Below are 140,615 nucleotides of genomic sequence, written 5' to 3' on the forward strand. Positions count from 1 at the left end.
CATTTAGTGGGTTCACACTGATGTTCTTAATTTGACCCAGACTTTGCTAAGTTCTTTATATAATTCCTCTCACACAGAGCAAACTCAATTTTATTATTTGAGTCACCAGTTTTCTCTTTACTTTTATATGCAGCAATATGGCTAAAGCCCAATACAGTCATCATGTGTTGATGGACACCTGGATTAGCTCCATATTTTTGCAACATAAACAGTGCTGCTCTGAACGTCACTAGACTTGTTTCTCAGCATTTTTCTGAGATGCTTTTCCAGGGGCTGCCCCTGGGAAAAGAGGTGCTGGATCAATGGTAGATGAACGCTTCACTTTAACAGATAAACACCAAACTGTTTCCCAAAAATTGTTGCAATGATTTATTCTTCTAGCAGCAGTAAATACACATTCCAGTTTACCTAATTCCTACCCAATAAATGCCATTGCCTAACAAATGTCCCCCAATCTTCATACATATATATATGGATATATATAATTCCAATGGAAAATCTCTTCTATTAGAGTGAATCATTTTGAAATAGATTAGAAACTATGTATATCTACTAATATTAAAGTGCCCAAATGGACAGTGATGAAATTTGACTAGCCAAATGAAAAATATCCTAGCATTTTAAATCTGAATAGATTGAATAAAGATATTCTATCAAATTTTTTCCAATCTGAAAGGTATAGAATTGAACTTTTATTGAGATTTTGATTTGCATTTTTTTGGGTCACACCCGGCAGTGCTCAGGGGTTACTCCTGGCTCCATGCTCAGAAATCGCTCCTGGCAGGCTTGGGGACCATATGGGACATCAGGATTAGAACTGATGACCTTCTGCATGAAAGGCAAACGCCTTACCTCCATGCTATCTCTCCGGCCCCTTTGATTTGCATTTACATGAAGTGTTTTTGTTTTCTTTTGTTTTGGGGTCATATCTGGTGGCACTTTGTTGCATTAAATAATTAATAATGTTGCTGGATGGTGATGGAAGCCATCACCCATTCAGCTGGCGGGTCCCAGGTTTAGGTGAACGGCGGAATCAGACTCATCCAAAGACAGGCATCAGGAAGCATCAGCTTTATTCATCCTATCCACCACATGTGTGGCCTATATCATAACCTTTCAAGCATTCAGCCATTCTTAACTAGCCCTGCCTCTTAACTCCTTTCAGCCATCTTCCCTTTGGGCTCCATGCTGGCCAAAGACCAGAAGCGAGAGAGCCCAGAGCCAAAGAGCCCTAATCCCCTCTGGTCCTACCTTATCTACCTTTTCCAAGACCCCTCCCAGGAATGGGCGGGGTCTTGCAGGTAAGGTCAAGTTACCTAGGGAGATAGGGTGGGGGATGAGGCTTCAGCACTTGAATTATTCCTGGATCTGCACTTAGAAATACTACCTGTAGGCTCTGTGAACCATATCGGATGTTGAGGTTCAAACCTGGGTTCACCACGTGCAAGGCTAACTCTCTACCCGCTGTGCTATTGCTCTGGCTCGGAGGTTGTTTTTTTTTTTTAATCAAATTGGCAAGTGCAATCCAAATGAGACTGAAGTTTTAGCCACCATCAATATAATTATTGGCATCCCAGGACTTAACTGTGCAAATATTTTGATTCAAAATTAAATGCAAAGAATCAAGATTTGTAATAACTTTGTGTGTTGCCAAGACAGTCAAATAGAGAACAAAGAAAATAATTTTCATTGATTTTATTCTTTTTTGGTTTGTTTTTGGGTCACACCAAGCAGATCTCAAGGCTTATTCCTGGCTTTGCACTCAGGGATCGCTCTTGGCTGTGCTCAGGGAACCTTATAGGAAGCTGGGGGTTGAACCCAGGTCGGCTACATGCAAGGCAAGGGCTCTACCTGCTGTAATATTGCTCTAGTCCCTGTATTTATTTTTGATTTTGGGATCATATCTGGCAATGTTCAGGGTCTATTTCTGCCTCTCTATTCCTGCTCAGGAGTCACTGCTTGTGATGCTCAGGGAACCATATATGTGCCAGGGATTGAATTAGGATCTGTCACATGCAAAGCCCTACCCCTGTACTATCCCCCCCTTTAATATTTATTGTGATAATGTGAAGGTGTTACAGTAAATAAAGAAAAAAAGTACATCTCATTTATTTATCGTATCTGTTTCCCTAAAGAGTATGCCTGCAAACAGAGGCATGTCCATTAGAGGTTGAAGAAATCCTGTTTCTGGTACAGACCCCAGCAGATGGTGCTGCTTTTACAGTCGGAAGTGGAATTTTCATACTCAGAGATTTATACTGAAGTGTTAATAAAGGAATGACTTGGCATGAATGTTACTCTGCATGGCCAACATTGGATTGCAGACATAGTGAATCAAGACTGAATTGATTAAAATTTAAACGTAGTAAGGTCATATCCTGTTTGGACTAATACCAAGATACATATTCCAGGACAAGTCAAAGTTCTAAGGTTAATGCTAGCTGAAATGGGCAAGAATCAGTAGCTGGTGGTGTCTTTTCTTGAATTGGCACTGGAGAAGAAAAAGAAGCTGCCAAGCATGGGGTGAACTGTGGGATCAGTCAGATCCCTGAAAGTGAGATCAGTCAGATCCCTGAGTCTGAGTGGGCCTGCTCTGGGAAAGTGGTGAGCAGAGGAAGTTGAGTTCACCCAGCTAATGTTGCATTCAGAGCTTCCATTTGTCCATGTCAGCACAAAAATATACCAGATGATGTCTACACGGAAATTTATCCACAGTTTTGAGAAGCAATTTAGCATAACCATGAAGAATTTAAACATGTTTCCATTTTTTTGACCATATAATTCCAACGTTATGAATCTGTCCAACGTCTTCAGTTGTGGTTGAACTACATTCATCTAAATGAATCCAAAAAGCATAGAGGCTAGATAGAAGATAGTTCAAAGGGGAGGAACAGAGGCCCTAAATTCCAGCAGGTTGCACTCAAAAGACTCATTAAGAGGTTCAGGTGGAGCTGGAGAGGTAGCACTGGGTAGGAGCTTGCCTTGAAGGAGGCCCAGCTGGAATTGACTCCCAGAACCTATTTGGTTACTGAGGCTCCACAAGGAGTGATCCCTGAGTGCAGTCAGGAGTAAGCCCTGAGCACAGCTGATCATGGTCCTCAAAACAAAAACAAAAGGAGAGGCTCAGAAATTCAGGAAAGTCTGAGTTTGTTGCAACAGTTTACTCCTGGTGCTAGAGCACTACTAATACCCCCTTCAGCTCTCACTTTTCATTATTGTCTGGTTTTCCATCACTCAAGTTTCTGCAGTCACTAGCAGCATCTGGAGGCACCATGTCTTACTTGACCTACAGTGTTTCCTTGGAACTGAGGATATCTGGCTCATTGTCTTTATTAAATGAAGAAGGAATGAATCTTCTGTGAGCTCATGGATTCAGGCCCTTTGACTAAAGGACACCACTAGCCCCTCATACTACGTTCAATTAACTGAGACTCTGAAGGCACAGACACCACCCCCTTTCCACTCTCAGTGGTAGAGACAGTTTTCCTTACAAAGGATTTTGAACAGTTGAACCCTTAACCCGTCATGGCTACATGGACATAAGAACATAAGGAAATGTTTCAATAGATACCTTAGAGTGCTTTTACAATGCATGCACTTCACACACATTTAAAAGTCCTAATGTTGTTTTTTTTTTTATGTTTTATGATAAAGTCTAGGTCTGGAGCATTGAGCGGCTGATGGGATGACTTTGAAGAATAGTAAATAAATGCAAAATAAGACTGAATGAAAAAGCAGGTCATACAAATGCATTAAGTACACTCAGCATTCTTGAAGGAAATTCTTGAAGCCGCCAGGTTCTTTACCATTTTTTTGGGGGGGGGCACACTTCTGAGTGGTGGTAGGCAGCAGAGCCCTGGGGACTTTGCAGATGGGGTCAAATCAGTGGCTCCCCATGGAAGGCTGCAGCCCTTTGCACTATCTTCCAGGTCTGGCATACTTCTTTCCTTTTGTTTTTGATTATTGGACACACTTGGTGGTGATGCTAGGGGACCATTTGGGATGTCAGGGATCCAACCCAGGTCTGTTGTGCATGAGGCAAAAGCCTTATCCACTGTACCCACTGCTCTGGCCCCAGGAAAACTTATTTTCTAGCTGATAAGGGCAAGTTAACTGGTTCAGAGTGTCCTTGCTCGCTCTTCATCTGACCACACAACTTGGTTGGTTCCACAGTGAACAGACACTATACAATCTCTGGGAATATTAACAGTCATTCACTTTTTTGTGGGGGTTGTTTTTGTTTTGGGATCACATCTAGTTCCACACACAGGAATCATTCCTAATGGTGCTTGGGGGATTTTATGGGATACCTAAGACTGAACTCAGGTTGACTGCGTGCAAGAGAGGTGCTCTCCCTGCTGCACTATGAATCACTCCAGCTCCCATATCCCTCACTTTTAACTGGTCTCTCTCATTTGCACCCGGGTTCTTCGTCATCTCCAGGCCCACCACTTGCTCTGGTACCAGCATCTCAGGGCTGTCCCTGGCATCTGCCTGTCACTGCCCAGGGTCTCCCCTTGCCTGCACTTCTAATTTTCCTTTCTGAAAAAAAATTTTTTGTTTGTTTTTGGGTCACACTTGGCAGCTCTCAGGGGTTACTCCTGGCACTAGGCTCAGAAATTGCTCCTGACAGGCTCCGGGGACCATATGGGACGCCGGGATTCGAATCACCTTCCTTCTGCATGCAAGGCAAACGCCCTATCTCCATGTTATCTCTCCGACCCTCTGAATTTTGTTGGTTTTAAATATATTTGCTGATTTTTGAGTTTGGGGTCACACCTTGCCGTGCTCAGGGCTTACTCCTGGTGGGGTTCTGGGGACTAGGGTGCTAGTGATTGAGCCCTCATGCAATAAGCGCCTTCCTTCCCAGTTGCGTTTCCTTTCCATCATGTCTCCTTTCTGGAAAGTGTCACTTTTTTCTGGATTGTTCGAGGGTTGACAACACTTTGCTCTTCTAAGCAAAAAAGGCAAGCACAGACCGGCTCGCATCCCCAGCGCGCCCCCAGTGTCCCGCTTGGCCACTCCTCCGCCGCCGGTTTCCGCCTTCCGGCCGCCTGCGCTCGGTCGGCGCTCGTGTCCCCGCGGGCCATGGCACCGCTACGCTTCTCGGCCAACGTGTCGTGGCTGTTCCCCGAGCTCCCTGACCTCCCGGCGCGACTCCGAGCCGCGGGCAGCTCGGGCTTCGAGGCGGCCGAGGTGGGCTGGCCCTACGCGGAGCGCCCCGAGGCGCTGGCACGCGCGGCGCGGGAAGCGGGGCTCAAGCTGGTGCTGATCAACACGCCTCCCGGTGCCTGGCGGGGACCGACCCCGGCGCTGGGAGGGTCGGGGCTCCGGGAGACCCGGCGGGGCGTGACTGAAGCCTGTTCCCTTCGCAGGAGACCGAGAGAAGGGGGAGATGGGGCTGGGCGCCGTGCCTGGGAGGCAGGCGGCTTTCCGAGAGGGCCTGGAGCAGGCGGTGCAGTACGCCAAGGCCCTGGGCTGCCCCAGGTACTGGAACCCGCCAGGCTCGGGCCCACACGCACAGGCCTGGAAGGTCTGGCCCTCCTCCAGCCCCAGCCCTCGGCAAACTGCCCTTTTGTTATTAGCCTCATTCTCAGTTGGCGACACCCCGGGTGTCAGTGCTGGTATAGTGGCCCGCTGGAGCCGCAGGCAGCACGGGTCTGAGAAGCTGCGCCCCGGGTTGGGGAGGAATGGGGTGGAGTGGGCCTTTGGGCCTCCCAAGCCTGGCTGCAGGCTAGAGGATGCTCGCTCCTGTAGAGCACATTTGGGGATGGGAGAGGGAGGGGTTTTGGAGATGTTGCTGGTTGGGGTTGACTGGCAAAAGGTGAGGTGGTTAGGTCCAGAGTGGAGTTCATCAGGTAAGTGGCAAAGCCTGAGGAAGCCGAGCAGGAACTGGCCAAAAAAATAAAAGCTGCTGCTACGTGTAGGGGGTTACAAACCAGCTGGGAAACATGCGCACAGAAACCGAGGGTGCCCTCATCATAGAGGGACTGCACAGCCCCCCTGGTGCCGTCTTCCCCAGGATTCACCTGATGGCCGGCAGAGTACCCCAGGGGGCTGACGGAGCGGCCATGAGGGGCGAAATGGAGGCAGTGTTTCTGGAGAATTTGAAGCATGCTGCTGGAGTTCTGGCTCAGGTGAGACAGCAAAAACGATACACTCACGTGAAGTGTGCAGTGGAAGTGCACGAGGGCAAAACTGACTCAAGTGCAAACCTTGGCATCTGCCCTAGTCAGCGGGACTCATGAGGGTCGGGGCCAGTGAGAGACAGACTGGGGGATCCTCTATTCACGGATCCGACATGGCAATAGGAGAACCTCGTGGGACTGCTGGAGCCCATTAACACACGTATCACAGACCCCCGTTACTTCCTGGACACACCCCAGCAGGGTAGGCCATCCACCCTATGCCCTTGCCTGCCCTTTAGCACCTGCCTTCTCCCTGAGTCTTAAGACCCTTCCTGGTTTCTCTCCCAGCGGCAGCCATCTTACAGAAGGTTGGAAGGCCCAACCTCCAGTTACAAATGGTGAGTGGGAGAGGGAATGCTTCTCAGAAAGCACTCGCTTCAAGTGTGGGATGGGTGGTAAGGCCCGAAGGGTCTTTGACTGGGATTCTCTGTGCCAGGACTTATTCCATTGGCAGATCATGGGAGGAAACCTGACCAAAACCATCCAAGAGTTCTTACCCATCGTGGGTAAGAGGAATCACTTCCTTTGCTTTCCTGCTCTGTGGTGCTTCTTCGTCCTTCCTCCTGACTCTGGCCCTAGGTTGCAGGAATTTGGGCCCACTTCTGCCCCCATGTGTCCCCAGGGCATGTGCAGATAGCACAGGTTCCTGGCCGGGGGGAACCTGGGAGCCCCGGAGAACTGAACTTCCCGTATCTGTTCCAACTGTTGGAGGATGAAGGCTACAGAGGTTTCGTGGGCTGCGAGTACCAACCTCAAGGTGAGGGATGAGCTAAGGCACAGGCCTGGTCAGGGGAAGGGAGACCTGGTGGGACAGTTGTGGGACAAAGGCTCCCCTCTCTCTTCAGGAGACACAGCAGAGGGCTTGAGCTGGCTCCGTTCCTACTGGGATAAGCGGGGCTACCCCAGGACTGGCCAGTGAGGCCTTGTGTTCTACCTCCCACCTCTGTCTGGACACTGTATCTAAAGTAAAGACAAGCTGCCAAACCTTTTTCTGTGTTTGTTATTTGGGGAGAGGACACACAGTGTCTAATCCTTCAGTTTCTGTGGGCCATTACCCTCCTGTGGGGAAGGGCTAATCTCCCACATGGTCCTCCAGTCTGTGCCGGCGCTGCCACGGGAGGGTGCAAGTGCTGCGGCTCTCCTCATCTCCAGACGAGAAGCCAAGGGTCCCAGCAGAGGACTTGCCTGTGGTCCCAGGTATTAAAGGCACGCTGAGATGGGCACTGCACTGTCATGGTGATGTCCTGCTGGCAAGTCCAAATGGGAGACGGAGGCCAGAGGGAAATAAGGTGGGGCAGGGAACTCAAAGGGGTGAGTGCCTGCGGTTAGGGGAGCGGGGAAAGTCTTGCTGGAAGGGCCCAGTGACTTGAGAGGAACTGATCTGACCCTGCAGAATGCTAGGCTGGCCAGCAGCTGTGAGTCTGGGGAGGGCAGCCCCTGGCGGTGAGGCGTGTTAGTTGGTGAGTGGAGGATTTCCTCAGAGAAGTCGGGTCCAGAGGGTGAAACAGGCTGTGTTGATGACAGACTCGAGGTGGTGGTAGGTGGAGACCAGCTGGGCTGGGGGGCTCTCGCTGTCCTTGGGTTGAACAGGGAAGGGCTCTCGGAAAACCACTGTCAGAGACTGGGAAACACAGGGGTGCAATGCTGAGAGGAGGAAGGCACACAGGGAACAGGGTGTTTCAAGAAAACCACGTGCTCCCACTGGGCAGACCCTGTTCTCACCGTCTTTCCCAAGTGAGAGTCCAGAAAGACCAGCACAAAACAGTCTGTAAACTTCTGATTCAGCACAACCTGTGGTAAAAGACAAGAAAAGGCAGGCAGCTAAGCCCTGCTTACCCATGGAGTGAAGGCCCTTCTTGGGGGAGCCTGGATGGAGGGTTTCAAGATGGGAGATCTCCCCCTATCTCCCCACCTATACCCCAATATCCATCTCCTTATCAAGCCTAGCCCTCATCTGGGCCAGCTTGCTGAGCCTCAAAAGAATAAGGCGCGCTTGGCAAGAAGGTTCTAGGGTCTTCTATTGAGAGGCCCTCACTAGAGCCAGCCAGCCAGCCAGCCAAGCTGAGTTCTTTGCCCAGATACGACCCTCCCTGCATCCATCTCTGTGTCTTCTCTTCTAATCCCTTTAGCAATGTCTGTGAGTGGCAAGGTGTATTTGTGCCCTAATACCTAGCTTTGCTGTAGCCATTTTTTTCTTCTATTTTTGGGGCCTCCGACTCTGCATTAATCTTCCAATTCCACATGGACACAGACTTATATACAGATAGTCTTATCTGGGGTCTTGGAGGGTCCTTGGCCTCAGACTTATCACTTCCCCCAGAACCACATTCACTGCAGCATTTCTTTTCTTTTTCTTTCTTTTTTTTTTTAGTTTTTGGGCTACACCCAGCGTTGCTCAGGGGTTACTCCTGGCTGTCTGCTCAGAAATAGCTCCTGGCAGGGACCATATGGGACACCGGGATTCGAACCAACCACCTTTGGTCCTGGATCGGCTGCTTGCAAGGCAAACACTGCTGTGCTATCTCTCCGGGCCCCACTGCAGCATTTCTATCACCCATATGGTCACCCCTTGCTCAGCCATTCACTCGACTCCCACAGTTGTGCTCCTCAGTATCTCGGCTGCTTTGGATAACCAAGAGGTCTCTGTTGGGCCTCCAGCCTTGATCTCTGAGAGCAACTCTGTGTTCAGTCAAGGTATGTGTGTGAGTTTGTGGAAAGTCTCCCTCTAGAGCACAGCTTGGATCTGGCCTTTTGACACATGTCATCTCTGAGAAGGGTTCTGCTGTTTCCCCTTGTGGAGAAAGATCCAAAGCACTTACCAGGTACTGAGTGCTCAGGTCTGGGCTCTGGAAATGGCGACAGCTCTGGGGAAATCGGCTCAGAAGAACCTTGATCAGACTCTGGTACCAAGAGACCGTCATGGACAGGAAGCAATCCTGGGGGAGGGTCCACAGGCCCTGAGGTACTGTCCCAGAGCCACCTAAGACCCTACTTGCTCTGCCTCAGCTGCCCAGGGAATTCCCAGCATCTCATCCCAGCCCCTTCTGGTATCCATAGCCTCTCACCAGCTGGGGGTCAATGTCCCCAATGGATTTGGCATGAACTGCTTCTAGGAGTTCCTCCAGCTCGGCCAGGGCTAGGCGCCCCCCGAGCCTTAGCCGGTCAGGCCCTGGGGGCTCCAACAGAAAGAGGCGCTTCCAGAGGGTGTCCCGTCGGCAGTGCCCTCCTGCCATTCGCACCAGTTGAGCCAGCCGCGCCCGTGCAACGCCCACTTCTGCAGCCAATGGAGGGAACAGAGGAGCCAGTCCAGGGCCCGGACCAACACCAGAGGCCTCCCCAGGGCTACCAGAACAAGTCCCAGAAGCCTCAGGCTCAGGGGGCAGTCTGGGTGGCTTCCGGAAGCGGCGAATGTCTGCTGTAAGTCTGGGGAAGAGCTCACGTTGGCTGGTGAGCACCACAAAGAACTGCAGCCTACAGGGAGGGAAATAAACATAGTGGTGGTCACGTTCATGGACATACACCAGGCCTGGGCAGGGAGAGGTGGAGGACAGGCACAGCCAGGTAGGAGCCCCGCTCACCGCAGAACATGCCGTTCGGCCTCTCCTTGCTCCTCAAAAGGTGCAGCAGAATGACAGACGAGCAGAGACACATTAAAGTCGTCCTGGTGGCGAAGTCCCTCCGAGTCCAGGTAGGAGCCAGAACTGAGCAAGGGGTGGCAAGGTCAACCCTGAAGTGCTAAAGCCACTCCTATCCCCTTCTTCCCTCAGTCTCATGCCTGTGCTCTGGCTGAGCAGCCATGCCCATCATGCCCACTATACCTGTGCCATGCAGACACCAGGGCATACTCATTCTGTTCCGGGCCCCCGGGCCGGGCCATCCTTAGTGGTTTCATGTGGTAGAAACTGGCATGGTCAGCCACGTAATTATACAGCTGGTGGGCAGCGATGAGTGGCGTGGGGAGCTCCAGTGTCCCTGTGGGCAAGTGACAAGACATGGAGCATAGGACAGATGCCATAATCTGGAAGGGCAAGGGATGTGGTGTTCCTAAGGGTGCTAATCGATGGGCTCAGCCACTTCCTGTGAGACAAGGAGGGGTACAGAATAAGGACACATAGAGGGTGGCGCATGTGTGACACAGGCCCTTCATTCTAACATGAGACAGGTTGTGAAGAACTGAAGACCCAACAGTCACAGTATCTAAGTGCAGTGACGTGGCAGGTAATGTCCAAGGTAGGGTACCCACTGGGTCCCAGCTGTACACTCTTGTGACCTGTTCTTTAAAATTCATTGGTTTGCCCTGGGCACCCACCTTGGTAGATGTGATTACGGCCAAAGTGGGGCCCATCAGGGTGATGGACCAGGAAGTGGCGCAGGAAGGTGGTCAGGTGGTAGCCGTGGCGCAGTGCCAGGTGGGTGCCCAGCACATGCTGGTGCACCAGGCGCAGGTGGAAGTCGTAGCTGAATGAGTGCACGTGCATCAGGTCCCGCACCTTGTCACACTCCTCCGTGAACAGCATGGACAGCTGCAGGTGGCACGGGGACAGGTGAGAGAGGCAGTGGAGCCCAGCACGTCACCTCTGTCTCACTCTTTCCCAGAGACAGAAAGTGAAAGACTCATCCTGTTATCCTGTTACTCTGGGTCTGGGGGATCCTGCCAGAGAACAACTGCTAAGGGGAACCCCTCCTTAACTTTTCAGGACAGTGTGACCTTGCTCTGAGATGGACTTTTCCCCCTTTTTGGGGGGTGGAGGGACAAACCTACCCAGTAGTGCTCAGGGGACTGCAGTGAACCCAGAGTTTCTGTGTACAGAGCTAGGTGGGCCTTTGCTCATCTTTATTTATTGCAGGAGCAATGCCCAGTGGTGTTCTGGAGGATGGTGCCGCTCATGAAGAGTCCAACCTTAAGATGCAGGCCTCAGGCTTTGGTGCTTCTCAAGCCTCCCACACTTGGGGCATGTGCTCTACTACCAGGGTTATCTTCTAGATCTTGTGGTTTTACATAGACCACATCGGTGGTGCTTAGGTTGGGGACAGAACGCAGCCAGGGTTTCATACATACAAACCACATTCTCTACCACTCCCAGACCTGACAAGGGTCGTTTTGCTCCATTCATTTTGTACCCTGGCCTGTCACTGGTACACAGACACTGGTGAGTATTGCCAGGTACTTCTCTAATGCTAGGGATGCACCAGGAAAGGAAGGCTAAGCCTGCACTCAGGGAAGAGCAGTAAATAGTGGGAGCATGAGTAAAATCCACAGCATGTCAGAGGACAAGAAACAAAGCAGCTGCAGACTGGACAGGGTAGTCAGATGTGCATCACCATTACTCTCCCCACTCTCCAGCTCTGTTCCCATCATGCTACCTGCTTTGTCCAAGAAAATCTCATGTTCACCTCTCTGCATTTTTGTACCATTCCTGGAAGTCTCCCTGATCTGACTCACTCATAAAGCCTCACTTGGGAGTCCTGCCAAGGCCCAGCTAAGATAGGCCTCCTATACTTGATCTATGAATGAGTGGACAAGCCAAAGATGAGGGAGGCCAGGACATGGAGTTGGCACTGTTCCAACTGGACAGGGCATTACTAGGAGGGAGCAATTGGTGTGGATGCTGGGATGTGGCACTGGGCAGTTACTAGGAGGAAAGGAAGGCTCAATGAGGCAGCAATAGCCCAGGGGTCAGAGGAACTATTATATGATCTTGAACAAGTGACAGTTTGTCCATTTCAGAATCATAAAGGTCTTCATCAAGTCGGAGACAGTGTGAAAGCCTGAAATGACCAACGATGCGCCCAGAAACCTCGGTTTGTGCTACCAACTGTGTGTCCAGGAATCTATTTCTTATTTGTATAGCAGAAGTAGTGCTGCTTTTATCTTAGTGTAGGTACTTAAAATCTAATATATAATTGCAGCAACCAGGGAATTTAGAAATCTAAGTAGGGGCAGAGATTAGTCAGAAAGAGGATGAGTCGGTAAAAGAGTGAAGCTGTCGGGGAAGCCAGAAACCTTCAGCAGCTGGAGAGACCTGGGGTTAATTCCTGCCTCTACTACAGCAATGTGTAGTCCATAGTTTCTGTTCAAGGGCTTTGATACAGGTGGGCTCCTGTGCATACTCATCCTACTTTCCAGTGACATAATCCCACACCTCTCTTGGCATTCACACCAAGCCAAAGGCAATCATCTAAGGGCTGGATGTGAGCTATTCAGATATGAGAAGGGTTTTATCTGGACTGGAAGGGGATAGACTGGATCTAGTCAGAGCTGATCTTCCAGAAACTCAACACGCGCATAAAAGCCTGGGCCAGCTTGATAGGCCCAGGAAACTGATACAGTTGAGCTCATCACTCAGCACAGGGGGCTCCAGTGATTTTTCCCTTTTCTTCAGGCTCATTCTGAGACAGTGGGACATGAATGAGAACTGAATGTCCAGAGTGTGCAGTGTGACTGGACTGTAAGAATCATCCTAAGTGCTAATAACTAGACTGACACTATCACACTATACCCAGCTCTAGATCAGGTCAGGACTAACTAGCAAAACCCTCCTGCTAAACTGTTCTCTGCACTCAGATGTCCTGACTAACAGAATAAATAAACACTGGGTTATAGCAGCCACTGTGAGGGATAGGCTTGCACTCTCCAGCTCTGGCTGAATCAGCTCTGGATCAGCTGTGGCTGACCGGCACTGCAATGAACTCTGAACTGGCTGGCCACCAGCACCAGGTCATCACTGGACCTAACATAGGCATTTTGCTTACTGGCCAAACACACTAAGGGTGCATGGATGATGCCTGATACCCCATATCTGCACCACCCCCATTTCTACCACCTACCTGAGAGTTGACAGCTTGTCCCATGGGGATTCGGGAACATTCCAGGGCAAACTGTTTGACACAGAAGTAACAGCCCTGGAGAGAGGGTAAAAAGTTAGGCGAGGAGGGCAGGAGAGAGGCTGTATGGACTCGCCCCTAGTGCCCCTCACACACCTGGAATGTCAGCTCTATGAGGATGATGCCCCCAGGCAGTGCCCGCTGCAGGTGGTAGGTGGTGACTGGAGAGCTGGTACTCTGAAAAAGGAAAAATGTGGGGTTCAATGGGAAGTACAGGGGCTTCCCAACCTGGAACCAACAGGGAGGAAGACACCGCCCCCAGTTCTTGGCTGTAGGACCTTGTGAGTACTCTTTTAGGCTCTATGACCCCAGTAGCAGAACATCACCAATTCTACTGCCAGAGAAGGCATGTAGTGCATACCTTGGGGCTCCCATCAGTCTTGGTTTTGGGGCAAGAGAAGGAACCTCGACCTTCTGTCCCAAGGATGGCCATGGCCCGCAGCCGGCTGGTGCTGGAGAAGAGAAGAATGTGAACCAGGCATCTTCAGTGGAGTGAATGAATAGTGACTGGCCCCATGTGCCCTGCACACAATCAGTTTAGTGACAGAGAGTCCTACAGGGGAGCCTGCAGCAGGCTCTATGGTGTGCCAAACAGTGAAGTGGGGACTGGAATCCAGGCTGTGCTCTCCACAGCAGGCACTGCCTTCAGGGCAGTGCAAGCATGCCCAGTGGAAGGTGAGGTCAGGCTCTTTAGCAGGAGGATGATGAAGGTAGGAGAGGTTGCTTAATATTTGGGACCCTTCTGGGAAGCAGGTAATATCTAAGATTTTGTGAGGAAAGTTCAAGATGCTTAATGCCTGCTTAGGCACTTTCCTCAACAGGTAAAGGGCTCTTTCTTTGTTAGAGAAGGGCAGTTTCAACATTCCAGAGGTCTACTGGGGTTCAAAGATCAGAGCAGGAGACAAAAGCATGAAAGTATTCTGAAGAACAGAACAAAAGGGTGTTTGGCTATAGAGGAGAGAGAGAGAGAAAGAGAGAAGAAAGAGTGAGAGAGAGAAAAGAGAAAAGAGAGTGTGTGTGTGTAGAGGAGAGAGAGAAAGAGAAAGAGAGAAGAGAGTGAGAGAGAAAAGAGAAAAGAGTGAGAGAGAGAGAGAGAGAGAGAGAGAGAGAGAGAGAGAGAGAGAGAGAGTGTGTGTGTGTGTGTGTGTGGCTCTGGGGCAAAGAAATGTCCCTTAACCCTCCAGGATATCGAAACAAGACTTAACTGGTGACTGGTGACAATTATAGGTTGGTGAGAAAAGAAGGCCTAACTTTAGATTCTGTCCTAGAAATGTACTTTTTTTTAAAATTAACTCAGTATCTCTCATTTTGAAATGGAATTCAGGGGCTAGAGGAATTTTACAGGGGTTAAGACACTGGCCTTGCCAATGGCTAGCAGCATTAATTTGATCTGCAGCACTACATGGTCCTTGAGAATGGCTGAGTACATTTGTGGAGTTTCCTGGCCCAGGTAATCCCTGGCACTGCAGGGCCTGAGCAGCTGCATGTCTTCGGCCCTGACACTGACACTAGACTAGTTAGCTGAAAGTTGTCTGGAGGGGACCCTAGGTCCCTGAGTACCTAGTACTTAGTACCCTGAGTACCTTTTACGGTATAACCGCAAAACATAAAAAGGTATTTTAGGGGGGTTGGAGAGATAGCAGGTATTAAGACGCTTGCCTTGAATGCAGTCAACCTTAGTTTAATGTCTGGCACCACATATGGTCTTCCGAGTCCCACTGGGAGTGATTCTTGAGTACAAAGCCACACAGCAGGGTGTGGCCCAAAAACCAAAAGAGAAAAGAATCATAAAAAAGGGAAAAGGAATTGAGATTTGTAGGAAGAGCTTTGGTACACTGGAAGTATGTGAAGTCTCAGAGAAGCTCCTACAGGACTGGGCTGTCTGGGCAGTGAGCAGAGAAACTGCTCTGCAGCAAGCCTGTTATAAATGAGAGAGACAGGGTCCCCAAGGCACAGCATGTCCTTTCCTCCTCTGGTAGATGGGAGCTGAGGAGTCAGACTGGCTTTATGGGCAAGCATGGTGTCTTGAGTGAGGAATCAGTCACACAAGATTTAGTGACAGTTTGGTCAATGGTGAACCATCTGTCAAAAGGGGATAGAAGGTGTTTCCATGGAGGTATATGCAACTCCACTCCATGGTGCTCACATGATGACATTTTCATGGACACATCCCTGTCATGAAGCCACTATACAACTGATGCTGTCTGTTCTGACAAAGCTCCACTCATTAGCTTTAAAACAGAAAGAAGAAAATGCCGAGCTAAACTCATAAATGTGAAGACTTGAAAGGAACCTGTCACGTGACTAGATAGCTCTGGAGAGGGCCTGGGGGCCCAAACAGCAGGGGCCTGGACACTGAGAGGAACAGAGAGCAGGGGTCTCCTGGGAATTTGAGGTGTGACACAGAAAGGGAAAGGTGGTTGTGGAGGTGTCACTAGGTTCAGAGAGCTTAGAGGCCAGAAGACCTAGGCAGGAGTAGTGAGAACGCCTCGTGAAAAAACACCTTCCTGGGCTGGACACAATGTGAAATTTCAGGAGCGATGAGAAGTCACCATGAATGGAGTCATTCTGACCCAGAACCCATAGCTTAGGGGCCTGTACATGGGTGGTTGGGGGGTCCTGTGTGCATAGGGGTTTTGTGTCATTGTGACAGCACGGAAACATACATGGTTGAGTTCAGTGAGTCACACACGGTTATGTGCCTAGATGTGCAGAGTGCTGGTTCATGTGTGGAGGGGTGCTCTGGTGAGTGTGCAGACCTAATGAGAAGAACCATGCGAGTCCCGAGGTGTGCTGAAAGGGGGGGGCGCACCTGCGAGCAGGCGAGGGAGGGCGCAGTGGCACCAGCACAAAGCCCACACTCTGAAGGTACTGCACATACTGCTGCAGGAAAGCCAAGCTCAGCTCCTTCAGCCAGGGCTCCTCACGGGGCCCTGGTGGGGTTGCATCTGAAGATTCGCAGCACGCAGGGGCCTCTCGGCTGCCAGAACCCGACTCAGGCCGCCTCCGCTGTGAGGACAAAGATTAAGGAAGGCTCAGCCATTCCAGGGGAGGAGTTGAAGGAAAGAGTGCTAAGGGGGAGCCCCTGGAGAAATCTGGGAGTCTGGAGCCTTACCTGGCCCTCAGGAGGTGCCGAGGGTTCGGGAGGGCCATGCAGCCAGGCAGCGGGGTGGAAGAGCAGGGCTGTGGCGCAGTAGTGCACCAGACGGGATGACTGCTTCAGGGTTTCCAGCTCCCCAGCCTGGCAGGCAAGGGGTAGTTAGTACCAGCACAGAGGCAGGGCAGGGTGCCCGGGGGAGTGGTACGGGCACTCACACTGATGGGCATACTGGCTGGGGCTGACCGCTGCTGCCAGGTCACAAACAGGTTCTCCATCTTCATCTGGCGCTCCAACTCTGGGGACAAAGGTATTGGTGAGAATCCTGCCCTGTGGATGCCACAGTGGCCCTTGCCCCCTGCCTAGGGTCCTCACCTCTGCGCTCTGCCATCTTGATCTCCAGGAACTGGTGTCCATGATAGGTGACAGGATCAGGGGGTCGGGGCACAGGCCCAAGTGAGGAGCTGGGGCGGGCAGCAGTGATATCCCTCAGGGCCTCATCAAAAGGAAATGTGTCCAGGGCGAGGGCGCCCCCGCCCCGAGAGGCCCCGCTTAGCCGGCCCTGCTCTCGGCTCAGTGGGGGGCTGGCATTCCGGATGAGAGACTCTGCTTCCACGGTCGGCAGGAGGAATGGGTTTGGGTCCTTCGAGAAAGAGGGAGTCTCACAGTAAGTTCCTGGCTTTTGTCCTCAGAGGCCGTCTCTCACCCCTGCCCTCCTCTCTGAGACCCCCTTGGCATTAGCTCTGCTCTTAGCCTGTCCTCTCCCTGGCTTGAGCTGGTGCTTCCAATCCAGAACTCAAGAGAGGGAGCATGGGCACCTTCTCATCCCGCACAGGGAAGTCCAGCTGCCCGTAGTGGTGGAAGAGGCCAAGCTTCTGGCTGAGGAGGCAGAAGATGAGGTGGGCGCGTGCATTCTGCCACTGCACCAGACGACCCAGTGCACGGCCCAGCGCTGCACCCAGGTCTGGAGCCCAGTTGTAGGTCAACAGCTGCAGCTGAAAGTTAGGCTTAGGGTCAGTAGTGTCCAGCAGCCCCCTCCCTCTCAGCACCAAACCCCATATACCTTCTTGTCCACAACCTCCAGCAGCAAGAACCTCTGTCGGGGAGCATTTCGCCCCGGGCTTCCATCACTGCCAGGCTCAAAGCGCTGCATATTTTTGGCAGCTACGGGACACAAGGAGGCAGAGCAGGACTGTAAGGGTCTGGGGTAGGCAGTCCCTACAGAAGCAGATTCCTCAAAACTCCTAACCCCTGGTTGTGTCCTCACCTTGCTGGGTTGGTCGCCTCCACTGCAGGAAGTTCCTTCCCAGAAGCAGAAGGTGCCGCTCAGCAGCTGGGTGGGGCGTGGGGCCCAGCTGTCCAAGGGAACAGGGGCTGAAGACAGCAGGCTCTGAACCCCTAGGGAGGGAGAGCACACTGCAGACCATCCCCAGCAGCTCCCAGTCACCACTTCCTCGAGCCTGGCCCCACTTCTTGGCCTCCATGTGGCATGGAACTCACATATGCTGCTCGAAGACACAGACTCTGGTGTCTCCGGCCATCGAGGTAACCAGAGCACTAAACTCCGACAGGATGGATGGGAGAAGGAAGCGGGATACCATGTGGATGGAGCTCTTGGAAACAGATGCGCAACCTGGAAGTAGGACAGAGGTGGTCAGTGGCACAGGACTAACATGCACCAGGTCACAGGGGCAGGGGTGGAAGCTGGTGCTCACCAATCTGGACCATGAACTCCATCCAGCGCTGAGTGACGTGAGCAAACACAGGCTGCAGGGTCCCTACCTCGCCCTCCTCAAGCTGTGTGGTCCGGCGTCTGAGAGACAGCAGGAGCAAGACCCCATGCTCAGACCTGACACTTACACAAACCCAGGGCCTGCCTGTGAGTCCACACCACATCCTGCTGTGACAAGACTCATACACACTTTGGCCTCTGGGTTCCAGAATCTGCACCTGGTGTCCGCTCACTTCCACCTGGAGTCCGAACATTGTCAGTTTTGTGACGCCTCCGACCCCGTGTGTCTTCTGGCCGATCCAGGACAATGTCGTCCGTTGTTTTGGGGGAACCCAAGTCTCCACACTCTGTTTTACTCTAGGAGGTAATGCAATGAATGAGGAGGGGCTACAGAAAGAGTGGGTGGGGGGAGGGCATGGAGGCACTGTGCAGTAGTAATATCCAGAGCCCAGCTCCAGGGCCCAGCTGCCCCAGAGGCTGTGCCTCAACTCTCCTAAGCCTCAGCTTCCTCACTGGCTCTGATGAGAAAAAATGGAGGTGAGGCACTTGACCAACAGAGAGGCAAAGAGCTGCCAAATCCTGTGAAGACTGAGCCAGGAGTCAGAGCATTTTCATATGCAAGGAATTTGGGAACTGGGGATGCTAGGGAGCAGTTCAAAGACTGGAGCGCATGTTGCACATGTGGGAACCCTAGAGTTCAACCTGGCACCCCAAGATCCCTTGAACACTGCTGGAAATGATCCCTGAGCACTATATGAGTAGTAGACACTGAGTGTTGACTCCCTATCACCCTGCTAATAAAAGGAGACCTGAGTATGATTTGTGGGTAGAGTAAAAGACAAATCAGAAGATAGAGGCCAAGTCCCCTCATCTTCCCACGCCCCAATACCAGCATATCCCAGAAGCTCCGGCGACCAGCTTTGCTGGGGGGAGTCACAGGCTCGCCAGGGCCAGGACTGGGGGGGAAGGTGCTCGCCCGACCTGCTGGGCTCTTGGTATCCAATGACCCACTCCGGAGACTTCCTGTAGACAATAGACACTGCAGATTCCTATCCCTGGTGAACAATCCCTATACCATGTGACCCTGCCCCAAGAAGGGTGTGACAGTGGTATGCCTATCTCAAGTGGCTGGGAGGACAGTGCACAGCAGGGTGGGCACTGGCTATGCCTACATGAAGGGAGCTGAGGACATGGCCCCATGGTGCCCTCGCCCCTGCCAAGGAACAGAGTGGAGGAGAGGCTCCTTCTCACCATGTTCCTTAATGCTCCTTGGTGCCCTCAGTGTCCACAGAGCTGTCTGGGCTGCATAGCTGAGCCTCCTTACCTGGGGCCATGTCTTCTGTGCACAGGGGGGCAGGCAGCAGCTGCAGTTCCAGGATGGCGTCAGCCAGGGCCTGGCGAGCTGCCCCTCGAAGCTTCTCCTCAAGCTGCACAATACTGATGTTTCCCTTCTCCCACACATCCAGGCGAAGGCGCGGGGCCCCATCTAGAGCTGGAGGAAAGAATGAGGGATTCACGTGAAGATGCCCCTCACTCCAATGGTATTCACGGAGAACCCGACTTACCTGAAGAACTGTCTGGTCCGAGTGGGCAGCGAATAACCTGGGTCAGCTGTTCAAAATCCTCCTCTTGCAGTGGGTCTGGAGACCCCGGAGGAGAGGCAGCCCATGGAGCCAGTGAGATGGGGAACCCTCTCTCATCCACAAAGGCTAGCGTAATACAGGCGACCCCTGGGTAGAAATCCACAGGAAGGCTCAGGTCCAAGTCTCTTGTATACAAACCCATCCTCACTTCATTCTCCACAGTTGCAGCCCACAAAGACCCCTCAAGAACCCCAGACCTGTGACACTGTACCTTTGCCTCCAGTGCCCTGTCCCCCAGGCTTGTTATATAAGTAGATATCCAAGTCGGGAAGGCCACCCTGTGGTGGGAGAGGATGCTGGGGGAAAAAAACCAGAGCACTGAGATCAGGCACATGGAGAGTACTAGGGGCAGGTACCCCAGAACAAGCAGAAAGGGGGCAGCTCCAAAGCAAATCCAGATTTGGGGCCTATGTGAAGAAAATGGAAGGTTCACAGTAAGGGACTGGGCTGGAGGTGGATGGACTTGCACCTGGAAGTGGTTCCGGCTATTGCTGTCGGTGTACTTGGGGGAGTGCAGGAAGATGAGCAAGTTCTGTCGCAGGTACCAGGCCAGGGCTGGGAGCCAGGGCCGGCAGGAGGGAGGCAGGGCCAGGTGCAACACCTCAGAAGGGAGGCTTCCAGGGGGTTGTATGAACTGCAGAGTAGAAAAGGCAGTCAGGGCCAAAAGTATCTCTGCTCCTGGGCTGGAGGATTGCTGGGTTCAAGGAGGAAGCTGACCTCCACATCCGCGGGGGTCAGTTTACAGTTCCGGACAAGCATGACCGTGATGACATCCAGTGTAGCCTCATCCAGGCGCCGGCGCAGAACCCGCACAAGCTCATCTGTTATCTCAGGACCTTGATGCGGTCAATAGAGTGAGAATGGAAATACTCAGAGTATCTGGATAGTCCCACTCCAGTTCATTACCCCTAGACTCAAACCTTTCCCTGTGTTCTGGAGTGAGGCCCTTGCCTCACTCAGTGTCCTCATCTATAAAATGAGAACAATATTAGTAGCACCTCTCTTGCCCCAGGACCCAGTAAGTTTTTATGAACACTAGCTAGATAGCCAACTGCTTACTTGAAACCTCAGGCCAAAATATCCCTAATGGAACCCCTCCCTCCTCTTCATCCCAAACCTGCTCCTGCTCTTAGGCTATGGGATCCCATATACCCAGCATCACTTTCAATGGCTCTGGGCAGCCTCAGTTTTTAAGCCCTAAACATTCCAAGAACCTGCCCTTTCTCACTCAGTAATGCTAAAGAGAAGCCAGAGTGATGCATGGGCTAGCATTAGAGGAAGGCTCCATGGGGACCCTATATGATCCTGGACCCTCTTTCAGATACCTCATCCCCATCCTCGCAGTTCCTACCTGCCTGCCCTACACCATGCACCAGCAGCTGGATGTGCCTGTCCACTTGGCCCACGGGACGTGCAGTGTCAGAGCTACGACTGGTGACCATGTCCAGGGGAGAACGAGGACCCTGCAGAAAACACAGGTCAGTGCAACTGTGGGGAGCATGGAGGCAGCAAAGGGCAGGAAGAGAGGAGGCGAGGATACATGCCGAGGCTTCCTCTAAGTAGATGGGTTCCTGGCTTCGGGACAGAGCAAGTGATGGGGGCAGGGCATCACCATCCCATGGCCGCTCGCTGCACGACGTCTCCAAAAGCCTGGGGAAGAGTGCTGAAGTCTGTGACAAGCTCCTTCTCCATCACCCCCATTCCCTGCCTAAGCCTTCTTTCCAAGGCAGCCCTACCGGAGATAGTACACTGCCTTTGTTGCTCGCTCCTGATACACGAACATGTTCTTCCTGTTCACCACGGAGAAGGCATTGAGCACAGAGCGCAGGGCTTGGATGGCTGTAGGAGTAACGTAGGTCAGAAAGGCCCCTCACCACACTCCTCTCACCCTGCCCCACCGGCCCACACCAGCCACGTACCCCGAGAGACCCCCATGCTGGGCCCCATTTTAAGGCGTGAGTGGACTCGAATCACAGTTCCCCACACAACATCACAGGAGAAATGGCCAGGGACAAACTGCATTGTGGCGGCCAGGTACCCACGGGGTGCACAGCTCTCATCAGCAGCATAATCTGAGGGAAGGGAGACCATGTGGGAAACAGGAGCCAGCTGGATACAGAAATCTCACCCAGAAGCAACCCAAAGGACCTCATTCCCTTGGCACCTCTGCCCTCCTTCCTAGTAGGACAGTTGAGGACTCTCCCTGGAGGAAGGAGAAAGGGCCAGGTATGGCCTTGAAAAGGTAAGTCAGACCTCAAGGGCTTTCTGAGTTATAGTAGAGAGAAGAAAGAATGAAGAGGAAGTCTTTATTGACTCTCATCTGTGTCCTCACAAGCACTGGTAACAATGACCTCATTTTAAGAAAGGGTATTGGTGTGCTCATACTGTGTGTGTGCGTGCGTGCATGTGCATGCATGCTTTGGAGGACAGCTAGACCTAATAAACTCACAAGGCAGTGTGAAGAGCTCATAGGCATGGCTGATGCCTGGCTAACCTCTTCCAGGTTTCCAGGTTAACAAGAAAGGTGGCCATGAGATTTCCCAGGGAAAGTTGTTCTGAGACATGAGCAGCATTTAGGAGACCCAAGAGGCTGCAGAGTTTGCAGCACAATGCTGGTTGCTAAGGGTTTCAGTGAAAACATATGTGAGACTAAAACAAGGATGGGCCGTGCCTAGATCCTGACTGGCCATATCTCAGGCAGCTGGAAGTCATTTTGAAGTAAAAGTGCTTGGATGTCCCAGCCCCTGCTTAATTTTACAGAAGCAGCCTTCAAATCCCTGGGAAGCCCACTAATTGTGGCACGTTACTTTGATGTAAAGACAACCCCAGAATGCGCTGAGACATACGCTCTCTGAGTCGCTAGAACAGTCGCCTACAGTCTTGCTGAGAATGTTGAAAGCAAGTCATTGATTTTACCTTTAAACCAGGAGAGAAAAAGAGCTGTGGAAGAATGATGACTGTGTTTTGCTCTATGAGCCTGGGTGAGAGACTGCCAAGAAGAGAAAGAGAAGGGACTAAAAATGTCATGACCATGGCCATCCTGAGTTGATGGGTTCTCCACCATGATTATAAGTTTCAGAAACCACCAAAGAGATCCTGGGCCTGTTTACTGGGGTGAAAGCCCGTTGTCTCAACAGGGAGGCCCTCCCTTCTCGTCTTCTCTCATCATGAACAGACCTTTATGTCTGCTCCAACCCTACTCCCTCGCTCTTTCTGGTATACCCCAGAGACAATGCTCCTGGGAAGCAAGGCAGGCAAAACTGGGTACCCATCTAGTATCCCTTTTCTTCTGCTCGGCTTCTCCCTTCTAGTGGCTTTTCTTTTAGTTCCAATGTACTCATGCTGCCTTCACTGCTAAGCTGTCTGAAAAGAAACCTCATTCTATACCCTTAGTGGGATACCAGCAGCCAGCAAACCTAGTCAGTGCCCTCGTCCTTGCTCTCACTGAGTCACTGTCTTTGGCTTCTTCCTAGATACAGGAACGGGCCTGAGCACTTATGAGGAAGACTGGGGGTGGGGTGCTCTCACCATCACTGGGCAGCGGGGCCCGCTGACGAGAGTGGAAGAGGGTCTCGCTTCGCCACAAGTCCTCTTCACTCTCGGCCACCAGCAAAGAGTTGCACACATGACTGTCATGAAGGTCCTGGAGTAGCAGCCGCTTGGGGAGGAGGAAGCAAGTCTCAGGGCATGCAAATGTTCCCTTCTGAATTGGTGGTGGTGGGTGGTGAAGGGAGAAAAAAGGCCAGGGAGACAAGGGGCTCTCTGGGCTCTATTTCCAAAGGCTCTAGGCTTAGGTTTCTGCTCAATGGACTCTAGTCAGAAATGCCCAATCTAGGGCCACAGCAATAGCATATCGATGGGGCATTTGCCTTGTACACAGATGACCCGGGACAGACCCAGTTGGTCCCATCTGGTCCCCCGAGCCTGCCAGGAGCAATTTTTGAGTGCAGAGCCAGGAGTAACTCCTGAGCGCTGCCGGGTGTGACCCCCCCCCCAAATAAGAATTGCTTATCTCTACTCTGCCATAATCTATTCACCATCTTTCACTGCTTCCAAGGGGAGAGGCCCCACGGACTTCAGATCTGTTACCCGTCTCTACGTATCCTTGGCCAAATCTTCCACAATTATCCTGGAACTTTGTGAATGTTGTGGTTCACTGTATCCACCCCCCACTGACCTATCCCTTTTGACCACACTGTGCAGAGAGAGGAAAGGCTCATAGTACCAGGAATAGCTGAGGGGAGCCACATTACTGGGGGCTCAGAGGGCAGCTTCCTAGTCTGTGGGTGATCCTGGATATAAAGCATCCCAGTAAGTGACAAAGTCCAACATGATCTACAGCCTCAGAGGGTACAGTTCCTGGAAACTCCTGTGCCTTGGGACCAGAGCGATAGCTCAGCGGTAGGGCGTTTGCCTTGCACACGGCCAACACAGGACAGATTCTGTTTCGAATCCCAGCACCCCATATGTCCCCTGAGTCTGCCAGGAGAAATTTCTGAGTGTAGAACCAGGAGTAACCCTGAGTGTCACTGCCAGGTGTGGCCCAAAAAACAAATTAAAAAAAACCCAAATTCCTATGCCTGGGATGTTCACTAGAGAGCATGTCCTTGGCTACCCCTTACCTGGTTGACTTCCCTGCAGATCTCCCCAACTCGCCTCACCAGGAGCTGCTGCAGATGGCGACACTCAGAGCCTGGCCCACAATCCTCCCGAATCAGGCTCCTAGGAAGGAAGGATCAGACACAAAATTGCAGAGAGAAAAAATTGGTGAGGGTGTTGGGTTATAAGAGAGGGCCCATGGAAGCAAAGTAAAGTTGAACAAAGAAAAACACTAAAGAAAAAGGGAAAAACAGAGCTTCCCATTCTCTGGAATTTTAAGATCTGTACAGCCGCACCAGCTTGTATGCAGGTACCATACAGGTCCATCAACTCCCTCTTCATCATCCTTACATTTTCTTTCAGAATATCTCATTCCTTCTCTTCATTCCCCCCCTACCTCACTCTGTGATCAAAGGAGCACTGATGCCTAGATATGAACCCTGGCTCTGCTGCTCACTAGCTGTCCTTGAGTCTTTTCTCATTCAAGGATAGCATTTGGAGCTGGAGCAATAGCACAGCAGGTATGACATTTACTTAGCAAGTGGCTGGCCCAGGTTTGATCCCTGGCACCTCATTTGGTCCCCTAGTCATCTTCCCTCCCCAACCCACAAAGTGATTCCTGAGCATAGGCTAGGAATAAGCCCTGAGCTCTGCTGGGTTTGGCCGCCAAATCAAACAAACGAAAGAATGGCTATACTTGGTGAGGTTGTTATACAGAAGAGATTAGATTAGCATTAGCAAAATCACTCAGAACACTGACTGCCACATTGAAAGCATGTGTTAAATACTATCTATTATCCCTTCTTCTTTTTTCTTCTTCTAAAATATCAGTTTCTGAAATTGCCTGAAAGCTTAGTTGCCTGAAAGTGAGTGCACACCTCATCAGCTTTTCCATCCCAATTGGAAATCAGTGTCATGTGCTTTCTGCTACATGTTAGGAGCCCCCAACCTGAGACTAAACCCTTTGATTTGAGCCCCACTGGAAAGGGCTGTTGTGGGAGCAGGGAAGGAGTTGCCATCTGAGTCAGGATCACAAGTCCTCCTACCGTGCATGTGCGTAGACCTCCACACGGTCCTGTAGCACCCGCACAATGAGCCAGAAGTCAGGCAGGCAGGGACCAGGGAGGCCTGGGAGCACAGGCTGTGGAGGCACCAGTCCAGGGGGGCTTCGCAGTACGAAGGGGGCCTTCTCGCCCAGGGCTTCACTGGGACCCTCACTGTCTGAGCCGCTGCTGCCGCCATCATAGCCTGTGTCAAATGTGCTAAAGTTGAAGCCTGGTTCATCTCAGTCCCAGGGTGCATGTGGCTGGGGGGGCCCTTCCAGGCTCATCCCCCCTGGTGCCTCCCCAGACTTTTCCACATTTCCCTTCAGCCTTCTCCTCCTGCTTACCTAGCTGGTCTGAATCCACACTACCCTGACTGGACATAAGGCTCAGTCCTCGGCTGGGCTCTGGCTGGCCCCCTGGGAAGAGAAGAAGGTATCTGAGCTCCCTCTCAGTCCTGCCCAGGTCTGCCCTCTGCAAGTGGAACCAGAAACAGGACCCCTCAGACTTTGCTGCCCAGTTGCCTTTTACCTCCCTGTAGCAGGCTGGGTGGACTGATGAGAGGGGGAACCTCAGAATCCTCAGGAGAGCCAGGGGCTGGAGGGCTGGATATTAGGGCCTGAGAGGCAGAAAGTCAGGTTGAGAGCAAGTTCCCCACTGAATATCCACCCCCTCCTGTCAGCCCAGGGAAGCCTACCTCCCCCACTTCCACACTTTCGGCCTCATGGCTGTGCCAAGCCCAGGCTGCTGAGGGGAGCTCTCCCGGAGTCCTGTCTGCCTCTTGGCCTATTGCCACGAAGAAGAAGCCACTCTCTGGGTCCTCAAGAAGGACATGGCCAGGGAGGTGGAGTCGGCGGAATTCCTGGAGAGCAAGGAGCCAAAGTGGTAGTGAGGCCTTGATATGGCTTAGCCCCTCATACTCCCTGGAGCTGTAGTCTGAACACGGCCCTGGCTGAGGCACAAAGGGGCAGTGTGTGGCCTGAGGTGCAACAGACTTCTTGGCAAAGCTGGGCAAGTGAGGAATAAGGGAATAGAAAGGAGGCTAATTCTGGGCCCGGAGAGTTAGCACAGCGGCGTTTGCCTTGCAAGCACCCGATCCAGGACCAAAGGTGGTTGGTTCGAATCCCGGCGTCCCATATGGTCCCCCGTGCCTGCCAGGAGCTATTTCTGAGCAGACAGCCAGGAGTAACCCCTGAGCAACGCCGGTTGTGGCCCAAAAACAAAAAAATAATAAAAGAAAGAAGGCTAATTCTAAGCCCTTAGGCAAGAGGGGGCCTCCCACTTTGCCTGGAGCCTAGGGAGATAGACCCCCAGCCAATAGGGTTTGTCCCAAGGACAGAATACCTCCTTAAATTGTGTGAGGGATCGTTCTGGTCCAAATACAAAGCTCAGAGGCAAGGTTTGGCGAAGGCAGGTAGAGCGTCCAGGAGAACTATGGATGTGGGCAGCAGCACGATGCAGGGCAGCGCTCTGGGGGAGGCCCCCTCTTCGGAGTGCCCCCACCATCTCATCCTCCAGTAACCAGCGAATCTGCGAAGAACAGGCCAGAAAGAAGTGGGGTGCCACCCTGAGCTCTGGTGAGTGGGCATCAGTTCAATTTCTTTTTTTGCCACCCGTCAGTGCTCAGGGCTTACTCCTGGCTCTGCTATCAGGAATCACTTTTGTAAGAGCTGGGGGTATCATATATGGTGACAGAAATCAAACCCAGGTAGGATACTTACTGTACTGTCCCTCCATCCCAACTAGAAGCCATCAGAAGAGACCTTGCCTTATAGACTGAGGAGACCCAACCCATTCCAGAATCGGGGGGGGGGGGGGGGCTAGGGGGAGACTCATCTCCTTGAACACTGTCACTATTGGGAAGGTCACTCAACTTAGAGGATGGTGGACCCTCACCTCACTCATGGTGGTCTCAATAGCCAGCCTATGGGGGGTGGCCAAACTGGACAGTCCAGGGTGCCTGATTTGTTGGAACGTTCAGATGTTAGTTTCCTGAGGACATCAAGGGGAAGCCAGGAACTCTGAAGGATAATAAGTACCTATCTTCTTCTGGGGCTGGTAGTGGGGGGCCCAGACCGTCATCTGACCTCAAAGATGATGACTGCCCAGGAGACCGAGGGAATGAAGTGCTGCTCTCAGAGGCTGACCTGAAGAGGAGGGAGCAGAGGGCAAAGTTAGCTGCCACTACCACCCCCGACCCCTCAGCACTCCTTTCCTGAAATGTGTTCAATCCCTAAAGTCCTTCATGGCCACCCCTGGACCCCATAAAGCTCTCACCGGTGGTGCTGAGGGTCTGAGGTTGGGGGCAGCTCCACTTCCAGGGGCAAGGTCAGCACGAAGACATCCAGGGTGACACTCAGGTCCCTTAGGAGCACTCGGCCTCCAACAGGGGGACCTTCCAAACTGGCCAGCACCTGGCCTGGGAGAAGAGGAAAGTTTAAGTAGCACAGCTTTTCCCAGACTGTGTTGTAGTGATACCCATGACTCTGGCCCACCCTGAGGCAGCCAGGAAGGCCCTCCTGTTATACTATCAACTCACCTAGGCAAGTGGGCAGGCTGCACACGGGGACCGAGCTGTGCTGCCCGCGCAGCCGCACGGAGCATGTGAGGTGCAGAAAGAGAGGGGGTAGATCATGCACGAGGCTCTCGGGCCCCGTGGGCGAGTCGCCCCCCAGGATGCTGAAGGAGTCCTCATCTGGGTTCACAGTGTCTGCGTCTGAGAGTGAGGCAGAGTCCAGGCCCACAGGCCCCAGCTCGGCTTCCCGGCTCTCCCGGTACTCCACCTCCAGCTCGGGGTCACTCTCTGTGACTATACAGCCAGCAGATGTGTCTCCTACAGACAAAGCCCATAGGGTTATGGGAGCAGGGATGAGGGGAGAAGGGGTGAGGAGGATCCATGATCACAGCCTTCCCTGTCTCTACACTTGCCCACACACCTTCTTCTCCCAGGAGCTCAGCCTCAGAAAATTCCAGGTCACTGACTTTTCTGTCTACTGCATCCCGGGGACCCTCATCCTAGCCAGGAGGAGACATAATTGAGTCAAGGCAGGTCAGGAGGGTGGAAGGAACCACAGGGGATTGAGTCCAGAGCTGGGGCTTCAAGGGCGACACGGTGGGAAAGAAGCAAGTGCCTCACCTCCCGCCGACTGCAGGGAGGGCAGTAGTAGAAGTAGTGGGGGTTGGAGGGCACTGTGCGGAAGTGGAGGCCACTGATCTCCAGGAACTTCTCCTGTATTGGGGTTAGAGGGAAGTCGGATGTCAGTTACACTGCAGCAAACGCTTCCCTACCCTAGAAAAGCATCCTCGGGACTCAACCCAGCAGCTCCCCAGTGGCCCACCTGAATGAGACTGTGCAGGGCACTGTGGGCCTCCCCTCTGAGCTGACAGACATCTGCCAGGGAGATCTCCAGGCCAGGGTCCAGAGCACCAGTACCACGTGCACTCTGAAACTCAGGTTCGCTTAGATCCTCGGTCTCTATGCTGAGTGTCAGGGAGAAAGCAGGGATTGAGGGTCTATGGGGACATGGCAGGGACAGGAATTCTCAGAGGAGCCCATTTCTCAAGTCTGCTTTGGTTTAAGGAGGTGGCTAAGCACGAGGGCATCAGCAAGGGAAGAGGTAACAAGAACCAACCCACTCACGTCAGACTGAGCTTCCTCATTTGGGGTTGGGGGCAAAACATGACAGTGCTCAGAGAGTTAAAGGGTGGGGGAACTAGACTCCTTAAGTTCCAGCCCAGCCCAAACTTCCACATTCTTTGTTTTTAGACAGAGGAAGGAGTAAGGATGACAGAGCCTTAGGTCTGGGAGCCATGGATGGAGGGCTCCCAGATTTCTGTTCCCTGAGAATGGAGAGCCCGGACAGACATGGGAGCTAGGCAGAAAGAAAAGGCACGAAAGTAAGGTCACCAGATTGGGCCTCTATCTGTCATCCTTATGCACGCCTCTGCTTTCTGCATTTGCCTGGCAGATGCCAGGCCAGGGCCAGCACGTGCATAACTCCCTCGTGCCCTTCCCAGGGTTCATGGCCCTTCAAGGGAGCAAGGGAAGGGGCATTTTGCAAAAAAATAAATTTTCACCTCTAAGTGCCTTAAAAACTGTGACTGTGGTTAGTGTTCTTCAAGGTGAAGTTCCCCTTTCCTGGACCCAAATCCATCCTCACACACCACTATGGGAGAGATGGAGACAGCTTGGGAGGGACTTGACTGTGCAGGCCGATAGGGAAAAGAGAGTAGCTAAGGGCTCTAGTGTGGCCAATCCCCAGGCTTGAGGTCTGTGCTAATAAACAATGGGGGCCCACCAGTCTCATCATTCAAGAACAAATCTCCACCTGGACTCTGAAGCCAGGATGGCTCGTTCCCGAGGCTCAGGACCCTCCTCGATGCTGCTGCTGAAGAGCCCAGGGCTGAGGGGCCCAGGGCTCGGGGGTGCCTGGGGCAGAGCCCGGGTGTGGCCACATAGGGCGAGCAGGAAAGGGGTGATGTCGACTTCCTGGAGAAGCTCCTCACAGGCATCCACTGCGAGCAGCAGGTCCTGGGATGCCACGCTCTGTGCCTGTTGCAAGCTCCGGAACAGTCCTGGCAGAGGTGGGTTCAAGCTCCAAAGTTACCTCAGGGCCTCCTCCAAACAACCCTGGTCTCCTATTACGAAGCCCGTTCTTTACTGCCTCTGGTGCATGTGGTTTGCTCACCTCGAACGTAGCAGCGCTGTGCATGTTCCTGCAGCAAGGCACAGTGGTTGGCAGCCTCCTTGCACCGGGGCTCCATCCAGGCCGAGGGTGGGGAGGGTTGGTCAAGGAACTGAGTCCTAGGAACAACAGGAGAGGGAGAGGGAGAGAGGGAGAGAGGGAGGGAGAGAGGGAGGGAGAGAGAGAGAGTGCGCGCGTGCTTGGCCATCTTCCCAGCGAGCCCTCAGACTCACCATCCCCCCATGTACCAATGCGCCCTATGCAGAACCCTCCCTACTGGCCTGAAGAACCTGGTTAAGCAACCAAGTTCCTGCACAATCAGTCTGCTTACCCACCCCCAGTGCATATAACAGCTCAGGCCACAGAGGCACTCACTGGAAGACAAGGTCCCGGGGCATCTGAGGGGGCTGCAAAGCAACCATTTGCTCCCTCAGTGCTTCCAGGGCACAGCTATAGATGTAGACAGGACATCGGGTCCGAGGTCCATCTGCACCATCAGTCTGTGGAGCCAGGCGGCCAGTGCATGCCTGGGAGTCCCGATGGAAAGGGGAGCTGAGCTCTTCTAGACGCTGGGTGCCGTCTGAGGGAGAAGGGGTCACACGGTCTCCAAGGCCTCCACAGACTTCCAAGTCAACTGCTTCCTCTGAAGAGTCAGCAGCCTCACCACCAGCTGGGGTGACACTGACGGTGGGGACCTGGACCTTGGGAGCCCTGACCCCAGATTCTCCAGGATCTTTCAGGCTGGAGGCCCCACTCCAATCCCCAAACTTAGGTTTTGTGTCCTCTTGACAAGGTCCCTCTAGGCCACAAGCAGCCAGATACAGGACATCTGAAGGGGGAAGCGGAGACAGACATCAGAGCAGCCTCACTGGCTGCCAGGAATTTGTGAGGTGCAGATGAGGCAGGCAGAGAGGATACCTGAGAAGGTAGCTGGGAGGAAAGTCAGAAACACGTGCTGGGTGGTCACCAGCCTTGCATAGCAGCGCCACTGAGGGGGCTGAGCAGAGAGGAGAGGTTTGAGCGTTTCAGGAGCACTGGTACCCTGTAAGAGAGACACTGGATCAGTTCTCAGGAGGGGACACCCAACATCCATCCCTTCCTCCCTCTGAGGCCAGTGTCAATAGTGTCCAAAGTCAGGACACGGGAAGGACTCCCTGCCATGGACTGGAGGCAGTCCAGTCTTTTACCAGGCGGTAAAAGAATGTGGCGATGATGCTATGCTGGGAGGGAGGAGATTCATCTGGGCAGGGGCTCAAGGGGCAGACAGGCTGACCCAGGCAGAAAGTACTGAGTCTCCAGTGGTCTGGCTGCTGCTGTTGGCTTCACCCTTCAGGATGCCAAGGCCTCCCATAGGCGGATCCTCTGGCCCTATGAGGAAGGAGAGGTGGTGGTGGAGGGGCAGGGCCAGCAGAGGGACAAGGGCAAGGCCAACATGCAGAGAATCCACCCTGTGTGCATGCAGGGGCAGAAAGGCAGCCAAGATGTGGGGCCTGCGGGGCTCACCCAGACTGTGGCAGCTCCGCCGCTGCACCTCTCTCAGGAAGGCAGCCTGGTCTGCAGGAGCCAGCGGGATCTCCCGGTCACTCAACTCCTGCCCCAGGCAGCTGTGCAGCAGGCACAGCACCATGTCGTTGGCGGGACAGGGCCCCTCGGCAAGAGGGACGCCCTCTGGCTCTGCCCGACACACACTCTACTCAGTACCAAGAGCCTTCTGCTGCCCCAGCCCCTGCCCCAGCCCTGACCCTCCAGCCCACCCTGTGGCATCTCCACCCCTTCCTGCTTTAGTCCTTATGAACTCCTTCAGACCACTTGGCTCACTACTCTAATATGAACAGTTTGCCAGCCCTCCAGTGGGGAACAGGGGGTGGGCAGAGAGCTCACCCACCTCTGGAAAGCAGCAAGAAGAACATCTGGAGCTGCTGGCACTGAGGCAACAGTCCCATAAGATCAAAATGGAAAGGGATCTCGTGGACACAGGCATGTCCCCGCCGCTCTGACCCTAGGAGGAAGACACAACATGCAATGAGGCTCTCTGTTTCTTGTTGCTGCTGCCTTCTTCCACCCACATGCCAGCTCTGCCCAGACTCTGTCCCTCCTGACCATCAGAAACTCTTGGCTCCGGGGGCAGGGGGCTCCATTCCTTGCTCTGGCACAGCTGGACCAGGTACTCAAAGCTCAGCAAGGAGCCTATGCAGGCCACATCCCGAGGGTGGAGCTAGGGAAGGAAGAGCAGAAGGTCAGTCAGCCTGACCTAATCCAGAGCCACTGCCCTACAACCAGCAATGAGCCATAGGTGTCAGAACATAGAGACCAAGCAGGACAAGGACAGGGATACACAAAGGAGGTTGTTGGTGGTGGGGCCCATCTCAGGTCACTCACAGCTTGCGGAATTTCAGAGTACGTCAAGGCCCGAAGATGCTTCCAGCTCTCAGGGCCAGGTCCCACACGCCCATACTGTGGCTCCACCCAAACCTCAGTCACCAGATTGAGCTCAGAGTCTCCCTCCAGGGCCTCCACTTCCACATCATTGTCATCATCTGTAGAGAAACTAGAGGAAGATGGGGCTGAATTTGTGTAAATAGCAGCCCCTGCCTATTTCTCTGGTGTGAAAGATGGAAGTTCTAGAGAGAGCAGGGCTGGGTCTCACCTGTCTTTGGTGGAGGTTGAGTGTGGTGGGAAGAGGATGTACTGGACCACACAGGTGTGTCTCTCTTCCTCAGCAGTCTGGCCAGGGGGCTCATTCTGTGGGATAAAGTCATCTAGGTACAGTGGGCTTGGACCCTCTGGGCCTCAGAGCTCAGTCCCCTTAGGGTACATTTACAGTGGAGTTTCCAGCAGCCCCCAACCCAGATCTTGGCTGAGAATCCAGGGAATACAGACAAGGCCAGGCAGGGAGGTGTCCAGAGGGACAGCACCCACCTGAATGGGAAGCTCCAGCACCATGTTGATGATTCCTTCCCCACTGCAGGCAAAGTGGAATCCTTCAGACAGCCGGACTCTGGAGTCCACAGAGGCAGGAAGGGAGAGGATGAGATGGGGAGACACTCAGAGGATGGTTCCTGTCCCTTCCCTGTGCATCCACCTCCCACAGCCATCATGGCCAACCTCCCTTCATACTATCAGGTCCAGGGAGGACCCGAGTGACCACAAAGAGTAGGTTTTGGGGCAGACCAGGGCATGCAGGGACAGCTAGTGGAAGGAACAGCTAGTGGAAGGACAGCCATAGAGAGAATGGGGTTGGGAGGAACAGTGCCCTGTGTGGTTCTTTGTCCGTCTCCCTGGGCTTGGTCACCTACTCTGTGAGGACAGAGAGGAGCTGGGCGATGGCGCTGAGAGGCAGTGCGGGGGCTAGTCCTGAGGGCACGCTCCAGAGCCAGCGTTGATGGTACAGGTAGCGAGACAGCGAGGCGAGGCTCGAAGAGGCAGAGCGGCCTGACACCAAGGGCAGTGGGCCTGGAGGTTCCAGAGTCAGCAGGAAGGGGGCCCGGTAGTCCAGGGGCAATTTCTCATACCTGGGAAATGAGATGCCTTCCAGGTGACCTCTCCTCACCACCAGTCATCCCCACCCTTTACCCAGGGCCTGTGCTTACCCAACACCCACCTGATGAGTAGCTTGTCCAGTGGCTTGTGTAGGACCACCAGGCAGGGCCGGTCGGACAGGGCCTGCTGGGGCCCCAGCACCGTAGGGGATTTGGAGGGAGAGCTGCCCCCTGCTGTGCCCCCTAGTCCTTTCCGCTTCACTTTGGGGGTAGGCTCCTTGCTCTGCACCCGGTGGGGAAAACGCAGCCGCAGGATCTCTTCTCGCAGGTCTGACACGATCTAAGGGAGAGCCATGATCTCCCAGGAGGAGGGCCCATGGAGCACAGGGGCTCACTCTAGAGTCTTCTCCTCACTGGTCTAGGCCCCGGGGACTGGGAGAAGGACGTGCTCTCTTCGCTAGCCCTCCTGGGGCCAGCATGCATGTGTGCGTGGCTCACCTTGTGCCGGGCCTGGGCTGGCGTGCCAATGGGGAAGCCCAGGCGCAGGACCATGCATGGGGCCTTGGAGATGATGCGGACCATGTAGAAGGAGAAGGGGGGCTGGTCAGGGGCACTGGAGAAACAGAGGTGGTTGAGCGGCAAGGGGCAGAGACTGATGATGGGATGGGGTGGGGTAAGAAGAGGTAGGCGCCCTGCAGCGCACCTGGAGAGCAGCTTCACATAAGAATAGCCCTCCACCAGCACGAAGCTGCTCCAGTCCCTCAGCAGGGAGGTCAGCGAAGAGTGGGAGATCCGGCACTGCACGGTACTGTAGCGCCCATTGCTGCCCGGAGTGTGCAGGTGCTTGGGAATTGGCCTGGGAAAGGGGTGAGAGCTGTGGTCACACCTCTCAACCCTGACTGTGGGGGGAAGAACAGGCTGTGACTGGGCCTGGGAGGTTGCTGAACATGAGGCCAGGAAAGGGTCATAACTCTCCTTCGGCCATGGCTGGTGTAGAGGGCAGCTGCTGGCCTCCCCGTTCCGCTGGCCTCCCCGTTCCCCTCGCCCTACTCTGGCCTGGGAGGTGACGCACGTGTCATGCTCCAGAATGAGCACCAGGCGGTGCATGTGCAGCCACCGCTGCCAGGAGTTGGCGTCCATGGACAGCACGGGTTTCCAGTAGGCCGCAAACTGGGCATGGGATGAGTCAGAGCCACTATGCTGCAGGGACAGCACCTGTGGGGGATGAACAGCCCCATGGGAATGTTTTTGGCAGGGCATCATCCCCAAACAGCAGCAGGAGCTCAGATGCAGCAGTGATTTATCTTATTTATTTTTGTGGGGAGGTCACACCTGGCAGTATTCAGGTATTACTCTTGGCTCTGCACTCAGGAATCGTTCCTGGTGCTAGGGGACCATATGGGATGCTGAGGATCAAACCCAGGTCAGCTGTGTGAAAGGAGGGAGGAGAATTGTTCTTCACACTAACATGTGGGACAAGGTTTTCATGTTTCAGATTTGAGAGTAAAGGGGGAAAAATGGTGGTTTGGGGGACGGAGAGATAGTACAGTGGTAGGGCATTTGCCTTGCATGTGGCCTACCCAGGAGTGATCTAGTTTGATTCCCAGCATCCCGTATGGTCCCCAGCCTGCCAGGGATAATTTTTGAGTGTAGAGCCAGGAGTGACCCCTGAGCACCATGGGGTGTGGCCCAAAAACCAATCACAATCAATCAATAAATAAATGTAAATAAAGTTAAACATTTAAAAAAAATGGTGGTTCTGGGCTCCAGCTGCTGTGCCAACCCAAGAAAATGAGCACTTACCGGGGCAGTGGAGCCAGGAGGGATGTAGAAAAGAGGTACTCCACTCTTGGTGCTGTCGGGAAGTGTGAAGTGCTCTGGGACTGAAGAGAAGGACTGCAGGTGGGCAAGCATCTGGTCTGTCTGGTTAATGCTGGAGTGGGGGGGTGGAGAATGGCCAACCCTGAGGCACTTGGCTCTGTTGGGTGCCTATGAGAGGAGCCCCAGGAAGACATGCGAGACTTGACCCAAGCATGGAACTCAGGCGGCTTGTTCCCCTTCAGAACTTTGCCCCAAACTACAGGGAGTTGCTTTGAAGGGCAGCATCCTCTGAGCAGTCACCTCACTCACCTTTGCAGTGTGTTCCAGAATCTCCGGATAACGTGTGTGCGGTAGAGCGAGCGAATGGGCTGCCTGAGCGCACAGGACACATCATGCAGAATGTCATAGCCACCTTCCATGGTTACTTCTACCCGTGTTCCTCGAGGACCCTCGGGCTCCAGAGGCCAGGGTGCTACTGCCAGGTACTCAATGCGCATGTTGTGTTTCCATAGCAGCACCAGCTTCACCTCCAGCTGGGCCCCGCCTTCGGGGAAAGAGAACAGACTCCCACCTGAGAAGAGCCCCAACTCCCACACAGAATCCCCACCTGGACATCTACTTCAGGCTCAGAGTTCGGCAACCCAAAGAGGTGGGGCATCATCTGCAAAGCTAAGATAAGGAAACGACCTCATCCTCGCTGACTGATGGTGGGCATGGAGAGGAAATTGTGATGCTTCATGCTGAGACCTGGCTCCGAGGACTCAGAACCTGCTGGTCTCAGATGACCTTCAGAAACTTTCACCGTAACCCTCACACGAGATGCGGTGTGCTCTGCAGGTTTCAGGAGGTCCTCCTGCACTCTAATCTTATGAAATACAACCAGGATCAGAGACCCTTACCACACATTAGGGTTCAGTGACCCTTACCTTTAGCAAGGGTGACCTCTCGCACACTGTAGCCCTCTCGAAGCCGTACGGACACAGTGCTGACCAGGTCAGCCAGCACCTCCTTCTCTGTGTGCTTCTTCCGGCGCAGGGCTAAGGCAGGATTGCTACTGGCGGAAACCAAATGCTCATTAAACAGGCGATGCTGGGAGCCTATTGGGAGGGAGGACAGAAAAGGAGATGGTTCTCTATTGACTGGCAGAGAAACAGAGGAAGGATTGAAGGGAAATCAAGGGAAGAAACAGTGTCTCGGTGTTGGCCCACAGAGACGCAAATCTACGTGGGTTCCTGCATCATCCATAGGTCCCTTCTCTATGGTTCCCTTCCCAGGCTCACCCAGCCTGCCTCTCACCACAGTAATACTCTGGGTTCAGGGCCTCTCCACTGCGCAGGAAGGAGTAGAGGAGAAACGCCCGGTGGTAGACAGTCAGACCCAGATTGCCTGGCTCAAGCTCAGGACAAGTGGACAAGTAAGAGCCAAATGTTGCCATTGCGATGAACTTCATCAGCTCCACATTGGGAACATGGCCGAAGCTGCAGTCATAAGAGTAAACGCCTCCCACCTGGAGAGATTGAGCAATTGGAGACCCTTGTTACAGAAGAGGCACTGAAGAAGGAAATTCAACTCAGAGAAAAAGCCTGGGATGGGGGCTGTGCTCAGCTCCCCTGCTGGCCTCCTCGGGGTTCTCTCCTGAGTCCAAAGCTCTGAACACCGCCTCACCTGCATTTCTATCTTTTTTTTTTGTTTGTTTGTTTTTCGGGCCACACCCGTTTGATGCTCCGGGGTTACTCCTGGCTACGCGCTCAGAAATTGCCCCTGGCTTGGGGGGACCATATGGGACGCCGGGGGATTGAACCGAGGTCCTTCCTTGGCTAGCGCTTGCAAGGCAGACACCTTACCTCTAGCGCCACCTCACCGGCCCCTGCATTTCTATCTTAAGGCTAGCAACTGACCACACTTCCAACTATAAATGCTACTCTACTCCCAAGACCTTGAGCTCAAGATTTTGATAAATGGTTCATTGTATTCTTGTCCTCATCCCCAGACATTTCAGTATTCTTCTAGCAAAGTGCTTCTCAAATTTTAGGGTAAATACAAAAAACACCCGGGGATTCTACTCAACTGCAGGTCTGGGGTGGGGTCAGAGATGCAGGTCTGTTGACCAGTTTTAAGCCCCTGAACTGTAAATCAGAGATTACAGAGATTTGGTTCAGAACCGGTAGTCTTGCCTGTCACCTTTTGGAAATAGTTTATTGGTGCACAGACACCTTATTCATTTTCTTTTCTTTCTTTTTTTTTTTTTGGTTTTTGGGCCACACCCGGTAACGCTCAGGGGTTACTCCTGGCTATGTGCTCAGAAGTTGCTCCTGGCTTGGGGGACCATATGGGACACCGGGGGATCGAACCGCTGTCCGTCCAAGGCTAGCGCAGGCAAGGCAGGCCTTACCTTTAGCGCCACCGCCCGGCCCCACCTTATTCATTTTCATGGGTCTATGTCTGTTTTCATGCACTGGGGCAGAGATGAGTAAAGGTGTGTTGGATTTTTATCATGGCTTTCCTTCACAGTTTTTGTTTTTTTTTTTTTACTTTACAATGGTGTGAAAGCAATTTAGAGTCATTAGCCACAATACTTCAACTTTTGAATTAGGATGCTCTGCTTTGCCCTTTTGGTACAGTATTCAATAAATTACATGAGATACTCGATATAAAATAGGCTTCATGGGGGCTGGAGCGATAGCACAGTGAATAGGGCATTTGCCTTGCACACAGCCGACCTGGTTTTGATCCCCAGCATCCGACATGGTCTCCCGAGTCTGCCAGGAGTAACCCCTAAGCACTGCAGGTGTGGCCCCAAAACAAAACAAAACAAAAAGCTTCATGTTAGATGATTTTTACAAGTGTTCTGGGTGTGTTCAAGGAAGATTAACTAAATCGTGTTAGGTTAGCTGTATTAATTGTATTTTATTTTTTTTATTTTGTGCCACATCTGTGGTGATCCGGGCTTATTCCTAGCTCTGCACTCAGGGATCACTCTTGATAGATTTCAGGTATATTATGGTATGCTGGGAATCGAACCCGGGCCAGCCTCAAGCACCTTACCTGCTCTGCCCACAGGAATAAGTTTTATCTTATAATTTCTACTACCACACCTGTCTACCTACTAACACACAACCGTCCCACTTTGGGTCCTTTCAATCCTTCTGCTGCTTTCTGACTTCACTGAGAGGGCTAGGTCACCAAACCTCTGCTTTCTCCAAGTCCCTACATCCTCCCTCCACTGCTCTGAATTCTAGATTGGAATCTAATTTAAGCACTTACCCCTTATGCTGTCTCTCTGACCATTTTCCACTATTTCCTGCTTCCATCCTGAAAGCCCACTGCCCCAAGCCCTACATGGCAAACACTTTACCAGTGAGTAGGCAGACACCATGTCAGACATCTGCATCTCACCTGGCTGTCCTCAATACAGTTCCTTTTTACTGATTCTGGCCTCCCTCCAAGGATACAGCTCCACCTTTCACTTCAGAGAGAAACTAGAGGCACTTGGTCGAGTTATCTGCATCTTCTCATCTATTATCCAAAGAAGTGGCACTTCTGCTTGAGGGTCCCTCTGCTTGTTTTGAGAGCCAATGTCTCCCATCCATTTAGAGCCTTTGCTCCGGCTGGCTGCTTTTTCTCTCCCTATTTCAAACTCAGCTTCATGATGGCCCTTTAGAAATATGCTTAAATTTCAAGCTTAGAAACGAAATAGAATGAAATGCCCCTCCTTCCAACCTGCCCTTAGCTCTGGCTGCCATTCTCTCTCCCACTTGATCTGAACAGTCAAATTCTTTGTCAACACTTGCCTGTATCTTCTCTTCTCTATACACTCTTCAGTCCACTGCAATTATTTTCCCCATCCCACTGTCTCTTCACAGAAATGGTCTGAAAAAGATCCCTGTGATCTCGTCACCAGATCTGAAGGGCACTTTCCACCCCTCATTTCACATCATCTTTCTGTTGCTTTTAGCCATTTCTTCCTTCCCCAAACTTTGACTCTTTTGAAAAGATCTGAATTCATAAGAATCTCCTGGTTCTTGTCTATTTTCCTTCATTCTCTGCTGGGTTTCTTCTTCTGAAAGGCCTTTATTCGCCGGTCTCTCTGTTCTTCAGGGACCCTCTTTTTCTCTCAATTACCATCCAGAAGCTGACCAATCCTAACCCTCTATCAACTAGTGCAGTTTCCTGAAAGTCAGATCTCCATCTCCAACTGCTTACTGCTATAAATACCAAACATTTTTAAATTATGCACCATTATTGATTGCAGTGACTCAAACCCAGGTCTCATGCATACAATGCACACATTTTATTTAGAGCCATATCCCAACAAAATAGGTACTATTATAATCTTCAATCATAAGTGAATCCAACCAAGGAGAGGAGTAATGTGCCAAATGTCACAAAACTCAGAAGTAGAACCACGATTAAGACCTTTACACTCCTAACTCAAAGACAGTGTTTTTATAACTACTGTCCTGCTTTTCCATAAGCTCCTCAAACATACGCACAAATCTAGACTCATAATCTTGTCTTCATTCATCCCAAATGCCTTGCTTTGTTTGCTCTCCTGACTATCCCAGGCAGCAATAAAATCAGAAACTCAAAAGTCTTTGACTCCTCTTTCTCATGCATCCCTCCCACATCTCCATGCTAATCCCAAACTATATTGGTTCTGTCTCTTCATTTTCTCAATTTTATCCTTTCTTCTCTCTTACCCTCATTTCCCCTCATTTAAACTCTGATCTTCTAATAACGGCGATCAATAGCTCCATAGTACTTCACACAGATGCAAGAATGGTTTTATGAATATAAACCCAACCTGGGGCTTCCCTTCTATACCCCTGCATGTTCCTGATTCATGCTTTAATTCCTTAGTACAACTTCTTCAGCCCTACTTCACTTATTCTCTAAATAGTTTCCCTCCTACTCTATAGTGTATTAATCTAAACTGGCTATAGTTTGCTGAGTTTACTCTCCAGGAACCCTATTTCCTTTATGCTTAGATACTTTTGAGCTGAACTTTCGTGCAGGTAAAGAACAGAGAACCAGGATGGTCTGATTTCTAGTTCTATATTCTGTGTACTATGACTACTACTCCCACATTCTGAGGCAAGAAGACAAAGACCAAGTCCTCTCTATCTCTCTCTCCTACTACTGACCCTTTTTAGATATGAATCCTGTCTCTTCCTCACACACATAACTATGTTATTGATCTTCCCAAGAACATCATCTACGGAAAGGTAGCCAACCACCTCCCCTCTCCTTACTTACCTGCACAAAGGAGCAAGCCACAGTGCCACTGCGAAGCTGGTTTAGCAACGTCTCACAAACAGCGACATCAGGCACACTGGTCACCCCATCTGTGATCACAATGATGCCTGGAACAGTAAACCCTGGACTCAGAACTGAGGATGTGGACTGCTTCGAAGTCACAGGCGCAGCCACTGATATTCAGGATGGGGGCTTCAAGTATCAGTGTTAGCAGTGTGCTGCTACTTTCAAAAACATACGTAGATTTTATTTTATTTTTATAGGGGTCACATTCAACAAAACAGGGGTAGGTACAGAGCTGCTCCTAGTAGTGTTAGGGCTCTCTAGGCTACTACTATACCTGGTAGGTGCTCAGGCCTACCAGGGCTCTACTCAGCAGTGCTCAGGAAGCATAAAGTTCTGGGGAAGAACTCAGAATCTCACATACTCAGCAGGTGCTTGATCACTAAAGCCATCTCCTGGGTCCAACCAGAGGTATTTTATAACCATCAATCATCTTTCCTCTTCCCATCAGGGTCCCTGATGACTGCTGAACTGAAGTTTACTATGAGATACATGGATACACACACACACACCTTCTACAAACAAGGAAGCAGACCCTCTTCCCTGAGACACACACACACACACACACACACACACACACACACACACACACACACCTTCTACAAACAAAGAAGCAGACCCTCTTCCCTGAGACATACTGATCCCAGGAAACTATTCTTTGCTGACAATGACCCACCCTCCAACCTCTTCCTGAAGCCTGTTTGCCAATTGCACCAACATTATTTACACTGACCTGCACTTGAGTTTGAGGGAAGCAACTGCAGTGCCAAGATGCCCTGACGAATCATACTGACCAGCCCAACGTCAGCTGTCACCATAGAGACTCCCACCTTCCGACCTAGAGGCTCCCCAGTGTCTGGAGACTGGTCTTCTGCCTAACCCAAGGACAGAAAGAGAAATGGAATACACGATACTGTGGCCCCCAGTTACAGCCAAACCAGAATATAAAGCACAGCATTGCCCAGGCCAGACAAGTCAAATCCTCTGAGAAGCCCCAAGTCTCTGCTCTGCAGCTGGGATCTAGGCTAGGTCTAGGTCTAGTGTGTATGGAGCTAAGCAGCAGCTCAAGCACCAGCAGCCCCACCATTTTTCCATATATTTCCATTCCTAGTATGAAATGTTAACTATGTCAATCAACTTAAGTCTTCAAACAGATAGGACTGACATTTTCCTGGCTACTTCCAGGCTATCCTAAGGAACCAGTGCATTCCATTGTGCTCAAGCAGCTCTGTTCCTCATTGTACAAAATGTAAAAATAGAGATCAAAGCCACCCATGATCGCCTTCTAAGGTCCACTGTGAGGGGACTAGGGAGGAGAACCAGGCTGCAAAACATAAGCACTAGTAAAGGGCCTTATATTTTCTCCCACAGAGCCTGAGTCATGGAGATTATTTCTGAGCTCTGTGACAGTGTGAGCCTGCTGCATCCACTCACTGTGTCCCTGGCTCTCAGTGTATGTATCAGCGAATCCCTCTTTTCTTCCTGAGTGGTCGCATCCCTTCTCCTTTGACATACCTGGCTCTGGGGATCATACTGCTGCTGCAACATGGCGGCTACCTTATCCTCAAAGAGGCACAGCTGCTCATTGACCTGCTGCAGAAATACCTCCCGCTGGGAAGGGTCTAAGAGACAGCCTTGTACCAGCACCTGAGAAGCACAAGGGCAAGAAAGAGATATAAAGGGGGCAGGGGGAACATTGGCAGGACCTCTATTTTATTCTTCACAGCTCCCTTGTGATTCTGGCTTTCACAAGTAGGTCCAAGGTAGACGACTTGGATTTTCACAACCAGTTCCTCCCTCACTGGAACATCTATCATCTATTCCTTTCTTCTTCAATTCAGGTTCACCTGTCACTACTCAGAGTCCCAGTCATTAATCACCTATATCTCGGTTCACTATCTTCCACTGCTCAGTGACTCTCACTGAGTTTTCCCTCAAATTTTCGCATGGGGGCGCCATAGATCTTCCAGCTCCTTCCATCTTGGGTCACCAGAATGGAATCTGCCCCACTTCAGGAAGGCAAAGCCTTTTTAATTCTAGCTCACTTTTTTGGGGTATTTTTGGTTTTGGTCTTCATTTTGGGGCAACAGTCATTGTGACTACTCCTGGCTTAGCATTTGGTGTTGCTCCCTCTAGACTTAGGGGACCATCTGGTGTCAGGAATAATTGGGCCTCCAGCATGTAAAGTATGCACTCAGTCCATTGAGCTATCATCTCTTGGCCCTAAAGCATAGTGTGTGCATTCATGTATGTGTGCTGTGTGTGGCTGGGGGGTGTCAAACTCAGGGCATCACATATGTGAGGCATGTGTTCTACTGTTACCCCATCTTTAGTTTTTGTTTTGGGAACAAACCCACCACAGGAGTCATTCCAAGTTGTGTTCAGGGGAACCATATGTGGGGCTGGGTATTGAAGCCTGTGCTAGGCAACTGGCCTCCACTTCATGGAGAAAGGTAACTATTCAATAGAAACTCCCCACTTTCCCTAACTCTAAGGGTGCCATGCCCCTAGTAGGATACAGTATCCTCCAATGCATTGAAAATACCTTAACATATGCTAAGTCTGTTTCTTATGCATACACCATTCTTGGCTTTCCTTTCAGTTTGACCAAACAATTTCTTTCACTTTTTCCCTATATCCATCTTTCCATTTAACTTTGAATAGCTTCACTTTTCTCACTGAGGTTTCTTTCCTTAAGGATGTAAAGAATCAAAGTGGTGATGGTACAGTGACTAGGGTGCTTGTACTGTACATGGCTTCTGCAGGGTTGATCCCTGGCATCTCATGTGGTTCTCCAAGCACTGCTGGGAGTAATTCCTGAGTACAAAGCCAGGAAATCCCCCGAGTATTGCTAGTGTGGCCCACAAATAAGACAAACATAAACCAAACAAATAATAACTAAAGAAAATATATGTGCTGCAGTAAAAATAAATTTCCCTTTCTTTGTATCTAATTGTTTTATTTAATCTTTTTATATCTGAAATATCTTTATATCTCTTTTTATATCTTGCTTACAGTGGTCTAATTCACTGTTTTCAGCCTTTTTATGACTGTGTTCTCTTTCCAGCCTTATTGTCATCTTTCTTGTCATCTCCTGATTCTATCCTACTGGTTTGTTTTCTGGTCTTCTATCTTGATTCCCCCTTATGTAGTTTTCAACAGGGGCCCATAGCATGGTTTAATTCATTATTGACTTGAATTTCCTTACTTTAAAAAAAAAAAAAAAAAGAACATTTGTCACCTCTTCAAAATATGGACTGCTTCTTTTGATTGTAAAAATAAAATAATAGGGGCTGGAGAGATAGCATGGAGGTAAGGCAGTTGCCTTGCATGCAGAAGGATGGTGGTTCGAATCCTGGCATTCCATATGGTCCACCGAGCCTGCCAGGAGTGATTTCTGAGTGTACAGCCAGGAGTAATCCCCGAGGGCTGCCAGGTGTGACCTCCCCCCAAAAAAAAACACAATACATGTTCATTATTTTAAAAAGGGGGGGTCGGAGAGATAGCATGGAGGTAGGGCATCTGCCTTGTACTCAGAAGGATGGTGGTTTAAATCCTGGCATTCCATATGGTCCCCCGTATTTGCCATGGGCAATTTCTTTTTCAAAAAAAAAAAAAGAAGTGGCCCCATTCTGATAATGTTAGGTATCTGGGGCTCCTGGAGAACCTTTTTTTGTTTTGGGGCCACATTCACTGTACTCAGAGATCAATCCAGGGGAGGGGGGTTGAAAGACTATAATAGGGTGATAAGGACTGAACTCAGGACTAGGTGTACAAGGCAAGTGCCCTTCCCATTGTATTATCTCACCAGCCTCCAGGAGAGCTCTTAGGATGGTTACCCTATTCCAGCCCACTTTCTCACAGGCCCATTTTCTCCCACCCAGCCTCCTGGACAACAACTATTTCTCTCTATTCAAAATGGGGAGGAGATGGAGCATGGTGACAGGCCACATAGGGTAAAGAAGGCCTCTGACTATGAGAACAGAAACTAGAAACAGGGTTCAAAAAGATAAGAAAGCTATTTGCTTACAAGAGTAAAAACTGGGGGAACCTTGGGACACAGATTACTTTGTTTTAGCTCATATGTCTACATTTTTCTATAAAATTAAGAAGAAAAGGGGCCGGAGAGAGAGCATGGAGGTAAGATGTTTGCCTTGCATGCAGAAGGATGGTGGTTCAAATCCCAGTATCCCATATGATCCCCTGAGTCTGCCAGAAGAGATTTCTGAGCTCATAGCCAGGAGTAACCCCTGAGCGCTACTGGGTGTGACCCCCCCAAAAAAAAAACAAAAAACAAACAAAATTAAGAAGAAAAATAAAATGAAAGGATGGGGGCCCAGGGCTAAGTGGTCTCAAGTGCATTGGTCGAGATAAAAAAAAAAAGACAGAATTAAATATCCATGTCAAAGTCAACAACAATAGAATCAGGAGACCTAAACTATAACAATCTAAACTTAAAAAGGGCCTGTTATACTGGCAGGCTAGGGGCAAAGGGTGGCGATATAGGATGCACTCAGAACATTGGTAGAGGGAGGTTGACACTGGTGGTGGAAATGTCCCTGATTCACTGTATATCTGAAATCCAACTATGAAGGACTTTGTAAATCACAATGGTTTCAAAAAAATAAAATTTAAAACAAAAAGTAAAAACTGGGACAACACAAGTGACCCAACAAGTGCCTGGCTGAACAAAATATAACACAACATTAAGTCAAGATGTCATGTAGAATGTTTCCATGGAAAGGAAAAAGAAGAGGCAGATTAGAAGTGACAGGAAGACAGTGGTGGAGGAACTTGGGCACTTCGGTAGTGGTGGAGCTGAAGTAACTTTGTACATCAAAACTACTACAAATGTAAACATGACTGTAACCATATTTTTTTTTTTTTTTTTGGTTTTTGGGCCACACCCTGTGACGCTCAGGGGTTACTCCTGGCTATGCGCTCAGAAGTTGCTCCTGGCTTCTTGGGGGACCATATGGGACGCCGGGGGATCGAACCGCGGTCCGTCCTAGGCTAGCGCAGGCAAGGCAGGCACCTTACCTCCAGCGCCACCGCCCGGCCCCCATGACTGTAACCATATTAAACTAGGACAAAAATAAAGAATGTGATAGACAAAAGTGACCACCAAAAATAGAACAGAAAACAGAGTGCAAGGAGGAATCTCGTCTTTCTCCTTCTTTGGATGGCAGTGAAGAAGGAACAGAGATGCATAAATCAAGACGGAAAATGCTAATCTCCAGGTGGTATGTTATGGTTGAGTTTTGTTTTTTCTTTATACTTTATGTCTTTTCAAATCTTCAAAGGACAGGTATTATAAAAGTGAATTATCTTAGCAGGGGTCCTCAAACTTTTTAAACAGAGGGCCAGTTCACTGTCCTTCAAACTGTTGGAGGGCCAGATTATAGTAAAAACAAAAATTATGAACAAATTTCTATGCATATTGCGTATATCTTATTTAGAAGTGAAGAAACAAAATGGGAATGAATACAGTATGTGGCCCGCGGGCCGTAGTTTGAAGACCCCTGTTAGTGTCAGGATAATTTTTTTGAGCCATACCCAGCACTCGGGGTCTTGTACCTGGGGGCTACCCCCAGCTCTGTGCCTTAAAGGTCGCTTCTGATAAGTGTTCAGAAGACTGCATGGTGTTGGAGACCAAGCCTGAGCCTTCAGCATGCAGAGCAAGTACTCAGCTTGTTAGGCTACCTCTCAGACCCCTGAAAGAGCTATAGAGATTATGTCTCTCTCAAGTTAGACTGGTGGTTCTTAGATTCACCAAATCCTCACCTTCACAGATGTCATTCTTGTATGGGCCTTATTCTTTCTCTTAGGCTCTAATAGTCTTCTGCCTGTTCTCCCCACATCCAGACTTAATCATTCCCCACACAGCTGCCAGGCAAGTGTGATCTTCTCAATATACACATATGATTCTCTTACTAACCATTAAACCATCAAGGACTCCCAACTACCTATGGCTAATAGTCTGAACTATGAAATCCTTTCTATGTGGCAGACATATATAGTTAGGTACAGCTGGTATACCCACTTCAGAGAAAAGATACAGAATCTCAGAGAGTATTAAAAATTTGCTTAGGGATACACAGTTTGTGGTACAGCCAGGAAGCTAATCTGGGTAGTGTAATTCTACACCTAGAGCTTTTAACTACTACATTCAACTTCAATAAAATTCAAGTCTTTAGCCATAATATTCAAGATCTTTCATTTATTTCATCAGTCTTCTCTTTACTGCTCCTTGCCACCAAAATTTTATACTCTAAAACCAAATAATGTGTAGCTCCCTAGAGCTCTATAATAGGGAACTAATTTCCTCTCCCCTGTCTCCACACACTCTTTTATTCTTTTAGGGCCACAATGGTTGTGCTCAGAGTTTACTCATGAGTCTTTTTGCTCAGGGATCACTCCTGGTGGTACTCAAGAGATCATATGAGGTGCCAGAGATCAAACCTGGGTTAGCCATGTGCAAGGCAAAGTGATCTGCTGGCTGTACTATCTAACCTGCAGAATAGAGCAGTTTCATAACTCTATGTTTTTGCTTTATTTGCCTCTTTCCCTGGCAAGCCCTTTTCCCTTTTTTTGATTGGTTAATCTCAATTCTTCTTTCAAGAATCCATTCTAATATCTTTTGTTCAAAAGTCTTCCCTATTGTTATCCTAGGCTGCTTGGAACTCCCATATCACCTGAGTCATAACTTATCAGAGCTCTTATCACATTCAATTAAAATGGCCGCCTTTCATCTGCCTGCCCTACTAAACTTTCAACTCCTCCCCTCCAAATAAGGTCATTTTCAAATTAGTCTATGTCTAGGAGCTAACTCAAGCCCCACAAATCAGGCTTCAGCATGCTTTTGCCCAAGTGGAGCCAAGGGTTGCATACTTATCTAATATTCATTATTTCTGAACCTGGATTATCAGTGCCTACAAAGCAAAGCATGGTATCTATATTAAGAAGTGGCCCACAACCAATAGTCCCCACACTTGTAATAGGACAAGACTCCAAACCAGGGCAGAGCCTGGGATCCAAGCATACATTCATTGCATGGTTGTGTATTTCACACCCTTGGATGTTATTTCTTGCATCCTGTCTCTCAAAGCTAATTTGATAGCTAAGGAAAAAACCCAATCATTAGGAAACAATTCCAATTGCAAGCTCCAATAGATGAGTTGAGATTGCTTAGGAGAAGATGAGGAGACAGGGTCAATGCTTATCTAAGCCAAAAACATATTCTGGTAACAGACTTGGCTGATCTCCAAAAGGAGTGCCTGTGACAGTTTGCATGGGTTCTGGATAAGCCCTGACATCATCTGTATGGTGAGCATGAACCCCAACAGTTCACGAGGCCCTCAGAAAGCAATCATTCTCTGCTCTAAATAATTTTTTTTGTGTGTGTGTGGTTTTTGGGTCACACCTGGCAGTGCTCAGGGGTTATTCCTGTCTCCAGGCTCAGAAACTGCTCCTGGCAGGCACGGGGGACCAGATGGGGCACCGGGATTTGAACCGATGACCTCCTGCATGAAAGGCAAACGCCTTACCTCCATGCTATCTCTCCGGCCCCAATAATTATATTTCTGTGTATTTTTGTATGTAAAAATCATAAAACTATTCCAAAAGACCTAGGGGGTTATTCCATAACCTAGGGGGTTATGCCTGGACAGTAGCAAACCTGATCAAATAAAAGGAATAAGGGTTCAGGACAAGCAGAGAAAATGGACACCCAGTGTCCAGCACCAGAGAGAGCAGAGAAGCATTTGGGACAAACAATACTAAACTGTAAGCTAATGGGAAGGTCTAATGACTAGAATAAGAGTTTTCTCAAGAGGTGAGAGTCTCAAAGAAAGGACAGATCCAAGAAGTCAGCAGAGCTGGGGACTGGGCATGGAAGCAGAGACACTCTAAAGCATGGGTCTCAAAGAGGGCTGTTTGTGGCCCTCCGTGCAACATTTTGTTGTACAAGGCCAGACTTCAAATATCGCAGTATTCGCGATTATTCTTTTACCGAATAATCGCAATAAAAATCGCATTAGCAGGGCCGGCGCAGTGGCACTAGAGGTAAGGTGTCTACTTGCAAGCGCGAGCCTAGGATGAAGGGCAGTTGGATCCCCTGGTGTCCCATATGGTCCGCCCAAGCCAGGAGCAACTTCTGAGCGCATAGCCAAGAGTAACCCCTGAGCGTCACCGGGTGTGGCCCAAAAACAAAACAAAACAAAAAAAATTGCATTAGTAAGAAAAAACATCGCATTAAACATTCGAATACCCCAAGCAGTTCCGTTTGGGGTATGCAAATGTTTAATGCGTTTATTTTGCGATTTTTTTCTTACTAATGCGATTTTTTATTGCGAACATTCAGTAAGCGAAATCCCTTATGCGGCCCTGCCTCATCCCGACTTTGCCTCCTGTAGCCCCCAGGTAAATTGAGTTTGAGACCCCTACTCTAAAGGCTCAGCCTGTGAATTAACACAAGTGAAAGGTGTAGGTATAAACGTAGAAAGAATGAATACCTGGTGAGACTGTAGGCCAATGATGGAGGAGTAGGCCTGGATAGTTACGTAGATCTCAGGCTGGAAGTCAATGCAAGATCCAGGCACTCGGAATGGTCGAAGCAGCCCACCAAGGCAGCGAGAGAGGGCATGGAAAACTTCATCAAACAAGATCTCCCCTGTGGAATCATCCTGAGGGCAATGATGAGAAAGGGTAATCAAAGGCACCCTGACAGAGGACAGAAACAAGCAACCTTCATGGGTCAATGAGACTTCCATCTTCAGGTTGACTGTTCCCCCCAAATGTAGTGACACAGGCAGAATACAATTTGTCTCCTTTCCACAATGATAGGATGAAGTCATTTTTCACTCCCTCCCAGCCTTTTCCTCTCCTTCTCACTTTCCACCTTATCCTTTCTATTTCTCCAAACCCTTACCACAAGACTTGACATCATCAGGGTAGTCAATATAAACACCAACAGTTCGCAAAGCCCTTAGAAAGCAATCATTCTCTGCCTTAATGAATGATATTTGTGTAACTTCTCCAAATCCTTACCACAATGCCAGTTGAAGGGCTAAGGTCCAGCTCAATGACAAAGCGATATTGCCAAGCCAGGAAGGTGACTCGGGTGGAAGGTACAAGGAGGAAAGGCCTTGGGATTACTGGTTCATCTGGTTGCCACCCAGGAGGCAAGACACTGAGAACTTCCAACTCCTGTTCAGACTGGAGCTGGAAAAATTAGGGAAGGAAGAAAAGAGAAACTCAGAATAGTCATCCTCTTTGTTTTTTGGTGAGGGACATGGTTAGAACACACTGAGTAATGCTCAGAGGTTCCTCATAGCTCTGTGCTCAAGAATTACTTCTGACAATATGGAATACCAAGCTCTCACCCCCCCTTATGAATTCTTTGGCCTCCAACAAAGACATACCATTGGATTCATTGCACACAATCCAACCATATACTCTTCCTCCCACTACCTGAAAAAATTATTAAACAGAATTTCCCCTATGAGATTACTTTTAGTGGGAAAAGTCATTTGCTCCTCCTGGAATTAGATATACCTATGAGTTATCAGCCTCCCTTCCCGTCTCTTTCCTGCACCCTCCTTATGGGCCAGCCCCCTTCATCCTGTGTTTCTAGATCTCACCAGCATCTCCTGAGGTGTGGCCTGTACAGTTTGATGCAGATGATTGAGGAACCAAGCCAGGCGAACATTTCGGGAGATTCTATAATCTTTTTTCATCAAAAGGAACACTTGCCCAGCTTCTTCCACCTGGGGACAAAGAAACAATAAATGTCTAAAGAATTTTTGTTTTATGATGTTGCAGCTGGAGAGGTGAAACAATATAGCTATTTCTGGCATGTTAGGATTCCTCATAATTGTTTTTGTTTTGGGGTTATACCTAGTAATGCCCAGGGGTTACTCCTGGCTCTGGGTTCCCTGGTAGTACTCTGGGACCATATTAGATGCCAGAGAATTGAACCCAGGTTGGCCCTGTGCAAGACAAGTGCTTTACCTATTGTACTATCACTCCATCCCCACCCCCCTGATTTCTTTTCTTTTCTTTTCTTTTGGGGGGTGGGGAGAAAGCCACACCTGGCAGTGCCCAGGGGTTACTCCTAACTTTGTGCTCATAAATCACTCCTGGCAGGCACGGGGGACAATATGAGATGCTGGGGATTGAACCCGGGTCCATCCTGGGTTTGCTGCATGCAAGGCAAAAGCCCTACCACTGTACTATCGCTATGGCCCTGTCATCCCCATGATTTCTATCTTGATTCCTGGCTATATGGATGTGTCTATAAATTGTACAGAGGGGCTGGAGCAATAATTTAGCACGTAGGGTATTTGCTTTACACATGGCCAACCCAGGTTCGACTCCCAGCAGCCCATATGGTCTCTCAAGCTTGCCAGAGTGATTCTTGAACATAGAGCCAGGAGTAACCCCTAAGCACCATCAGGTGTGGCTAAAAAAACAAAAGTTGGGCCTGGAGCAGTGGTGCAAGCAGTAAGGTGTCTGCCTTGCCCGTGCTAGCCTAGGACAGACCACGGTTCGATCCCCAGCATCCCATGTGGTCCCCAAGCCAGGGGCAATTTCTGAGCTCATAACCAGGAGTAACCCCTGATCATCACGAGGTGTGGCCCAAACTCCCCCTCCAAAAGAAAGTTGTGCTGAAGGCAGGTTCTAGGTTAAAATTAGGTAAACACTCATGTGGCTAATATACAACCCCAGATCTAAGATGTCTCTAGAAGTAGACTCTCTTGTGAAGAATATGTTTGGATTATTTTGTGTTCTTTATACAATTACTTCTTGTGCCATCAGGAAATTTTAATGCCCAGGGGCATTCTCATTAAAGTTCAATTATAAAGGCCGGAGCAATAGCACAGCAGTAGGGTGTGTTTGCCTTGCACATGGGCCAAACCAGGACAAACCTGGTTTGATCCCTGGCATGCCATATGGTCCCCCTAGCCAGGAGCGATTTCTGAAAGCATAGCCAGGAGTAACTCCTTAGCATCACCAGGTGTGGCCCCAAAAAAACAAAACAAACAAACAAAAAATAAAGTTCAATTACATATGAACCGGTAAGTTTTTTTTTTTGGGGGGGTGATTGTTTTGTTTTGTTTTGTGTTTTTGGGTAACACTCAGAGGTGCTTAGGGGTTACCTTTGGCTCTACTCTCAGAAATCACTCCTGGCAAGGCCGGAACGGTATCATAAGTGATAGGGCGTTTGCCTTGCATGCACTAAACTAGGATGGACTGTGGTTCGATCCCCTGGCATCCCATATGGTCCCCCAAGCCAGGAGCGATTTCTGAGCGAATAGTCAGGAGTAACCCCTGAGCATGTGTGGGTGTGGCCCAAAAAACAAACCAAAAAAAAAGTAGAGAAAACAGAAGAAATCACTCCTGGCAGGCTCAAGGGACCATATGGAATGCAGGGAATCGAACCCATCTCTGTTCTGGGTTGGCCACGTGCAAGCCCTACTGCTGTGCTCTGGTCCCTGTTTTGTTTTGTTTTGGGCCACATTCAACAGCGCCCAGAGGTAGTTGCTCCTGGCTCTGTCCTCAGAAATCACTCCTAGCAGAATCGGGGGACAATATGAGATGCCAGGGATTGAACCCAGGTTGGCTGTGACCCTACTACTCACTGTAATCATTTCAACCCTTACTAGTTTTTTTCCCAGTGTCTTTAAACAGAAATTATTGTGTGAATCGTCACGTTCTTTTCAAAGAAAATATCCACGTTTATGCAACAACAACAATCACAGAGAATAAAGAATATAGTAGTACACAACAGGAAGCACTGAGGACCAAGGGCATGAGAAAATTAAACATAATCTCCCGTAGAACACTTAGAGACCCATTCAAGAACATTGGGAATAGTTCTTCCCTTGTTGAACTATATTTGTCTTCGGTAAAAAAAAGTGAATCTGGGGCCGGAGAGATAGCATGGAGGTAAGGCATTTGCCTTTCATGAAGGAGGTCATTGGTTCGAATCCCGGCGTCCCATATGGTCCCCCGTGCCTGCCAGGAGCAATTTCTGAGTATGGAGCCAGGAATAACCCCTGAGCACTGCCGGGTGTGACCCAAAAACCACAAAAAAAAAAAAAAAAAAAAAGTGAATCTATACATTTCAGTGGGTAGAGCAATCATTTTTAGCAGCTGTTACTATTACTTGGTTGGTTAATTGTAGGTCACACCCAGTGGTGCTCAGGTTTTCTCCTGGCAGTGCTCAGGGGCACATATGTGGTGCTAGAGCCTGAACTGAGACCCAAATCTGTGCAAGACAACTCTCTTAACCCCTGTATTATCTCTCCAACCCTGGCAATCTTTCTAACCTTGACACTCTGGTCATGTAAGAACTGCACTCTCTCTTAGAAATTGAATAATGCCTATAGATATTATCTTTTGTCTTTATTAATATGTTTAAAGATAAAATGCTTTCTGGTGCCTGTTTATAGACTTTCTGGGTAGGACTAGGTGACAAGGATGGGACAGAAGGAGAACAGTTTTCTCTGATTTGTAATGAATATTAACTTTAGAAAATAGTTTTGCATATCAGAAAAAGTCTAAAAACTCACTAGTTCCTAAGATATAAAAATGTTCCTGGGGGTGGGTAAAAAAAAATGTTCCTAGTATATAAAAATCACTGTGTAAGTAAGTTTGTCCAAAGAATTTGAAATCCAAAAGTGATAGGCCAATTAACTTCCATGTCAGATCTCCCCAATGATTAAATTCTCAATTCTCTGCTCCTACACTCCTTCTGTAGATAAGTTATTTACATGATCACATGTGAGTTCCTCCTATAAACTGTAAAATCCTTGAGGCCAGGGTTTGTGCCTCCTATTTCTGTTTCACAAACTTGGTAAACTGCTTAAGACAGAATATTCAACAATGCTACATTACTCTTCCTAATAACTATCAGCTACAAGGAGGCAATTAAGAAATCTTCAGGGGCCAGAGCGGTGGCACAAGTGTTAAGGCATCTGCCTTGCCCGTGCTAGCCTAGGACAGACTGCAGTTCGACCCCCCAGCATCCCATATGGTTCACCAAGCAGGAGCAATTTCTGAGCGCATAGCCAGGAGTAACCCCTGAGCGCCACCAGGTGTGGCCGAAAAACCAAAAAAATAAAAAGAAATCTTCAGAGTAAAAGGTAAACCTTTTGGGGCCAGAGAGATAGCATGGAGGTAAGGCGTTTGCCTTGCATGCTGAAGGACGATGGTTCAAATCCCGGCATCCCATATGGTCCCCTGTGCCTGCCAGGAGTGATTTCTAAGCAGAGAGCCAGGAGTGACTCCTGAGCACTGCCGGGTGTGACCCAAAAACCAAAAAAAAAAAAAAAAAAAAAAAAAAAAGATAAACTTTTTGAAGCAAAAAAAAACCTGAAGTAGCAATCCCTTGCCCCCTCCCAAACGTAACAGTCATCAACACTCTAGTTCCTTCCTCCTATGGATTTGTGGAAAGCCAATACAACAATGTCCTAATAAGTATTCCTAGCCGAAGACTTTGACTTCTACCATTATCCTCCCAAGCTTGACTCATGATGATAAATCCGATGTTCTCCCATAAATTATGCCAGCTGCACTCAGAAAAAACCTCACCTGCTAATGGTGCCATCTCTAGCAAGTATTTACCAATCCTTTACTTATCTGGTATGCAACCTTACCTGCTCAACCTAGAAAGTTTGCTCATCAGGACTAGAAAGACAGTCCAGAGTGTAGGGCACTTGGCTTGTACACAGTGAGTCAAGTTTGATCCCTGGCACCACCTACAGTCACTTTAGCACCACCAGAAATGATCCCTGAGCTGAGAGTTAGGAAAAAGCCCTGAGCACAACAGTATAGACTGAGAGAGGAGAGAGGAGAGAGAGTGGAGAGAAGAGAGAGAGAGAGAGAGAGAGAGAGAGACAGAGGGAGACAGAGACAGAGACAGAGACAGAGAGACAGAGACAGAGAGAGAGTTTGCCAATCATATAAGCCTTTCCATTCCAGTATATAAGGCTACCTTCTGTTTCAGAGAAAACAAGAATCAATATTGTTTTCTCTCTGGTCTGAAATCCCCCAGGATTTCTTCTAAGACTAGTCCTTGCTTATAATATTTATTTTCTTACTCTTGCCTTAGAAAATAATTGCTCTCTTATTCTTGACAAATAGCAAATTTTGTCTCTTGATTAGTGAGGCTTCCAGGATAATAGAGGCAGTGGTTAAGCAGGTAGAGTGATATAGCATGATAACTCTTTCAGTAACAAGATTGCAAACCATAGTGCCTAAAAAGAAAAGAGAGAGAAAGGAGAGGGAAAGAGAGGAAAGATAGCAGAGGAGAGATGAAGAGAATGGAGAGAGAGAGAAAGAGAGAGAAGAAAAATGTCTGCCAGAGAGGCCTAGGTGGGGTGAGGAGGGAAAAGGGACAGTGGTGGAAGAAAATGTGTACTGGTGAATCTCACAGTGATCCAATTAAAATTGTTATTAACTAAAATAATTAGGGCCAGGGGCTGAAGCATTAGCACAGCAGTAAGGTGATTGATTGCCTTGCACGTGGTTAATGCAGGACGGACCTGGGTTCGAGTCCTGGCATCCCATATGGTCCCCCAAGCCAGGAGCAATTTCTGAGTACATAGCCAGGAGTAACCACTGAGCATCACCAAGTGTGGTCCCAAAACAAAAACAAAACAAAACAAAACAAAAAATTAGGACTGGAGAGATAGCACAGCGGTAGGGCATTTGCCTTGCACACAGCCAATCCAGGACAGATGGTAGTTCGAATCCCAGCATCCCATATGGTACCCTTTGCCTGCCAGGAGCGATTTCTTTTTTTTTTTTTTTTTTTGGTTTTTGGGCCACACCCTGTGACGCTCAGGGGTTACTCCTGGCTATGCGCTCAGAAGTTGCTCCTGGCTTCTTGGGGGACCATATGGTACGCCGGGGGATCGAACCGCGGTCCGTCCTAGGCTAGCGCAGGCAAGGCAGGCACCTTACCTCCAGCGCCACCACCTGGCCCTGGAGCGATTTCTGAGCACAGAGTCAGGAGTAACCCCTGGTACTGCCAGTTGTGACCCAAAAACAAAACAAAACAAAAAAATAATTTCAAATCCCAGCATCCCATATGGTACCCCGTGCTTGCCAGGAGCAATTTCTGAGTGCAGAGCCTGGAGTAACCCCCGAGTGCTGCCAGGTGTGACCCAAAAAACAAACAAAAAAAGTTTCTTCAGGGGACAATATGGGATGCCGGAATTCAAACTACCGTCTGGACTGAGTCTGCTGCGTGCAAGGCAAATGCCCTATTGTTGTGCTACCATTCCAGCCCCATAAAATAGGTAATTATTTTGGGGACTGGAAAGGTAGAATGGAAGTAAGGCGTTTGCCTTGCATGCAGAAGGACGGTGGTTCGAATCACGGCATCCCATATGGTTCCCCGAGCCTGCCAGGAGTGATCTCAGCGTAGAGCCAGGAGGAACCCCTGAGCGCTGCCGGGTGTGACCCAAAGACAAAAACAAAACAAAACAAAAAGGTAATTCTTTTTGAAAAAAGACACAAGGGTTGAGAAATAAACAGAAGTCAACAGCATCAAACCAAGAAATATGGTTGCCATAGGGAGTGATCTTTTTTCCTTCTCCCAAATGGAAAAATATGCAGAGATGAAAAACCAAACAATCAAAAGTGACCCCTTCAGAAAAGCAAAAAAGAAAAGGCCGGATATCAGAGAACAGTGTCAGAGAAGAGAGGTAATGATTAAAGACAAAGAGTTTCCCCTTTTCAAAATTCTGGGAATCTTAGAGGTTCTTTTTCTTTTTTTGTTTTGTTTTGCCACACTTGGCAGTGCACAGGGCTTAATCCTGGCGCTACTCTACTCTGCAGATCACTCCTGCCTAAGAGAACCACATGCAATGCAATAGTACTATTGCTTTGGTTCTGAGGAGAGAATCTTGCATCTGTCTTAGATTCTGTCTTAGCATTGATGAATATAATATATAAACAAATATATATGTATATATATATATATACATATGAAGAAATGAATATTGAGAAATGGCAGAGATGGAAGTAGGCTAAGGGACTGAGGCCAATGAAATATTTCAAACTGTTCACGTGAAATGTGTGGGAAGTGTGTAGTGATTTCCAGCACTGCATGAGCCCTAAGTTCTGCTGGGAGTCACTCCTCAGCATCCAACCCCCCAAAAAAAGGAAGTAACTCCTACCCACTAAGCACCTGAAATAATGTAAGAATTGAAATAGTTCAAGAATTTCAAAATCAAATGGCTTGGGTTTGAATTCTAATTCAGTTACTTATTAGTAATAGCTGGCTTCAGGAAGATGTGAGAAAGAGGATTAACCTCCTACTTCTAAATGTTACTCTCTGTAAAAGAGAGATAAGCACAATCTACCAGTGTTGTGATGTGGGTGGAAACATAAGCATATGAAGTGCTCAGCACTTAGTAATAAATAACAGTAAAAACTTAACTATTTAAAAAAAAACTTCACTATTTATTGCAATTATAACCGGCAGAGTACTAAATTCATTTTTCTTTTCTTTTTCTTTCCTTTTTTTTTGTGGGGGTTTTCAGCCACACTCGGTGACACTCAAGGGTCACTACTGGCTATGTGCTCAGAAATTGCTCCTGGCTTGGGGGACCATATAGGACGCTGGGGGATCAAACCGCAGTCAGTCCTAGGCTAGAGACTAAATTCTTTATACGTAAATTCATCCAATCTTCACCCAAACCATCTGACAGAAAAAAATTAAGATCCAAAAATGTTAAGTAGATATAAAAGAAAGAAAAAAAGGACAAATAACCCCGAATTCAAGTGACTTAAAGTGATTTGCAGATAAAAAGTCAGAAATAAAACAGGTAAATGAGCTACAAAATTCTACTGAATGACAAATCATAAAACTAGAACTTTAGGGGGTCAGAGAGATAACACAGTAGGGCGTTTGCCTTGCAAGCAGCCGACCCAGGACCAATGATGGTTTGAATCCCGACATCCCATATGGTCCCCTGTGCCTGTCATGAGCAACTTTTGAGCACAGAGCCAGTAGTAACCCCTGAGCACCACCAGGTGTGGCCCCAAAACAAAAACAAACAAACAAACCCCTAGAACTTTAAGAGTATAAATTTGTTTTTTGTTTTGGGGAAGACTCCTGGCAGACATCAGGGGTTTCTCCTGGCTCTATGTTCAGAAATCACTCCTGGCAGGCTCAGGGGACCATATGGGATATCAGGAATTGAATCCAGGTTGGCCACACAAGGCAAAAGCCCTACCCGCTGTGCTATTATTGCTCTGGCCCCAAGATTAGAAAATATTTAACGTCGTAACAAAGAAGGGAATTTAAACAAGCAAAAGGAATACTCTGACATAATCAAGAAGCAAGAAAGACAATCTAGGGGCCCGGAGAGATAGCACAGCGGTGTTTGCCTTGCAGGCAGCCGATCCAGGACCAAAGGTGGTTGGTTCGAATCCCGGTGTCCCATATGGTCCCCCGTGCCTGCCAGGAGCTATTTCTGAGCAAACAGCCAGGAGTAACCCCTGAGCAACACTGGGTGTGACCCAAAAACCAAAAAAAAAAAAAAAAAAAAAAAAAACAAAGAAAGACAATCTAAACATCAATAGAATCAGTGCTATTGTTTTGTGTCTCTGTACATGTTATCTAAAGTCCCAAGTTGGGAAATCTTCCTGCTATACAACTTCCCTACACAGTGGTATGGTGCCCTGGCTAGGATTCTAAACTTGATGATAACAGTTAGGTAAAGTTGCCAAACTTGCAGCAGGGCAATAACACTATATCTGTGATTAGAAAAATTCCTTTTGTTACAAGTTTCAAGAAGGACTCCTAACAAGTAGGGGGAAACTAGAGGCCTAGATCAAAACAGCTATTCTGCAAACTTGTTTAGGAGAGGTTAATGATGAGGCAAGTCAAGTTGAGTTTGAATGCAAGGAGGGAGAGGGAGAGGGAGAGAGAGGGAGAGAGGGGGGAGGAAGGGAGAAAGAGAGAAAGAGAGAGAGAGAGATCAGCTGAACTAGATAAGCGAGCAGAGTTGCATTTTAAGGATTTTTAAAATATAACAGACAAGGGGCCCCTAGCCATAGCACAAAGGTAAGGGCATTTGCCTTGCATGCAGCTGATGTGGGATGGACCCAGGTTTGATCCCCAGCATCCCATATGGTCTCCCGAGCCTGCCAGGAGCAATTTCTGAGCGCATAGTCAGGAGTAACCCCTGAGCATGCCAGATGTGGCCCCAAAACCAAAACAAAATAAATAAATAACAAACAAGAACTGGTGATTCATTTGAAATGAGGAGGAAAATAGATGAGACAAATTGGTGTCATGGATGACTAAAGTAGCAACAGAAAGCAAGTTGCAGAATAATTTCCAAGCTTGGTAGAAAAGCCAAGAGCTATTTATCATTATTTCTACCCACCATGCCTTTCACAAGTCCCCTCAAGTTATACTGCCATGTTCCTAAAAAAAGAAAAGGTGTCTTACTGGCAAAGAAGAAATTGTATCAATTCTGCCTTCTCTTTCTCTGTTCCTTGGTCTCAGGGTGAGATATTCTAATAAACCAGGTGACCTCTCCCTTAGGATTGATATGCTGGTGTCAGTATATTAGTGGATGCTTGTGTCTGTTGGATTCCTGCCAAGGTTCATATTTAAGAAAGAATGGGCTGAGGCTCAGAGAATTATCAGAAAAGAAGGGTTATCACAATGCAGCAGTCTTTTGTTTATCACTCTATCCTTAGAGCCTCATGCAGGGCCACGCTTAGGATGTTCAACAAAATATTTGCAAAATAAGTATGTTCAATACATGTTCTAAGAAAATCAAATTCCAAGGCCGGAGAGATAGTATGGAGGTAAAGCCTTTCATGCAGAAGGTCGTTGGTTTGAATCCCGGCATCCCATATGGTCCCCTGAGCCTGCCAGGAGCAATTTCTGAGCATAGAGCCAGGAGTAACCCCTGAGCGCTGCCGGGTGTGACCCAAAAATAAAAAATAAAAAAAAAAGAAAAAAGAAAAAGAAAATCAAATTCCACATTTAAACCTAAAATGGGGCTGCATGGGCACTACAAGAGTTAGGATGGGCCGGGAAGGTGGCGCTAGAGATAAGGTGTCTGCCTTGTAAGCTCTACCAAGGAACGGACCGCGGTTCGATCCCCCGGCGTCCCATATGGTCCCCCCAAGCCAGGGGCGATTTCTGAGCACACAGCCAGGAGTAACCCCTGAGCGTCAAACGGGTGTGGCCCAAAAACCAAAAAAAAAAAAAAAAAAAAAAAAAAAGAGTTAGGGACATGCCTTGCTTGCTTGTGCCTGACCCTGCTTTGATCACTGACGTTGAAAAGCATTTTTGGATGCACTGTAGAGTCATTTAGTGCCACATTCTATGGTCCTTACATTGACCCTGATTCAGATAGTCAAGAATAGTGGGAGGGGGTCCTGTGCCTCCTGAGCACTGCTTGGGGGACTCCACACAAAAAATAACAAAATAAGAAAAGATGAAACTAATCACTTCTTCAACACTGACAATTTAAGAAAGCTGTCCAATATTTCCCTCATGGAAGCCCTTCAGACCCCCACTCTACCCTGATCCTGAGAAATGACAAGAGCTGACATGCCTCCACTATCACAACAGGGGGCCTCCCGCAAATCCCATGCAGCTGTAGCAAGAGCTGAGTACCACTACATCCATGCCTGAAGGGAGAAGGAAGAGCCAGCTGCACATCACCACTGAGGGGAGCCCCCAGAACTCCCATCTGGTCCCTTATCCCAGAGGGAGATAGCAGAGTGAGAGTCACCTGAGTACTTCCTTCCCAGGTGTCATCAGTCCAAGATGGGGCACATTCATGCTCAGCACAGGCAGAGAAACAGAGCACCAAATGATCACTGAGACTTTCCTGGAACAAAGCCACCTCTCCTCTTTCCTATCTGATGCCATATGCAAGTTGGTTCCTAGGGAGAGCTATTTGGCCAGAAAGATAGCTCAGTGGGCTGAGGTGTGATCTGGAGGCTGGAGGCCCAGGTTCCATCTCCAGGAGTGATCTCAGATCACAGAGCCTGGAATAGCCCTGAAGTCCAGCTTTGATGTGACTACAAAGCAAAAATAATAAAATAAATAATTGGAACAACTAAGTATGGTCAAAACAGGAATCTGAATGGAGACCAGGTCTCTTGGGAGGCTCAGTGCATCTGGGCACTCCAGAGCACCAGTAACCAACTGAACCCAAACTGGTGGGTAACACCAAGGTTGTGGTCAATCACCAACAAGTGTAAATCCAGAGACTGCACTGGGTCCTACATCTACAGAGTCCCAATTGATCCCATAAGCTTGAGACAGCAAACTCCTGGTAGCAAACAAAAACCAGAATAGATTGTCACCATTATCATTCATATAGCATGAGACATAATAAGGTAACGGAAGAATTCACCTGCACTAATGAATGAGGACAAAAGTCTTGGTAGGAGTCCAAGTACACGAGACCTCTGTAATTCATCTCCTTGAAGAGCAATTCAGTGACAATGTAACCAGCTAGTCAATAAATTGAGAAAGAAAAACAAAGTTCCAAAAAAGAAAGAGACAGTATGCAAAAAATTCAATCAGAAACTACTACTCAGGGGGCCGAGAGATAGCATGGAGGTAGGACATTTGCCTTATATGCAGAAGGATGGTGGTTCAAATTCTGACATCCTATATGGTCCCCCAAGCCTGCCGGGAGCAACTTCTGAGCGTAGAGCCAGGAGGAACCCCTGAGTGATGCCGGATGTGACCCAAAAACAAACAAACAAACAAACAAACAAACAAAAACAAAGAACAAAAAAAAAAGAAACTACTAATCAGAACAAACAGCACTAACTGGGGTGGGGTGGGGGAGAAAACGTGGTGGTGGAAGGACCCTCTTTCACTGCTAGTGGGATGTCAACTATCCAGTCCTTTTTTGGTTATTTTGTTTTGGGCCATTCTTGGCAGTGCTCAAAGCTTACTCCTATCTTCAATATCGTTCCTGTAGCAGGACCATGTGAGGTGCCAGTGATTGAAACCAGGTAGGCCACAGGCAAAGCAAATGCCTACCTGCTTGACTATCCTGCCTGATCCAGTCCTCTTTGGGAAATAATATAGTCACTCCTCAAAAACTAAGAATAAAGCTTCTACGTGACTGGCACTCCTTGCCATCTACCCCATGTAGAAGTCTCTATTCAGAAGACACTGGCACTCCTGTGTTTATTACAGAACTGTTTACAATGGCCAAAATCTGGGAACAATCCATGTTCAAAAAATGATGACTGGATAAAGAAACTATGGTACATATGCGCAATGGGACACTATGATGAACACAGAAGCAAAGATCCTCAACAAAATCCTGGCAAATAGGATCCAATGCCTCATCAAGAAGGTCATACACCATGACCAAGTAGGCTTCATTCCAGGAAAGCAAAGATGGTTTAACATACGTAAATCAATTAACATGATATATCATATCAACAAAAGAAAAAATAAAAGCCATTTGATCATATCAATAAATGTAGAGAAAGCATTTGATACAGTCCAACACCCATTCATGATAAAAAAGAAACTCTCAACAAGATGGGAATGTAAGGAACTTTCTCAATATAGTCAAGGCCATTTACCACAAGCCAATGGCAAATATTATTTTCAACAGATAAGCCAAAAGCCTTTCCTCTTAAATCTGGTACATGATAAGGTTGACCCCTCTCACCACTCCTATTCAACATAATCCTAGAAGTACTTGCCATAGCAATTAAGCAAGAAAAAGATATCAAGGGCATCCAGATAGGAAAGGAAGAAGTCAAGCTCTCATTGTTTTCATATGGCATGATATTATATATAGAAAACCCTAAGGACTCTACCAAAAAACTTCTAAAAACAATAGATTCATATAGCATAGTGGCAGGCTACAAAATTAACATGCAAAAATCAATGATCTTGGGGCCAGAAAGATAGCACAGTGGTAGGGTGATTGCCTTGCACGCAGCCAACTCAGGACTAATGGTGATTCGATTCCCAGCATCCCATATGGTTCCCCGAGCCTGGCAGGAGTGATTTCTGAGTGCAGAGCCCAGGAATAACACCTGAGCGCCTCCAGCGTGACCCCTCCCCCCCAAAAAAAAAACAAAAATAAATACATAAAGTTAATTCTAAAAAAAATCAATGGCCTTCTTATATACAAATAATGATAGAGAAGAAATGGACATAAAAAAAGAAAGCTTGGGCCAGAGAGATAGCATGGAGGTAAAGTGTTTGCCTTTCATGCAGAAGGTCATCGGTTTGAATCCTGGCGTCCCATATGGTCCCCCATGCCTGCCAGGAGTAATTTCTGAGCATGGAGCCAGGAGTAACCCCTGAGCACTACCAGGTGTGACCAAAAAACCACAAAAAAAAAAAAAGAAAGAAAGAAAGAAAGCTTATAAGAGACTCATGTGGACTGCTACAATAAACCCAGACATAAAGTAAAAGGCTACATGTAAGCATACATGTAAATAGAAGGCTAAAAGAGGTGGGAAGGCAAAACAATATACAGTGAATAGAGCATTGCCTTGCATGCAGCCAACCTGGATAAGATCCCCAGCACCTCATATAGTTCCTGGTTTGCCAGGAGTGATCCCTAAATGCAGACTGAGAAGTAAGCCCTGAGTATCTCTAGGTATGGCAAAAAAAAGAAAACAAAATAAAAAAAAATTTTTAAGATGGGGATGGCTGGGCCCGGAGAGATAGCACAGTGGCGTTTGCCTTGCAAGCAGCCGATCCAGGACCAAAGGTGCTTGGTTCGAATCCCGGTATCCCATATGGTCCCCCGTGCCTGCCAGGAGCTATTTCTGAGCAGACAGCCAGGAGTAACCCCTGAGCACAGCTGGGTGTGGCCCAAAAAAAAAAAAAAAAAAAAAAAAAAAGATGGGGATGGCTATATTCATGTCAGAAAAATAGAATTTAATCTGATCAAAGTAATAAAAGACAGAAGTAGACATTATATTATGATCAAAGATCTGTACAGAAGATTTAACTCTCTTTACATATATGTATCAAATAAAAGGCCACCAATATATGTAAAACAACCTCTAACAGACCTGAAGGAAAGTATCAAAAGTAAAATAAGAGGGCTGCAGCCATAGCACAGCAAGTAGGGCATTTGCCTTGCATGTGACTGACCTAGGTTTGATCCCAGCATCCTGTATCCTTGAGCCTGCCAGAGTAATTTTTGAGTGAAAAACCAGGATTAGGGGCTGGAGAGATAGCATGGAGGTAAGGCGTTTGCCTTTCATACAGAAGGTCAGTGGTTCAAATCCCGGCATCCCATATGGTCCCCTGACCCTTCAGGAGCAATTTCTGAGCATAGAGCCAGGAATAACCCCTGAGCGCTGCCGAGTGTGACCCAAAAACCAAAAGAAAAACCAGTATTAACCAGAGCACTGCCTGGATATGACCCAAAATCAAACAAACAAACAACTAAACAACCGTAGTAGGTTTTAAAACCAATCTCTCATCACTGAACCACCAGAGAATTTAGGAAAGAGTCACCTTAAAGGGAGAAACAAGAAGAGATAAGCTAAATAGACATCTACAGGGCTCCTTAAAACCTGAGTATGCATTCTTCTCCAGTGCTCATGGATCATTCTCTCTCTAGGACAGACCACATGCTGTCACAAACAAGTCAAAAATCATATCAAGTATCCTCTCAGGTCACAATGTTTTTTATCTTTGATTTAATTTAGGGCCATGCAGGTGGTGCTCAGGAGTTACTCCTAGCTCTTTGTTCATGAATCACTCTTGGCGGGCTTAGGGGGACCATATGGGATGCTGCAGATCCAACCCAGGTTGGCTGTGTCCAAAGCAAATGCCATACCCATTGTACTGTCGCTCTGGCCCAGGTCACAATATTTTGAAAGTAGAAATAAATCAAAATCTGGATAAAATTAAATCACTTGAAAGTTGAAAAAAACACATCCCTGTATAAGAGATGAATTAAAAAAAGAAATGAAAAGATTCCTAGATACAATAAAAAATTAACATAGCAGAAATCATGGGACATAGCAAAAGTTTTATATAATACTACTGGTGTTCATCAGGAAACAAGAACAGGTGCAAATATGGGGCCAGAGCAATAGTATAGCAGTAAGGCATTCTGCCTTGCACATGGCTGACCCAGGACAGACCTGGGTTCGATCTCCAGCATCCCATATGGACCCTCAGGAGCGATTTCTGAGCGCAAAGCCAGGAGTAAGCCCCGAGTGTGGCCCAAAACAAAACAAAAAGAACGGTGCAAATAAATGACCTAACTTAACATCTTAAGAAAATAGAAAAAGAACAACAAAAGAAGCCCCAAAAAGTAAAATAAAAATCCAAAGAAAGGTGTCAGAGAAAGAGCTGACAAGACTGGAATGCATGCTTTTTGCATACAAGAGGCCAGTGCTCAATCCCTGGCACTGCATGTTTCCCTGCATTACCTAGAACAATCCTTAGCATATTTCTGGGAATAACCCTTTAGCACCATCAGCTGCAGCCTCAAAAGAAACAAAAACTTTTTGAAAATCCAAGCAGAAACCAATAATATGCAAATAAAAAGCACAATAATACAAAATATTTAAAATATATAAAATAAAAATAAAAACAAGTTTTTTTTAAGAATTACAAAATTGCAGGGCCAGAGCAGTGGTGCAAGTAGTAAGGCATCTGCCTTGCCTGCGCTAGCCTAGGACGAACCACAATTCGAACCCCAGCATCCCATATGTTCCCCCAAGCCAGGAGCAATTTCTGAGTGCATAGCCAGAAGTAACCCCTGAGCAACACTGAGTGTGCGCCCCACCCAAAAAAAAAAAAAAAAAAGAAAAAAAAGAATTACAAAATTGAGAGTACTTGGGCTGGAGAGATAGCACAGTGGCGTTTGCCTTGCAAGCAGCCGATCCAAGACCAAAGGTGGTTGGTTCGAATCCCGGAGTCCCATATGGTCCCCGTGCCTGCCAGGAGCTATTTCTGAGCAGACAGCCAGGAGTCACCCCTGAGCACCACTGGGTGTGGCCCCAAAACAAAAACAAAACAAAAACAATTGCAAGTACTCACAATAAAATTAAACACACACATACACACACAACAGATAAATAAAAAGACAGGTAATTTTAAAAAGGAAAAATATGGATTAGAAATGAAAGGAAAAAATTAAGAGACCTATAAAAGAACATGTAAAATTATTGATGAACAACCTCCCAAGTCAAGAAGCAGAAAAGTTAAATAGACCATTACTATCAAGACTATAATAATGAGGCCGGCGAGGTGGCGCTAGAGGTAAGGTGTCTACCTTGCTAGCCCCGGCGTCCCATATGGTCCCCCCAAGCCAGGGGCAATTTCTGAGCACGTAGCCAGGAGTAACCCCTGAGCATCAAACGGGTGTGGCCCGGAAAACCAAAAAAAAAAAAAAAAAAAAAAAAAAAAAGACTATAATAATAAAAAAATAATCTTCCGGGGCTGGAGTGATAGCACAGTGGCATTGCATGCCACGTTTGATCCTTGGCATCCCATATGGTCCCCTAAGCCCACCAGGGGTAATTTCTAAGCACAAACCCAAGTGCTACTGGGTATGACCCAAAAAACATACAAACAAACAAAAACAACAAAAACTCCTCCTCCCTAAAAAAAGTCCAGGGCCAGATAGGCTCTCTAATGTGTATTCTAAGCATTCAAAGATAACCTACTTATAATCCTTTTCAAGTTCTTCCAGTATGAGGAAGAAACATTCAAAGATAACCTACTACTCATCCTTTTCAAGATCTTCCAGTATGAGAAGAAATGTTTCTATGAGACCAAATTACCCTAATACAAAAAGTTAACATAGATGTTACTAAAAAGAAAATTATAGAACAATATCCCTAATAAGCATGAACTCAAAGGTTCTCAAATTCTTGCAAATAAAATACACTAAAATGACTGGAGACACTGGTGGTGGGAAATGTGTACTAGTGAAGGTAGTATACTGTATGACTGTAAGTCAACCATGAACAACTTTATCTGTGGAATAAAATCTGTATTATAAACAACTTTGTAACCACAGTGTTTAAATTTAAAAATATAAAAAAGTGAGGCCAGAGCGGTGGTGCAAGCAGTAAGGCATCTGCCTTGCCCACACTAGCCTAGGATGGACTGTGGTTCGGTCCCCTGGCGTCCCATGTGGGCCCCCAAGCCAGGAGCGATTTCTGAGTGCATAGAACCCCCTGAGCGTCACCAAGTGTGGCCCAACTCCCACCCCAAATATAAAAAAGCACATAAAATGAATCATATGCCACAAACAAGTGGGATTAATGCCAGGGATGAAAAGATGATTCAATAAACATAAATCAATGTGTGATACACGGCATTAATAAAAGGACAAAAACATATGATCAATTTCCATAGACACAGAAGCATTGCCAGGAGTAAAACCTGGGCACAGCTAGGTGTGATCCCCCTCAAAAACAAAAACAAAACCAAAAACAAAACCACAGTTAACATCACCCTTAATAGGGAAAAACTAAAGTTATTCCTTAGATATCTGACACAAACATATCAATGCTGTGACAACACTAAGAAAAGAAAAACAAAAGCAAAAATAAACTAATTGGACTGTTGCCAAAGATGCATGCGTAAGGCTCTTGCCTTGCATATAGTTGACCCATATTCGATCCTTGGCACCCCATATGGTTGCCCACGTGCACAAGGAGTGATCCCTGAGCAGAGCCAGGAGTAAGGCCTTGAGCACTACGGAATGTGGCTTCAAAGTAAAAACAACAAATGGAATTGCATCAGATTAAAAGTCTTCTATACTGTAAAAGAAATCCTAAAATAAAAAGACTCACTACTGGGTTCTAAGAAAATATCTATTTACAATCCAAACATCAAAGGGCTAGTATCCAAGATATATAAAGCACCCTCAAAGCTCAACAACAGGGCTGAGAGGTAGTACAATGGTAGGCAGTTTACTCTCCAAGCAAATGAAAGCAGAGATTAACAGATGGGAATATATTAAACTGAGAAGCTTCTGCACCTCAAAAGAAATAGCGCCCAGGATACAAGAGCCCCCCCCCCCCCACTGAGTAGGAGAAACTATTCACCCAATACTCATCAGATAAGGGCCTAATCTCCAAAATATACAAGGCACTGACAGAAATTTACAAGAAAAAAAACATCTAATCCCATCAAAAAATGGGGAGAAGAAATGGACAGATACTTTGACAAAGAAGAAATACAAATGGCCAAAAAACACATGAAAAAATGCTTCACATCACTAATCATCAGGGAAATGCAAATCAAAACAACTATGAGGTACCACCTCACACCCCAGAGATAGGCACACATCACAAAGAATGAGAATAAGCAGTGTTGGCAGGGATGTGGAGAGAAAAGAACTCTTATCCACTGCTGGTGGGAATGCCGTCTAGTTCAACCTTTATGGAAAACAATATGGAGATTCCTCCAAAAACTGGAAATCGAGCTCCCATAAGACCCAGCTATACCACTCCTAGGAATATACCCTAGGAACACAAAAATACAATACAAAAATCCCTTCCTTACACCTATATTCATTGCAGCACTATTTAACATAGCAAGATTCTGGAAACAGCCAAGATACCCTTCAACAGGGGCCGGAGAGATAGCATGGAGGTAAGGCATTTGCCTTTCATGCAGGAGGTCATCGGTTCGAATCCCGGCGTCCCATATGGTCCACCGTGCCTGCCAGGAACAATTTCTGAGCCTGTAGCCAGGAATAATCCCTGAGCACTGCCGGGTGTGACCCAAAAACCACAATAAAAAAAAAAAAGATACCCTTCAACAGACGAATGGCTAAAGAAACTGTGGTACATATACACAATGGAATATTATGCAGCTGTCAGGAGAGATGAAGTCATGAAATTTTCCTATACATGGATGTACATGGAATCTATTATGCTATATATCTATAAGTCAGAGAGAGAGAGAGAGAGAGAGAGAGAGAGAGAGAGAGAGAGAGAGAGAGAGAGACGCAGAATGGTCTCACTCATCTATGGGTTTTAAGAAAAATGAAAGACATTCTTGCAATAATAACTTTCAGACACGGAAAAGAAAAAGAGCTGGAAGTTACAGCTCACCTCATGAAGCTCACCACAAACAGGGATGAGTTTAGTTAGAGAAATAACTACATTTTGAACTATCCTAATAATGAGAATGTACAAGGGAAATAGAAAGCCTGTCTAGAGTACAGGAGGGGGTTAGGTAGGGAGAAGGGAGATTTGGGACATTGGTGATGGGAATGTTGCACTGGTAATGGATGGTGTTCTTTACATGACTGAAACCCAAACACAATCATGTATGTAATAAAGTTTTTTAAATAAAAAAGGAAAAAAAAAAGGAAAAAAAAACAGTAGGCAGTTTGCCATGCATGCATGCATCAGATCCAGGATGGATGGTGGTTTAAATCTCAGTATCCCATATAGTCCCCCATGCCTGCCAGGAGTAACCACTGAGCGCTGCCAGGTATGACCAAAAAAAAAAAAAAAAAAAAAAAAAGCGGAGAGGAAATGAACAGACACTTCCTCAAAGATGACATTAAGATGGCCACCATGCATATAAAAAAGTGTTCACCTCCATCATCAGGAAAACACAAATAAAATATGGGGTATTTTGACTTCATTGAAAAATACTGCTCTGGGGCCAGAGAGATAGCATGGAGGCAAGGTGTTTGCCTTGCATGCAGAAGGATGGTGGTTCGAATCCCGGCATCCCATATGGTCCCCTGAGACTGCCAGGAGTGATTTCTGAGCATGGAGCCAGGAGTGACCCCTGAGAACTGCTGGGTGTGATCCAAAAACAAAACAAGACTTGAGGCTACCGGTGTCCCATATGGTCCCCTGTGCCTGCCAGGAGCTACTTCTGAGCAGACAGCCAGGAGTAACTCCTGAGCACCGCTGGGTGTGGCCCAAAAACATAAACAAAACAAAACAAAAAAAAAAAGACTTGAGGCTAGAGTGGTGGTGCTAGAGATAAGGCTTCTGCCTTGCAAGTGCTAGCATAGGACAGACCTTGGTTTGATCCCCCAGTGTCCCATATGGTCCCCCCCAAGCCAGGAGCGATTTCTGAGCACATAGCCAGGAGTAACCCCTGAGCATCAATGGATGTGGCCCAAAAAGCCCAAAACAAAACAACAACAACAACAAAAACAAAACTAAACTAAACTACTCTTGTTAATTTCTGTGGAACTGTTGCATGTTTCAGCTTCTTTTGAAAAATTCGAAGACTTCTCAAAATATTAATAGAGCTTCCTTAAGGACGATAGCACAGCAGGTAGAATGTTTGCCTTGCACGTTGGCTGACCAGGGTTCAGGCCCAAGCATCCCATAAGGTCGGTCCCCTGAGCTTGCCGGAAGTATTTCTAAGTGCAGAGCTCTGAGTGCTGCAGGTGTTCTCCCTCCTCCAAAAAAGATTAGCATTTCCATAAGACCCTACAATTTTCCTGAGCATCTACCTCAACCATGTCATTAATTCAAAAAGAATATGTACAACTCTGTCATCACAGTGTTGTTTATAATGGCAAAGATCTAGAAACAACTAAGGTGCCCAACAATAGGGAAGTAGATAAATTGTGGCCTATATACACAATGGGATACTACTGGCTATGAGAAAAGATGAAATCTTAGTTTGCTACGACTTGGATAGAATTGAAAGGTGTCATACTAAGTGAAATGAGCCAGAAAGGAGAAGATAAATACCAGATGGTCTTGCTCAGATGTGGACTATAAAGAGATTAGACAATCCCAAACACAAGCCCTAGGTAATGGACAGCTAATCTGAGGATACTAAGGTTGAGGTGGGGGGTGGAGAGAGGCCCTGGAAAATTGGTGGAGAGATGTCCACTCTACTTTTTTGGGGGCCACACCTGGCAGTGTCAAGGGCTTACTCTTGGCTCTAAACTCAGGGATCACTCCTGACAGACTCAGAGAACCATCTGAAGTGCAGGGGATCAAACCCAGATTGGCCATGTGCAAGGCAAATGCCCTATCACTGTACTATAGCTCTGGCCCCTACGCATCTATTTTTAATGCCATTAATACTTTTCTAAATAAAATGATACAATATTCTATAATCCAGCGGATAAAATGAATTATAATCAGCACATCCCTTCTCCAACTTTCACACTTGTCTGAAACTATTTTCTTTTTCATTGTTCTTGGTGGTATTTTACAAAAGCACTTTGAAAGTTAAAATGCTATATAAGTGCACAGGTTAGTAATAATAAAGTGTGATTTCTTGAAGCTAGAGGCTTCATTACTTTTATGTTTACCTCCATTTAATTTCCCAATGTCAGCCTGTCTCAGTTATACAAAGACACACCTAAGAAAGAAGTATGGGCCACCTTGAGGCAAAAATGGTGAAAAAAACACCTAAAGGTCAGCACCACAAGGGCTGTTGGGGAGACTGGGTTCCTCATGTGGGATCAAAATCTTGGCATTCTGGGTTTAGTAAGTGATCATCCCCCAGGTTCCCCACAGTTAGGTATCCATGAAGACTTTCACAAAGCAGTATGTGCTTCTGCACCCCCTACAACTGATGAAGATTTTGTGTTCTTTTCAATCATTGTTCCCCTCCAAATCTAGACACTCCAGGGAGGTAGATGCTAGCTATGTCTATATATAGTTCATTGCTGTATCCCTAGCAACTAGCACAGAGGCAAGAGACAACAGGTGTTCAACTAATATTTGTTGGGTAAATGTATGAATGAGAAAAAACTGCTCTAACAAGCTACATTAGTTATGTTCTTATTAATCATTTCAAATTTTTCAACACCTGCTTTTTACTATTGGAAAGTTCCCACCCTTCCTCACTCTTCTTTCTGTAAAAGGAACCCCCACAGGTTTCTGTGAATGTTGTTTTCGGGTCTTTCAGGTTTTCACTATCAGCTCTTCGGTGATATTATCATCCTTTCAACTATTCCCAGGTCTGGGGAGAAGGGATCTCTAATGTGAGTTCTAACAAATTTGCTTTAAAAAGACCAGTGTAGGGGCCGAAGTTATAGCACAGCGGTAGGGCGTTTGCCTTGCACACAGCTGACCCAGGGCAGACCTGGGTTCGATCCCTGGTGTCCCATATAGTCCCCCAAGCCAGGAGAGATTTCTGAGCGCATAGCCAGGAGTAACACCTGAACATCACTGGGTGTGGCCCAAAAACAAAACAAAACTAAACTAAAAGAGCAGTGTAATTTGACAATTAGAACTCTGAGGGGCTGGAGAGATAGCATGGAGGTAAGGTGTTTGCCTTGCATGCAAAACGACAGTAGTTTGAATCTTGGCATCCCATAAGGTCCCCTGAGCCTGTCGGGAGCGATTGCTGAGCCTAGAGCCAGGAGTAACCCTGGGCGCTACCAGGTGTGACCCAAAAAACAAAAACAAAAACAAAAGACAATTAGAACTCTGAGCTGGACTTACACTTTCTCCTTTATGAAAAGACATCACAGATCCCAAAGATGCATGAGAGCACTTTATACATTAAAATGCTGTACTGTATTTAAAAAAAAAAAAAAAACATTAGGGCCAGAGCAATGGTGCAAGGGGTAAGGAGGCATTTGCTTTGAAAGTGCTAACCTGGGGCCGGAGAGATAGCACAGTGGCGTTTGCCTTGCAAGTAGCCAACCTAAGGTGGTTTGTTCAAATCCCGGCATCCCATATGGTCCCCTGTGCCTGCCAGGAGCTATTTCTGAGTAGATAGCCAGGAGTAACCCCTGAGCACAGCCAGGTGTGACCCAAAAACAAAAAACAAAAAACAAAGTGCTAACCTAGGACAGACCATGATTCAATCCCCTGGTGTCCCATATGGTCCCTCAAGCTAGGAACAATAGCACAGTGATAGGGTGTTTACCTTGCATGCAGTCAATCCAGGACTGATGGTGGTTCGAATTCTGGCATCCCATATGGTCCCCTGAGCAGCATGCCAGAAGCAATTTTTGAGCACAGAGCCAGAAGTAACCCCTGAGAGCAGCCGGATGTGACTCCAAAACCCCCCAAAATAAAATGCTGTATAAATGTACAGGTTAGTAATAAGGTGAGACTTCTCAGAGGTTAGAAGTCTGTTTACAGGGCAGTAGAGATAGCCTGGAGGTAAGGTGTCTGTCGGCCTTCCATGCCGAAGGATGGTGGTTAGAATCCTGGTATCCCATATGGTCCCCCGAGGCTGCCAGGGGCGATTTCTGAGTGTAGAGCCAGGAGTAACCCCTGAGAGCTGTTGGGTGTGACCCCCCCCAAAAAAAAAACAAAACAAAAAACAAACAAATAAAAGAAGTCTGTTTACTTCAGAATTTTGTGCTCAGCTGGCATACCTGTAAATTGATTCATATTAAATCAGAATGCATGTGTGTTGGTGTTGCCAATGATCAAACTCAGGACCTCACACATATCAGGATCTGTCTCTTGATACTATTTTGTTGTTGTTGTTGTTGTTTTGGGACCACATTGGCAATGCTCAGGGGTCACTCCTGACTTTGCACTCAAGAATTGCACCTGGCATTGCTTTGAGGTCCATAAGGGATGCTCGGGATTGAACCCAGTTTGGCTCCATGCAAGACAAGTGTCCTACCTGCTGTACAACTGTTCCAACCTTCTTAATACTATTTTATTTTTTATTATTTATTTATTTATTTTTGATACTATTTTAACATTTTTAATCTGCCTTTTTGTTTTTTAAATACTTTTTTTTTGTTTGTTTTTGGGTCACACCTGGCGGTGTTCAGGGGTTACTCCTGGCTGTCAGAAATAGCTCCTGGCAGGCACGGGGGACCATATGGGACACCGGGATTTGAACCAACAACCTTTGGTCCTGGGTTGGCTGCTTGCAAGGCAAACGCCACCGTGCTATCTCTCTGGGCCCTTAAATGCTATTTTTAATATATTTTTTATTTAAGTAACATGATCATAGTTGGGTTACAGTCACAAACAGAACACCCCCCTTCACCAGTGTAACTTTCCCCCTTCCCACCCCCTGCCTGTTTTCGAGACAGGCATTCTACTACAGTTATTTGTTTTTAAGTTCAGTAAATTGTATTTTTTTTCTTAAAGGATAAGAGTAAAAAAATATAGTAAAGTTGTGATAGTGGCAATCGCTGCTGTTTGCATAGGTCCAGAAAAATGGGGAAAATGGAAAAAAATCCTTGACCTGATTACAAAAAGGCCTCACCCCAGAAGTTTATTGGCAAAAGACCGACTCTGGGTTCCAAGCATACCAGTCTGTCCAACCCGAGTCATTCTCCGTGGTCTCGGTAAAACTTTTTCACACTTTAGCTATTGTTGGTATCAGATTCTTATATTTAAAGATTCTGGATTCTGTGCATTTCTTTCACTGATGTCAGGTTGATGTGGAGCATCCTCTAGTTTCAGCATACCATTAAATGTGGAGCGATCTGCCTTGCAAGCAGGCTGTTGCTGAGTCGTCTGGGTGTTGAGAACACTCTTTGGAGTAAGTCAATGCCAAAGCAGTGGTAGGTCTTCCCTGGTAGAGGATTGGATCCTGGTAATGTTATAGACAATTATGGTTGTTTCCATAGATGGTTTCCATTGTTCAGGTGTGTGTGGGAGATGCCCATTCTTCTGAGCCCTAAGCCAAATCATTATGCCAATGTTCAGGGTATAAGGCCTAATTGCATTACCAAATTTGTGTTCCCATCTCTATTAGATAAGAACTTGTTTTCGTATGTATTATTTTCCCATTTTAATGTGCCTATGCAAAAGAGAAGCAATGCCAAAAGATATTGTTGGTGCATCTGGGGGCCGACAAATAAAGTCCAACATTCCCCGTAACTTGGTTCAAACATGAAATCTATACAGAGATGCTCTTCTACCAGTATTGCTTATAAAACAGATCTCACAGGGGGAAAATCAAACAATCAAATAACAAAACCAGTGGGCAAAATTGTCACTATATGAGGATGTTCAAAAAGAGTTATAGATGTTAAGGGAATACATCTGAGATATACAAAGGAGATACAAGTGTCCCTTTTATGTTTTAGAAATAATCAAGAGGGAGGGTGTTGTTTCCGAGACACCACTTTGTTCTGTGATTTGGACAAGCGAAGAGCACAGGATCCATGTCCTCCCCGTGTTACCTGCTGAAACTTCCTACTCTCCGAGAGGTGTTTGCTTCCTAATTGCTGGAAGTTGGAAGTTCACCAGTCCCCTCCGAGCCCCTTGCAGGAACTAGGAAGCCTGGGGTCTCTTTTAAATTGCACTTCGCCGGAACCCACTTGCTGGGACCCTGAGCAGGTGTCCAGGAATAACCCTGGGGACCGGAGGAAGGAGAAAGAAGGCGGTGGGGGGCAGCCGAAGCTGCATCTTCCCTTTAGCTTGGCCAAAAAGCCTACAGCGTGGAGCCTTGCCATGTTGTGTTGCCTGCTGAACCTTCAGACTCCACCCAAAAAATTACTGTGAAAGATATGTAATCCACCTTGGCCAAAACAAAAATCATTAGTACAGAAAAATGGTTAACTGTGGGGTAAGAGGAGATGGGAGTGAAGGAGTAAAGAAATAACACAAGATCCTGGATGGCTTTCAGATTATGACAAACAAATGAAACACAATGATATCTAAATTTTTGTCATTATGTTCACACTAGACAGGTTTAGTAAGGAAACTTTCCTGGTAATTCCTAAAGCCAGAAACTATTGTGCTGCTATTCCCACCTCGCTGGCTTGCCCAGGCATGTGGCCAAGGAAAGCCCTGGAGTTCCGGAGGAAGGAGGTAGAGGGGTGCTGGGGTGATCCATGTCCCACATCCCTTCCGAGGCTTGGTTAAAGAGGCCTTTGGCATGACAGAGGGCTGCCAAACCCCACGCTGGCAGAACCTCCCAGCTCCCAGGAAGAAAAGAGATCCTTCCAGAGTTGGAAGGCCAGGGTGAGTGGTTTCCCAAGCAATGCTTCAGGAGCCTAGAGGCCACACCTAATAATATTTGGCCAACTGGGGATAGTAGTCCAATGCTAAGACTCAAGAATGTGTTGCTGTTGGAGCCCTGTGGTGGTGACCTCAACTATAATTGGGGGCCTTCCAGGGCTCAGGGGTCTCCAGAGCTATAGCCAGCAACATTCAAGAGGTCCTATAGTGCTGGAACAAACCCAAGCAAGGTGCATGCAAGCTCAAACCACTGTCTCCTTGCAGCCAAAAATCTCTTCTAAAGCTCAGTGGTACAATACTTGTTTCACATATGTAAGGCCTTGGTTCAATCCCAACACCACAAAATGAATAAATAAAAATCAAAACAAAGTATCTGTTCTCTTGAAAATATCTAAACCATCACAATATTATCTAAGGTCAGGTAATTAAGACCCTCTGGCAAAGAAGAATCTACCAGATATCTGATAAGAGCAATGAATCTTTGATTCTCCAAAACAAACATTTACAGTATGTTTCATATGGCATAGCTTCAAGTTTTGTAACTATTTTGTATCTTATAAATATAAACTGATCTGATCTACCTTTAGACCTAAAATGTGGGGGCTAACTACAACCAAAATGCGTGCAAGACTGTAACTCAAGTTTGAGCCCTGACTACCACCTTTGTCAAACATGCCAGGACCCTTGTCCCTTGTGAGCTTAACTCAATGTGCAAGAGTGTGTGTGTGTGTGTGTGTGTGAGTTTAACTCAATGTGCAAGTGTGTGTGTGTGTGTGTGTGTGTGTGTGTGTGTGTGTGTGTGTGTGTGTGTGTGTGACCTCAGTGGTCAAAGTAAACTGTTATACCCAGGTAAAGTGATTCTTTCTCCTACATTTTCTTTACTTTTTCAAAAGCTCACTCTACTGTTGACACATAAAGCCACCATCATTTTCTTGCTTGTACAAGTCTTTTTACTACACATGCACCTAGCTTTTTACACACTGTTACTCCATTTGTTGTATTACACAGATATACTCCTATCAGATCCGTTTTGTTTTCTCAGCTGTGCTTAAGGTTTACTCCTGGGACTGGATTGCTGGGAATGAATGTGGGTCAGCCACATGCAAGACAAGTGGCTTACCCACTATACTATCTCTCTAGGCCCATGTTCTTTGTTTTTGAAATGTAGAGTGCTGCTCTGTCTATAAGTCTCTTTCCAGCTTATTCCCCCTGCAAATTGATCAGGATGCCAATAAGTCCTCATTCAAATCTAAAGAAAATAATTTATTCCTTAGTCAACTAATCTGTGAAATGCCTACTAATAACTGGTACTAAAGATACAATGGAAGGCAAAAACTGGAATCATCTACTCACAAAATTTACTCTATAATGAAGGAAACTATATATTATTGTATTGCCAAGTAGGTGCACCAAAGAATAGAGGCAGTGTGTTTGCCTTGCATGCAGACAGACAGTGGTTTGAATCCTGGCATCCCATATGGTCCCCCAAGCCTGCCAGGAGCGATTTCTGAGCGTAGAGCCAGGAGTGACCAGAGCGCTGCCGGGTGTGACCCAAAAAAACAAAAAACAAAAAACAAAAACAAAAAAAAGAGTAGTTTTGATCCATCTTGGCCAAGACAAAGCTAGGTTTTGAGTCAGAGACCTAAATTCAAATCTGGTTCTACTACCTGCTATCAAGGTGAGCTTGGACAAGTTACCTAATTTTCCCAGGCCTCAGTTTCTTTACTGATAGCATATGGATAAGGAAAGCTACTTCAAAGCACGTTGATGCAACTAAACAGAAGTCAGGTCAATGACAAGAAGCCTATCATTCTTTGGAACATTTAGTGAGGCCTACATATCATTTATGACAAGATGAATAAAACATTATCTACCACAGTGCTGCATACCGTTGATACCAGAGAAGGAACAGTGCCATCTTATCAAGTTTTTTTATGTTTGTTTTTGCACTCTCTGTGGTTAGGGTGTAAGTTACTTAGGTTTTTCCAAACTTGGTGCTATTTTCTATGAATAGATTCCCATGAAATGTTATTTTCCCCTTGATCTGAAAACTCTTTGCGACCATACTTATGGTAAAATTTTGAACCTCTAACATGGACTTATCTTGACTCTTCTTTTCCAGACTTACCTCTCACCAAACTCACCAAGTTAAGCATGCACTGTGGTTGCAGTCTCCTTAATCAAGTTACTTAAATTCTGTGCCTTAAGGCCAGAGCGACTGCATGTGACTGATCTGATTTAGATCTCAGCTACCTTATATGTTCAGGAACAGTCACTGAACAGAGAGCCAGGGGAAAGCCCTGGGTACCACCTACTGTGACTCCAAAACAAAAAACTCTGTGCTTTAGTTTTCTCATCCATAAAATAAAACAGCATCTACTCCATGGGGATTTGGGGTATTAAATAATACTCATTCTTCAGGCTTAAATGCCGTTCCCCTTAAGTGGCTTCCTAATCTACCCTTTCCCTCATCACTTACTTAACAAAAGTAGGTTAAGAACACCTCTTAAAGATGTATTTTTCCTTTGATGCTCTTATTATAATTCAATGTTTACTTAATAGAAACAGTGAATATGTATGCCATACATACATACAATGCCAATTCCACCCTGATAGCACAATTCCGAGTTCACAACAGCATTCTTAAAGTATTTTAAATATTTAATGAATGATTTCTTAATACTGACCACACCTTATGGCTAGAGAAATAGTACAGCGGGCAGAGCCCTGCATGCAGCTAACCCTAGTTTAATCCCCAGCACCTCCATATGGTCCCCCAAACACCAGAAGGAATGCTCCCTGAGTGCAGAACCTGAGCACCAACAAAAGTAGCACAAAACAACAAAGTGACCACATTCAATCTTTCTCCCAGGATTGTAACAATCTCTAAGGCATTCTTTTATGCCCTAAAGCAAAATTCTTTACTCTCTTCAAACTTCTGTGATTAAATTTTCAAAAACAAAAAATAAGTAACAGATGCTTAGCTTTTGGTTAGCTGAGTTTCCTAGGAAGATAATGGCTGGATTCTAAAGCTGCTTTAGATCTACATTGTTCAATAATGTAACCATACACACACACACACACACACACACACACACACACACACACTGTGAGTACAAACACACACACACACAGATGGTGGGGTTACTAAGCACTTGGAGCTGCTGATTCAAAATAAAACGCGTTTATGTGTAAAATAAACACTTGAAGTTAAAAAAAAAACTTATACAAAAGGCAATTTTAAATACCTTTTTTTTTTTTTTTTTTTTTTGGTTTTTGGGTCACACCCGGCAGTGCTCAGGGGTTACTCCTGGCTCTATGCTCAGAAATCGCTCCTGGCGGGCTCGGGAGACCATATGGGTGCCGGGATTCGAACCAATGACCTTCTGCATGAAAGGCAAATGCCTTACCTCCATGCTATCTCTCTGGCTCTAATATCTTATGTTTTAATATAACACATGTTTAGTACATGTTGAAGTAACATTTTGGAAATTTATTAATAAATTAATCAAAATTAACTTTGTTCCTTTTATCTGAATAAAAGATCAAACTTGGGGCCAGAGAGATAGCATGGAGGTAGCGCATTTATCTTGCATGCAGAAGGATGGTGGTTCGAATCCCGGCATTCCATATGGTTCCCCGAGCCTGCCAGGAGCGAATCCTGAGCACAGAGCCAGGAGTAACCCCTGAGCACTGCTGGGTGTGACCCAAAAACCAAAAAAATAAAAAATCAAACTTATTTACTTATTTTGGTTTTTGGGTCACATCTGGTGAAATTCAAGATATATTCCCATCTCAATCTCAATCTCAATGCTTGGGGATTCACTACTAGTGATGCTCAAAGGGTCTTTGAAAACTGGAACTCAGGCATGGAAAGTTATGCTCTAGCACACTGATATGCCTCCTTAGTAACATTTAGATTTTGTTTTGGGGCCACACCCTGTGGTACTCACATCTTATTCCTGGCTCTGCTTTCAGGAATCATTCCTGACAGGACTGGGACCTATATGCAGTGCTAGGGATCAAAGCGAGTAGGCAGTAAGCAAGGCAATCACCCTTCTGGCTGTACTATCTCTCCAACAATTTAAATAAAAAAAAATTTTTTTGTTTTTGTTTTTGGGTCATACCCGCCGGTGCTCAGGGGTTACTCCTGGCTGTCTGCTCAGAAATAGCTCCTGGCAGGCACAGGGGACTATGTGGGACACCGGGATTCGAACCAATCACCTTTGGTCCTGGATCGGCTGCTTGCAAGGCAATGCCGCTGTGCTATCTCTCCGGGCCCATAAAAAATTTTTAACGTGGGGCCAGAGAGATAGCATGGAGGTAAGGCATTTGCAGAAGGACAGTGGTTCAAATCTCGGCATCCCATATGGTCCCCTGCGCCTGCCAGGAGTGATTTCTGAGCGTAGAGCCAGGAGTAACCCCTGAGTACAGGCTGGTGTGACCCAAAAAACAAAAAACAAAAAACAAAAAAAACAAAACGAACAAAAAAAATTAACGTGGCTACCAAAAATTTTTAGTATATTGTCAGCATTAGATTTCAACTATTTTACACTATCTGCTTAGAAGAGATGTGATATTTCACATTCCTCCTCTTCCTTTTAATTTTTGTGGTGCAATGAATTGAAGGACCTTAAGACAAGTGAGGCTCTACACATGCCCTCTACCACTGAATGACATCCCCAGCCCATTTTCTCTCATCTTAACCCATTAAGGAGACATACTTCAAATTCTTTTAGTTTATCTCAGTGTTGGTGTCTGATGCATGGGCGATTCTACCCCTCCAGCGGTAGAGTAGTGAATGTTTTTATTTTCCTTTATTTTACACAGGGCTAGTTTCCTACAACCATACTATTAACATTATGGTGAACAGATCTGGAGTCCTGATTCTATTACTTACTGTTTAATATGGCTTGTCTTTTTGTTTTGGGGTCAAATTCTACAGTGCTCACAAGTTTACTTCTGCTTTTGCACTCAAGAATCACTTGCAGGGGCCGGAGCCCTAGGGCTAGCGGTAGGGTGCTTAGCTTGCATGCAGCAGATCCAGGAAAGACCTTGGTTCAATCCCTAACATCCCATATGGTCCCCCAAGCCAGGAGGGATTTCTGAGCGGATAGCCAGGGGTAACCCCTGAGCATCACTGGGTGATAGGAGACTCCTATGTGGTGCTAGTGATCAAACCCAGGTGCAACACCTGCAAAGCAAGTGCCCTACCTGCTGTATTATTGTCCTGGAGCCCTTCATTTGGTAGTTTTAACCTCTCTGAGCCTGAGCTTTCACATATGAAAATGAGGAATGAAAACTGTGTCTAATGCAAAAGTTGAGAGTATTAACTGGTACTGACAAAAGTGTTTAGAATGGGGCTTAGTTTGCTGTAAATATTCATGGAATAATGATTGTGTCACATACACACCCTTCATCTTTTTTCACTATTCATATATCTCTTGTAAAACCGGGCACTTCTAGGGATGGTCTTCCATATTAGAAAGAGTTCATGCTCAAGTCTTCTAACTTCACAATTCTACTACTCCCCCATCTGAGTAGTCCTTGGGAAAGGAATTCAACCTCTGACTTTTTAAGTCTTTTTATCTGTAACTCCAAATGAATATTGCTACCCTGCAGTCACAAGATTGAACACCACAATGTACATCAGGTTATTTGCTTAATCCCTTGCACCTAACGGGTACCTACTCTGCATCTTCTGGTTTAATGCATGTGATCTCGAGGCACACCGTGGGGTCGGTCCGAGAAATCAAGACCAGCCCCAAACTGCAGAGCCACATGGCAGCACCAGTTGCTTGGGACCAGGCTTCACTCCGAGAGCAATGCTTTGCCACTATCCCAAAAGCTACTCTCCAAAAGCATGAACGCTAGAACGAAATCAAGTCTTGCTGGCTTATGGCTTCCGAATGTTTGGAGAAAAGCAGAGAAACCAGGCCAAGCCCAGGCCGTGGGGTTCACACGTTTCAAAGCCAACAGAAAAACCGACAGGGTCTGCTAGTACCTAAGAGATCCAAGAGGCCAGAGAGCATTTAAAGTCGACGACGCGGACATGAGAGTAAAGGAAACAAACCGGCGACTTTCTCCTCTAGCTAGAGGAATTGCAAGGGGCTGGCTGGGGTGGGGTGGGGTGGGGGGCAGGGTCAAAGGTCAAAGGCTCGGCGCTTGGACCAGTTTCAGCCCAGGCTACGCGGCGCGGCCGCCCCCAGACTCTAGGAGGAGGCCACGGCCACGCCAGGCCGGACCCTTCCCTTTTGGATCTCGGGGGCCCAGCGCCGCGCCCGCCCGGCCCTCACCTCCGGCTCCGGGGGCTCCGAGGCCATGACACAGCCCTCCCGCGCCGGCCCGGGCCGGAGAAGATGCTCCTCTCGTGACCCCTGACCTGGAGAGCGCGCGCTGACCGGAACCGGAAATACGCAGGCGCATTTTCTGAGCTTCTGATTGGTGGAAGAAACTGTTTCCGCCCCCTCTGAGTCCCGGACTCGGAAGCCGGAAGCGGAAGTCTTGGCCGTCGCAATGCAGGTAAAGGACTGGGTTGGAGCTATGGCCCGCTTAGCTAGCTCCAACTCTCCGGAGTGAGGCGTTGAGGTTTGAGGGGGCGGGCAGAACTCGTGGGTAAAGACGCATAAAGAAATTTGGGGTTGGGGAAGAGCTCCTGGAGAAGAAGCGGCGCAAGGAGAGAGGGGTGGGGCCCGGCTGCTGGTGCCCAGCTCTGCGGCTAAGTAAGGGAAGAAGTGGCAGCAGCCCTGGGGCCGGAGAGTTAGACAGCACAGCGGTAGGGCGTTTGCCTTGCAAGCAGCCGATCCAGGACGGATGGTGGTTCGAATCCCGGCATCCCATATGATCCCCCGAGCCTGCCAGGAGCTGTTTCTGAGCACAGAGCCAGGAGGAACCCCTGAGTGCTGCCTGGTGTGACCCCAAAACCAAACTAAGCAAAACACAACAAAAAGAAAGTGGCAGCCCTGACTTGCCAGGTGCGGGTTGTCAATTCGAAGGTTGAGGTGCCATCCAAGAAGGTGGCCCATGAGAGCGATGGGTTGGCCCGGCCTTCGCCTCAGCTGTAGGAGCTGTGCTTAGAGGGAACTTTAATGGTTGGAGGCATGATGGAGCCGTCGTGGTTGAACGTTAAACTAGGCCTAATATGAGGAGGGTAGAACTCTAGGATCATGGATCCTGTTATGTGCATGCATGGGCGAGTTTGCGAGATCATGTTTTGCATCCTGTACCTCGGGGTTGTTAAGAATGGTGACATGAGGGCCCGGAGAGATAGCACAGCGGTGTTTGCCTTGCAAGCAGCCCATCCAGAACCTAAGGTGGTTGGTTCGAATCCCGGTGTCCCATATGGTCCCCCGTGCCTGCCAGGAGCTATTTCTGAGCAGACAGCCAGGAGTAACCCCTGAGCATCGCCGGGTGTGACCCAAAAACCAAAAAAAAAAAAAAAAAAAAAAAAAAAGAATGGTGACATGAAGTAAGACTGAATCCCAGATTTGGGAGGGACATGGCTTTTTCCCAAAATTGTTGGTACCTTGGAGCATTTTTGTTGTTGTTGTTTGTTTGTTTTTTTGTTTTTGGGTCACACCCGGCGGTGCTCAGGGGTTACTCCTGGCTGTCTGCTCAGAAATAGCTCCTGGCAGGCACGGGGGACCACATGGGACACTGGGATTCGAACCAACCACCTTTGGTCCTGGATCGGCTGCTTGCAAGGCAAACGCCGCTGTGCTATCTCTCCGGGCCCTTCTTGGAGAATTTTTATTTTATTTTTTTGCTTGTTTGTTTGCTTTTCACTTGTCGCTTAGTTTCTTATAGTTATCTAGCAATAAATGTTTATAAGGAATGATGACCTAGCATGTGGAAAAGATCTAGGAATATTGGAACAGTGATAAAATTCAATGAAAAGTATGGGGCAACAGGCTTTATGGGATGCTTTGCAGTTGAATGCCCTGCACTACATGGTCCCTCAACCACCAAGCCACCTCCTCCAGTGGCCAAGGCCACTCCCCAAAACAGAAACAGAAAAAGAGTGCAAATTAATTCTGAGAGGAGGTTGAAACTTAAAATGCTGATGGCAAGGAAGGAGTGGGTGGTGAGCAATGGTGCTACAAGCCTGGTGGAGTTCTGAAAAGACTTCCTGTGGTAGATATCCTACAGATTGTGTCATTGACCAGAACAGCTTGTGCCACAGGCAGCTTCTTGCGCAGAGGAAGTTGGAGTGTGTGACATCTGGGCACCAGAATTAATCAGTTGCAAAAAATTAGGTCTGGTGAAAATTTCATAATGAGTGGAAATGGAATAGGTCTAATCCACGTGGAAATCAGGCATGGATTAGGAAGAGATGAGAAAGAGGAGGCTAGGTAGGAGGAATTGAGGTCAGGTGAGCAGGTTGAAAGGTCTAAGGTTGAAGCTGTCTGTAACCCAAATAGCAAAGATAACTAAGAGCAAGGCTCTCTGATGACAGTGAAATCCTATGAGCCTGAATATTGTTGCACACTGTATCCATGGCTTTTCAACCTTTTTCTGTGTGTGTCATACTTAAACCCATCTGGCTAACTGACCTGTCCTATTGGTGCAGAGGGAAGAGAAACAACTGGAGGCATCATTAGATGCACTGCTGAGTCAAGTGGGTGATCTGAAGAATTCACTGGGGAGTTTCATTTACAAATTAGAGAACGAGTATGACCGGCTGACCTGGTAAGGGTTCCCATTGTAAGCTGGGGAGCACTCAAGGTGGGTGGGGGAGCCGAGCCTCCAAATGGATAGGACATCTCTAATGTAATTAGTGATCAGTTTGTCAACATCTTCTGATTTGGAAAGAGCTGGGTTTCTCAATATTTTAACAGACAATGTTTGCCTTAGGACTTTAATGACAAGGAAGTAGAGATGCCTCGTGTCCCAATCTGGATTATTTCAGGCTTTTGTTTCTCGCCCTTTGACTTTTCTAGAAGTAGGTCCTCCCATTAAAATAAGAATTCAGTTTTCCTGTGGTACATATACACAATGGAATATTAGGCAGCCGTCGGGAGAGATGAAGCCATGAACTTTTCCTATACATGGATGTACATGGGATCTATCATACTGAGTGAAATAAGTCAGAGGGAGAGAGATAGACGCAGAATAGTCTCACTCATCTATGGGTTTTAAGAAAAATGAAAGACATTTTTGCAACAATCCTCAGAGACAAAGAGGAGGGCTGGAACTTCCAGCTCACATCATGAAGCTCACCACAAAGAGTGGTGAGTGCAGTTAGAGAAATAACTACACTGAGAACTATCATAACATGTGAATGAATGAGGGAACTGGAAAGCCTGTCTAGAGTACAGGTGGGGGGGGGGTGGGGGGGTAGAGGGAGATTTGGGACATTGGTGGTGGGAATGTTGCACTGGTGGGGAGGGGTGTTCTTTACAGACTGAAACCTAATCACAATTATGTTTGTAATCAAGGTGTTTAAATAAAGATATTTAAAAACAAGAAAAAAAAAGAATTCAGTTTTCATACCAGATCTCTTGTCATTGATATTGTGAATCTTTTAGATTTGACCTATGCTGATATAAATCATATTTCCCTTCTGAAAGGAGGCTTTCATCCAGTTTCTGGATCTTTAGTGGTAACTGTGTGGCCATGGTTCCAATTTTTGCCACTGTTTCTCAGTCTATTCCTCTCTCCACTCTGTTTTGTAACTATTGAAAACTAAAAGTGTGTCCATTTCTTAACCCTAGAATTCCATGAACTAACCTGATTTCTGCCCAGCCAGCAACAGGCGTATGCATCTTTGGGGGGATAAATAAAAATATTCCCAGTCTGAGCCCTCTTTGAAGGTTGGAGCAATAGTACAGTTGGTAGGGTAGCTTGCCTAACATGCAGCCAGCCTGAGTTTAGTCCCTAGGATGTCATATAGTCCCCCAAGCCCACCAGAAGGAATTCCTAAATGCAGAACCAGGTGTAAGCCTTGCAGGTGTGCCCTCCCAAAAATCCAAACAAATAACAAGACAACAACAAAAATAAAATCCCTATGAGCTCAGTGTAACAGGAATGTTTTGATGCTTTCTCATCACCACCAGGCCTTCTGTCCTCGATAGTTTTGCTTTACTCTCTGGACAGTTGAACACTTTGAACAAAGTCTTGAAGCATGAAAAGACACCTCTGTTCCGTAACCAGGTCATCATCCCTCTGGTGTTGTCTCCAGACCGAGATGAAGATCTCATGGTAAGAAGAGAAAGGTTCACCTTGGGAAATTCAGTTCTTAAATGAGACCCTACACCATAATTGTCAGTTTTCAAGAAGTTTTGACTGGAGATTAATGTGTGGCAATAAGAAGTGAAGATTGAGGTTTGGAGACCCTGCTTTTTGCCCTCCAGAATTTGGGAGTCACTCTTAACTAGTACAGAATAAACACAAGACCTCCTGTGTCACGAATAGGCCTTAATAAGGAGAGGCATGTTCTTATGTGACTTTGTCTCTTTTAGCCTTTCATTAAAGGATATAATCAATATGTCCCTAGATCTGGTCAAAATGGAAGCATGAAGAGACAAGCGATGGGGTAAAGGAATAATTTCCTAGAAAGCTAGCTATTGTAAGTCCCAAGCATATATGTCACCCCAGATAGAATCTTCTTGGGAGCTCATAGCAGTTTCAATAAAATCTGTGTGTTAACAGCGACAGACTGAAGGACGAGTACCTGTTTTCAGTCATGAGGTTGTCCCTGACCATCTGAGAACCAAGCCTGACCCGGAGGTGGAAGAGCAAGAGAAGCAACTGACAACAGATGCTTCCCGCATTGGTGCTGATGCTGCCCAGGTTGGACTGAGTCCTGGCCCTGCTACCCTCCACCCTTGCTCTGGCTTTGAACCCTGTTGTGAGAAGCGAGACATTACTCGCTTGCCAGTTGGTAGGGATGTATCGTTGGTTATACCTCAGTTGTCCAAGGAGGAGACTTCTACATATTCCTGTCTTGTTTGCACTAGTCTCTGAACAAATTCATTTGTTACAGAAGCAGATCCAGAGCTTGAATAAAATGTGTTCAAATCTTCTGGAGAAAATAAGCAAAGAGGAACGAGAATCAGAGAGTGGAGGTATGAAGGGATTGGTGGCAGATAGAGATGAAAAGTGAGGTGAGCTCACTGGCGCAGGACTGGTGTTTTTGGTGAAAGAAGAACATGTGAACTGCGTAATGCATGATATGTGTCCATTCTGGGTTAGCTATTTGTATTTAAGGCTGGCCCAGGAGAGTAGGTGAAAGAAAGAGGCAAAATGAAAAGGGAGACTCTGAGCTACTTGTGAGGACCCTTGAGTCTTCTTCTTTTTTTTTTTTTTTTTTTTTGGTTTTTGGGCCACACCCTGTGATGCTCAGGGGTTACTCCTGGCTATGCGCTCAGAAGTTGCTCCTGGCTTCTTGGGGGACCATATGGGACGCTGGGGGATCGAACCGCGGTCCGTCCTAGGCTAGCGCAGGCAAGGCAGGCACCTTACCTCCAGCGCCACCGCCCGGCCCCATCCTTGAGTCTTCTTCAGTGAATTTACATGTGATTCGCTTCACAGTGAATCTACATGCTGCTAATGTCAGAATGTCAAGCCCTGGCATTTCTATTAGGCTGAGGCAGACTCAGGATCCTCTTGTACCTTTTTTTTCAGGTCTCAGGCCAAACAAGCAGACATTTAATCCAGCAGACACTAATGCCTTGGTCGCAGCCGTTGCCTTTGGGAAGGGGCTATCTAACTGGAGACCTTCAGGCGGCAGTGGTCCTGGCCAGCCAGGCCAGCAGGGGGCTGGAACAATCCTTGCAGGTGCCTCAGGATTGCAACAGGTGCAGATGGCAGGAGCACCAAGCCAGCAGCAGCCCATGCTCAGTGGGGTACAAATGGCCCAGGCTGGTCAACCAGGTAAGAGTGTAAGAGATGAAATAGCGGGCCTGGAGAGATAGCACAGCAGCGTTTGCCTTGCAAGCAGCCGATCCAGGACCAAAGGTGGCTGGTTCGAATCCCGGTGTCCCATATGGTCTCCTGTGCCTGCCAGGAGCTCTTTCTGAGCAGACAGCCAGGAGTAACCCCTGAGCACCGTCGGGTGTGGCCCAAAAACCAAAAAAAAAAAATAATAATAATAATAAGTTAAAAATCTATTAACAGCTTCAGTACTGGAGTGATAGCACAGCAGTAGGGTGTTTGCCTTGCATGCGGCCAACCCAGGAGGGATCCAGGTCGATTCCCAGCATCCCATATGGTCCCCAGAGCCTGACACAAGTGATTTTGAGCGCAGAGCCAGGAGTAACCCCTAAGTGCCACTGGGTGTGGCCCAAAGACCCAAAATAAAATAAAATAAAATAAAATAATCTATAACAGCCTCAAGAAAATGAGGAAGAACATTGAGTGGCTGGAAATGTTCTCACTGTTCAATGCTATCTCAGACCTCTGTCACAGCTATTCTCTGTTCAATTTGTTCTGGGTGTGTTATTAGTATCTTCTTAGGTATAGAAATTAATGACCAATCTTAATAGGTCATTTGGTAGGTGCATTAGGAATTAACAAGGCAGCAAGTTTCAGAGTTGTATGCCTTTTTTTTTTTTTATTGTTTCATTTTTTTTTTTTTTATTCTGTATCATTTTAGTAATGACAGGATTCTGGAGGAGTAAAGGTCTAAACAGCTAGAAAAGACATTTTCTTCTAAACTACCTTGGAAAAGACAAAACTAAAGAAAAATAGGGCCAGAACAATAGTACAATGGGTAGGGCATTTGCCTTGCATGTGGATGACCTTGAGTTCAATGCCTATTGTCCCATATGGTCCTCCGAGCACTACCGGAAGTACTTTCTGTAATTTTTGAGCACAGAGCCAGGAGTAACCCTGAGCACCACCAAATGGGCCTAAAAACCAAAGAGAGACACACATTAAGACATTAAATGAAAGTCACACCAATTTAACTCAATTTTCTAGAAATAGATGATCTGGAGATTGCTTGGGGGTATTTTGACCCTTTTCATAATCTCCATATAACCCATGATATTCTCACATTGTCCACCTCTCCTCTCCTCTCAGAGACCATTAGGAGAGGCAGGTGAGAAACTACATCTCTGATCATTGCCTACCAGAATTACATGCCAGAGGTTCTGAGCTAGAAAACATTGTAAAAGGAGCCTGTAGGAACATATTTATGATTTATTTTGGGAGTTATTTCTGATTTATCATGAAAGCTACTGTAATTCAGGTGTCCTTCCTATTCTTTTTAGGGAAAATACCAAGTGGAATTAAAACCAACATCAAGTCAGCTTCAATGCATCCCTACCAGCGGTGAGTGTGGCCAGCGACCTCCACTCCATGAGCTGTTTGCAGAGTTAGGTAGAATAATTGGGTTTTACCCAAGCTAACCTAAATGAATATGAGAGAAATTGGGCTTTCAGCAATGGACAGATTTCACCTTTATTGCTGCCTAGGTATATGACCTTGGGCAAATAATTTAGTTTTTCTTGTTTGTAAATGGTAACGATACCTACCTCATAAGGTTGTTGTGAGGATTAAAATGAGAAAATGAATGTAAAACATTTAGCAAAGTGTGTGAAATAATGGGTATTCAATAAATAAAAGCCCTGTTACCCTTCTTAATCCAGAACTTAGTCTGATCTGATACTATTCTACTTCAATGGTGGACCAGTAGAGAAATAAGACCACTGATCACTCAGCTCTTTGAAAACCTGCGCTTACTTTGAAATATTTTAAATGACAGTCACTAAAGCCTTAGTGACTGTAAACTAGTCTCTGTAAACCAGCTCCTCCCACCCATATGTCTCATCATCTCTCCAGGCAGTGAACAACAGTCCTTCTGGGCTAGATACAGCTGTCTGCCTGCACCTCTGACAAAACTCCAGCTGCTCTGCTGTCCACCTTTGAGAAGTCAATTTACTTCTTACCTGGGTGCCCTACCCTGTACGTATGCAGGAAGATGTCAGAGGGCTAGCTGGTGGGGGATTCCTCCAAAGTGAGGCAAGACTGTGAGAAATGAAAAATATCAAATGGAAAAATCTTCTAGGAGCTGGAGAGATAGTATAGCAGATAGGGTGCTTGCCTTGCATACATTCGACCTGGATTCAAGCCCCTGCATCATATGGTCCTTGAACCCACCAGAAGTGATCCCTGAGTGCAGAGTGAGGAGAAAGCCCTGGTCACCCTTCTTTCAGAGCTCATTTGGCTTATTTTATACAGAGAAAGAAGGGAATTACTCATCTTTCATGATGAGAGGTTATGTCCTATTGGTGCTGCATTCCTGGCCTCTTGCCAGTATATCTTTCCTCTAGTCCTCTGAGCCAGAAGTGCAAATAAGAGCCAGGTGGGTGATGAGAGAAGCAGCCCTTAGTTTTCTAACTGCTTTATAAAGTTGAAGAGCAGAGTGCATTTGGTCCCATAAACTCTGCTGCCTCTCTTAGCTCTCCTTTGGGCAAGAATGAGCAATGAGTCAAAGTAGATTAAAAACTCTTGGAGGGGGGGGCGCAAAGAGATAGCATGAAGGTAAGGTGTTTGCCTTCCATGCAAAAGGTCACTGGTTTGAATCCCATATGGTCCCCCGAATCTGCCAGGAGCGATTTCTGAGTGTAGAGCCAGGAGTAACCCCTGAGCGATGCCGGGTGTAAACCAAAACCTCTCTCGGGGGCTGGAGAGATAAATAGGGGTGAAGAGATTTACCTTGAATGCGGTTGACCCTGGTAACACATGATCCACTAATTGTTGCTGGGTGCAGTCTAAACATTGCCAGAGTGATGGAGGCCGAAGTAATCAATCCCTGACATCACAGGACCTAAGTAGCAAGTAGCACTGTATCCTCAGGCCCTCAAACTGACAGGCCCAACTGACAGAATCACCAAGTGGGCCTCCTAGACCTAATTCACTGCTTGGGGGTTCCCTTACCCAAATAAGGATGAAAGGGTTTCTCTGAAGTTTTCGGGTGCTTTTTGTTTTTGTTTTTTATATTTGGGTCACACCTAGCAGTATTCAGGGGTTACTCCTGGCTCTGTGCTCAGAAATCACTCCTGGCAGGCTTGGGAGACCATATGGGATGCACGGAATCGAACCCAGGTCCATCCTGGGTTGGTCGCATGCAAGGCAAATGTCCTACTGCTGTGCTATCTCTCCGGCCCCTCTCTGAAGGTTTTGTTGTTGTTGTTGTTGGGCCACACCTGTTGACATTAGGGGGTTACTCTTGGCTATGCACTCAGAAATCGCTCCTAGCTTGGGGGACCATATGGGATGCTGGGGGATCAAACTGCAGTCCTTCCTGGGTTAATGCGTGCAAGGCATATGCCTTACCACTTGCACTATCACTTTGGCTCTCTCTGAAGTTTTCTGATTAAATAGCTATTGTGTTAGAGTTGTCTGGCAGTAATTTATAAGGTTATAGGAGCCAGACTATTGACCAAGGGCTTTGAAGGTGCTACAAGGTGATTTTATCTGCTCAGTTGGCTTTGATCTTAAGCCCTGAGAGGGGTGGAGCAGTAGAACAGTGGGTAGGGCTTTTGCCTTGCACTTGGCTGACCCAGGTTCGATCCCTCAGCATCCTATATAGTCCCCTGAGCCTGCCAGGAGTTAACTTCTGAATGCCGCTAGGTGTAACCCAAAACAAAAATTAAAGTCCTGAAAGAGGTGAGGGGGCTGCTTAGACCATCCAGCTATCTTTTCTTCTCTCTCTCATTAGTACTTTGACATTGGTTCAGTGCCAGGCAAAATTCTGCCAGGCTGTGGCAGCAAAGGACTGAAAGCACCAAACAGAATCACAGCCATTTCTGTTCCATCAGGACAAGAAAATGACCTCCACAAAGCTCACAGCCATGAGCTTCAAAAGCTTTGAGGCTTATCATCCCCTCTGAGGCAATGCTTACCCTTCCCCTTACTTCACCAGGACTGCCTAACTTGCTTGTTATTCCACTCAGATGGTTCTTGTCTCCTATCTCTTCCCTGCTCACTGATAATGCCAAAGCTAACCAGAGCAACTATGTAGTTCTGAAGCCTCAGGGGGATTTGCCGGTGACATGTTATCCTTTAGCCGGAGAGAATAAAACTTGCTCCTACTGAATGATTGCAGCCCCAGGCTCCTTTGTGTTCCCAATTTAATATAGATTTCATCCCCACTGTTCTATCTGAAGAGTCCTGAACCACTAAGGGCCCAACAGAAACAGCCAACCTTGCCTATGTCTTACATTCTTACTATTTATTTTTTGGTTTTGGGTCCACACCCAGTGACACTTAGGGGTTTGTCCTGGTTCTGAATAGGGACCATACGGGGTACCAGGAATCAGATCTGGGTTAGCCTCATGCAAGGCAAGCACCCTACCCCTTTACTGTCTCTCCAGCCCCCATTCCATATTACTCTTGAGGCACTCCATTTCCTCACTGAGGACAAATGTTTTTCCCAGCTCTCCACCATCACATCCTCCACAAACTTGTGTAGCACCACTAATTTGAGGGCCTGTACGACCCGATTAATGCTTTAGTGAATACCTTTCCCTTCCTTAACACACTTTATTTTCTTGGGAGGGAGACTGCCTGGAGTGTCACCTGAAGAAGAAACGACCACCTGCTTACTCCTCAGAGGATTTGCCAAAGATGGCTTTCTTGTTCTGCTGTGGTAGGAAGCGTCTCACTGTTGCGCTTTATTTGTGAGCTGTGCTTTCTTCTATTCTGGGGCTCTGGAGGATGAGATTAGGGTCTTTGTCTGCCAGGTCTATTGTGTAGGAGGGAAAAGCACCAGCAACAGGTATTGGTATAGCAGTTTGTCCTGCAGCAGGTAGAAGCTAGCTACATTGATTTCAGTGTCACACCTGCTGCTAGAACTTCTCTGAGGCAAGAATCTGGCACTGCTGAACCTTCCCTTTACTCAATGCCCCAGTCGCCCATTCTTTTTCTCTGGTATCTTTTAATGCCCTACCTAGCTACTTAACCTTATACTTCCTTGGGAAACAGCCAAGACAGATAAGAGAGAGCTAAGTGCTCTTTCCAACTCCATGTTGGGTACTGGCGTGAAGACTGAGGTGGGAGTGTTGCTACTTCCTGTTCTGCTGCTGAAGGGAAGAAACAACGCAGCAGGAATGCCCTACTGCAAGGCTGGTCCCTATCCCACCCCCTCCTCACCTCCCCCAAGCAGCTGTAAACAGCCTCTCCCTTTGTCTGAGCTTCTTGTACAGAATAATCCTCCTTATGGACAATGTCTTCTCTGTACCCTGTGGACACAGGAGCCGTGTGAGTCGATCCCAGCACCAGGCAGGACGGAGGCTGAATCCTTCCAAACGCCCACCCTGAGAGTTAACTCCTGATTATGATCCAGAGAAACTACTAGTTGTACATTTTCTTCCATCGACCAGATTTGGGGGGCTAGCCTACCAGTGTTCCATGATTGGCCCAGAAGAGGGCCAAGGGCTATAGTTCCTGTTAGCTAACCCACAAAGATACCACTGACCTGACAACCTCAAACACTTGGGGCTTGGGAAGAGATTTCTACCCACAGCTAGAACTTTGTAACTTGGTACAGAGGCAGACTTGCCAGTGTAACTGACTGGGACCTAAGATCCTGTCACTTCAACAGATTCTGACCTACAAGAAGCCTATCCAGGACCTAAGGTGCTTGGTTCGGAAACACACACACACGCACACACACACACACACACACACACACACACACACACACACACACACACCGCGTCCCGTCCCCGTCCCCCCCGTCCCCCCCCCCCCCGCCTGCCAGGAGCTATTTCTGAGCAGATAGCCAGGAGTAACCCCTGAGCGCCGCTGGGTGTGGCCAAAACAAAAACAAAAAAAAATTTTTTTCCAGTGATTCTTTTTAGGAATGATTCTGAAGCGTCTTTGTTTTGTTCATTTTATTTTGTTTTCTTTGTATAACTGTTACATGTATAAAATTAGACATTATGTTCTTTGCTTGAGCCTCACAGCAGTTTAGTATTAATTTCATGTCCTTCTGGTTCTTTTCTTGACAAACCTAGCAGTACTTGACAAACCTGTCTCTTTTCTGTCTCTTTTCTTAATAAACCTAGCAGTACTCAGGGCTTTTTCCTGAGCTCTAATATAGGATGCCAGGAATCATACCTGGGTTAGCTGCATATAAGGCAACACTCTCCCCACTGTACTGTTGATCTATCTTATTTGTTCTTTCTGTGACCACCACTTTTATGTACATTACTCAAACAAGTTTTCTTTCCACCCCATGCCTCTTTGCTTAGCTGCATCCCTACCCATGACCTACAGGTACCTCTGGTTTTGAATATCCAAATCAGTCATCTTTCTTTCCAAACCTGTTTTGTTTCTAGTTTTTCTGGGCGTGACCTAAGTATATCTATGCAAGCCCTCCCAAACTTCCCCTCTGTCCCCCGGTCCTTCAATTCTCTCCTCAGTTCTGTCTGGCCTACAGTGTAGGCCCTATGTCTCTCACCCCAAAAATATTATTTGACTTTCTCCAATCTAATCTCCTTTCACTCATCTTTCACATGGCTGCCAGATCCCACTGATTAAAATCTTATAGGATGGGGATGTGGCATTTTGCCTTGCAAGCATGAGACCTGAATTTAGTTTTCAACACCACAAAAAATAATAACACATAAAAAAAAACAGTAAAATATTGGAGCCAGAGAGATAGCACAGTGGTAAGGCATTTGCCTTGCACACAGCCGATCGAGGACAGACAGTGGTTCGAATCCCGGCATCCCATATGGTCCCCCAAGCCTGCCAGGAGCCATTTCTGAGCACAGAGCCAGGAGTAACTCCTGAGTGCCTCTGGGTGTGACCCAAAACCAAAAACAAACAAACAAAAAAAGTAAAATATTTTAGATCTTAATGTCCCTATGTTTCTCAAATAGGACACATACCTGATAGGCCTTGTAGGGGCAGTATGCCAGGCCAACTGAAAGTTATAAACGGTCATCCTTGGGCATCCAGTTTATTGGAAGGTAAATAGTTGCAAATGAAATGAAAAATAAAAAAAATATATGTGCACAGTATTTTGACAAAATGAACTTTAGAGACTCCCTCTTAGTCTGAAAGGCTTCAAACTAAGCAGATTTCCTGGGAATGTTAAACACCCCATACAGCCCCCCATTATCTTTATTGGAAACAGTTGGAAAATAACTCAAATTTCCTGGGAAAGCAGTCAAATTCCATGTGGTTTAGCCCCCCCGTCTTCTGACCTATTTTCAGTATTGTCCCACAATTCCCCAGGCATACAAACTACTTAGGTTTCCTGAATATAAGAGACTTTCTGGCCTCCATTCCACATTCTTCCCCCTTTGCCCTATTGTTTTTTTTTTTGTTGTTTTTTGTTTTGTTTTGTTTTGTTTTTTGGTTTTTGGGTCACGCCCGGCAGCGCTCAGGGGTTACTCCTGGCTCTGTGCTCAGAAATGGCTCCTGGCAGGCTTGGGGGACCATATAGGATGCCGGGATTCGAACCACCGACCTGCATGCAAGGCAAACGCCTTACCTCCATGCTATCTCTCTGGCCCCTGCCCTCTGGTTCTGATGAGTTCACGATCTCAAACTTCAACTCACAAGTCACTCCTATTTGAAGCCGTCCTTCAGACTAGTTTAAAATTCTGCTGCTCCTCATGTAAGATCAATTACCACCACTCATGCCTTGTACAAAACTATGCTTGCTCCTTCTATCTTTAATTGTCTCCTAAGTTCAAACATCCACAACAATAAGCTTTAGAGTTTCTCTTGGAGATGTGGGACCTTTGGCAGGAAGTGTGTGTATCACACTAGAATATCTGACCTATAAATGGTAGTTGCTTTTATTATTGTTGCTATTAAGAGTTGACTGGAGGGGGGCCGGAGAGATAGCAAGGAGGTAAGGTGTTTGCCTTGCATGCAGAAGGTCGGTGGTTTGAATCCCAGCATCCCATATGGTCCCCTGATTTCTGAGCATAGAGCCAAGAGTTAAGCGTGGCTGAGTGTAACCCAAAAACAAAAAAAAAACAAAAAAAAAAAAAAAAAGAGTTGACTGGAGGGCTGGAGAGATGCATGGAGGTAAAGGTGTTTACCTTGCATGCAGAAGGATAGTGGTTTGAATCCCAGCATCCCATATGGTCCCCTATCCTTGCCTGGGGCGATTTCTGAGCCAGGAGTAATCCCTGAGTGCTGCCGGGTGTGACCCAAAAACCAAAAACCAAACAAACAAAAAAAAAAGAGTTGACTGGAGAAATAGTATAATATAGCATTTAGGTTAAAAGCAGGTTTAAGGGGCCAGAAAGATAGCATGGAGGTAGAGCATCTGCTTTGCATGCAGAGGAACGGTGGTTCGAATCCCGGCATCCCATATGTTCCCTAGTGCCTGCCAGGGGCAATTTCTGAACCTAGAGCCAGGAGTAACCCCTGAGCACTGCCGGGTGTGACCTGCTCCCAAAAAAGGCAGGTCCGAGTGTCAGGCTGCCTGGGTTCAAATCCTAGCTGTGCTTTGTATGAATTATTAACTTTGGGACCAGAGTGATAGTACAGTAGATAGGCACTTGCTTTGCATGTGGCTAACCTGGGTTGGTTTTCTGGCATCCCATATGGTCTCCCAAACCCCACCAGGAGTAATTCCTGCGTGCAGAGTTAGGAGTAACTCCTGAGCATAGCCAGATAATGTGGCCAAAAAAATATGGGGGGCCGGAGAGCTAGCACAGTGGTAAGATGTTTGCCTTAGATGCAGGACAGTGGTTCAAATCCCGACATCCCATATTGTCCCCCAAGCCTGCCAGGAGCCACAGAGCTCAGGAGCTCTGAACATAGAGCAAGGAGTGACCCCTGAGCACTGCTGGGTGTGACCAAACAAAAATACAAAAAAATGTTTTTGCCTGTTTTGCAAGTTAATTCTGTGCCTCACTATCTTTCTGGAGATGATAATAGTGGCTATTCATTAGGTTGCCATGAATCTTTTTTTTTTTTTTTTTGGTTTTTGGTTTTTGGGTCACACCCGGCGGTGTTCAGGGGTTACTCCTGGCTATCTGCTCAGAAATAGCTCCTGGCAGGCACGGGAGAGCATATGGGACAATGGGATTCGAACCAGCTACCTTTGGAACCAGCCACCTTTGGTGCCATGAATCTTAAATGCCGTAAATGCAGGGGCCCAAAGAGAAAGTATAGTAGGTAAGGCCTTTGTCTTGTAAGTGACATGCCCACCATCTCCTTATGATTCCCTAAGAACCTCTAGGTGTGATTCCTGAGCACAGAGCCAGGAGTAAATCCTTAGCACTTCTAGGTGTGGCCACCAAACAACAGCACAAAATGGTAAGGGGCTAAAACAATAAATAGTACTTAGGGGCTGGAGGATAGCACAGCAGTGAGGTGTTTGCCTTGCACGGGACCAAGACAGGATGGACCCGGTTCATATCCCTGCATTCCATATGTCCCCTGAGCTGCCAGGACCGACTTCTGAGTGCCGCTGGGTGTGACCCCCCACAAAATAAAGTGATTAGAAGAGTGCCTGATGGGGCCGGAGAGATAGCCTGTTTCTGAGCGTAAAGCCCAGGAGTAACCCCTGAGTGCTGCGGGGTGTGACCCAAAAACCAAAAAAATAAAATAAGGAGAGTACCTGATAATAGAAACTCAATAAATATTAACTATCCTCAGGGTAGGGTTAGAATCTGTTCTTAATAATGACTGCTTAAATCAGTGATTGACCAATTCTCTGCAGATGCAATCTCTTACCTGTGCTCACCTCTCAGGAGTGTGGGCTCAGGAGACATCTTTGTGTATATTTTGTCCCTCTACCGGTGTGGAGCAGACACCAGAACATTTTCACATTGGCTTGTTCTGCAGTATATCACATTTGAGTCCAGTTTGTAAATTTTCTTCCACATAATAGATACCTATATATTTTTTTGTTTAAAGCCTAATTTGTACTCTTAAATTGTATTCTTTTGATTTGAGATCACATGATGACCTGATCTCTCACTTACAATAAATATTCTTTTTCATCCTTCCTAAATTATACCTCTGTTTTCTTTCTTTGTGTGTGTGGGTGGGTGGGTCACACACAGCAGCGCTCAGGGGTTACTTCTGGCTCTGCTCTCAGAAATCACTTCTGGCAGGCTTGGGGGATGCCAGGAATCAAACCACCATCTGTCCTGGGTTGGCCGAGTGCAAGGCAAACGCCCTACCATTGTGCTATCTTTTCGGCCCCAAAATTATACCTCTTAATAGGCCAATACTCAGTTCCACAGTCTTAGTACATTCTATCTTTAAAGGGAATTTTTCACTCACAAAGTTCTATGCAACAGTAATAATTCGTTTTAGGAAACCTGAGCTCAAGTCTTCATAGATGTATGGCTCAATATAGTCACAAACCAGAGTTCCATGCTTACCTGTCTTCCTTTCACACCTTCAGACTTGTTTGGTCATGGTTTAAGTCACTATTTTACCACAGAACTAGCTATATCCCTAAGAAAATATCTGGGGCCAGGTCCTATCATACTTCTCTGGTTTACACATGCTCTGTCTTGTACTTGGAACATCTGTCCTTGCTTTTTCTTGTGATAATCTTCAGAGTCACTAGTGATGCAAGAACACCTACTATCTAGTATTTACTATTTCCTCCTCTTCTGAACAATGCTTAAATATGGGCTGGAAAAATAACTCATGAACTGAGCACACACTTTGTTTGAGGAAGGTCCAGGTTTGATCCCTGAAATGGAAAGGTCCTTTGAACACTGCAGGAAGAAAGCCTAAGTATAGAGCTAAGGAATACCACCCAAAACTAACAGGTATCACCCAAAAACCTAATAACTTTTGGTTATTGGGAATTACCTGGCAGTGATCAGGGCAACAAAAACAAACATCTTTCCATTATAATACCAACAGTTCCATTGCATTATTACTTATCCATTACTTATTTACAAATGCAAATTCTGGGGGCAAGTGAATAAGACTTGCCTTGCACACAGCTGACCCAGGTTTGATCCCTGGTATAGCATATGGTTCTCCAGACTCTACCAGTATGATCCTTGATTACTTCTAGGTATAGTCCTCTAAAAAGCAAATACCACTACAACAAAAACACAGATTCTAATGAAGACATCATTGTATAACTTTGGATAAATTACTGCCAAGAATCTCAGTTTCCATCTGTGTAAAATGAAGTTACAATGCCTAAATCAAAAGATACTTTCAACTGAGATGACTTTAAGTCTTTAAATTACTTCAATTTTTGGAACCAGAAAGTAAATACAGTGGATAGCTTGCTTGCTTTATACATGGCCAACCCAGGTTCAATCTCTGACATCTCATGTAGTCCTCTGAGCCCACCAGGAGTGATTCCTGAGTGTAGAGCCAGGAGTAAACCTTGAATATTGCCAGGTGTGGCCCAAAAAAGCAAAATAAATAACTTCAATTTTATATACAAAAAGTTTGGGGCCAGAGAGATAGCATGGAGGTAAGGCATTTGCCTTTCTTGCAGAAGGACAGCAGTTCGAATTCCGACATCCCATATGGTCCCCTGTGCCTGCTAGGGACGATTTCTGAGCACAGAGCCACAAGTAACCCCTGAGCGCTGCTCGGTGTAAACCAAAAACCAAAAAAAAAAAAGAAAGAAAGAAAAAAAAAAGTTCAAGATTATTAGACAGTCAGGTATAAGGTTCTTTGGGCATATTGTCAGTGTGCAAAAGTTACAATTCTTCTCTTCCTCTACTTCCCTAACCAGTCTTTTTGCTCTTGCATGGTAGAAAACACTATTTTGATTACAACACATATAATTATCTTTGCTTAACCCAAAACAAACAAAATTGGATCCAGTTGTTGTAAGGTTGTATGAATGGCAATTTGAGGTGTGGCTAGCTTTAGATAGGCCTGGAGGCTCAATCTTTGCCTTGACTTTCTTTTTTGAGGGGGTTGGAGGGGCACATTATAGTGCTTAGAGCCTACCCTTGGCTCTGCACTAAGGATCACTCCTGGCAGGCCATTGGGACCATATGGGTGACAGGTACAAGGCAAGCACCTTACTTATTTCTATCACTGTTTCTATCTTGACTTTCTGATGCTGCTTCTCAACTTAAAGCCAAGTTGTTTGGATTGTGTCATCAAGAACTTAGATTTGGTGAAAACAAAGTGGGAAAACCTGGTTAACAGGTCTGTGGAATGGAGCTGGAAATTCTCCGAGGAAATAAAAGCAAGGAGTTGAAAAAGTCTGAATATGACCAAAATGAGAGCTACCTGTGAATGGTTTTATCTCCACGGAGAATCTGCAGATTTTCTTCTCCAGCCTATCCTTTCAGATTGTCCATGAAATGTGCCATCTCCCCATCTTCCCTCAAACTCAGGTATCATAGACTGTTCCATTTGGCTGGAGAGATAGCTCAAAGGATTAAAGTCCATGCTTTGTATGTGGGTGTCCACATTCGATCCATGGCACCATATGATCAATCCCTAAACACTGTTAGCAGTTACCAAAGCAAAACTAATTTCTTCCAGTTTGCTTAACTTTAGTTAATCCAGTTTGACAATTATCATTTCTGAAACTGTCTCTGCTCTGTTCTTTAGTCTTACTTCTCACTGCTATTGCACTTGGTCATGCCTTCAGCTGTTTTTCTCTTCTTCTTTTCTTTTTTTTTTGGGGGGGGGGGGTGTCATACCCAGCAACACTCAGAAATTGCTCCTGGCAGGCTCGGGGGACCATATGGGATATGGGGATTTGAACCACTATCCTTCTGCATGAAAGGCAAACACCCTACCTCCATGCTATCTCTCAGGCCCCACTCTCTCTTCTTTTCTTTTCTTTGTGCTTCTGGCCGGAGAGATAGCACAGCAGTAGGGTGTTTGCCTTGCAAGGGGCCGACCTAGGACTAGTGTTGGTTAGAATCCGGGCATCCCATATGGTCCACCGTGCCTGCCAGGAGCAATTTCTGAGCAGAGAACCAGGAGTAAGCCCTGAGCACTGTCGGGTGTGGCCCCAAAACAAACAAAAAACAACAAAAACGTGTGCTTCTGCACTGGTCTTTCAGCCTCTTTCCTCTACTCCACTTCACAATAAGTTTCACTGTCACCAGGTTTATCTATAAAGCTTAATGAGAATCAAACCAATATCTTCCTTAAAAATCTTTAGGTAGTGGGGCCGGAGAGATAGGATGGAGGTAAGGCGTTTGCCTTTCATGCAGAAGGACGGTGGTTCGAATTCCAGCATCCCATATGGTCCCTGTGCCTGCCAAGGGCGATTTCTGAGCCAGGAGTAACCCCTGAGCACTGCCCGGTGTGACCCAAAACCCAAAAACCAACAACAACAACAAAAATCTTTAGGTAGAAACAAAAACAAAAAAAAAAATTGGGGCCAGAGAGATAGCATGAAGATAAAGCATTTGCCTTGCATGCAGAAGGACAGTGGTTCGAATCCTGACATCCCATATGGTCCCCTGAGCCCACCAGGAGCGATTTCTGAGCGTTGAGCCATGAGTAACCCCTGAGCGTCACTGGGTGTGGGCCCCCCCCCCCAAATCTTACAGTGCATAAGGCTCTTGCTTTGAATGCAACCAATCTGAGTTTAATCCCCAGCATTCTGTTTGGTTCCCTTAGTCTCTCCAGGAGTGATCCGTGAGTGCACAACCAGGAGTAAGTCCTGACTATAGTCAGGTGTAGTCCCCCAAATTTTTTCAGGGATTCCCCCAATACAAATGAAACTGCATTTTTTTATTCAAAATGCTTCAACTTTTTAAAATAAGGTAAGGGTTCACTCATTCACAGAATATACCATTCATAATACCTTCTAACCCAGGGCTTCTTAATCTTTTTCCACTCGTGACTCCTTTTCATCTGTGGATACAATGTGGATACTTGTCCCCAGAAACACCTCAGATTCATTATGCATTTGATTTTGAATAAATTTTTGGTTGTTGAACATTCAGAAACTATTGCTATCAGTTTTTCCATGATCCCCACATTCAGTTACATGACTTCATTGGTGTCCCACAATTTGCTTTTGCTTTTGGGTTTTGGACATACCTGATAGTTCTCAAAAACTACTTCCAGCTCTCTGTTTCAGCGTTGCTTCAAATGGTGTTTGGGGAACCATGCAGTGCTAAGGATCAAACCCAAGACTCTTGTACGCAAACATGTTTCATCCTTTTGTTTATTTATCTATTTTTTTTTTTTTTGGTTTTTGGGCCACACCCGGCATTGCTCAGGGGTTACTCCTGGCTGTCTGCTCAGAAATAGCTCCTGGCAGGCACAGGGGATCATATGGGACACCGGGATTCGAACCAACCACCTTTGGTCCTGGATCGGCTGCTTGCAAGGCAAACGCCGCTGTGCTATCTCTCCGGGCCCCTGTTTCATCCTTTAAGTCATCTGTCACAACATAAGAAGCCAGCCTCTTAACAAAGGGAGCTACTTGGGGCCAGAGTGATAACACAGTGTTAGGACTTTTGCCTTGCACATGGACTAAATGGATGCACCTGGTTTCCATCCCTGAGCCTGTCAGGAGAGACTTTTGAGTGTAGAGCCAGGAGTAACCCCTGAGTTCTGCCAGGTATGGCCCAGAAACCAAACCCTCTGCATCAAAAAAACAATAGGAGCCACTTGTAACCCCCTACTTCTGTGCTTTCCTATGTTCACATTTTTTCCTTAGCCTAAGACACTTATGTTGCTTCTACCATATTTCCTAGGTGACCTAGAGAAAAATCCTTTGCCTCTCTGATCCCATTCTTTTCACTTGTTAAATGATAATAACTTACCTTGCAGGATTGAACCATATTTTTCTGTAGAAAGCAATTGGTCCTGTATTTGCCTGAGAAAAGTACTAAAGAGCAAATTGTGTTTCCTCTTTTTCCCTTTTGGTCCTTGGGATCTTGGCTAATTACCTTTCCTCCATCTTAATTGGTTCCCTTAGCTCCCCTGGTGGGTCCCCTAACACCAAGCCACCACATACCTCTCTCCAGTGTTTTTCTTGCAGAATCTATCACAGGCCTCTCCTCCTACCTGACTTTCTATAGTTCAACTTATGAACACTGTCTATGGTGTGTTGTTGAGATCAGATCTTGATCCTGACCTATCAGTGGTCCAGAAAAAAACCCCAAATTCCATGATACAATAATATTTACATGAGTTTCTCCTGCCAAACAGATGCCTTTCTTGCCAAGGTCCCAGCCTTAGGAAGTGGACACTTGCTTGCTGGCCAAGGCTCAGGGATATGCGGAATGATTAACTGACAGATCCTTCACCCTCATCTTCGCCCTCTCTTTGTGCTCAAGGACTCAGCCCTCCCCCCAGCTCCTCTCTGTGGGCAGAAAGTGCCCTTTGTCCTGTACAGAACAGGAAGGGAGAAACTAGACAACGTCCCCAACTGCCACATCTTCTGTCTCCATTTGTCTCGCCTTGGCCCACAGATCCTACCTAGCCTGTTGTTCTTAGCCTGTCCAGCCATATCTTTTCTACTCTGTCCCCTCCTCTGTTCCAACTGCCTTTCTCTCCCTCCTTCCCAAATTCCCTCTTTCCTACATAAACAGGCTATTTTTCCCTTCATATTTTCTCTTTTCCATACCTGCTGTTTTGATTCTACTTCCCGTTAATTTTTCAGCTGAAAGACAAAGCTTCAAACACTCATGTAATGAAGTTGGTAGAAGTGATCTTGATGGTAGTTTTCAGCCTAAATTTTAGGAGACAGTAAAGCCATGGTTTTTCTTCTGGGGAGAGAATAAAGGGCACCTTAAAGAGCAGTGAGTGTGGAGTGAGTCAGCCAGGGTGCGACCCGATGGAAGTTGTCATTTCCCTTTAGTGAGGAAGTCTCCCTGGGGAAGGGGGAAATGGAACTGTCGAACTGGGAATTCTTTCCATTGCATACCTAGCCTCCATCATTAAGGACTAAGAGTTCTTGAGTACTTTGTTTCTCCAGCTTACCAGCCTGCTGTAATATTTCTTACCTCTAAAGCCAGTGACTAAGCTTGCAGCTCCAAACAGTCCTGTTTCTTCCCAGATCATGCTTACAGACTTACTCTTCCTTTACATCCATTTCCGTCTGTGAAGAACTCTCTGTAGTCAGAGGCTAACTTCTGCACACAAATCTCTGATCCCATAGTCTCCTTCTACACAGCACATGAATATGTTCATGCATCTTCCCAATGGCAACTACCTTGAGGTGAGATCCAGGCATTGATATTATTGTTATTGGGGGTCTTTTGGGGGGGGTGTCACACCCAGCAGCACTCAGGAGTTCCACCCGGCTCTATGCTCAGAAATGGCTCCTTGCTGGCTCAGGGGATCATATGGGATGCTGGGATTCGAACCACCATCCGTTCAGAATCAGCTGCGTGCAAGGCAAATGCTCTACTGCTGTGCTATCTCTCTGGCCCATATTATTTTTTGTAATGGTTTTTGGATCATACCCAGCAGTACTCATGGTTTATTCCTGGCTCTGCACTCAGGGATCACTCCTGGTGGGGCACTGGGACCAGATGGAGTTCAGAATATCAAACCCAGATACAAAGCAAATGCCCTACTCACTGTACTATCTTTCCAGTACCCAGCTATTGATATTTTGAAAACTCCCCAGGTGCTTCTTGTATGACAGAATAAATGGGCAGAATAAATTCTCTTTTTCATTTTTAAGTCAATGAATTTTTATTAAAGTCATTTTCTGTCACAAAATTCACATTTCTTATGGAGATTTCCAGGGCTTTCCTAGCTTAATCCATGTACTTTCCAAGAAGGTGCCCCCAAACTACCTAGAGGACCCCACACCTGACACAACTTCTACTTCTATACCTTCTTCATTTACATGCTTTCCTCTGCCCAGAATGCCTTTCCCCACCTTCTAAAAATGTCCTTTAATGCTCATCTCTAGGTGTATTATTTCTGAGACTCAATCTAGAACTAATCCCCACTTGGGTTTATCTTTCTGGGACTGCTTCTTGCATTGATACTCCATTAGATTAGAAGTCTGTCTTCTCTAGACAATGAGCGTTTGATAGGAACCCTATGCAGAGATGCCATTTGGCAGGGACTGTGGCTAGGGCTTTTTATTTTTTATTAAATTTTTAATTTAAGCACCATGATTACAAACATGGCTAGGGTTTATAGCAAAAATTTGGGGCGTTTGTTTGGGAGCCACACCTGATGGTTCTCAGATATTCCTTCTAGCTTTATGCTCAGGGATCACTTCTGGTAGGGCTTGAGGAATTATATGGGATACCAGGGATTAAACCTAGATTAGTACATACTATGCAAGCACCTTACCTGCTATACTCTATCTCTGGCCCCTTATAACAGATTTTTTTTTTTTTGAGTCACACCTGGCAGCACTAGGGGTTACTCCTGGCTCTATACTTAGAAATCACTCCTGGCAGGCTCGGGGGACCATATCGGATGCCGGGATTCGAACCACCATCCTTCTGCATTGCATGCAAGGCAAACACCTTACCTCCATGCTATCTCTCCACCCCCGCCCCTTTATAGCAGATATTTAAGGATGCTTTCTTTCAGGACTAGAACAAGAACTAAGCAAAGTGAATCTTTGAACATGTTCCTACATGTGGTCAATAAGTACTTACTGAGGGCTCAGACTAGAGTGAAAACTGATAGGGCTGGGTGCATGCAAAGCACATGGGCACTTTGCATGCAGAAGGCCCAGATTGAATTCCTGGTATTACAAGATCCCTGCAGTACAACTGGAAGCAACCCCCTAGCACCAAGTGGTATGGCCCTTAAACAAAGAAATAAGCAAATAAAAATGCACCGATTAAAGACTTACTGTGCCATTTACTAGTGTGACCCAGGTGAATAATTGAAGAGTTGATATTTCCCATTTCTGACCTCTCAGACAATTTTATTGTCTATAATAGTTTGCTTTGTTCACCTCTAATTCATTTCTGGATGAATACTGAATCCCAAACCTCTCATTAGTGCTCTCAAAGTAGTACTTTACACACAGTAAGCACTTAAAGAATATGTTAAATGAATACTAATGAGTCTATTTATAAGTATATACCATCTTGGTATATTGGTTGCTTTTCACATTATTAAATGTGAGATACAAATAATGCAAAGCACTTCACATGTATTACTTCCTGTAATTTTTACCACACACCTATGAGATAGATATGAATACTGTTCACTTTTTCTAGAGGATTAGCAACTTCCATAAGATCACACAGACACTTAACTAGAAGACTGAAACTGAGACTTTAGGAGTTAGATGTGACCCCAAAGCTACTACCTAGAACACACTTGGCTTCCAATAACTATTTATTGACATGGTGAATATTGAGACTCAACGAAAGTAGGAGGCCACTGAATTCACACTGTCCTCCCCACAACTCTGGGCCCCTCAACCTCTCCCTTTTTCAAAGTTTCATCCACTTTTGTAATCATTTAACAAACATCACAGGTGAAATGATTCAGAAAATGGAACAGATATCAGAGACAAAAACAACTAAAACATGATTCCAGAGCTGATGCAATAGCACAGCAGATAGAGGTTTGCCTTGCATATGGCTGACCCAGGTTTGAACCCCTGCATCCCAAATGGTCCCCTGAGCCTCCCAGGAGTAATTTCTAAATGCAAAGCTAGGAGTAACCCCTGGGCGCCACCAGGTGTGGCCCCCATAGCAAAATAAATAAAAACCAAACATGGTTCTTGCTGATAGGGATATATGGCAGGGATAGATACTACAACTAAGTTTGTAGTAGGGTGGAGGAGCAAGTTGTGGGAGTAATTTCCTGCCAGGAGTCAAGGGACAAGGATTGAAAGTATAGGAGATATCAAAGATATAAAACAGGGCTGAGAAGAATGGCATAAGTAGAGTGGGATATTGAAAACCAGATCAGGTAGGGCTTCAGAGTACAATGCTAAGAACTTTGAGCCATTAAAAAAAATTTTTTTTTGTTATTAATTCTGGGCTACACTCGGAGGTGCTCAGGGCCTATTCCTGCCTCTGCACTCAAGGATCACTCATAGTGTGCTTCTGGGGACCATATGGGATGCCAGGGATCAAACTCAGTCTGCCACGTGCAAGGCAAGCACCCTACATGCTGTGTTACCTCTTTCTCAGGCCCCAGAACTTTGAGCCTTTTAAACCGTTGAATCAATAGTTTGACATTTCCTTCTGAGGGTAATACTAATGGATTGTACTTTGTCTCTGACCTCTTGCCTTTACACAGTTACATCCCCCCATTTATGAGCTTACCTGAATTTCCCTAATGGTTTACATCATCCAGTCCTACAGTTATTGGATCATGATATGCAAAACAGTTTCCAGGAGCTGCTGGAGGTCAGACTTCATCTTGCAAAGACCTAGTCTTTACTCCAGATAGTTCAATCTAGTTGTGTTTGGGGTGGGGGGTGGGCAGAGGAAATGCAAACAGCTTAGAAGAGAGCTAAGTTTGAGTGTGGAGCCTTTGACTCCAGCCTTGAAGAGACAAGATGGTTTCCAAGCCTGCCAGTTTTCAAACCTCATTAGATCAGGCCCTTAACTCTCCTTAAATTGGAGGGCCTCCCTGGGGTTCTCTTGAAGTGACTGGGTAAAAAAGTCAGTCAGGTATAGGGAAAGCACCTAACAAGGCTCCCCACCACGTGTGGCCAGTACTTACTAATCTTCTGGTCCATCTGGTAGGTGGAGAGTAAATAGTCCATGACTCTTTGATGGTACCTGCCTGACTTGTACGTAGCCACATCGAACTTTCACTCCAGCTTCCAGAATAAAATCAGGTTTCCCTCTTGTGCTTTGAGAAACGACAGCATTCAGTCACAGCCCAGCATGCCCAGCTCAGCTTTCCTGCTTTCCTCCTTTTCCTTTGCACAACCTTGCAGGCCAGGGTAGCCAGCGGTGGTTTTAACCTCCAGTTTCAGGTCATTTCTGTTTGTTCACCTTCATTGCACACAGTGCTCTGGGCTCATCTACAGGTGCACCCCACAGTGCTTCCTGGGGCTAGCCCACCTCGGACGCCCCGAAGCCTGCGCACACACTCAGACACACAGAGGCTCCCATGGTCATTTCTGTTTGTGCACTTCCATTGCAGACAGTGCTCTCTGGGCACGTCTACAGGTGCACCCCATCGTGCCCTTCACACAACACACACACACACACACACACACACACACACACACACACACACACAGAGGATCCCTCTGGGCTCATCTACAGGTGCACCCCATCGTGCTCCCTACACACACACACACACACACACACACACACACGATCCCTCGTGCCCTCTAGTAAGGACACTAGAGCACCAGAGGGAAGGGTGGAGCCCCATCACGCTCCCCCACCCAGGGCCCTGAGCTAGGCCGGGCCACTGGCCAGGGGAGGAGGGTCAGCGACCATGTGGGGGGCCTCCCCCCGCTCTCAACCCAAAGGAAGGCCCAGAAAGAGACCTTGGGGGTGGGTGGGGTGTGGGTGTGGGTGAGGGGGGTCAGCGGCCGTCAGGGAGCGACCAGACCCACTCCGGCGGGCCGGGCCCAGGCGGCGGCGGCCGCAGCGGGGCGAGGCGCGGCGAGGCGAGGCCGGGTGGGGAGCCGGGGCTGGGCGGGCTTGCCGGGTGGCCCGCCCCTCCCTCCGGCCCCGCCGAGCCGCGCCGAGCCGGGGCGACCCAATCAGCAGGCGCCCCCCAGGCCGGCACGCCCCCTCCCCCTCTGGTGACAGAAAGTCGGCCCAGCCGGCAGATGAGGAAGTAAGTGGCAGGAGCCTGGCCCCGGGGACCGACTCCGCGGCCTCTCTCGCCGGCCCGCCGCCCTCCCAGCCCGCCGCCACCGGCCGCCGGGCCCCCGCCGGTGAGTTGGCCCCGCCGCGGGCTCCGATCCCGCCACGTGCCCGGCCCCCCGCCCCGGGCTCGGCCCAGCCCCGGCCCGGCCCTGCCCTGGCTGTTGTGGGCGAGGCTGCGCCCGGGGAGAGTGGGTGGGAGGTCCCAGCACGCCCGGCCCGGCCTCCCCGGCCGCCTCTTCCCACCCTGGGCCCCCCGCTCGCTCCCGCTCCGCTCCGCGCCGGGCCTCCCTGGGCGTGCTCTGCTGCCTCCTCCGCCTCTTCCTCCCTCGCCCACCCGCCTCCCTCTGCCCCCGCTTCTCCCCCTGTTTTGGCCCTGTCTCCTCGCCCTTCCTGCCTTCCATCCATCTTAAAGGAAAGAAGGAAGGAAGGAAGGTAGAAAGGAAGATTGGAAGGAACGGGCTGAGTTTCCCTGCTGGGATAGGACCACACCCAGATTCCTCCCCAACTTGGGGACAGGTCCTCTCCAGACTCATGAGTCCACACACTCACCCCCCAATACTGCTGTGTGTGTGTGTGTGTGTGTGTGTGTGTGTGTGTGTGTGTTCTCATGTTCTCCTGGGCCCGTGGTGTTTAAGAGCGGGAAGAGTAGCTGACATGCTCCGCAGGGTCAGGAAGGATGATGTGTGCAGATCTGTACTTGCCAAGGGCCCCTGCAACACACACTTACCTACCGCAGCTGACAGCAGCCTGCCTGGCACAACTAACGAGGACCTGGCTGGGAATGAATGAAGGAAGGAAGGAAGCTAGTGGTTGGTGCCCCCCCCCCCAGGAACCGGGTTTGTGGGTCTGCAAGGTGTGGGTGGGGTCGAGGACACACTGGCTTAAGATTCGCACGTGTGTGTGTGTGTGTGTGAGCCGACCCCCATGTGCTGAAGAGTTTGCACATGGGAACACAGCATCAGCCAGATGGTGTGTGAGTGTTTGGGGCGTGTTGGCATGACTGTGTGTAGCTAAGGGCAGGTCTAGATCTTAGAAAACTATGCGTGTCAAAGTTCACGCAGGTTTGCGGGCTGGCAGTAGTGAGCTCCGTGTACCTGGATGCTGGCCATTGGTGACTGCCGTGGGGTTGGCCGGAGGGTATGCTGAGTATGTGTGGTGTTGGGGGAGGATTTGGCCACAGGGTGTGGGCAGTTGTGAGACTAGGAAACTGTGGGCTGACACAGAGGTGGATAGTACCCTTGACGGTACATCTGGAGGCGTGGTCCCTTGTGTGTATGTTGGCTGCTGGAGGCATCCTTGTCCCTCTGGAACCAGCCCAGCCCCAGGTTCCCCTCTGCTGTGAGCCCTCCCCCGACATTCCTCCAGACTGTGGCTCATTAGTACCCCTCCCTTGGGGAGGAGAGATTCCTGAGGCCTCCCCCACTTCCCCACCTCCTCACATGCCTCTGGGGCAGGAAGGAATGGGAAATCATGCCCATTTTCAAGTAGGGTACACTTGCCTCTGTGGGAGGGGGGGCAGGCATTGTTTAGGGGACACACCACTTTGTGGGTTCTCAGCAGTTTTCTTGGGTCACAAGTTCGACCAGGGCCAGATCCCCAGGAAGTTGTTGGTGCTGAAACTAGTGCCTGAGCTGTGGCTGGTCCGGGATGGGTGGCTGCTGAGTTTGGCTTTCTCAATCCTGGTGGGTCCTGCTCCTCCAGGCATTGACCTGTGGCCTGGACCCACCCTCCACCCCATGCGCTGGGCAGTGGGGGCGGATGGAGGGCGGGGCTGCTGCCAGAGCTAGTCAGACAGGTGGAGCCGCCAGGGCCCGAGTCTCAAAGAGCCAGGCTCCGGGAGAGGAAGGTCGAGTGGAGGCTGCCAGAGCCTGGAGGTGAGAGCCTGGGAAGGGATCCAGGTGGCTGGAGTTCCAGAAGGGCCTGGAGGGATCAGAAGGGAAAACCCTGGCCTGGCAGGGGGTAGGAGATGAGCATTCCCCACAAGTGAGGACAGGAGAGATGAGAGATGCAAGCCTAGGAGAAAAAGGGAGAGGTAGCTCCTAGAATAAGCTCCAGGTCTCAGCCCTGCTGGAAGGAGACTAGAACCAGAATTCTCTAGAGGAAGAGGGTAGAGCGGTCCGGAAGGGACTGGCTCTGCAGAGGGAGGAGCAGACTCAGGAAAGGTGTGGATAGGAGGGCAGGATGTGTGCACACACACCTTCTCCCTTCCCTGGTCCCCGAGAGATTCCTTCCTCTTACCAGCTTGTTTAGGGCACTGACTGTGTAGCTGTGTCCTGTTTGTGGATTGTTGAATGGTGGGAGCATAGAGAGCACTGTGTGACACCCACCTTCTAATCTCCTTAGAGCCCTTAGCCAGGATGGAGGCTGTCATGAATTTGTACCAGGAGATGATGAAGCATGCAGGTAAGATGCTGTCTACCCCCCAGCCCTGGGTTCCCTGGACTCAGGGTTGTCTCCGTTTGGAGAGCCACAGTAGACTTTTTGTTTGGTGTGTGTGTGTGTGGAGAAACAGTGTTCATGGGTGCCTGAGCCACCCTTGGGTGATAGAGGATCTTGTGGAACCGGGAGTGGAAAATGGGGCCTTCAGATCCAGGCGTGTGCTGCAGCCCTGAGATCTGTCTGCCCGACCCAGAGAATCCTATGAATTACATGACCCTTCTGACCTGGCTTGCTTCTTCCTGTCTCCTTTGACCTTTATTCACAGATCCCCGGATCCAGGGCTATCCTCTGATGGGATCTCCCTTGCTAATGACGTCCATCCTCCTGACCTACGTGTATTTTGTTCTCTCGCTTGGACCACGAATTATGGCCAATCGGAAGCCCTTCCAGCTTCGTGGTTTCATGATTGTCTACAACTTCTCCTTGGTGGCGCTCTCCCTATACATTGTCTATGAGGTGGGCCCTTGGGTGCTTCAGTGCCTTGGCAGAATAAGGGGTAGGCCTAGGGCCAAAGCGTGACACCTCTTTATCAGAAAGTTTACATATCCATTTCTTGGCTAAAGATGGGAGGGAGGGAGGGGCCAGGATAGTACAACAGGTACGGTGCTTGCCTTCCATATGGCTGAGTCAAGTTTGAGCCTTGGCATCCCATATCTTACCCCAAGCACTGTCAGGAGTAATTCTTAAGTGTAAAAGCCAGGAGCAAGCCCTGAGTATTGCCAGGTGTGGCTCAAAAATAAAGAATGGGAGGAATTGAAGTGAGATTGGGGGAATGGGATGGGAAGGGAACTCTGAAGAACTCATTCACACCCCTTCCTAGTTCTTGAATTCTGGCTGGCTGACTACCTATACGTGGCGCTGTGACCCTGTGGACTACTCCAACAACCCCGAGGCACTGAGGGTAAGGAGGGGGTTGAGGTCTGAACTAGGTAGAGGAGCAGCTTGAGTGTGATTCATGTTTATGACCCTTTTTTTGGTATAGTGCAGGGGGGTTCTAAGGCTGTTCTGGCTTCTTACAGATGGTTCGAGTAGCCTGGCTCTTCCTTTTCTCCAAGTTCATTGAATTGATGGACACAGTGAGTAGTTCTGACATATATGTATTGGGGGAGAGGGAGAAAGCAGTGGATTATCTAGCTCTGAGCATTATTTTCCAACTTTTCTCTTAGGTGATCTTTATTCTCCGGAAAAAAGATGGCCAGGTGACCTTTCTCCATGTTTTCCACCACTCAGTGCTTCCCTGGAGCTGGTGGTGGGGAATCAAAATTGCCCCAGGTGAGTGGTAAAAGCCACTGAGGGAAAGAGGATGTGTTACTTTGGATGAGGCTTGACTCCTAATGTTCTTTGTCCACTTGTAGGAGGAATGGGCTCTTTCCATGCTATGATCAACTCCTCTGTGCATGTCATCATGTACCTGTACTATGGACTGTCTGCCCTTGGCCCTGTGGCTCAGCCCTACCTTTGGTGGAAAAAGCACATGACAGCCATTCAGCTGGTGAGGGTCCTGGGCCCGGCTTATAACCTCCCAATATTCCTACTGTGGTTTCTACCTTTGTCCAACTGACCTCACATCTGACCCCTTCTCCCCCTGCTCAACCTTCAGTTTCCCTCTTTACCCCTGGGTAGCCTTACTCTCCTTATTGACCCTGCTTTTCTCTTCCAGATCCAGTTTGTTCTGGTTTCGCTGCACATCACCCAATACTACTTCATGCCCAGTTGTAGCTACCAGTACCCTGTCATCATCCACCTCATCTGGATGTACGGCACGATCTTCTTTGTGCTCTTCTCCAATTTCTGGTATCACTCCTACACCAAAGGCAAACGGCTGCCCCGTGCATTGCAGCAAAATGGAGCTCCAGGTACTGCCAAGGTCAAGGCCAACTGAATAATATGGCTCAGCCTGGTGCCCACCTAAGTGCCTCAGGACTGCACCTTGGGCAGCATCCGTCAGTGTCCTCCCCACCTACACCTGTGATCAGGTCAGGACTGAGCAGGGGACAGGCTCTCCCCTCCCCACAGCTGGCACACAGGGACCACTTCCGTTCCTCGCCTACTTCTCATGGTCAGCCCCAGGGACGTGGCCTCAATGCCTTCTGCCACTGAGTGGAGAGCTGCAAGGGCTGGACACTTAATCTCCTCTCCCTGCCTTAAACTTGGGAGAGGAGCACTCAGGGCTGGCCCCCATCAGGGCCTCGTGGCCTTTTTCCTCACACTGAAGAGGTCAGCAATAATCTGTCACTGTGGACTCAGGCTCCTTCCTTACCACCCCACGCTGAAGCAGGAGCTTCTTGGCCAAAGGTCAGGGTGGCTGGGGGCCTGGGAATGCAGCCATTGGAGGCTGCTCACTCTTTGTCTTCATTAAATGTGACAGAGGAAATCACTGAGGCTTGTGTCCATGTGTGAATGGAGAAAATGGGAGCGTGCCTGCCAGGCAGGTCAGAGGCAGGGCTGCCGTCGACCTTCGTGGTTCTGATCTCAGTAGGGGAATTTGAGGATGTCTAAAACCAAGAGCATGCAGAAGAGAGGAAGAGGAAACTTTATTAGAAAAATAAAAAAACAAACAACAATGAAACAGGTTGTTTCAACGGATGCCCTGGTGGATGAGGCTGCTTTTGGTTGCACTGGCCTTTTCCCGCTCCCGCCGGCGGGCAGGATCCAACTCAAAGCAACGCCAGAGCCGCAAGGTCTCATCTGCTGCTGCTGATGCTACGGTGACCCCATCAGGGCTCATGGTGAGGTTAAGTACCCGGGCTGTATGACCTGGGACATGACAGAAAAGGTGAGAATGGTACAGTGGTAAGATTATGTCTCTGCTTACCTCTTCTGGAGGCAAAACAAAGCCATTCCCCCGCCCCCCCCAAAAAAGCCATTTATCATGTGGCCTTTTGTGCCTGGCTTTTATTTAGTACTTTACCTTTGAGCTCAGTGACCCTGGCCATAGTTGGGTACTTCCAGATAACCAGCTGGTTTTGGGCAAAACCATGGCCTGAGATGAGTTCCTTGTAGTGGGGAGACCAGAGGATGGAGCACACCTGTGGAGAGATTGGCCAGAGAATGATAGCCACTGCTACTAAAATCAGAACAAAGTTGTGTTCTATCAGATGCCACAGACAAAAATTATCATGGTCCTTATGAGAACCTTACGAATAGAGTTGATCTATTCGATTTTACAGACGAGGAATCAAGCAAAAAGTTCAGCAAGTTGTCCTGGGTCACATGCAAGTTAACATACAATGATCAAAATTTGAACTCTAGCTCTATAACCCAAGTTAAGAATCAAGGTTGCATGTGGGGAATGAATGGAGAGGTAACTGCAATGGATCTATCAAGACCCTTTACCAGAGACCTCAAATACCATCTGGTGAGTTTGGATTCATGCTGTGATAAGCAGGGTTTTAAAGTAATAAACAAACCAAAACAGTTGTGCAGATGGCATTTCAACAAGAAAGTTGGGAGAACAATGCAATGGAATCCCCAGTGGGCAGGCAGAGGTTAAGAAGGATAAGATTTTGCAGATTTCTTCAGAGGCTCAACCTGCTTTCCAACATTTTAGGGAAGCAAAACAAAGCGACAAATAGTGAATCCTATTGGTTTTGTCATCTAAATGACACAGGATTGGAGATAAAGCACTCTTGGGTCTAGAATCATGTGTGAACACTGGGTTAGAAGTTTAGAACTAGGGGCTGGAGAGATAGCATGGAGGTAAGGTCATTGGTTCGAATCCTGGCATCCCATATGGTTCCCCGAGCCTGCCAGGAGCAATTTCTGAGTGTGGAGCCAGTGCTGCTGGGTGTGACCCAAAAACCAAAAGAAAAAAAGTTTAGAACTTATTAGCAAGTTATTAGATAAGAAGCACAAGGGCACAAGTGGTTAAACAGGCTAGTCTACCTGGGAGTGGGCATCCACAGCACTCAAACAGGCCCCTGAACAGACGTTCCAGATGCGAATGTGTCGATCACTAGTGCCTCCTCCAGTTGCCAAGATACTAGGTTGCCAGGGACACCAAGCTACAGCCTAGGTGAACAAAGATGTCAGCAGGTACTAGAGCTAGAGCAGGAGCTACAGGAATACAGATGGACCCAATCCCACTACAACCCCTCTCAGCACGTATCTGTAGACACCCAGCCCATCCTACCTTGACAGCCCCTTGGTGCTGTGTAAATGTCTGCAGGGGCACCCAGCCACCTTCTCCAGAAGTACTAGGCCACACATTGACCAAGTTATCATTGCCACCACTGGCCAAATGTCGTCCATCTGGGGCCCAGCGCAGCCCACACACTTCCTGGCTATGGCCACTCAGTGTAGCCACATGGTGATCTGCTACACGAACATCATGATGATGGATATGACCAGAGCGGGCACCACTGGAGAAAGGAGGAATTTAGTTTATAGGTCATGCCAAGTAGTAGCCAAGCTGTAATGAGGAAAGAGGCAAAATATCGCAAGGCTTATTTAGCCCTAGCTTAACCAAACCACTCACCTGGACAGAATATAGCTATTCCAACACAGGGCGCCCACTCGGGCAGAGTGACTGGTCATGTTTCGAAGCCGTTTCTGCTGTTGCACATCCCATAGCTAGGAGGAGGGTGAGAAGAGGGTCAAAGACTGGTAAGTGACATTAGCCACTTCCTCTGTGGCAAGCCCACTGGACCTAGGAGACAGCAAAGCTGTAGCACAAGGACATGCCTCACCTGCACCTCAGCATTGCTAGTGCCCACGGCAAGGTAGTTGCCCTCTTTGATCCAAGCCACAGAAGATATATAGTCCCCAGGTTGTTCCATTTGCAGCAGCTGCAGGATATCACCAGAGCCCGCATTCCACAAGTATACGCTATTGTCCAGGGCCACAGCCAGTATGTTCCCAGAACTCCAGTCCAAAAGATTTAAGTCTGCCAGACGGGTAGTGAAAGGGAAGAGCAGAAGAACATCTATGAGCTTTCTGATTGTTTTGGGCCCTTTCTTCATACCCTCTGGGCCTGAGGACTGTGCTTACAGTAATCATTCCGTATCTCTGGGGCATCCAGGATTCGGTCTGGCAGGGAGGGGATGTAACGGCAGGTCTTGCGGCTGGAGCCTGGGGTGTTCTTCTGACTGTAGAGGACTTTCAATCTGTTCTGGTAACCTGGGACAACCAATACCATGAGATGACAAGTCTCCAGCTGGAGAGCCACCTAAGAAGGCCATCCCTTCCTCTCTTCTCCTCTCCTCTGTGCCAGGGATGGGATTCTAAGAGCCCCACCCAGCACTCCCAGTTCTTACCCTCTGGGGCATTCTGTGGTTTTCCACTCAGTCGGAGGATCTTGGCTTCCTCCACATCAAAACCGTTCAGGTTCAGAGCCCAGGCCTTCTGATGCTCCTGCAAAATGCGGGGGAGAGTCGGGGGAGGGAGAAGAGAGGGACACAACCGGTAGGCATTCACCATTGAGTGCAAGATCGTGGGCCGCCCCGAGCCCTCAAAGTCACTCTGAGGGGGTGCAGACCTTACCTTCCTGGATTTGTTTTTTGGGGTCACACCCTCCAGCACTCAGGGGCGACCGCACGGGATGCCAGATGGGATTCGAACCACCTTGTGGTCCTTGTGCATGCCAGGCCAGCGCCCTCCTACCTCCCTCCACGACTCTCTCCGGCCCAGCCTTACCTTCCTGGTGGGCGTCTCGTCGTTCTCCTGCTGGTTCTCCTTGCTCAGGAGGAAGCTGGCCACCTCCATCTGGGAGGCGCTGCGGAGGGGGATGTAGCGGTCGCCGCCGGGCTTGCTGGGCGTGGGGGGGGCCCTTGGCGCTCCCCTTGCCCGACTTGCCGGGCGTCCGGCCCGGGGTCCTGCCGGCGCTGTGGGAGCGGTTGGCGGCTCGCATGGGCGACGGGCCCGGCCCGCCGGCCTCCTTGGCCTTGCGCTGCCAGCGCGCCGGGGGTGCATTGGGGATGGGGGTGTCCAGCTGCAGCAGCGAGTGCAGGTCGCTCTCGAACACGAACTGGGCCATGGGGGGCGGGGGGCTGGAGGGAGAAAGCACCGAAAGCACCGAAAGCACCGTGCAGTGTCGCCTGGGACGCGACTTGCGAGCAGCAAGTTCCAATTCCACGCCGCCCCGGCCGATGCCTAGCGACGCGGCTTGAACTCTGCGCTCCGAGCTCTCATTGGCTCCTTCAAAATCCAACCGTCGCAACCGTCGCCTTTTCCCATTGGCCCACAGCACCCCCGGGGGCGGGACTTCCGGGACCCCGGCGCAAATCTCGCGCGACTTTAGCCCGAAGCGCGATTTCATGAAGGATGGGAATCTGGGCTCAAGGAAGGTCCCGTCCGCGAGGGCTTGGAAGCGGGAGGGGGAGGGGCCGGGGCGGTGGCGCCGAGCAGTAAGGTGTCTTCTGCCTGGCGCGCGCTTAGGCTAGGAGGGTCAGAGGTTCGATTCCCCCTGATGTCCATGATGCTTTCCCCGTGCCCCAAGCCAGGAGCGGTCTCTGAGCGCATAGCCAGGGGGAACCCCTGAGTGTCACCGGGTGTGGCCCCCAAACCAATAATTAAATAAGCAGAGATAGCATGGAGGTAGGGCGTGGCCTTGCATGCAGAAGACAGTGGTTCGAATCCCGGCAGGGCGATTTCTAAGCCTAGAGCCAGGAGGAACTCCTGAGCATCAACGGGTGTGGCCCATAAACCCAAATAGATAAATATAATGCAAAGCCAAAAAAAAAAGTTATAAATGAAAGGAGTTTGAGATGTAAAATATTAACAATTCTTTGTAAAAAAAAAATTTAATTAACTAATTAATTTAAAAAGTGAGAAGGGTGGGGTTGGGAGTCTCTCGGGGAGGAGCCTGCATTCCCTAGTCACTTCCAATTCTTCTGCTCCCCCACACCAACCTGTCTTATCTTGAAGTCTTGAGTTTGGATTTTTTTGTTTTGTTTTTGTTTTTGTTTTTTGGGCCACACCCGGCTGCGCTCAGGGGTTACTCCTGACTCTGCGATCAGAAATCATTCCTGGCAGGCTCGGGGGATCAAATGGGATGCCGGAAATCGAACCCAGGTCCATCCTGAGTATGCCACGTGAAAGGCAAATGCCTTACCGCTGTGCTATCTCTCCATCCCCCCTGAGTTTGGGTTCTTTTTTATTTCTTTAATGAAACTTAAAATGCACAACTCGATGGAATGACCTAAAGCCCCCTGAGCTGTTCTAATAACAGTATTTAAAAATAAAATAAGACAGAAAGTGCGTGGTAGGCATGCAGTAGAGGCACAGTGGGATGGAGTTGAAAAGTTTGGGAGCGCTTTTGCCTACGATACTGTTTGCTTAAGTGCCAGTAGGAGCCTAAGCTAAATCCCGCATGTTTTCTTTCTTTTTTTATATGTTAGACTATTTACAAGCAAACAAACAAAAAGATTTACAAACAGGGAGGATATGGCTGAAAGAGAGGAGCGAATTCCTTAAGGTCAAGAAAGAATTGGGGAGAGGGGATTGGTGGAGTTAGAACATAGCAATAAGGTGTTTACCTTGCACGAGGCCCACCTAGGACGGACCTGGGTTCGATTCCAGGCATCCCATATGGTCCTTTGAGCCTACCAGGAGTGATTTCTGAACACAGAGCCAGGAGTTACCCCTGAGTGCAGCTGGGTGTGGCCCAAAAACCAAAATAAATAGGTAAATAAAAAAGAAAGAATGGGGGGGCGGGTAATAAGGATTTGTGCATGTCTATTAGGTCTGATCCCTGGCACCCTGACACTGCATAAACAACCAAGAAGTAAATCCCAAACACAACTGGGTGTGCCTACTAACAAAATAAAAACTAAGGAAAAGGGTTTTGAGACAGACTTTCCTTAACTGGAAGTTAAAGCTGGACTCTCCAATGCTTTACACTGGGTATGGGGAGGCGGAGCAAGGGAAGGGGTAGTCAAACCTTAGAGATTCCGCTAAGTCTGGTCTTATTTTGATCACATACCTGCATTACAGGATCCGGGAGAATGAATTTTACCAAGGTCACAAAGGTGAGTGGGAACATAAGATTTACTCCCCTTCAGTTCAGTGATTTAATAATGACTTGAATAAATTATGTTAATAGCTTAGAGGTGAGGCAGCAATAATAAAAATGAGTAAAATTTATAGGCTATCTGCTAACTACTACTTAAACAGATTATATTAGTTCAACTCCTTTATTGGATTGGGCAAGTTTCTCACCCAGACTGGATTTTTCTGATGCAGTATTTTTATCTGTTAAAAACAAACAAAAACAAAAAGACATGCTAGCAAACAAACAAAAATGCCATACAACCCCTTCTCCCTTTTTTTTTTAATATATATATATATAAAGGCCCTTTTTTTTTTTTTTTTTTTTTTTTTTTTTTTTGTTTGTTTGTTTGTTTGTTTGTTTTTGGGCCACACCCGGTAACGCTCAGGGGTTACTCCTGGCTATGTGCTCAGAAGTTGCTCCTGGCTTAGGGGACCATATGGGACACCGGGGGATCGAACCGAGGTCCGTCCAAGGCTAGCGCAGGCAAGGCAGGCACCTTACCTTTAGCGCCACCGCCCGGCCCCTGGCCCTTTTTTTAATTACAGAAAAAGGAACTGCATTAGAAAGATCGAGTCTGGGTGAGAAACTTACCCAATGCCAATAATAATAAACGGTGAGCCAAACCATGACTAATCCCTACAACTCCTAACCTTGTGCTATACAAGTCTCAGAAAGAGGCTGAAAAGGCAAGTTCACCACCATTGGCTTAAAATGAACCCTGGTGATGACAGAGGAAAACCCAAACCATGGTGTTATTCTTTTTTTTGGGAGGGGGTCACACCCGGCAGCGCTCAGGGGTTGCTCCTGGCTCTATGCTCAGAAATCACTCCTGGCAGACTCTGGGGACCATATGGGATGCTGGGATTCGAACCAATGACCTGCATGAAAGGCAAACGCCTTACCTCCATGCTATCTCTTCGGCCCCATGGTGTTATTCTTGACCTTAAGCATTCATATTCTATATTTCCAATTACCTTAGAAAATAAGGAATTGGGGACCTGAGCGATAGCACAGCGGTAGGGTGTTTGTCTTGCACACGGCTGACGAAGGACAAACCTGGGTTCAATGACTAGTCCCATATGGTCCCCCGAGCTAGGAACAATTTCTGAGCGCATAGCCAGGAGTAACCCCTGAGCATCACTGGGTGTGGCCCAAAAAAACAAAAAAAAGAAAAGAAAATGAAAAAACTTGGTCAAGATGTCTGGGCATTCAATGTTAAGCTAAAGTTTATCCTTTATCAACTAGAAATTGCAAAATTAGTTTCTGTGCCAGGGAGGGTCAAACAAAGCCTGCCTGTCTTGTGTGTTCTGGAGTAATAGCTGTAGAGGAAAAGGAGAGGGTAAATAAGATAGTTTGTGAATTTTGAAATCAAAAGAGGAAACATGGGACAGGAGTGATGATAGCACAGCGGTAAGGTGTTTGCTTGCACGCGGCAGACCCTGGACGAATAGGGTTTGATCTCTACCATTCCCTATGGTCCCCAGGGCCTTCCAGGAACAATTTCTGAGTGCAGAGCCAGGAGTCACCCCTGAGAGCTGCCAGGTGTGGCCCAAAAACCAAAAATAAAAATAAAAAAAAGAGGAAACATGCCAATAGAGATTGTATTGACAAGATTTTGTAGTGTGGGAGGTATCTAATCTGAGAACAAAAGATTAGACAGAGTGAGGACAGAAAAGTGGGATTTGACCTCTAGAAAAGTATCAGTGGAGGAGGCAGAATTGGAGTGGCTACAGAAAGGTGGGGAGAACATGGAGAAAGGCTACTTGACAGGTAACAGACATGGGGATAAGAAAGGTACAGGCAGGGATACCTGAGGAAATGCTAGCCCCAAAGACCTGCAGGAACTCCTGAGGACAATGGCCAGAGAGTGAGAGGAGATGAAAGGATCTAGGCAAGGGCCAGTTGATAGAGAAGGCATGGAGAGAAAGTATAGTGAGCATTTCCAGTCTATGAACACTTATCAGAGTGGAGAAATGAAAGCCAGGCCTTAGAGACAGATGTTAGGGACAGAGGAGCTCTTTGGGAGTGGGTACGAACTGGCACTAGACTGAAAAAACTAGTAAAGGGGATGGAAGGATTAAAATAAATATGGTATTGGGGCCAGAACATTAGCACAGCAGGTAGGGCATTTGCCTTGCATATGGCTGACCTGGGTCATATAGTCCCTTAGACATGCCAGGAGTAATTTTTGAGTGCAGAGCCAGGAGTAACCCCTGAGCACTGCCTGGTGTGCCCCAAGTCAAATATACACATATATAGCACCTGTATGTAAAAATAAATATTAATACATATGATGCTATTGATGTGGGCAAAGAGCCCATTTGTAATTATAATAAAAATAACTGAACACTGATTTTTTTTGTTTTTGTTTTTGGGCCACACCTGGTGACGCTCAGGGTTATTCCTGGCTATGCGCTCAGAAATTGCTCCTTGCTTGGGGGACCATATGGGACACCGGGGATCGAACCGAGGTTCGTCCTGGGTTAGCCACATGCAAGGCAAACGCCCTACCACTCTGCTATCATTCTGGCCCCAACACTGAATATTTTTACTGAGTGCCTTGCATCCTGTTATCATGTGAGTGGGTGCACACCCAGGGGTGCTAGAGGGCTGGCTAGGCTTTGTGCTCTGGGAACCAGGTGTGCCTGTAAATCAAATCAGGTCCAACCACATGCAAGGCAATCATCTTAACTCCTTTCCTGTATCTTGGCCCCAATTCTTTTAATGCTGATGAGGAAAATATGACAAGAGAAAGAGATCAGATTTTGAGTTTATTTATTTTTATTATTCTTTTTTTTCTCTTCTTTGGTTTCTGGGCCACACTCTGCGGCACTCAAAGATTACTCCTGGCTCTCTACACTCAGAAGTCACCCCTGGCAGGCTTGGGGGACCATATGGATGCCGGGGTTTAATCTGGGTTGACCACCTGGGTTTGCAAAGAATACACCCTACCACTGTGCCCCTATTCTTTTTCTTTTCAAGATTCATTATTCTTTTTATAAGGGCACAATCATAACTGGCTTTGCTAGCTTCTGTTTAGGTCCCACCTATGGGAGGATATAATGGGTTTAATTGTGCTTCTCCTGATTCATACATTAATTTATTAAACCCAGGGACTTGAGAGTTTGACCATATTGGGAATAAGTTTGTGGCAGATATAAGTTGAGGTCTCTAGGGTGAGCCCTAGTGCTCTGTAGTTGGTGAATATATAAAATAAGAGAACTTGGACCAAAGATATAGAACATCATAGCATGCTGGCCTTGCATGAGTTCAACCTGAGTATTGTCTTTGGGACTGCATAAGGTACCTCAGGCATCATACCAGATATGAATCTGAGTACTGCCAGGTGCGGCCTAAGTGTTCTCTCTCTCTCTCTCTCTCTCTCTCTCTCTCTCTCTCTCTCTCTCTCTCTCTCTCTCTCACACACACACACACACACACACACACCAAATTAAATAAGGAAGTTGGACACAGACTCTAAGAAAATACCATATGACTATGAAGGTAGGGATAGGGGTTGCTTTTACAAGCCTAGTAACATAACACTAGGTCTAATAGGAAAATACTTGAAAAGGGGGAAAGAGGGGCCAGAGCAATAGTATAGCAGGTAGTATACTTGTTTACATGTAGCTTACCCAGGTTCCATCCCTGTAGTGGAAGTCTAGAATTGGATCTGGAAGCAAACACCAACACAGGAAATAATCCACATTTAGTTAAGGAGAAAAAACAGGTTCAGGAACCATAAGCCTTCTGCTCCTAGCACTAAGATCAGCAAGCAGAAAATTCAGTCATGAAAAACCAAAACCTCAAGGTTTTTTTTTCTCCTGAGGCCCAAGGTCTTTATTGGGAAGGGCAAGACCACACCCTGGGGTTGGAGAACAGGTAGGGTAAGAGACCAATCCAAAGATACTTATGTCCAATGAGTAGCAAGCATACCCTGACTAGAATGGAAACTGGTTAATCCAAAACACCCAGAGCATCACGTATGGTCCCTTGAGTTCGATTAGGAGTAATCTCTGAGCACAGAGCTAGGGATAAGCCCTGAACACCTCTGAGTGTGTCTCAACACCTGGCTCCCCACTACACACACATGATTCAACTTCTTTTTCTTTCTTTCTTTCTTTCTTTCTTTCTTTCTTTCTTTCTTTCTTTCTTTCTTTCTTTCTTTCTTTCTTTCTTTCTTTCTTTCTTTCTTTCTTTTTTTTTTTGGTCACACCCGGCGGTGCTCAGGGGTCACTCCTGGCTGTCTGCTCAGAAATAGCTCCTGGCAGGCATGGGGGACCATATGGGACACCAGGATTCGAACCAACCACCTTTGGTCCTGGATTGGCTGCTTGCAAGGCAAATGCCGCTGTGCTATCTCTCCGGGCCCATGATTCAACTTCTATCAGGATACCCAGTTTGAACATGTCATCTGTTTCTGTCAAGGCCACCCATGATACAGTGAGTACATTTGGAGTATAAATAAATAAATAAATAAAATCTGTTTGTGAATTTGTATATGTCAGGGAAATATATATGTGACCAGAATAGCCTAAGCCCATTTAACTATGCTATAAATGGCTTGAAGGACAAGGAATTTTGATTTGAGGAGAGATGTCATAGTTTAGAAGATTTCATTTATTTAGAAAACATTTATTGAAGGCTCACTACCATGCACCAAGCACTATTGAAGGTGCTGGGATGGGACTGGGGAAAGACAGATCAATCATGGCCCTTGCCCTCCAGGAGCTCACAATCTAACAGTGATAAAGGGAACGCTGAAAGGGAAAAGGCAGGTGAACTTAAAATGAGAATTCCCCAGTGTGGAATGCATATGCAACCCGGATATGCAGACAATACTTTCAAACTCCTTCTCAAACTCTTCTTTTTTTTTTTTTTTTTGGTTTTTGGGCCACACCCAGCAGTGCTCAGGGGTTACTCCTGGCTGTCTGCTCAGAAATACCTCCTGGCAGGCACGGGGGACCATATGGGACACCGGGATTCGGGATTCGAACCAACCACCTTTGGTCCTGGATCGGCTGCTTGCAAGGCAAACACCGCTGTGCAATCTCTCTGGGCCCCTCAAACTCTTCTTACCAACTTGCATGTCTTAAACTCATGGAAAAGAGTTCACTCATCCTTCTAGCTAAGAAACTAGGAAGGAGACTTTCCACCTTTCCCTGGACATCACTTCCCTTCCCTTTCTTTCCTTGAATTTTCTACTGCTTAGCCATTTCCTCTCTGGTTCTCTGCTCTCAATCTTGACTACATGAAGACAAAAACCCAAACCAATGACCCAGTGTGTTTTAACAGTAGTAGGAGAGAGACTTAGAGTTATTTATCTCAAGTATTACAGAAGCTGGTCTGAAGATAAGAATTTCAGCATATAGTAAAAATTACGAGAAGGATTAGGAATGAAGATTGTGTTGAGAATGAATACTTGAGGAACTATAAGTATATAGTTATACCCCAACTATACTTGGGGTGAAAGAGCTGCTAAAACACAAGATTAGGAAAGGAATGATGGAAGTAGTTTAGATACATTAAACCCTACATAATAACCTAGGCTCTATGCTTCACTTAGATTTTTTTTTTTTTTTTTTTTTTTGGTTTTTGGGTCACACCTGGCAGTGCTCAGGGGTTATTCCTGGCTCCAGGCTCAGAAATTGCTCCTGGCAGGCACAGGGGACCATATGGGGTGCCGGGATTCGAACCGATGACCTCCTGCATGAAAGGCAAACACCTTACCTCCATGCTATCTCTCCGGCCCCGCTTCACTTAGATTATATCATGTCATCCCTTTCACAACTCTCTCTTTCTTCTGTTATCTTTGTTTTATAGAGAAAAAAAAATGGGACACAAAGACATTAAGTTATTTGCTCCAGGTCAATAGGAAAACCAATAACTAGTTGAACAGCTCTGATGTTTTTAACTTTCATACTCAAGCAGGAGTTGAGACCACAGAGATAAGATCATGGAATCCATGGTGGACTTTAAAGGAGACGCATTTGTTTTGAGAGAGATGTCACAGAGAAATCATCTCAATTGATTGTTAACAAGATCCAATAGAATCTGGTAATTAGGAGGTTTGAGGTGAACTTGCCTGAGTAGTTCCTTTAGCAAAGTTCAGAGGGACACATTGAAGTAATTTGAAGGACAAACGAGAAGTGGGGCTTTCTTTTCAAGGAGTTTGCCTTTAAACAGGAGAAAGAAGGTCAATGCTCTCAAAAACAAATCTTGCCTGGATGAATGTCACAGGCAGAACTGAAAGATTAGTGCTATAAAACCTAACTGTGAGGTCTGTGATGTTTGTGCTGGGGAGAGGTGTGTAGGCGCAGAGGGAGCTAAGGAAGGGTTTAGATCTGTCCAGGGTATGGGGAGTGAGGGACCTGCCAGCAGCTGAGTGGTAAATAGGAATGGTTGGCAATGTGTGTGGTGCAGTAGGACCCTGACTCAGTAGTGAATGAGCTCACAGTCAGGGGTACGGCCCCCAGACATGGCTGCAATCCTCGGTAGTCCATCTGGGCCTGAGAACACAAAGGCAAAGGGGTCTTCTCTGCTGACTTAGGTAGAATTTCAAGGAGGCTGGGTTCTACTTCTTCATAAGCATCAGAGACGATGACCTTGGGCTAGGAGAGATGGAGAGAGGGCTCTAGATTAGAATAGATCAGATGGGGGAAAGACTGGATTGTGTAGGAAGGAGGGTCAGAGATGGTTTTCAGGTAGTCAGGGTTTGCTTCAAGGCAGGCTGGTGGTAGGTAGTGAGCAGGGGATTCTACTCACCGCACTCAGGGCTGCATTGTCTCTAAGGTACCGGCCCAGGACCCGGTGCAGGTCAGGTAGTGAAGGCCACAGGGCATGCCTCAGGCTCCTTAGGAGACAGAAGGGGCGAAGTCAGGGGGTGAGCTGAGGAGAAGGAAGAGAGCATTGAGCTAAAGCAGGCAGGAAATAGTGAGGTGGGAAAGTAAGTATTGGAGAGGTCAGAGTATAGACAGGGCAGTAATATAAAGATGAGCAAAGGAGAAAAGGTGACCTGGTTAGGGGAAGAAAGTCAGCCAAGCTGAGGTTCTACATCAGGTGGTACAATTTTTCCTTAAATATTCATGCCTCAGGGCCTTTGCATTTTCTGCTTTCTGCCTGCAACACTCAATTTATCCCCTTACTTCATTTGGTTCTCTGCTCAGCTATCATTTTGACTGAGAGCCCTTTTCTGATCTCCCTGTCTAAAACAGTACCAATTCTCTTTCTCCACTGCTTTGTTTTTCCACATCTTGGTTGATGTATTATGTATTACATTATCATATGTATTTGTTTTTGTCTGTCTCACAATTCCTTGAGAGCAGAGAGTTTACTTGCTCAGTCCTGTACCTAGAGGATGTAGAAGAGTGTCTGGCTTATAGTAGATGTTCAAGGTATGTGCAAGGGGCTGGAGAGATATCTCAGCAGATTAAATGCATATTTTGTAAGTGGAAGACCAGATTTGCATCCCAGCATCATATGGTCTCTCGAGTAACCTTGAAAACAGAGCCAGGAGTAGCCCTCTCCTTCCCTTAGCACTGATGGGTGTGGCTCAAATACCAAAAGGGAGGGAGGGAGGGAGGGAGGAAAGGAAGGAAGGATGGAAGGAAGGAAGGAAGGAAGGAAGGAAGGAAGGAAGGAAGGAAGGAAGGAAGGAAGGAAGGAAGGAAGGAAGGAAGGAAGGAAGGAAAGAAGGAAGGAAGGAAGGAAAGAAGGAAGGAAGGAAGGAAGGAAAGAAGGAAGGAAGGAAGGAAGGAAAGAAGGAAGGAGGAAGGAGGGAGGGAGGAAGGAAGGAAGGAAGGATGGAAGGAAGGAGGAAGGAAGGAAGGAAGGAAGGAGGAAGGAGGGAGGGAGGAAGGAAGGAAGGAGGAAGGAGGGAGGGAGGAAGGAAGGAAGGAGGAAGGAAGGAAGGAAGGAAGGAAGGAAGGAAGGAAGGAAGGAAGGAAGGAAGGAAGGAAGGGATTTGTTCATAGGCAGAATGGATGAAGAGAATCTGTGACACTTTTGGGGGGGCATACCCACCAGTCTCCAGGGGCTATTTCTGCAGTGCAGAATATGTAGTGTGTCAAACAGGATAAACTACATGCATGCAAGTCATACAACTTTCCCCATACTATCTCTCCCTATTATTAAGTTATTGGGGAGGGTGGTCTATCCGGAAAAAATGTGGATTATGGATTAAGGTATATTGATAAAATTTTCATCTTTTTACACTCCTATTTCCACATGGAGGAACTTTTCAAAACAGTCTTTTGGGGTCACTTTGAGTAGCTCAGTGATACCTATCTAGGGGAGGAGGACTGACTTGCTGGTACCACTGGGGAAAGAAACTGGGTCTGGCTGGTTCAGTGGCACCCACCCTCCTCTCCCCTAGCATTTTTACTGGCTCTGACCTTTTGTGTGGAGGCTCTGGCCCAGTCTGTTTGTTCATATGAGTGAATTAAATGTTCAAAGAAAGACATGATCAAGGAGAGATGGTAGTTCAGAAGAGATCCTAGCTTAGGAACACCAAGAGAGGGGGACTTTTGAGCAGAGTCTTTTTTTTTTTGGGGGGGGGGGGTCATACCCGGCAGCGCTCAGGGGTTACTCCTGGCTCCATGCTCAGAAATCACTCCTGGCAGACCTGGGGGACCATATGGGATGCCGGGATTCGAACCAATGATCTTCTGCATGAAAGGCAAAAGCCTTACTTCCATGCTATCTCTCTGGTCCTTTGAGCAGAGTCTTTAAGAACCAAAAATCGGGCCCGGAGAGATAGCACAGCGGCGTTTGCCTTGCAAGCAGCCGTTCCAGGACCAAAGGTGGTTGATTCGAATCCCGGTGTCCCATATGGTCCCCTGTACCTGCCAGGAACTATTTCTGAGCAGACAACCAGGAGTAACCCCTTAGTACTGCCGGGTGTGGCCCCAAAACCAAAAGAAAAAAAAAAAAAAGAACCAAAAATCATTATCATATAAGGGTTCAGATGTTATGGATCCTAGCCTGTGTGCTGTTAACTTCCAGTGACATTTCTCCTCAGTTTCAGTCTTCTCACACAACTGAGTTCTTCACTAATAACAGTTATTCTGGGGCCTGCTATTTGGCAGGTACTCTGCTGAGGACTTAAGCATGACCAAGTAAGGAAGAGGGAAGACATATAAAGGAACACGGGAAACTGCTACTGTTGCTATGCCAGAAGTTTGTACAGGGCACAGAGGGAGCAGCCAGTAGGCAGGGGTTAGGAAAGGTTTCCTCAGAGTTGGTGAAGAAAGCTATTTAAAGATAAATGGGTATTAGTCATCCAGGGAGGATATTCCAGGCAGAGAGGACTTTATGTACCAAAGCCCTGAGAAGTAAAACTGTTTGACTTTGTGTGTGGACAAAATCAACATCTGGGGCCTGGAGAGATAGCACAGTGGCGTTTGCCTTGCAAGCAGCTGATCCAGGACCAAAGGTGGTTGGTTAGAATCCCGGTGTCCCATATGGTTCCCTGCCCTCCCTCCTCCCCCTATTTCTGAACTATTTCTGAACAGACAGCCAGGAGTAACCCCTGAGCGACTCCGGGTGTGGCCCAAAAATTAAAAAAAAATCAACATCTGTTGGAAAAACAAACAAACAAACATCTATTGGTAGGGGGGTAGGGGAAACTTTGGCAGGGGCAAGAATTTGCCCACCTGTCATTTCAGACTGAATTCTATCTTGGGAGTAATACATAAGATTTAGGGAAGAAAGTGAACGTCCCTGTATGCTTTTTTAAAAAACTGGTTCCTGGGGCCGGAGAGATAGCATGGAGGTAAGGCGTTTGCCTTTCATGCAGGAGGTCATCAGTTCGAATCCCGGCGTCCCATATGGTCCCCCGTGCCTGCCAGGAGCAATTTCTGAGCCTGGAGCCAGGAATAACCCCTGAGCACTGCCGGGTGTGACCCAAAAACCACAAAAAAAAAAAAAAAAAACAAAACAAAAAAAAACAAAAAAAACCTGGTTCCTGAGGGCTGTGGGTGCTAGAGTGGAAGAAGAGGTGGTGTGTGTGTGTGTGTGTGTGTGTGTGTGTGTGTGTGTGTGTGTGTGTGTGTGTGTGTGTAAAGGGTATATTGAGCAGAGTTTAGGAGGTGGCATGACCAGGCTAGATCAGGTCAATTCTTCTAATGGTTCTGCTTTTTTGTTTTGGCTTTTGGGTCACACCTAATGAAACTCAGGGCTTAACTCCTGGCTCTATACTCAGGAATTATTCCTGGCAGTGCTCCAGGAATCATATGGGGTGTCAGAAATAAAACCCAGGTCAGCTGCATGCAAGGCAAACACCCTGATTCTGGTAGGGTTATGAGTGCATAGCAGCCTTGTCATGGAGATGAGCTATGAGGTGGGGCTATGAGGTTTGGGGTGCCCAACTTAAAAGATATATAATAGTGTAAGGAGGAGGCACGACTTCAAGGGGAGACGGGTAGAAAGTGGCTTGAAGCCACAGCGGTGGACATTCCATAATCCGATGAGAGGGTGTCAGAGCCACCCTGGGATGGCTGTTTAGCCCTCTGCGGCCTCCTCGCCTGGACCTCTGCTAGTCTTCCACTTGACGGGGCAGTACCTGAAGTGTGCAGGAAACTGCCACCGCAGTAGCAGCAGGCCCAGGATGACGCTGAGGCCCAGCACGAGTAGCAAAGTAATCACCAAGAAGATCCAGGCTGTAAGACAGAAACTGTCAGATCAAGACTGACCTGAGCCAGGGCCCCACCCGAGCCTTCCAGGCCCTGCCCAGGCCTCACCCAGGCTAGGCCCTGGGCATCTCGAGGAGGCAGGTGTCGCCTAATTCCGAGGCTGCTGCTGACCAGAATTGCCCGAGTCCGGCCCTCACTGCGCCGGAGCCCCCCACTCACGCAGCCCCAGAGGGCCGGGGTGGAGCCCTCACCCATCTCGGAGGCGGTCTCCACCCTCACTGGCTCGGACCAGGAGCTCCAGGGGCCTTGGTAGGTGGGGCCGTGGAGTCTGGCTCGCAGCTGTAAACGGTAGCGGGAGCGGGGACGCAGCTCCAGCGTCTCTCCTTGGGCCCCTAGAGGCGGCTCCAGCACCTAGGCAGAGAACAAACCCGAACCTGTTGGACCAAATCCTCCCGGATGTCTCCAAAGAGCATTCCTGACTCCCCAAACACTCATCCCAGCCTAAGCTTGCGAGATGGAACCTCCCGACCCAGACCCAGAGTCTCGTCCTGCCCAAGGCACACCCGGCTCTCAGTCTCAGTGACACACAGTGATAAATAAGTGACACACAGATTTCATCTGCCTGGAGAACTAGTCATCCTCACACAAGTACAAACAGTCCACCTGAAAGACATCCTAGTACCCGGAGAAACAGAGGGTCCGGCCCCAAGCGCTCACCAGACGTCCAGACACATTTAGCTAGGCAGGATCTCATAGACATATGCCATAAATTACGTTTGTGTAGTGGAGGTGCAACAATTGTGCTGGATTACAAAGACAAATTTCAAGCAGCAGGAAGGAGACAGCAGGGAAACTTTATTAATCATCTGACAAACATTTATGAATTGGATGTGAGTTGCTAAGCATTGAGATGGGCACAGGAAAAAAAATAAATGTGGTCTCGTATATCTAATGAGGTAGACGTTCAAATGAGTAAATAATTACAGTCATTAATGTAATAATAATGATTGCCAGTAGGCTTGCAATGAGCACAGGGGAATGTTAAAGACTGCATTGAACTCTGGGTTGGGATAAGAAGGTATTTTGACACGAAGTGGCTAAGTTGAATGGTAAAAGGTGAGGTAAGGTAGCTCTAGAAAGGTTTTGAGGATAGTTTTGACAATACATGTACCTCCCTGTTGATAAATATGGGGAAGAGATCAAAGAAAAGGAAGAAGAATCAGATTCTTTTAGATGTGGGTAACTAAGTAAGTGGTGGTGCCATTGCTAACGATGGGAAATAGAGGAAAAGTAAGTTCATTATTACTGGTAATGTCAAAATGTTTTCTTTAGTGAAGAGGGTGTAGAGGGTATGAGGAACTCCAAGATGCTAGATATACTCTGTATCTTTCATGGATAATTATTACATGTGTAAATACATATGTACAAATCAACTGTGTATTCAAGGTTTGTGTACTTTAGGAAACTCATATACATCATTTTGAAACAAAAGAGAAATAAGTTTAGGGAGGAAGGTAATTCAGTTCACATATTGGGTCTGAAATTTCTTAAAAGGGGGACAGATGTTTTAGTATTAATTTTTTTGAGTCTAGGGCTAGAGAGATAGCACAATGGACATAGTTGACCTGGATTTCATCCCTGGCATCCCATTTAGTGCTCTACACTGCCAAGAGTGTGATTCCTGAGTGTAGAGCTAGGAGTAATCCCTAAGTATTACTGGATGTGACCCAAATCCCCCCATATTTTTTTATTCTGACTCTTTGGGATAGATAAACTTATTTCATCAATAAGGAAATTTAGACTCCACACATATTTATAATTTGGGCTGTAGCAATAGTACAGAGGTAGGATGCTTGCCTTGCATGTAGCTGACCTGGGTTCAATCCCCAGCATCCTATATGATCTCCTACGCCCACCAAAGAGTGATTTTTCTTTCCTGGTGATGCAGTAACATGAGTAATCCCTCTGCACTATCGGGTGTGGCCCCAAAACAAAACAAAAAAATTGGGGCCCGGAGAGATAGCACAGCAGCGTTTGCCTTGCAAGCAGCCGATCCAGGACCAAAGGTGGTTGGTTCGAGTTCCGGTGTCCCATATGGTCCCTTGTGCCTGCCAGGAGCTATTTCTGAGCAGACAGCCAGGAGTAACCCCTAAGCACCGCCGGGTGTGGCCCCAAAACAAAAAAACAAAAACAAAACAAAACAAAAAAATAAACAATTTGCCTGTAGTTTATAAATTTCTTTCTCTATGATGTTGAAAATGATAAAATTAAGGTGATTAATAGTTGTTAGAACTATGCAGATGAAGTGCTCACTTAGGTAGATTATACATATTTATTTAACCAGAAGAGAAAAGGTTCTAGGATGTGGCTCCATTAAGACATCAGAGACTTAAAAAAAGATAAACATAGTAAGGGGACAACAAGTAGCCGAGGTAATCAGAACTAAAGATTTTGTCTGGGGCTGGAGAGATAGCACAGCGATAGGGTGTTTGCCTTGCATACATCCAATCCAGGACAAATGAATGGTGGTTCGAATCCCAGCATCCCCTATGGTCCTCCGTGCCTGCCAGGAGTGACTTCTGAGCGAAGAGCCAGGAGTAACACCTGAGCGCCACCAGGTATGACCCCCCCCAAAAAAAAACCCCAAGATTTTTTTTATAGAACTGAGCTTCCACAGAGTGGGGAGGGGTATTGTGGGAGAGGTCCTTGGGACATGGTAGAGGAGAGAGAGGATTGGTCAGAGAGATAGGAGACTAATATTCCAAGGATAAAAGAGAAGAGAATATTTGCAGTCAGCAGAGTTAATCGAGTCAGATAGGAAGAGTGATACAGAGAGATGCCAGCTGAATCAGATAAGCTGAGAAAGACAAGTGCAGACTTGACACGGGGCACCTTCACTCCTGATAGCAGACATGGTGAAACTCAAAGAGCCAGCATAGTGAGGTCTGTGGGTATTTGATCCTTAACAGTACCTTCCAGTCCTGATGGCCTTCTCCTGTGTATCGAAGCTGATAGCAAGTCTCTTGGGCTGCCCAGGAGGTGGGGTGCTGCCATTCCAACTTCAACCGCCCGCTGGACACCTCTCTCCAGTGCAAATTGGGAGTGGGGATGAGCACTACAGGAACATTAGCAGGAACTGACATAAGCCCTTCCTTTTGTGCCTGGGACAGCATGCACTAGAGCCACAGGTAAGAAGTGGCAGAGTTGGGAATCCTGGGCATGGAGTCTGAGATGCTAGGGATAAACAATGTGTGGGTAGAGAAGGAAATAAAGTTCTTACCAGCCTGATGAATCCAAAAAGGGGAGCCCAGGTAGCTATGTATAGTGCCCTGGAGTGTAGTCACCTCCACAAGGACATGTATAATACTTTCGTTTTGTGACTTGAAATGGCAGCGGAAGAGTGGATAGGGTTGTAATTCTGGACTTGTTTTCTCTTCCTCTTCACACTTCTCCCAAACAGGATCCCTAAAATCAGAGTTACTAAATCAGACCTGCCCCTGAAACTGATTCCCATCCCCACCCTCCCAGAGTAATGACCCGTATAGATAATAATAGATAACCCGTATAATCTCTTTCCCTTAAGAGACCTCTAGGACTTTCTCTTAAACTTAATGCATGTTTTGATTTTTTGCTTTTTTTTTTAATTGAAGTTTGCTTCGGTGTTTACTGTCCACTTAGAGATATGACACATGAAACCACAATACTGGAAATGACATGAGATATAAAGTTAAGGTCTTGTTGCTGGAGCAATAGTATGGGGGTGAGGTGGTAATCTTCCACGCACTTGAGCTGGGTTTAATGGTCCCTCAAATATTACCAGGACTAATTTCTGGGTGCAGAGTTAGGAGAAACACCGAAGCATCATAGGGTGTGACCCCCAAGCACCCAAACAAACAAAAAGATAAAGTTAACATTTTGTCTTATGTGCAAGTGCTCTGTTTCTTCCTATTTTCTCATTTGTAGGATAGATATCTACTTCAGAGAATTGTTTCATTTGGGGGGGCACACCTGGTGACTGACGTTCAGGGGTTATTTCTGGCTATGCGTCCAGAAATCACCCCTGGCTTGGGAGACCATATGGGACACCAGGGGATTGAATCTAGGTTTGTCCTAGGTTAGCGCGTACTAGGGAAATGTCCTATCGCGTGCACCACCGCTCTGGCACCTACTTCACAGAGTTGTTTCAAATATTAAAGAATCTAATCCTACATACATTTTCTGGAGGAAAGCAGCCTTGTATATTTTATCTTTTATCCTTTAATAGATCTCTAAGTTATCGCTGTATGTTATGAACCTATTATTTTTTTGGGGGGTCACACCCAGCAGTGCTCAGGAGTTACTCCTGGATCTATGCTCAGAAATCACTCCTGGCAGGCTCAGGGGACCATATGGGATACCGGGATTCGAACCACTGGCCTTCTGCATGAAAGCCAAACACCTTACCTCCATGCTATCTCTCCGGCCTCTGTGAACCTATTATTAAATTATGACAGTAGTGTCCTAAATGGGCTTTTCTGACTAATTTTGCCACTTCCTTCAATTTATATCCACAAGGTTACCAGAATCTGCTTCCAAAATCTTGATCTAATAATGTCCAGAATCTATCATAAATCCTTATTATTTTATTTTTCTAAATCGTGTGTGTGTGTGTGTGTGTGTGTGTGTGTGTGTGTGTGTGTGTGTGTGTGTGTGTTTGAAAGTGTTGGGACCACAGCTGCTGGTGCTCAGAGCTTATTTCTGACTTTGTGTTCAGGGATCCACTCCTGATGCTCAGGGGATAGGCAGCGAGCATTGTGCTATCTCTCCTATTTTGATCGTTATCATTGTCATACCATCCTTTTGCTGGATTCAGGGAGATTTTGAACCTAGTGATCCTAATTATATTCTTACCTTATCATTTCACAGAGAAACAGGTATTTTTAAAATGTAAACCACATTTTACTCTTCTACTTAAACTTCTTCAATGTCTCTTTGCTGCACTTAGAATAAAATCCAGGGCCCGGAGAGATAGCACAGCGGCGTTTGCCTTGCAAGCAGCCGATCCAGGACCAAAGGTGGTTGGTTCAAATCCTGGTGTCCCATATGGTCCCCCGTGCCTGCCAGGAGATATTTCTGAGCAGACAGCCAGGAGTAACATCCTGAGCACCGCCGGGTGTGGCCCAAAAACAAACAACAAAAAAAAGAATAAAATCCAAACATACCGTGGCTTGCATGATTCTATATGATTTAGCTCCTTTCTACTATGCCATTCTCATCTCCTAGAAACCTCACAGTGAATTTACCATCCTTCACATACAGAGGTCTTTTATCTAGTCTCCAGATATGTCAAAAGCACCATTTGTTTGCACTTCACCTTTGCCCTGGATTGCTCTCACTCCTGATCTTCAGGATTCTCTTTCCTTCTTGTCACCTTGGCCCACTCTCACTTGTCAGCTTATGTCTCCTCTCCTTGGTACCATTTTCCTTGATCATTGAATCTACATTAGCACCCACCCCTTAGAAACCTCATTCCTCAATTTTCTGTTTGTTTTCTTCCTTTCTATGCTCTAAAATGCTGGAAACTGGGCCAGAGCAGTGGCACAAGCGGTAAGCCTTACCCACGCTAGCCTAGGACAGAACGTGGTTCAATCCTCCAGCATCCCATATGGTTCCCCCAAGCCAGGAGCGATTTCTGAGCGCATAGATAGGAGTAACCCCTGAGTGTCACTGGGTATGCCCAAAACCAAACAAATAAACAAACAAAAATGCTGGAAACTTTTCTATTTCATTTGCCACTATCCCCAATGCCTGATACCTAGTCACCCAGTAATTGCTTTTTATTTGTGTTTCATTTTGGGGGCTTCACTTTCCTGTGCTCATGGGCTACTCCCAGCTCAGAATTATGTAGGTAGTACATTGAATCTGGGGCTCTTACATGCAAAGCACTTGCTCAACCCACTGAATTATTTCTTTGACCCAATAATTACTTATTGGATATATGAATACGGTTCCCTTCTTACAATCCCTAAATCACTTGTTATTACTAAAACTATCATTTAAACATCTATTTAGGGACCCAAGTGATAGTACAGTGAATAGGGTGCTTGCCTTACATGTGACTAACACAGATTTGAGCCCTGGAACCCCTGAGTCCCACCAGGAGTGATTCCTGAGCACAGAACTAGAATCATCAGGTATGGTTCTCTTAAAACAACAAAAATACATTTAGATGCATCCATTCAACAAGTCATTGGTACTAGTGCCAGGTACAATATGCCTATAGAAAGATATTACAAAATAATATTCTTACAGAAGAATCATCTTCAAGCAGGCTTCATTTCAGTGAGCAAGACAGAAAGACAGTGTTTTTGTTTTTTGAGGGGCCATATTTGATGATGCTCAAGGGTTACTACTGGCTCTGCATTCAGAAATCACTCCTGGCAGTCTCAGGGGACCGACTGTATGGGATAATGGGAATTGAACCCAGGTCATCTTAGTACTAGAAAATGTCCTACCTGCTGCACTATCTTTCTGGCCCCCAAGACAGTATTTTTGTATGATGTGAGCAAATTGGTTTGGGAAAATTAGGAGGATCATTTTCCTGGACTAGGCAGGGATTAGACTGAGTTTTTGACTGTGAAGATGACAGAGAATGGGATAAAGAGGCCTCTGTGCTCATGCATGTACAGAAATGCATTGGTGCTTTGAAAGAGAACTTCCAAAAGGCTTTCTTTTCTTTTCTTTTCTTTTTTTTTTTTTTGAGTTTTGGGCCACACTTGGCAGCTTTTAGGGATTACATCTGCTCTATGCTCAGAGATCACTCCTGGCAAGCTCGGGGGACCTTATGGGATGCTGGTATTCGAACCATTATCCTTCTGCATGCAAGGCAAACACCCTACCTCCATGCTATTTCTCCAGCCCTCCAAAAGGCTTTTTAGCCTGGTAGCTAAATTGTGAACACTTTGGGATTTGATATAAGAATATCATCCTTAGATTTGCACTTAAAGAATATCAGCATATCTATTCTATATAGAAAGAATTGCAAGGGTGAGCTAGAAACTAGGAAGCCTATGAAGACATTATAAGTGTTTTCCATGTGTGAAGCTACATGAACAGAAAGTTGGCAACAGTAATAAAAGTGTTTAAGAGACACCAAACAGGGAGAAGAGACAAGAAAAGCCTGCCTCTGATTTGACCTAGAGTAGAAATGTGAGTGTGTAGAAATGGAAATTTTAGAGTGGCTTCCAAGTTTCAAGTCCAGGAAAATGAGTTTCTACAAAGATGCAGGCACTAAGAGAAGAGAAGAGCAAATAATGACCAGTTTTGCCTATTTCTGGTCCATAATGGTATCTTTATTCTGTGCAGATCTATGTAGTTGTTTAAAAACAATGAGTTACTCTTTTGGATAATAATTTCCAAGATTGTGGAAGTGAAATGGGGCTATTCCTGGTTCTGTGCTCAGGTATCATTTCTGGTGGAGCTCAGGAAAAATATGTGGTATCAGGGATCAAAGTGAGGCAGTCTGCATGTCAGGCAAGTGCCTAGCCCCTGTACTATTTATGTGGTCTGTTCAATATATATATATATATATGTTTGGGCCATACCTGGCAGTGCTCAGGGGTACTACTGGCTCTGTGCTCAGAAATAGCTCCTGGTAGGTTCGGGCAGCCATATGGGATGCTGGGGATCGAACATGGGTTCATCTTGCATCGGCAACATGCAAGGCAAAAGCCCTACTGCTGTACTATTGTCTGGCTTTGTACATTGCCAATCTAGTTTTGAACTCTGGCATCCTATGTGACTCACACCCCCCCCCCCACCTCCTACTCCTGCTACGAGTGAGTACAGAGCAAATCCCTGAGTACCACTAGGTGTTGCCTAACCCCCATAAAATCTTAAATAAAACCCTTTAAATATTGTAGACATATGCAAATGATAGCAGGAGTACTTTTTTTTGGGGGGGGGCCACACCCAGCTGTGCTCAGGGGTTACTCCTGGCTGTCTGCTCAGAAATAGCTCCTGGCAGGCACGGGGGACTATATGGGACACCGGGATTTGAACCAACCACCTTTGGTCCTGGATGGGCTGCTTGCAAGGCAAATGCCGCTGTGCTATCTCTCCGGGCCCAGGGGTACTCCTTGAGTGTGGAGTTAGGAGTAACACCTGAGCATTGCTGGATGTGACCCCCAAAACAAAAAGAAAAAGAAAAGAAAAGGGTTGGAGCAATAGAACAGCGAGTAGGGCGTTTGCCTTGCATGTGGCTGGCCTGGATTCTATCCCCTGAAACCCATATAGTCTCCCAAGTCTGCCAGGAGCGACTTCTGAGTGCAGAGCTGGGGGTAAACCCTGAGTGCCACTGAGTGTGGCCCAAAAGCAAAAACAAAACAAAACAGAAGAAAGAAAAGAAGAGAAAAGAAAAACTAGTAGAATCATTAAAATATTTTTTCCTGGGGCCGGAAAGATAGCACAGTCGTAGGGCATTTGCCTTGCATGCAGAAGGACGTTGATTCAAATCCCGGCATCCCATATGGTCTCCCGAGCCTGTCAGGGGAGATTTCTGAGCACAGAGCCAGGAGAAATCCTTGAGTGCTCCCGAGTGTAACCCAAAACCCCCCCCAAAATTTTTTAAATTAAACTATTAATGCTGTTTTTAAAAAACAACTATGTTCAGTACTTATTTTTCATATTTGGGCAGACTCCTAAAAATTGTTCAGGGGATCCAAGGGCCATTCTTGGTGATACCCAGTCTGCCTGTGTGTGTCTGATGGTTCTATGATTAGACCCAATTTTGCAGTGCTACTTGAGTCTGGCAGTGCTAGCACCAGGAATAATCCAGTACTACTTTAGAATCACTAGGGTAATACCTGGTGGTGTTCGAGGTCCCTGAATACCAGAAATAAAACAGGGTTTCTTGCCTTCCAGGCAGGTCCTTTGAGCTCTTTCTCTACCCTATTTATGGTGTTTTGCCTTTTTCCTTTTTCCCATTTTCCCATTTTTCCTTCCTTCCTTCCTTCCTTCCTTCCTTCCTTCCTTCCTTCCTTCCTTCCTTCCTTCCTTCCTTCCTTCCTTCCTTCCTTCCTTCCTTCCTTCCTTCCTTCCTTCCTTCCTTCCTTCCTTCCTTCCTTCCTTCCTTCCTTCCTTCCTTCCTTCCTTCCTTCCTTCCTTCCTTCCTTTCTTTCTTTCTTTCTTTCTTTCTTTCTTTCTTTCTTTCTTTCTTTCTTTCTTTCTTTCTTTCTTTCTTTCTTTCTTTCCTTCTCTCTTTCTTCCTTTCCTTTCTCTTATGCTGAATACCCTACTATATTCCAGGCAATGGTAGGTGGAAATGATGCAATAATTTATAACAGACACTGGCTTTGCCCCCCCATGGATCATAACTAAATAGCATACATGCACTTGAGAAAGATCAGTCTCTCTCAGTTGGAATTCTGACAGATTGTATTCCCAACAAAGTAATTAAATAAAGTATAAATATAAAATTGTATCTATGACAATGTTTAAAAAGGAGAGGTACTTGGTACAACAAAGGCATATGCCTATGCGATTGGGTGTAAAGAGGAAAGTTAGAGGAGGGTTCCCTGAGAAAGTGATGTTTGGTTTGAAATCTGGAGGATAAGTTAAAATCAGATCAAGAAGATGACTGGGACATCAGCATGAGAGGGGGTCCAAAAGCATAACAAATATTGGGATTAGGGGGGAAAGCAGAAAAGGCAGGGGCCAGAGAGATAGCATAGAGGTAAGGCGTTTGCCTTGCATGCAGAAGGTCGATGGTTTGAATTTCAGCATTTCATATGGTCCCCTGAGCCTGCCAGAAGTGATTTCTGAGCATAGAGCCAGGAGGAACCCTTGAGTGCTGCCGGGTGTGACCCAAAACCCCCCCAAAAAAGAATAAAAGGCAATATAGAATAAGGTGAAGCTGAAGTGAGGCGTGTTGAGTTCCCCAGTTCCTTTTAAGTCACAGATCTCCCCTTTTACCTTAAGTAAGTGAGAAGTTATTGAAGCTTTGGAACAGGGAACAGTATGTTCATTTTTGTACTTTTATTACTCTTGCCTCTTAAGTGGAGAATAATTCAAAAGGTAACCCATTGGGAAATCTTAGCAGGAATCCAAGTGAGAGGTAGTGATGACTTCTACTTCTACTAAGGAAATGACCATGTTGAACCAAAGTGGGTAGATTTGGGTCGTATTTAATAGAGTTGCTTATGGAATGGGTGAAGACCAGTGAGATGCTGGGTGGAAATTCTTGAAGAGCAGTTGAAATTGTAATTAGGTTTGATGGATAGGGGGAGGTGACAGTATTCATATGGGTGGGGAAGGCCACACAGCATCTGAATTTAGCCAAGATTGCTCTGTCAGCACTAAAAGGAATAAATTAAATGGCAATGAAACTCTCACCTGCCCAGGAATAAAATTCTTAGCTATTTAGGCTAGCAAAGCCCCAAGGCATTCCAGTGGGAACAGAAATACTTAGTAAATGCAATATCCACTAGAAAACAAGAGCAAAGGGCCCGGAGAGATGGCACAGCGGCGTTTGCCTTGCAAGCAGCCGATCCAGGACCAAAGGTGGTTGGTTCGAATCCCGGTGTCCCATATGGTCCCCCATGCCTGCCAGGAGCTATTTCTGAGCAGACAGCCAGGAGTAACCCCTGAGCACCACTGGATGTGGCCCAAAAACTAAAAAAAAAAAAGAAAGAAAGAAAACAAGAGCATGGAGGCTCTTTAGTAGTGGGGCAAAAGAGGAGCATGAAAGGACCAAGAACAATCTCTCCCTTCTTTCTGCCAGACTGTGCCTCTCCCATGACATTAAGTTCAACCCATCAGTTGACCCCACCTGTTAACCCATCAGTTGACCTCACCTGTTTCTAGGGCAGCACCACCCTCTACTGTGGTAGAAAAAACCTTGGGAGCTAGCATGGTCCTGTTGCTGCCATTGACAAGTGACGTTCTTCAGGTCCATAGTGTAGCATTGCAATCCAATTTCCACTGAGATCAAAGTAGAAAATCCCATTAAGGCCCACAGGATCCAGAATACTCTCTAGGTATCCAGATCAACTTCAGATGTATCACTCAGAACACTTCCTTTTGTTCTTGGTTCTCTCTCTGGTGGCAAGGAGCAGTCATGGCTCCAAGAGCTTTTCTACATCCAGCCCAAAACTCCTGAGAAATCTCTGCTATGTCTCCCACCTCTTCCCTCTTTTCATCATTGACTCACCTGCATTTCCAGGGAGGTCCACAGTCACAGGAAGGGACCAGGATCCCCAGGAGCCATGGAGGGAGACCCCATCTGGTTGGCTGCGCAGCTGGAGCCAGTAGGAGTTACCAGGCTGGAGCCCTGGGATGAGGCAGCTTCCACCCTTTACTGCCAGAGACAGAACCTCGGGAGAAGAGTCCTACACTCAGAAGCCAAATCTGCCTCTCTGCTGAGACAGCCTCCATCTCCTTCATTTGAAGCCCCCCAGAAGGCTTGTGGAGAAATCCTCAGCTCCTCATTGCATGGACATGTGAATAGATGGGGCATCAGGTTGGCAAGTGTTCAGGGGGCTCCAAGTATATGACCAATAATCTGGAAGCCTGAAGCACTCACCTGTGTTGGTA

The 140,615-nt window shown here is 47.2% G+C and overlaps 6 protein-coding genes across 7 annotated transcripts in view; 3 read left to right on the forward strand and 3 right to left on the reverse strand.

Annotated features, from left to right (window-relative positions):
• Positions 1–5,042: 5,042 nt before the first annotated feature.
• Positions 5,043–7,177, forward strand: HYI (hydroxypyruvate isomerase (putative)). Of its 2 annotated transcripts, none has more exons than XM_049774991.1 (8): positions 5,043–5,287; positions 5,376–5,487; positions 6,023–6,137; positions 6,312–6,390; positions 6,477–6,526; positions 6,625–6,694; positions 6,811–6,945; positions 7,034–7,177. In XM_049774991.1, the coding sequence occupies exons 1-8, from the start codon at positions 5,089–5,091 to the stop codon at positions 7,105–7,107; spliced, it is 834 nt and encodes a 277-aa protein (XP_049630948.1). In that variant the 5' UTR covers positions 5,043–5,088; the 3' UTR covers positions 7,108–7,177. The 2 variants fall into 2 exon arrangements, with proteins under 2 accessions (XP_049630948.1, XP_049630949.1); XM_049774992.1 differs by having other exon boundaries at positions 6,643–6,694.
• SZT2 (SZT2 subunit of KICSTOR complex) lies at positions 7,171–81,721 on the reverse strand. Its single transcript, XM_049775149.1, has 71 exons — positions 81,651–81,721; positions 50,133–50,258; positions 49,540–49,713; positions 49,005–49,175; positions 42,007–42,138; positions 41,225–41,366; positions 40,429–40,535; positions 36,469–36,679; positions 36,099–36,269; positions 35,482–35,716; positions 35,155–35,284; positions 34,424–34,566; positions 34,055–34,207; positions 33,850–33,964; positions 33,474–33,691; positions 33,169–33,384; positions 32,792–32,870; positions 32,520–32,614; positions 32,252–32,420; positions 31,973–32,087; positions 31,758–31,871; positions 31,376–31,546; positions 31,146–31,240; positions 30,791–30,914; positions 30,248–30,701; positions 29,876–29,991; positions 29,516–29,762; positions 28,526–28,667; positions 28,324–28,416; positions 28,124–28,202; positions 27,727–28,020; positions 27,465–27,606; positions 27,227–27,334; positions 27,084–27,147; positions 26,532–26,717; positions 25,885–26,049; positions 25,719–25,806; positions 25,535–25,606; positions 25,191–25,392; positions 24,168–24,267; positions 23,074–23,203; positions 21,465–21,617; positions 21,282–21,384; positions 21,090–21,195; positions 20,897–21,008; positions 20,263–20,381; positions 20,015–20,179; positions 19,757–19,841; positions 19,468–19,632; positions 19,227–19,394; positions 18,792–18,925; positions 18,093–18,259; positions 17,886–17,983; positions 17,671–17,803; positions 17,438–17,568; positions 17,234–17,334; positions 16,989–17,165; positions 16,546–16,813; positions 16,389–16,468; positions 16,189–16,314; positions 15,886–16,082; positions 13,435–13,525; positions 13,170–13,250; positions 13,017–13,091; positions 10,498–10,711; positions 10,007–10,160; positions 9,767–9,889; positions 9,254–9,659; positions 9,008–9,124; positions 7,911–7,979; positions 7,171–7,809 (listed from the first exon to the last, which is right to left on the reverse strand). Exons 1-71 carry the CDS (start codon positions 81,675–81,677, stop codon positions 7,666–7,668), a joined length of 10,377 nt encoding a protein of 3,458 aa, XP_049631106.1. The 5' UTR covers positions 81,678–81,721; the 3' UTR covers positions 7,171–7,665.
• Positions 81,722–81,824: 103 nt separating this feature from the next.
• Positions 81,825–88,941, forward strand: MED8 (mediator complex subunit 8). The gene is made up of 7 exons (XM_049774996.1): positions 81,825–81,876; positions 83,924–84,042; positions 85,410–85,554; positions 86,005–86,145; positions 86,339–86,420; positions 86,980–87,228; positions 88,569–88,941. The coding sequence occupies exons 1-7, from the start codon at positions 81,871–81,873 to the stop codon at positions 88,631–88,633; spliced, it is 807 nt and encodes a 268-aa protein (XP_049630953.1). The 5' UTR covers positions 81,825–81,870; the 3' UTR covers positions 88,634–88,941.
• A 21,364-nt stretch (positions 88,942–110,305) lies between these two features.
• Positions 110,306–112,797, forward strand: ELOVL1 (ELOVL fatty acid elongase 1). The gene is made up of 7 exons (XM_049774989.1): positions 110,306–110,387; positions 110,689–110,879; positions 111,244–111,324; positions 111,443–111,499; positions 111,590–111,695; positions 111,779–111,915; positions 112,084–112,797. Exons 1-7 carry the CDS (start codon positions 110,342–110,344, stop codon positions 112,303–112,305), a joined length of 840 nt encoding a protein of 279 aa, XP_049630946.1. The 5' UTR covers positions 110,306–110,341; the 3' UTR covers positions 112,306–112,797.
• A 204-nt stretch (positions 112,798–113,001) lies between these two features.
• On the reverse strand, positions 113,002–116,397 carry CDC20 (cell division cycle 20). The gene is given in 10 exon segments (XM_049774826.1): positions 113,002–113,180; positions 113,335–113,452; positions 114,309–114,434; positions 114,556–114,784; positions 114,901–114,995; positions 115,112–115,308; positions 115,413–115,541; positions 115,679–115,775; positions 116,058–116,198; positions 116,200–116,397. Coding segments are annotated over 10 exon segments (1,509 nt in total).
• Positions 116,398–124,751: 8,354 nt separating this feature from the next.
• Positions 124,752–140,615, reverse strand: part of MPL (MPL proto-oncogene, thrombopoietin receptor) — a 17,620-nt gene continuing 1,756 nt past the window's right edge. Inside the window, exons 5-12 of the mRNA XM_049775506.1 lie at positions 140,233–140,395; positions 139,877–140,003; positions 132,325–132,509; positions 132,017–132,159; positions 129,296–129,455; positions 128,975–129,071; positions 125,179–125,266; positions 124,752–125,024 (exon numbers count right to left, since the gene is read on the reverse strand). Coding sequence (XP_049631463.1) covers positions 124,752–125,024; positions 125,179–125,266; positions 128,975–129,071; positions 129,296–129,455; positions 132,017–132,159; positions 132,325–132,509; positions 139,877–140,003; positions 140,233–140,395 — 1,236 coding nt within the window. The remainder of the gene's footprint in view (positions 125,025–125,178; positions 125,267–128,974; positions 129,072–129,295; positions 129,456–132,016; positions 132,160–132,324; positions 132,510–139,876; positions 140,004–140,232; positions 140,396–140,615) is intronic.

This window comes from Suncus etruscus, chromosome 6 (genome assembly GCF_024139225.1).
Source record: "Suncus etruscus isolate mSunEtr1 chromosome 6, mSunEtr1.pri.cur, whole genome shotgun sequence".
NCBI lineage: Eukaryota > Metazoa > Chordata > Mammalia > Eulipotyphla > Soricidae > Suncus > Suncus etruscus.

Excerpts from the sequence above, each read along its gene's own strand:
- SZT2 (XM_049775149.1), bottom strand. The coding sequence starts at position 81,677 with ATGGCCTCGGAGCCCCCGGAGCCGGAG. Across the intron at positions 50,259-81,650 it reads CGGAGCCCCCGGAGCCGGAG|GTGGAAGAAGCTGGGCAAGT; the intron begins GTGAGGGCCGGG and ends CTTTGTCCCCAG. Across the intron at positions 31,547-31,757 it reads CTTCTTGCTGCTTTCCAGAG|AGCCAGAGGGCGTCCCTCTT; the intron begins GTGGGTGAGCTC and ends TGTGTCGGGCAG.
- ELOVL1 (XM_049774989.1), top strand. The coding sequence starts at position 110,342 with ATGGAGGCTGTCATGAATTTGTACCAGGAGATGATGAAGCATGCAG. Across the intron at positions 111,696-111,778 it reads GGGAATCAAAATTGCCCCAG|GAGGAATGGGCTCTTTCCAT; the intron begins GTGAGTGGTAAA and ends GTCCACTTGTAG. Across the intron at positions 111,916-112,083 it reads ACATGACAGCCATTCAGCTG|ATCCAGTTTGTTCTGGTTTC; the intron begins GTGAGGGTCCTG and ends TTTCTCTTCCAG.
- HYI (XM_049774991.1), top strand. The coding sequence starts at position 5,089 with ATGGCACCGCTACGCTTCTCGGCCAACGTGTCGTGGCTGTTCCCCGAG. Across the intron at positions 6,527-6,624 it reads CCAACCTCCAGTTACAAATG|GACTTATTCCATTGGCAGAT; the intron begins GTGAGTGGGAGA and ends TCTCTGTGCCAG. Across the intron at positions 6,946-7,033 it reads CTGCGAGTACCAACCTCAAG|GAGACACAGCAGAGGGCTTG; the intron begins GTGAGGGATGAG and ends CTCTCTCTTCAG.
- MED8 (XM_049774996.1), top strand. Across the intron at positions 84,043-85,409 it reads GAGTATGACCGGCTGACCTG|GCCTTCTGTCCTCGATAGTT; the intron begins GTAAGGGTTCCC and ends CATCACCACCAG. Across the intron at positions 87,229-88,568 it reads GGCCCAGGCTGGTCAACCAG|GGAAAATACCAAGTGGAATT; the intron begins GTAAGAGTGTAA and ends TATTCTTTTTAG.